Source organism: Balaenoptera musculus, chromosome 7, assembly GCF_009873245.2.
Source record: "Balaenoptera musculus isolate JJ_BM4_2016_0621 chromosome 7, mBalMus1.pri.v3, whole genome shotgun sequence".
In the NCBI taxonomy this organism is placed as follows: Eukaryota; Metazoa; Chordata; class Mammalia; order Artiodactyla; family Balaenopteridae; genus Balaenoptera; species Balaenoptera musculus.
In genome coordinates, this window is record NC_045791.1 from 5,393,365 (window position 1) to 5,537,543 (window position 144,179).

General features: G+C 38.9%; 1 protein-coding gene across 2 annotated transcripts; it reads right to left on the reverse strand.

Moving 5' to 3' along the window:
* Positions 1–6,821: 6,821 nt before the first annotated feature.
* Positions 6,822–114,131, reverse strand: UGGT1 (UDP-glucose glycoprotein glucosyltransferase 1). Of its 2 annotated transcripts, XM_036857085.1 has the most exons (41): positions 113,914–114,131; positions 108,794–108,929; positions 103,680–103,762; positions 101,402–101,532; positions 97,135–97,247; positions 95,283–95,457; positions 93,289–93,385; positions 92,300–92,378; positions 90,103–90,203; positions 89,298–89,397; positions 88,126–88,186; positions 84,588–84,679; positions 83,107–83,257; positions 80,993–81,112; positions 79,601–79,686; positions 76,029–76,164; positions 73,923–74,054; positions 61,621–61,785; positions 50,519–50,639; positions 47,088–47,186; positions 46,138–46,161; positions 45,534–45,628; positions 43,407–43,613; positions 42,424–42,555; positions 41,506–41,636; positions 38,610–38,705; positions 34,454–34,556; positions 33,316–33,395; positions 31,740–31,929; positions 27,607–27,765; positions 26,655–26,740; positions 24,824–24,908; positions 23,598–23,686; positions 22,982–23,086; positions 21,648–21,732; positions 20,440–20,622; positions 18,878–19,038; positions 17,711–17,825; positions 13,494–13,610; positions 12,879–13,047; positions 6,822–11,121 (listed from the first exon to the last, which is right to left on the reverse strand). In XM_036857085.1, the coding sequence occupies exons 1-41, from the start codon at positions 113,969–113,971 to the stop codon at positions 11,096–11,098; spliced, it is 4,674 nt and encodes a 1,557-aa protein (XP_036712980.1). In that variant the 5' UTR covers positions 113,972–114,131; the 3' UTR covers positions 6,822–11,095. The 2 variants fall into 2 exon arrangements, with proteins under 2 accessions (XP_036712980.1, XP_036712981.1); XM_036857086.1 differs by lacking the exon at positions 46,138–46,161.
* Between the last annotated feature and the right edge of the window lie 30,048 nt (positions 114,132–144,179).

Consider the following 144,179-nt stretch of genomic DNA (forward strand, 5'->3'; position numbering starts at 1 on the left):
TAACTTTGGGTTTTGTTTGTTCTTCTTTCTCTAGTTTCTTTAGGTGTAAGGTTAGATTGTTTACTTGAGATTTTTCTTGTTTCTTTAGGTAGGCTTGTATAGCTATAAACTTCCCTCTTAGAACCGCTTTTGCTGCCTCCCATAGGTTTTGGGTCGTCGTGTTTTCAGTGTCATCTGTCTCTAGGTATTTTTTTATTTCCTCTTTGATTTCTTCAGTGATCTCTTGGTTATTTAGTAACGTATTGTTTAGCCTCCATGTGTTTGTCCTTTTTACGTTTTTTTCCCTGTAATTCACTTCTAATCTCATAGCGTTGTGGTCAGAAAAGATGCTTGATAGGATTTCAATTTTCTTAAATTTACTGAGGCTTGATTTGTGACCCAAGATGTGATCTATCCTGGAGAATGTTCCGTGCGCACTTGAGAAGAACGTGTAATCTGCTGTTTTTGGATGGAATGTCCTATATATATCAATTAAATCTATCTGGTCTATTGTGTCATTTAAAGCTTCTGTTTCCTTATTTATTTTCATTTTGGATGATCTGTCCATTGGTGTAAGTGAGGTGTTAAAGTCCCCCACTATGATTGTGTTACTGTCGATTTCCTCTTTTATAGCTGTTAGCAGTTGCCTTATGTATTGAGGTGCTCCTATGTTGGGTGCATATATATTTATAATTGTTATATCTTCTTCTTGGATCGATCCCTGGATCATTATGTAGTGTCCTTCCTTGTCTCTTGTAACATTCTTTATTTTAAAGTCTATTTTATCTGATATGAGTATAGCTGCTCCAGCTTTCTTTTGATTTCCATTTGCATGGAATGTCTTTTTCCATCCCCTCACTTTCAGTCTGTATGTGTCCCTAGGTCTAAAGTGGGTCTCTTGTAGACAGCATATATATGGGTCTTGTTTTTGTATCCATTCAGCCAGTCTATGTCTTTTGGTTGGGGCATTTAATCCATTCACGTTTAAGGTAATTATCGATATGTATGTTCCTATGACCATTTTCTTAATTGTTTTGGGTTTGTTTTTGTAGGTCCTTTTCTTCTCTTGTGTTTCCCACTTAGAGAAGTTCCTTTAGCATTTGTTGTAGAGCTGGTTTGGTGGTGCTGAATTCTCTTAGCTTTTGCTTGTCTGTAAAGCTTTTGATTTCTCCATCAAATCTAAATGAGATCCTTGCCGGGTAGAGTAATCTTGGTTGTAGGTTCTTCCCTTTCATCACTTTAAGTATATCATGCCACTCCCTTCTGGCTTGCAGAGTTTCTGCTGAGAAATCAGCTGTTAACCTTATGGGAGTTCCCTTGTATGTTATTTGTCGTTTTTCCCTTGCTGCTTTCAATAATTTTTCTTTGTCTTTAATTTTTGCCACTTTGATTACTATGTGTCTCGGCGTGTTTCTCCTTGGGTTTATTCTGTATGGGACTCTCTGCGCTTCCTGGACTTGGGTGGCTATTTCCTTTCCCATGTTAGGGAAGTTTTCGACTATAATCTCTTCAAATATTTTCTCTGGTCCTTTCTCTCTCTCTTCTCCTTCTGGGACCCCTATAATGTGAATGTTGTTGCGTTTAATGTTGTCCCAGAGGTCTCTTAGGCTGTCTTCATTTCTTTTCATTCTTTTTTCTTTAGTCTGTTCCGCAGCAGTGAATTCCACCATTCTGTCTTCCAGGTCACTTACCCGTTCTTCTGCCTCAGTTATTCTGCTATTGATTCCTTCTAGTGTAGTTTTCATTTCAGTTATTGTATTGGTCATCTCTGTTTGTTTGTTCTTTAATTCTTCTAGGTCTTTGTTAATCGTTTCTTGCATCTTCTCAATCTTTGCCTCCATTCTTATTCCGAGGTCCTGGATCATCTTCACTATCATTATTCTGAATTCTTTTTCTGGAAGGTTGCCTATCTCCACTTCATTTAGTTGTTTTTCTGGGGTTTTTTCTTGTTCCTTCATCTGGTACATAGCCCTCTGCCTTTTCATCTTCTCTATCTTTCTGTAACTGTGGTTTTTGGTCCATAGGCTGCAGGATTATAGTTTTTCTTGCTTCTGTTGTCTGCCCTCTGGTGGTTGAGGCTATCTAAGAGGCTTGATGGGAGGCTCTGGTGGTGGGTAGAGCTGACTGTTGCTGTGGCGGTCAGAGCTCAGTAAAACCTTAATCCACTTGACTGTTGATGGGTGGGGCTGGGTTCCCTCCCTGTTGCTGTGGCGGTCAGAGCTCAGTAAAACCTTAATCCACTTGACTGTTGATGGGTGGGGCTGGGTTCCCTCCCTGTTGGTTGTTTTGCCTGAGGCAACCCAACACTGGAGCCTACCCGTGCTCTTTGGTGGGGTTAATGGCAGACTCTGGGAGGGTTCACGCCAAGGAGAACTTCCCAGAACCTCTGCTGCCAGTGTCCTTATCCCCACGGTGAAACAGAGCCACCACTCGCCTCTGCAGGAGACCCCCCAACACCAGCAGGTAGGTCTGGTTCAGTCTCCTGTGGGGTCACTGCTCCTTCCCCTGGGTCCCGATGCACACATTACTTTGTGTGTGCCCTCCAAGAGTGGGGTCTCTGTTTCCCCCAGTCCTGTCAAAGTCCTGCAATCAATTCCCACTAGGCTTCAAAGTCTGATTCTCTAGGAATTCCTCCTCCCGTTGCCGGACCCCCAGGTTGGGAAGCCTGACGTGGGGCTCAGAACCTTCACTCCAGTGGGTGGACTTCTGTGGTATAAGTGTTCGCCAGTCTGTGAGTCACCCACCCAGCAGTTATGGGATTTGATTTTACTCTGATTGCGCCCCTCCTACCGTCTCACTGTGGCTTCTCCTCTGTCTTTGGACGTGGGGTATCCTCCTTGGTGAAGTCCAGGGTCTTCCTGTCAATGATTGTCCAGCAGCCAGTTGTGATTCTGGTGCTCTCGCAAGAGGGAGTGAGAGCACGTCCTTCTACTCCGCCATCTTGGTTAATCTTACCATTTTTTTTTATAGTACAGGTCTACAAGCAATGTATTCTCTCGACATTCAGTTATCCTGAAATAATTTTATTTCATTTTCACTTTTGAAAAATATTTCCCCCACATAATGTTAAGACAGATTTTCTTTCAGCACTTTAAAAATGTTATTCCACTGTCATGTTCTTTTTTCCTGATAAAAAGTCAGCTATCATTTTTTTTTTTAATAAATTTATTTATTTTTGGCTGTGTTGGGTCTTCATTGCTGCGCACAGGCTTTCTCTAGTTGTGGCGCGTGGGGGCTACTCTTTGTTGTGGTGCACGGGCTTCTCATTGCGGTGGCTCCTCTTGTTGCGGAGCACGGGCTCTAGGTGTGTGGGCTTCAGTAGTTGTGGCACGTGGACTCAGTAGTTGTGGCTTGCGGGCTCTAGAGCGCAGGCTCAGTAGTTGTGGCGCACAGACTTAGTTGCTCTGTGGCACATGGGATCTTCCCAGACCAGGGCTCGAACCTGTGTCCCCTGCATTGGCAGGCGGATTCTTAACCACTGTGCCACCAGGGAAGTCCTCAGCTATCACTCTTATTGTTATTTCTGTGTATGGTATGTCTTTCTTGTTTTCCTGACTACTTTTTAAAGATTATCTTGGGTTTTCAGCATTTGACTATGACGTGCCTCAGTGTGACCTTTGTATGTATCCTGCGTGTGTGTGTGTGTGTGTGTGTGTGTGCGTGTGCATGTGCGTGCGCTGGTTTGGGGGGGGTGGGGCGTAACACACGGTGTGGCTGGACAAAGATCAAGAGAAAAGCTAGAAGAGTTTTACGGTTTTGTTATATCACAGTTCACACCATGCAGGACCACTTGGGGGAAGCACTAGGGTTGGTCACTAGGAAGAAGGCAAGGCAGGAACTGTGGGCAAGAGCTTTAATTGTGGTTTCCCCAGGAATGAATGGGTGAGGCAGGGTAAGACTGGCTAATTTGAATATTTCAATAAGCTCTGGAGCATAGGAGCTGCATGTCTTATATCTGGCCTTGGGTGACTAGGGTGGGTATATAGTGGCCCAGAGTTGAAGAATCCAATAAGTGAAGTGGTTGAGGGTGTGGACTAGACTGGCTGTTCAAGAGAACTGACTGGCCTTTAGCCAGGGCCAAAACTGGGTCAAGAGAGCATTTTTAAGAAACTTATTTCTGGAGTCACTAAGGCTCTTGGATCCATGAGTTGATATTTTTAATCACACCTTGACTTGGCCAATATTTCTCCAAACATATTTGTTAAACTGCTTGATACTGCCTCACAGGTTATTACATATATTCATTTATTATTTTTCTCAATCGTTTTCCCCTCTTTGCTCTTCAATTTGGATAATTTCCATTAATCTGTCTTCAAGTTCTCTGATCCTTTTTTTTCTGCAGTGTTTAATCTTAAGCCTACCCATGAAATTGGTTTTTAAAAATTTCATCTCTCTCCTAAAATTCCCCACATCTTCATCCTTTATATAGATCCATTCCTATTGTTTCTTTAACATATTTATAATTACTTCATTTTTTAATAAATTTTATTTATTTATTTATTGGCTGCAGTTGGGTCTTCGTTGATGTGCGCAGGCTTTCTCCAGTTGCAGCGAGCAGGGGCTACTCTTCATTGCGGCACGTGGGCTGCTCACTGCGGTGGCTTCTCTTGTTGCGGAGCGCAGGCTCTAGGTGCGCAGGCTTCAGTGGTTGTGGCTCGCGGGCTCTAGAGCGCAGGCTCAGTAGTTCTGGCGCACGGGCTTAGTTGCTCCACGGCATGTGGGATCTTCCTGGACCAGGCATTGAACCCATGTCCCCTGCATTAGCAGGGGGGTTCTTAACCACTGCACCACCAGGGAAGTCCCTATAATTATTTTAAAATTCTTTTTTTTTTTATGAACATTCTGTCTTGTTTTTTTGTTTGTTTTAATTTTTTTATTTACTTATTTATTTATTTTTGGCTGTGTTGGGTCTTCATTTCTGTGCGAGGGCTTTCTCCAGTTGCGGCGAGTGGGGGCCACTCTTCATCGTGGTGCGCGGACCTCTCACTATCGCGGCCTCTCTTGTTGCGGAGCACAGGCTCCAGACGCGCAGCCTCAGTAGTTGTGGCTCACGGGCCCAGTTGCTCCGTGGCATGTGGGATCTTCCCAGACCAGGGCTCGAACCCGTGTCCCCTGCATTGGCAGGCAGATTCTCAACCACTGCGCCACCAGGGAAGCCCTATTTTAAAATTCTTATTCAATAATTTCAACATCTTGGTTGCCTGCAGATCTCGATTTTTTTCCCCTTGTTTATGCGTCCTGTATTCCTGTTTCTTACGTCTGATTTGTGATTGTATACTGCACATTCTGAGTGATATATTGTAGAGACTCTGGATTCATTAAGTTTCCCATGAAAACTGTTGAGTTTTAGTAGGGAGTTAAGTTACTATTGGATCACCTTGATGCTTCGAAGGCTTGACTTTACACTTTATTAGAGTGGTTCTATTTTAGTTTTGCCCTTAGTCCTAGGGCCTAGACCCAAGTTCAGCAGAAAGCCCCAAATATTTACTGAGCCTCTCCAACTTGGTGGGACATAAATGCCAAACTTTTCCTCCCCAGCACCAGACATCTGCTGACATCTCTGCTGAGCTTTTCCGGCCTTCCAGCTGTTGCTTTGTTTGGCCCTCTTGGAATCCTGCTTTGTTCAAGCATAATTTAGGAGTCAGCCAAGGATTTGAGGGGAGTATTATGCAAGGCAAATTCAAAGCTCTGTGGCTTCCTCCTTTCTGGGATTTTTCCGCCTTCAAGTTCTAGCTGCTTGGGCAGCCTCTGAACTCTGACTTGGCTCCTCAGCCCTGTAAAACAGCCACTTTTTGTTTTATTCCCTGTGGGCCACATGAGGAATAGTCGCTTAAATGTGGATCTTATCCAGTGTGTTTCTCTTCTTTCAGTGGTTGAGTCCCCTCCAGTTTTTGCCTGTCTCTTGTCACTTTCCAGTGCATTTCAACAGCGTATATAGTTACTGACTGGTCTGATACAATGCTCTTGCCACTGATGGAAGCCAGACTCTAATCCAGCTTTTTACCTCTATCTGGTTGATGGTAATACAAGTGTTTACTTTGAAAATCTATCAAGGTGTATGTTTGTGTACTTGTACCTTCAAGTGCTATACATCAATAGTAATTTTTTTACACGAAAAAAGTGATTTCATGTGGGCACCCAGTTTAAAACCCCTCAGGGGCTTTCTGGTGGCTCTGGATCAACTCAGATCCCCACTCCAGCACCTCGCTCCTGGCCATGACTCCAGCCCCAGAGGTTCACTTGCAGCTCCTTAAATGAGATACACCAGCTCTCCATCCTCCCTGTATCCCCACCTCCCTCATTCTACATAGATAATGCCTACTGATTCCCCAAACTTCAGTTTAAGCATCCTCTCCTTGTAGAAGCTTTTCCTGACCACCAAATCCCTCCTTCCCTCCTCCACCGTAGGTGCCCTCTGTCATGTTCTCACAGCCACAAGGTCCCTCTGCCCAACCTCCACCTCTGCAAGCGCTCCCACTACACCAGCTTGCGGTGTCCAGTGAGCACCTGAATGGCGGGAACCATATCTTCAACCTCAAATCCAGCCCCAGCGTAGGAGCTCAGAGAATTTACAAAATGAACGAAGTCCATGTCATCCTCCCTGTTACGGTTAGTGCTTCTGGGGCAGTTCCCCGAAGTTGGGGACCAGAAGAGGCCTGGGTGCTCCCCTGAGAATCTAGAGAATTGGCTGCGCCTGGACCTAGCTCCTCACCAGACAAGCCGTTCAGGTAAAGCTCTTCCTCCTGTCCAGGCCTGCTGCTTCTGCCAGATGGAGGGGTGGAACTTCGAGCTCTAACCATTTATCTTTCCTAAGCATAAAAGCTGAATGACGGACCAGATGGTTTTAAAGAAGAGAAGGAAAAGTTTATTGTGTTGAGCAGACCTTATTTTCATTACAGTACCAGGAAATTCATTCTCAATCCATTTCAGGCGCAGAGGGCTTTGTAGACATTTAGTGCCCCGGTGCTTGTTCCCGAGCAAGGGGCAGCACCTGGACCTATGTTGCATTTAATGGAACAGGATTACAGTAAAATAGAAGAGTTACAAAGGTGGTTTTTTTGTTTTTTTTTTAAGTACACAGTTTCTTTAAAAATTCTAATATTTTTCTTTGTTTTTCCATGTTTACCTTATTATTAGCAAAAACAACTGGTTGGAAACCACCGTACTTGATAATCTTTTCTCAAATTGCTGACCTTAGGTTAATGTATTTTGCTATTTTTATTCTGAAGAGGAATTATGTCCATTTCTCTGGAAATCTAAAAGATGACACGTAAGGCAATGCATACATTACAGGTGGGGTGAAGGCCTTGGCTCAAACCCTAACTTGTGTCTGTCCTACTTCAATCTGCCACATTTGGCCTCTGTGTTGCTAGGTAACTGGAAAGGACTCAGGAGACGGCCTCACTTTCGGACTGCTTCTGGGGAGCACGCAGCTGCCTGAAGCTGATTTCGTGGTTTGTTTTTATAAGCTGTCAGCACTCAGTGACACCCTGAGAGGGGAGATCCTCTACTCAGTGCCCTGACTCACCGCCACCCAGAAGCGTCATTTCTGTATTAGACTGAGAGATCAAAGACCAAATAATGAAAGAGAAATTGGTATCCTCCAGATACTCTGAAGTACCAACAAAGACCTGAGTTAATGACGTCGAATTTGTGGAATTCAGTCAGGTTATTACCAAAGTCCTGATAAAGATCCTTCCTCACTCTAGCAAGACTGGGAAAATAGGAATTTAAATTAAAAAAAGGTTATCCCACCAGACTAGACACAAAACAGCGATATTCAAGTTGGTTAACCCTAATCATCCCACAAAAGTGTCCCCATAAAATCAAATGCTTAAAAAATTATTAAAATTACACAATGGAATATATTTAAATAACTTTGCACACAACACACCCTCCATTCGTTGTTACCAAGAGAAAGCTTCACCAAAACATTTCCATTTCCATGATATTTGATACCACAGCACTAACATTTTACTCAGAAAAATGTACGAGATGTCCTCTTGAAACTCTTGAGTTGAATTATTTCTTTTAATCATCCATGGCAATTTCAGGAAAAAAACAAAACAAAACTGCTTTCAAGTAGCCAGATTTACTCCCAAGGGGGGTGTCGGGGAGGAGGAATCATCTTACACTCATTGCTGTGAGGGCGGGTTCTGACCCGTTCCAAGTTACGAAGTCAGTAAAGTGGAATTCCCAGCCGAAGGAAACTGGGATTTTCATTTCCCTTCCGGTCTCTTCTGGAAACCGCACTGCTGTCCCTGGCCGTCAGCCCTTCATTCAGTAACCCTGCAACCAGACAGACGTTGTTCGTTCCATCAGACCTTTCACAAGGCTCATGCTATGAGGGCATGAGGACAGCAGAGTCGATTAAGCTCCTTTCTTGGAAACTACTACCTGATTTTTATGAAACCTTTGCTCCCCCCACCCCCGAGCTGAGCTCACACAGTACGTGGGCCTACCACATGCGCGTGCGCTTGGCAGGCAGGCAAACAGCTCTACGTTTCAATTTGCAGTGCCATTTTGACAGGTTCAGCACTCTCTCAGGCGTGTGGAAAACTGCCACACCAGCGCTCTCAGCGTGGCAAGTATTCAGGACGCTTTTAAACGAAACACAGGCATGTCCCCGCAGCTCCGAGAGCAGGCCGCGTGCACCCGTTCTGACCGCCATCAAATACCACTGTTCGCAGGACATAAAAACCCACACTGTTGTGTGTCGTTCTGATGTGTCACGTCACTCTGGCACTGATTCAGAAAGAAAAAGTTTCCACTATGGCATGAAGAAGGGGGAAAAAATCCATTACGTATGAAAAGATGGTTGAAAACAACATGCTTTGAGTAGTTTCCAGAAGCTTGCACTTCTCGGTGAAATCAGTTCATGTTTCTTGTGAAAAATCTCTCCTATCTTTCCAGTCACAATTTGCTTTCATACGGTAGAGAGAACAGGCAAAGCTGACCAAGACCGAATTTTAGTGGCGGTATCATTTCCCAGGGCACTAGAGGTTCATTTCGGAAGTTGCTCATGCCACGCGAACCAAGATATTCCTGGCACGAGGAGGAGGCCCTAGGCCGTTTCAGAAGCAAGCGGGGTTTCGCATGTTTAGATTCAACTGTTAATAAGACTTAAATTTAGGGTGCTGACAAATAAGGGGCAACGAGGACACACACACACTACACAGAGCACAGATTTCACCTTCCTCACGTACGATACGCCTAAGAACCCAGGCAGAACGACGTGGAGGGGTGGTCTGTTCCGTGTCCCAAGGGAACCAGCGTCTAGAAAGCACATCCCAGTGACTTTTGTTATTTCCCGCTCAACCTCCCAGAAAATGAAGTGGGAAAACGCACAACTGCGCCCGTGGCTGTAGACAGAAGTGGCGGCGGCGGCGGCAGCCTCTCTGAAGGCTTAATTAACCCTCAGAGGGACCTGAGTGAATGTTCTCCACTCTCACTGATTCTACCCCTTCAGCTGCTCTGACCAGGCAAGGAGCAGCGTGGGGGAACTCATGCTACAGCCTCTGTCAACAGCAACACCTCTGAGGGACCTTTTCAGTCTTGGATCGATTGATCTAAAAATCTTTCGGGCTCCCTCCTCCCCAGTTTTTTAATGGACCTACAAAAGCACGCTCAAAAGCTCCCTCGGACTAAGAGACTCCTGAGCTAACTCTGGCGTGTGAATATGGAAAAAATTAATTCCTCGATATTTGTCCTAAGACTTTGGAAGGGGGCACGGTCCACGGAGTGCTCTGCTGCCGTGCCCCGCAGCCTGGGCAGCCGGGGGGCAGGACCTGCAGCCTTACAGCCACGCGGGCCGACAGCACCCACAAGACTCCTCGCGGGCGCCTCCCGGCTCTGCCCACCCAGCAGGAAAGGCTGCCGCGGAAGGGCCCTTCTGGGCTGCTGGAGTGAAGACACGAAAAGCCATGACCAAAGGGCCAAACCTGCTTCAAGATGCAACTCTGTGGAGTCAGAACGGGGGGGAACACTGGCAATTTCTGCAAGTCAAAGGCAGCCCACCACACTAAACTAAAAGGAATACAGAACAGTGTACAGAAAAAAGTGAATTACACAATCAGAATCTCTCCCGATCTCAGATCTGGGAGTCTTCCGTAGAGAAAAGTCAAAGCCAACTTCCCCTAGGTCTGAGAGATGAAAATCCTGCGGAGAAGAAGAGGGTGAGTGACGCGGTGACCTTCCTGAAGGAGCCCTGAGCCCTTCAGGATGGATCACTAGAGGGGCTTACTATGGCTGTATCCAGTAAGGAAATAACAGACTTCTTTTTAAAGAAAGTGGGAAGAGAAAAGCAAAGACTTTCACAAATTAAAAAACTGCTTACAAAACAATTACTTAAAAAGTTCACTGGGGCTGGGTGGAGAATAAGGATAACGTCTTCATTTCAAATTAGTCACGATGGTACCGACGGTTTATAAAAGAGAACGGCCGATTTCCGGTCCTCCTCGCCCTCACCCCAGCATTCCAGAGCCTCCGACTCCTGACGTTTTCCCTACCCTCAGCCCAACCCACCCCCATCCTAACCCCCAATGAATCTGCCCCGAGCCGAGCCTGAAGACACATGATTGTTGGTTGGGTTTCAATTTGACAGTGAACCTGATGCTGGGGAAGGGCACAGGGGAACGCTGGCGCCAACCCCGAGGTGCGCAGACCTGGGGCAAAGCTCCTGATGGCCGATGTGGGCGGCACCTGCCCTGCGGCCCAGGCTGCAGACGGAGCTCCGCTGCCCGTAGGCTGAGGTAAGGAAGGACACGGTGGCTCTGGCCGGCGGCTTCCCGAGACGCTGTGGCATGTGTGGGCTCCCGGGTGTGAGCACCACAGGGCTCGCTTTCTTCCAGTCGCCTCTGCATCTTCCCTTCTGGTTAGAAGCCTGTTCTTTATAGCGTCCCCCAAAGATCAGCCCCTTGTCTTCCTCTGAGGTATGAATCCAGTGGAGCCTTGACTCCAGAGATCCAGAGCCGCCAGCGTGCAGGAGTCAGAATGAACGGTGCGGCACACCTGCCCGGCCGGTTCATCAGCAGTTGTATAGACAGATTGGAAAAAACTAGCATTTAATATAAAAAGTGTTCTTCAAATGGTGTAATTCCCTATCCTCCTCTGGAGATCATAATTCTTCATGTTTCTGAGGTCCTACGGAAAAGGAGAACAATTGAAAAGAAAAGGAATTATTGTCAAGTTATAAAAGTACAGACTAGGGACTTCTCTGGCGGTCCAGTGGTGAAGAATCCGCCTTCCAACGCAGGGGACACGGGTTCGCTCCCTGGTCGGGGAGCTAAGATCCCACACGCCACGGGGCAACTAAGCCTGCGTGCCTGAGCCTGCGTGCCGCTAACTACAGAGCCCATGAGCCCTGGAGCCTACGCGTCACAACTAAGAGCCCACACGCTGAAATGAAAGATCCCGAGTGTTGCAACGAAGGACCCAACACAGCCAAAAAAAAAAAAGTACAGACTAGGCATTTTCTGGTACGAAACCTATTATTTGTGTCCCTACCTCCACTGTATCTCTCTTTTTAAATATTTAGGAGCTTTGGTTTAGTGTGTTTGTGTTATATTTTGAAAGCAAAGACAAAGTAAAAAAGACATTTTAATTTTTAAGGACATGGAAACTAGCTGCATACCCCTAACTCCATCTAAATATTGTTTTCACAAGTACAATATTTACTTCTAGTAACAATGCACATATTTTTAGTCAAGATTCTTCTTTTTTCACTTAATAACATGTAAACATTTTCCTACGTAGCAGTGTAGCTCATTTACTATTATCTATTTTGGGGTGTTTAAAACTGTTTTTTAAAGCCTTTGGTTTACAAGTAATAATAAAATAAATTTCTCCATGTATATAACTTTTTTCTTGTATTGAATTATTTCTTTCAAGGTAAATTCTCGAGAGAGAAATTACTGAGGATGTAAACATTTTAATGGCTCCTGACGACCGACTGACTGCCGTTTAACAAGGAGTGTTCTAGTGCACAAAGCTTCAGCAAGGCCCACCCAGAACAGTTTAATCACCATCTCCCCCAACAAATGGCATTATCAATAGGTATGTTTTTTTCTATGCAGTATGTATTAATGATAGATTCCTTTAATTTGATTACTGTTTCCTCAAATTCATTTATATTTGTGTTTTCCTCTTATTTAAACAGTATGTCTACATTCTTTGCCCATTTATCTATGAAAATCCTTGAGGTTTTACTCATGAACCTAATTATTTTTATGGTGAATATCCAACCTTTTAGCTGTGATTTTAATATCATGCCATAGTCTTCAGAATCACTCAAGATCCATGTTCTATAGTTGCTTTTTGAGAATTCGTTTTGAGCTGAATAAATTAAAATCCAGAGCCCAGCTTATTAATGGGTTTACACAAGGTCACTTTTGTATTCTAATGATTATTTTAGATTGGCTACCATTCAAGATGTACATATAGTAGGGAAAACATTATATGAAGATTTAGTCCTTAGAATACTTTTTTTCAAATCAATATGTTCTCTGTCTTGATCCTAAATGTGTTCATTCACTAGTGCCTGGACAGATTTAATTAAAAACCAAGGAATCTGACAAGAGATCCCCCAAATAATGGCAGGTTTGGCTGATGTATCACAAAACTCATGAACCTAAATAACAATAATCACAAAGAAAGCAGTCTTTCTTCAAAAAAAGAAAGAAAGAGAAAGAAAGAAGAAAAAAAGGGCAGCAACTGCATTAATAAATACTGTTTAGAACCCAACTGAATGAGGAAAGTGAACAATATACACTAGCAGGTGTCAGGATGGAAGGATTAAATAACTCTTCCTTCTAGTCCTTTTACTCATTATTCTGCTTTTGCAACAAACAGAATGAGACAGGCCGAGAAGGACTTGCCTGAAGCCACGAGCCTGTGCGTACCTTGTTGGCCCAGCTCCTGTGCCGGTGCGCCTCTGTGAAGCGCCCCCGCTTCCTTCTCCTCCTGGAAGCGCGTCTGTAGCTGTTTGATCTCCTGGTCATAGTCCTGCCACTCTGGGACGATTCGGACAGCGGCCTCCAGCTTGGGCTCTTTGGTCATTGGATTATTACACTGTGAAAACCAAAATAACATACTTCAACTGAGCTGAAGGAAGGGTATGTTACAGAGAATTCTGAGGTGTTTCTGTTCTTGGGTTACAAGTCCTTACTGGACGAAAAGAACAACACTGAGGAAGCAGACGGTATCAGCAGAAGCAGTGGGGTGGTGAGTGGGCTGTGCAAAGCTTCTGCAAAGAAGGGGTGGGGCGCTCCTGGAAGGCAGGAGAAGAAACGCTGGAAACGTTACAAGGCACAGAGTGATCTGGAAGACCAGCGGTAACTTCACCGATTCTAAGTAGTGAAAACAACCCCGTCACACACTGGAGGATTTGGCTTCCTGCTGAGGTTGCTGTAAGCAGTTCTGCAGTCCCTGAACTGCACAGTTAAAGAGAAAGACTACATTATCTAGTCATCCATCAGACTGGACGAAGAAGCAGGAAAGAGCCACCGACAACTTACCAGATCGATTGTTTTCGCCCTTTTCTTAGAGGCATCGTCACACCACGTTTCACACCAAAGCCATTCTTGAGGGAGTGATTTAATTGGCACCTGGTGGATCATGTTATTGGGCAAATCCTGTTCGGAAGAGAAGATAAAACACAACAATCTAAAGTTCTAGGGGAATAAACAACAAGGTCCTACTGTAGAGCAGAGGGAACTATATTCCATATCCTGTGATAAACCATAATGGAAAAGAATATGAAAAAGAAAAAATATACATATGTATAACTGAATCACTTTGCTGTACAGCAGAAATTAACACAACATTGTAAATCAACTATACTTCAATAAAATATAAAACAAAATGTTTAGAAATAAAGTCCTAGGGGAAATTTAAATAAATGGCACAGCAAATTAGCTGGTCATTACATATCACATGTCAATCACAAATTTTTAAAACAGAAAGGGTCCGTACCAAAAACCTCAGAGAAACTAAAATATTTATTTACGGTGTTTTTAAAAACCACGAAGTTCAGAGGATCCATAAAACATCTACCCATAATAAGCATCTGAAAAACTTTAGCTTAAAACTCACAAATAGCCTGCACCTAGATTCCCTGCATGCAGGCAATTCTAAGAAAAACAGTACCGCCTTCTAAAAGCCAGTTAAGCATCGAGTGTGGCTCTTGTACTTCAAGGTTTTGCTTAAAGGAAGCTCTGAATCCACCTTGTCTACTGAGGCTTGATCCCAAGTAGATGAAGCCCACGTGCTTTCTAGCCAGCTGTACTCTATGCTTTGAAGCTTTTCTCTCAGGAAAACTTGTGCGTTTGACACAATAAAACGTTCCATTGTCCAAAGACACAAACAACCAATACGATCCAATAATTTCACTTCTGGGTATATACACAAAAGAACTGAAAGCAGAGACTCAAACGGATACTTGTACACCGATGTTCATAGAGGCATTATTCACAAGTCAAAAGATGGAAATAAGCCAAATGTCCATCAACAGATGAATATCCAAACAAAATGTATATACATACAATGAAATATTACTTGATCTTAACAGGAAGAAAACTTAGATACATGCTACAGCATGGATGAATCTTGAAAACATTATGCTAAGTGAAATAAAACAAACACAAAAGGAAAAATATTGTATGATTCCAAAAATACCTGGAATAAGCAAATGCATACTGACAGAAAATAGAATAGAGGTTACCAGGGGCTGGGGGCAGGAGAAAAGGGGAGTTAAGTGTTTAATGGGTACAGAGTTTCTGTTTGGGACGATGAAACAGTTCTGGAGATGGACAGCTGCACACTGTGAATGTACTTAATGCCACTGAACATTTAAAAATAGTTAAAATGGTAAATTTTATGTATATTTTACCACAGTAAAAAATAATCAAGGTAAAATACAGGTACTTTCGGACAACAAAAACTGAATTTGTTACTAGTGAACACTAAGTAAAGGACCTTCTTCAGGCCGAAGGAAAACAATCCAATATGGAAGCCCAGAAATGCAGGGAAGAATGCAGAGTAACCAAAAGGGTAACTATGTGAGTTAGTTCAAATTTAAATAGATACTGACTATATTAAACAAGAAGAATAACTTCTTCTGGGGTTTAAAATATAGACAGATCTAAAATACATGGCAACAAGATATTTAGGTTGAGATAAGGATAAATGGAGTAATGAGTTCTAAGACACTGATACTCAACATGTAGTCTGTGGACTGGCAGCACAGAGTTTGCTAGGAATGCAGATTCTAAGGCCCAACCATATACCTACGGAATCAGCCTGTGGGGGATGGGGCCCAGGGATTAAGGTTTTAATAAGTTCTTCAGGTGATTTTTTTATATATGCTAAAATTTGAGAAGAACTGTTCTGATGTTTTTGCACTGTCTGGTAGATGAGTAAAATACACTAATTAACATTAGCCTTTGCAAAGTCAGAAATGCATACTGTAATCTTTAGGCTAATCATTAAAAAATTATTTTATATGTATAGTTTAATAGAAAGAAAGTGGAATTATGAAAAAATCCTCAATCAATCTGAAAGAAACTGACTAAGGAGAAAAAAGAAATACAGGACATATGGAATAAGCAGGAGGACTATGGAGAAGCCAAACTTGCTGGTGATTACATTAACTATAAATGGACTAATGTTCAAATTAAATGACTGTCACAACCACGTGAAAAAACAAACTGATATAAGCTATTTATAAGAAACAGAACTAAAACATAAGGATAAAGAATGATTGAGAACAGAAGGATAAAAAAATATACCATGTAACACTAACTAAAAGGAAAACCAGCGTAGCTGCACTAATACTAGATGACGCACACTTTAAGCCCCTGCCCAAAAAGCATTCATAGAGATAATAAAAGGTTAATTTGTCAGACATATATATGACTTCTAAGTTTTTAGGTACTGAATGATACAGTCTCTAAGCACATCAAGCAAAATTTGACAAAACCAAAGACAAAGAAAGATTTCACAACATGGAAAGAGATTTTAGCACAATTCTCTCAGTAACTAATAGAAAAACAGACAGACAAAACACACATAACAACATATCACTAAACCTCACCTAATGGACATACATAGAAAAACATTACACCTAACATCTGCAGAATATAAAACCAGTTGAAATGTTTACCAAAACTAATCATACCTGGGTCAGCTCAACAAGCAAAGCTCAACAAACTTCAAATGGCTGAGATCATACACAATACTTTCTCAGACTAGAGCAACTGGGCTAGAACAAAAAAAAACCCTGGAAAATCTCCATGTATATAGTGAAAGAAACAGGAGGGGAATTAAAATATCTATTAATGAAGGCAGTAATGGAGGAACTGAGAAACACAAAAGACATATAGAAAACAAGTAGGAAATTGGCAGATGTAAATCCTACCACACTAATAATTACATTAAATGTAAAGGGATTAAACTCTCTAACTGAAAGCCACATGGGCTGCCAGCTCACATCTATCAATTTAACAGATTAACAATAAGTATTACTCAAAATTACAAAGAGCGTCAGGAATTCTTACACTGCTGATGGGAGTATAAATCAGAACTACTTTGGGAAACTGTTTGGAATTATCTAGTAAAGATAAAGATGGACCAATCTGATGACCCAGCAATTCAACTTGTAGTTGCACGCACAATTGAAATACGTATACATGTGCATCAACCAACACATGTGCATAAACGATGATCACAGCAGCATTATCTGTAGAAGACAAAAATGGAAAACAACCCAAATGTACAATAAACAAAACATACTACCACTTCACACAACAACACAGATGAATCTCACTAACATAACATTAAGCAGAAGAAGTTAGGCTCAAAAGAGTACATCGTGTATAATCCCACTGAGACAGGCAGAAAAAAACAGGTAAAACTATAGTGTTTAAGGATACATGTGTAAGTAGTAATTCAATACAGAAAAGCAATGGAGTGATTACCACAAAAGTCAGGATGCTGGATACTTCTGTTAAGAGGGTGGCTTCTGGGATGCTAGTAATGTTGTATTTCTAAAACTGGGTGGTAGTACATGGGCATGTGCTTTGTGGTAATTCCTTGGTGCATATGAATATGTATATATTTATAAATTTTTGTTTTGTACACTCACTTTTCTTTATGGGTGCTATATATCACAAATGCTTAAAAATGTTTAAGGCAGACTTAAGCAAAACAAAATATGTGAAACTATGTATCTAAAACACAAACTATAATCTCACCTCTAAAAAATGTTTAGCATTAATAAACAGTGACTCATCTAAACTTCTTAAAAAACACCATGGTTTCTGATATGGGAAAAAACGGGAAATTATGATACTATATTCTATGCTGTGAATCCTGAGCTAGTTAGTTCCTAAAGAAGAGAAATACACTGACCCTAGTAGGCAGAGAAACAAATTTATCAGATTAGCCGGGTACAAAATGAAAAGATAGGGTAATGGTTCTGAGTGGCAGTGTCCTCCTTCTATCTTCCTCCCCAAACCAACCTCAGGCCCATGACATTTTTCACCACTATGTCCTCTCTTGAGGACAGATAAAAATGTTACACACACACACACACACACACACAAATTCCTTTCCATGAAGACACAAAACATTGTCCCAACAGAGGAGAAAACTGAGAAGCAAATACTACTTCACTTTCCGACACAACATTGTATACCCATCACTGAACCGGTTAACCAAAAAAATGGCCACTTACTTGATCAAGATTTGAAAGGCTGTTAGGATCCTGGCTCAGACCTTGGTACTGTCCCCTGAGTCTGTCACCAGCAGCTATTTTCCTAAACTTCTTCAGATCCACGACATACAATGCACTGGACAGAGAAAATCCATTTGTTATAACCATGGATTATGGCAGGAAAAGTAACTGCACTGATTAATGGAACAGATCACTAGGCAAACATTCTGGCTTCTCTTTGAAAAGGTAAGCTGAGGTCTACAGTGGAGCTCAGAGTCAGTCTGTGCTACTTCAAAGATGGCTAAGGAAGTTATTACAAAACCCATATTCTGGTACCACAAGCTCACTTTGTCACTGTTCTTTAAGTAATTGCCTTCCAAAGGAAATCATCTCTGACAAAAGATTCCTAGCAAATGTCAGCAGGTTTGGTAATAAAGACTGATAACCATTAGCCAAAGATATCCTGATGATGTCTTAAATGTTAGAGGAAAAAAAAAACCAACCAAGTGTTACAGTTCTTTTGGACCAAGAACATAAAGTACAATACTGAAATCACCACACCCCAACATTTTTCTCTACACATGCTGCTTCCTACATATCCCTCTACTCTCCAAATCACACTCTGCCCAGAGAAGATAATGTAGAAAAGCAACAAATGCCCAACAGATACGTTCACTGCTTAACCTAGGAGTTCTAGGAATTTATCCTACAGATACACTTGAAATATACACAATTACATATTTAATTATTCACTACAACATTGTATGTCATAGGAAGACCATAAATAATATATATACTGGAATAATATGTTGATGTAAAAAGGAAAAAGGTCTCTCTCCACATGTGGACATAAAGTCTACTAGAGACATCAAGTAAAAAAAAGCAAGGCACAAAACTATAAATAGGATAGTATATATTTTGTGTAAAAAAGAAGTCACAGTTGTTTACCTAAGAATTAAGAAAGTCTGGAAGGACACACAGTAAATTAATAGAGGATTTTATCTGTTGTGGGAGTGGGAACTGGGAAGAAGAGAGACAGAACGGGGGAAGATTTCTTTTCACTGTGTATTGTCTATAATTTTTATTTTTGAAACACATTAATGTATTACCTATTCACAACTTTAAATATACAAAATTAATTTTAAAGACAATCAAACAACAGCATTAGAGGTACTCCTTTTTCAGTACCTGATGTGATACTTTCGCCCAGATAAGTGACTGGCCCAGTACCCTGACTTCCAGAACCTGTAGCCGTCCATTTCCCTGCGGCTATCACAGAAAGGAGTATAGCCGTAAGGAGCACCGTCCAAATTGAAGTCTCTTAACTCTTTCAAGTCTGTCCGTACAATCTGAAGAAGAGAGGATCACAGTCATTTGTTCAACAACCATGCAGACAGCAGGTTCCTGAAAATACGGAGGGGAGCTCAGGGGTCAGCGGCACAGGCAGGAGACCCCGCTCGAGCCTCGCTTCCTCCACTGATTAGGCTGACTGCCCTCACTAGCATGGTAAGACGCTTAGCCTAGTGCTTGGCACAGAGTATTCTAAGCATTCAAAAAAAAAAAAAAAAAGCAGAAATAAAACAAATGAATAATTGATACATTGCACAGCCTCTCTGTGACTCAGTTTCATCTAAAATGGAGATCTCACAGGGTTGCTGGGAGGATTACACAAACTAACGGGGAATGATGGGGAATGACGCCTGGCACACAGTAAGTGCTCAGCAAGGATTAAGTGTGATTATATTAGAACTAGGAAAGCGTGCTTCAGGTCGAGCCAGTTGTGATATAAGTGAGCCAGAGGGGGCAGAATTCCCAAGAGTTGGACAAAGCTTTGTCCAAGTGACTTGCCCACATTACATCACTTCCATTCAGATGAGGAACTCAGGTTTCAGCCAGCTCAGGATAAGGAGAAAGGCTGTAGGGTAGAAGTATATTTACACTTTTTGAGTTTGTATGCTCTAAAATTTCTAAAATTAGAAATTTTAGGGGCTTCCCTGGTGGTGCAGTGGTTGAGAATCTGCCTGCCAATGCAGGGGACACGGGTTCGAACCCTGGTCTGGGAAGATCCCACATGCTGCGGAGCAACTGGGCCCGTGAGCCACAATTACTGAGCCTGCGCGTCTGGAGCCTGTGCCCCGCAACAAGAGAGGCCGCGATAGTGAGAGGCCCGCGCACCGCGATGAAGAGTGGCCCCCGCTTGCCACAACTGGAGAAAGCCCTTGCACAGAAACGAAGACCCAACACAGCCATAAATAAATTTAAAAAAAAAAAAATTGTAATTTTCTAAAATTGTGTTCCTTTTAATTAAGTCAAATCTTGACAGCAGGATGACCTCCTGAAGAGTTCCACGTTCTCAAGGCCACCTACTTGCACTTCCTCTCTCTTACCCCTGTCAGTAACTTCTAGCTTTGGGGCAAATAACTGGCGATGATGGCAAGCACTGTGTTAAACTGATGAATTTTCCAACTGTCAGTTTGTATGTTAAATGAACTAAATTTAAGATACAAAACTGCATACACAATGCAATCACAACTATGTAAAAGAGGCAACAGGAAAAAAGATGAAAAGGAGATATGTCAAATGCAAATTCTAAAAGTGATCACATCTGGGTGATACATTTCCATATACTCTAAATAATGTAAACTAAGCATGTATTTTTCCATAATTGGAAAGATAAAATCATTTAAAAAAGGAAAGGAAGCCCAATGCCTTTCATACAAACTGCTGAAGCCCAGTCTTCTAGAGCTTACCTGATCGGCATCCACAAACAGGAACTTGTCAACAACCAGCGGGAAGAGCACATCCAGGAAGAGGATCTTGTAACCCCAGATGATACGCTGTTTCTCAGTCTGCTGATGAAGCCACCGGGGCCATTTGTACTGAACAAGCTCATACTGAAAACTGTACTTGTTTGCCATATAAGGTATAAACTCCTATTATTAGACACAGGGAACAACAATCATTTACTTTGATTAAGAAAAACAAGTCAGTCAACCATCCACGATTATGGCACAAGTACAACACATTTACCATATCAGTGGTCTAACGAGGAAATGTGACCCTGACTCACTCGTGACTACATAAAACAATACATATAAACTTTTGTCAAATCCCCATTTTTTTATGGCTTCTCATCACCACGTGAGATGACAGAAATCTTTAAGTGAAGGCTTTTAGATAATTAATTTATGTGTGTGTGTGTGTGTGTGTGTGTATTTAAGGGAAATGGACTTTATCTGTCGAAACTTGATTTCAGTAAAACATTTTTTTGAGCTTGATTTTAAGCCTCTCTCACCACTAGGTCTAGCCCGGGGAATGACACAGCAAACCCAAGTACTCTGAACAAGGTTGCTGCCATTAAGTCTTTCAGATTCTACATGTAAGTACTTTCAGGGGACCAGAAGTGAATCACTTCTCTCGGAGAGATATTACTGAGTACATTAAAAGCTGCTTGAAGAAGAACAACAACAACAACAAAGATGCAAATAAATCAATTTAGATGACAAATACTAACTGATATAAAGCGGAAAACTTTCCAAGCGTGTTTTTGTTTTGCACAGATGATCCTTTACTTCCACAGATCACTGGGTAGTTGTTCATGACAGAACTAACCATCCTTCTCACTGGAAACCTGCACTGTGCTTTCTAATTAAACAAGGACATGCACACTCAGAGGAGGAATGTTACTCCATCAAAACAAAAGATACAGACTCTCCTCCTATGTTATCCAAGCTTCAAACAAGTCACAATTTTGTGTTCAGTTTTATAACAACTACTCCCCCCAAACAGACCAGTCTGGAAGAATAATCAACATAGAATTATGCGGGTGGATTAGGGTAACCAAATACAAGGAAAAATTTTAAATTATACAGATAATGTAGAAGTAGCAAAAAGTATATTACACTGTACATATCTCCTTAATAAGAATATTTTCCTTTTCAAAGCCTGAGGAACAAACCTTAAACGTGGGGGACAAATAATTCTTCAAGAACCAGAATTTCACAGGAGTCTTGGTATTCTTCAGTACTGATAGCATCATTATGCTGTCAAACAAAAGCAAATAATAATAATTGTCCAAATCTTTTCAATCTCAACAAAACCAAGGAGAGTCCATCAAGAGACCACTCAGTGTTCTTTGTGGCAGAGCTAACCGATGGGTCAATTAGGCAAAGAGAGACCCTGAGTAGGGGACAATGGAAAACTGCCCTTATTCATTTTTACAGCGTTATCACTGGATGGGAAAGAAGGACTACTTATTACCTATAGTAATATACCGAACTGATAAAGGCACATGTTTTAATTACGTTACAGCTTTAAATAAACTGCTTCATGAACTGACACGTTAGTTAGGGTACAAATGAATCCTGGAGGCTGTGCTTAGCTGACAACATCACCCTAAAAAGAAGCTGGAAAAGCCCGGCAGCTCTGTGTCAGGGCACTGCCCCCCACGGCCTGGACAGGGCCTGCCAGGGAGGAGAGCAGGGCGAGGTAAGGGGACAGCAAGTGGTTACAGCTTCAGGATTCCCTACTTTGGAAACAAACAAAAGCAAATTTTGAGTCAAGGAATTTAATTAAATTCAGTTGTTATTGACATCTGACATTACTATTCTAGGTCAGATATTATTTCTTGGGACTATGAGGGCTAAACATGAGTAAAATGACATCTTGATTAGTTGCTATACTAGATTTGTAGTGGAAAATTACAAGGAAAAAGAACCTTGGCATTAGGAAGTTACTCTCAGGCAAAGGCCTTCCCGACCACTGACAACAGGCGCCCTGAGGGCCGTCCCCCTGGCGACCGCTGTGTCAACCAGCCCAAGCCTGTGCCTCTCCTCTGCTCTGGCTCTGTGACCTCAGGCGAATCCTTCCACCCTCTGAATCTCAGACTGTCTACAGAACGGAATTAAGATCCCTCCTGGCTCTAACATCCTATGAATCTTCAGAAGGCAGGTCCATGGCCCTATTCCACCTCTATTCTCTATGTTAACCTCCTAATTTCTGGTTTAAGCGATGCTTGGTGGACAGTTAAACACCATTCTTTATGATGTGTGCACAGTGATACTGAAGTATGTTTACAGCCTTGTAATAGGTACACAGATGCATTTAGCTCCCCTTCATGAGTCTGGCTGGATCAAAACAAATACAATTAAATGTGGTAATCCAGTCACAATCCTTAGAGTGTGTCAAATACACAGAAGTATAACAGGCAGAATCCCATGAAACACGTACTCCCTAAATAAGAATCCTGTAACAAATTCATGCATATATTCTGAAATAACCAACATGACTAACCGAAGAAATCTTTCATAGAGATGACCAGATGCGACAGAGAAAATATTAATTATGTCATCTTTCTCCTGTTTCACTTCCTCAGTCTTCTGTCCTCCTGTAAAGCCCCTATAACAAGAAAGGTAAAAACAAGAACACTTGAAACGCTGGTGCAGACACACTGCCCTTTAAGGGGAGAGGGAAGGAGACGCTGCTTCCCATCCCTGTTCCCTCCCGAGAGCGCAAGGCCGGCAAAAGCAGCTGCCCAAGGAGAGGGAGGCTGCCCACAGGGCCTCGTGTAGCTTCAGGAGAAGACTGGACGCAGGCTAGGCCACCCAGTGCAAGACATGCAATGGGAGGTCAACTGCGCAATTACCACTCAGCTCTCCGAACAGCAGGCAAAATCCAACAGCAGTCAAGAACCAGGGCACAGAAGTCACCCCACCATGAGGGGACGCTGACCTCTTTCAGTTAATCAGTGGGAAACACTCATCTACTCTAAGCACAAGTGCAAGATTTGGTTGCACAGAGCAGAATCTGAAAAGCCCAAACAGGATTATTATACTCAAAAGAAGGGAGGGATGGTGCTTATATATCAGTTTTTCCGTAAAAACATTACTTCTTTATGATGCCAGTTTACCATTTGAAGGAGTCCCAAAATCCAGATTCATTCTCATTAGTTCCGTCGCTCAGCAAGTCTTCATTCACCATGTCTGCCTTCTTCTGAACCTGCAATCAGTCACACGTGATGGATCTGATTCCCCCTACTGGGTCTAATAGGCATTAGACAGATCTTCACCAGACGCATACTGTGAATACTGTCAACACCAGGGAGGGAATGATCCTGCCAGCAGGTACAATCCGCCCCGAGTCCAGACGTAGTCAACAAACTGCGCTCATCATATCACATTAAAATCTTAAGTGAGGAGATAGCAACCGCTTTTAATTAGACAATAACTGTTTTCGGTTTGAAAAACGGGCAGAGAACCTTATGGTCTGAGTAAAATCAGAAGCACAATTCAGCAAGCTAACCGCTAGTTCTAGGGAAAGAGGGCAGCACACACGAGCTCTAACTGTCAGGAAGAGTCATCTCATGTGACAGCCTTGCATCAGGGCTGACTAATACAAACAGGGGTCGAATCTTCTCGACAGCACAGGGATCATTTTTCTGCTCAACCGTGTGTCATCTGCTTTCGATTTTACTGTGTATAATGATTATTTATCCCATAATACCTTTTACTTGAATTTAAGGCACTAGGAACTTCAAAATTCTGAGAACAGAAAGCAGAAGTGAAAATAAATTAAATAAGGCTACCATTTATTATTGGTGTTGAAATTCTCATTGGCATTCTTTCCAATCTTCTGAGAATAAAATCATGAATAACAATGTGAACTGTGGCTGTAAAAGCAAAGCAGTATCTATGAAAACATCTTACGTAAAACGAGACTTGTACTGCTCACTGAGATAACCCAAAAGGGGCAATCTCTCAGGTGAAGAAAGCCACAAACTCATATTTACAGAAGACATTTTGCATTTCAAGCGCGTTCCTATAAACGCTACAGTAGAATTCCAAAGGTGAATTAAAGTCTTGGGCTGGTTTCTTTTTCCTTCAGCTTTACTGAGAGGTAATTAACAAATAACACTTGTAAATGTAAGGTATACAACGCGATGACGTGGTATGGGTATATATTGTGAAAGGATCAGCACAATAACGGCACTATTTCTGGAGTTAACACATTCCATCACCTCACATGGTTTGGGACTGGTTTCAAGATACATATTTTTACATAATAGCTACGAAATACCAAGTTACTGCTGCTTTTACCAACTTTAATAGAGTGGCTGCCTTAATATTCCAAACTCACCTTCACTTTAATAATTTTGCTCTTGAAGTTGTTGAGGACAACGACCACTTCATCAGCATCAGGTGGAGAGTCTGTACCGTCGTGACTTAGAAAAGAAAGGAAGAGAGGAAGACAGGTATCACAGATCACAGGTCTCAACATGCAGTAAGTGGTCTGATATCAACCCCCCATATTTGTCCATCATCTTTATCATAAAGGAGATTTTTCTGAACAAATTATCTTCTCACAATCCGCAGGAAACCCCTTCAAGCTACGCAGAAGCACTTGTCAAAATCTCTATCCGTACACGTTGAGTATGCCAATCGGTCACAGCCCGAACTTCCTTCCTGAGTCCCTCTTGCAACGACCTTCCACAGAGTGAGAGGCTCCCAGTGCTGGCAAGCACACGATGAGCACGGAACCACTGTCTGTGTTCACAAGGTCTGAGCCAAGCACGGCGCCCTTCGATAAAGGAGCACCTGACGGCCTGGGCCCCTGCACCGTCACCGGAGACGCATCGCTACTGCTCTGTAGTGGGCAAGTCGCAAGACATGGCTCTACTTCAGAGTTTTGTAAACGCTTCTGCTCTGTCCTTCCTGGGGGCACACAGCCAAGCCTAGGCCCTGCACTCAATCTGGCGCCCCTCCTCTGGAGGAAGAACTCTAACGAGCTCTGTCTGCAAGCAGACAGGGCAGAGGAGGAAAAACTGAAAATAGTACTTCCCTACTAATCAACTGTAATGCCTAAAATTACCAGTCACCAAATTTTAAGGTGATAACTACAGAAAGCCACGACAGAACATGAATTCACTGGATTCACTGTCATCCAGCAGAGAGCAAAGTTCTCGGGCAAAGGCGAGCTCCTGACAGGGAGCATGAAACATTCCAGAGCCTGGGACGCACAGGAGGAAGAGAGCCCGCAACCGTGAGGTGCTGGCCACCGTAGGAGGACTGGCCAGGAAAAGGGCACACGGCAGGGACGGAGTTCAGAAAGACAACACATAAGCTTTTGGGGAAAACATTAACAGACGAAAACCCTACTATGTACAATGAAAATTTTACCATAATACAAAAATCTTCTACTTTCTTGGTAAGAAATATGCAGAAATCCACATAGCTCTCATGTGGGTCAGAAAAGACTATGAAGCTACAATGAAGACATAACAGGATGATGTTTTCAAATAAACTCTCATGGAAATCATTCCCGAAATGAACTGGCATGAAGTCTTCTCACATAGCTTAAGGCTAATTTAAACTGTGTTAAGCAGAATTTAGATCACACCTTTTTAAAAGGCAGTACAATTTTTTTAAACTAACAGTCACTTGTAGCAAACCTTAAAGCAAAAAGCAGGCTACCGCCGATGCTCTGGGAGTACTTCTGCAGCACCTCAGGCCTGGAAAGACAAGTGCTCGCACCAAGGTTCCATGGCCAAAGCTCACATGTCTTGTCAATCTGCAGCTCACTCAGGGTAGAGAAATATACTATCCAGGGTTGAAAAGTCTGACTGTTCTTCATTTCTTTTCTCCTTTCTTGAAATGACTCACTTTCTCATCTGCCTATGGTTTTCATCACAGTGACAGAATGATTTGATCCTGGGATACTGTTAGCACGAAAGAATGACCAAAGAGTCAAACTTGACTATATATACTGTTAGTATTTACACTGCTTGTTATCCAATTATACCCTGACAAGTCTCCCACATTTAATTTCCTAGAAAAGCACCGTTTCATCACACATACAATTGCAAATTAAATTCTTATTGCCTGGGTAATTGCCAGTGTAGTATTCAATTCAAGCTGATTCTCATTGCAGAATGTTCTAAAAAAAATGTACCTGCATCACTTAATCCTACCTGTAGATTCTATAAATGTCTTCAGAACGTCCCTTCCTTAGTCTGAGAATCCAAGCTCCTGGGTTGGCTTTTAACTGAAAATAGCCCTAGGACAAGAAGACAAATTTTAGTGCTCTTAAAAACATCAAAATGCTGTTTCTGAGGGACAGTTATTTCTTTTTCTGAAATATCAGTCACCTTTATTTTAAATAAGATGGTTAACAAACGAATGCAACTCTTAAAATCTACATATTAGAAACACTAGCAAAATACTGGCCCGTCAAGCAAAGAAGCCTGCCCTTTAGCTGTACTTCAGTGAAGAAGCAATGCATGATGTGTGAATAAGCTTCAAATCCCAAAAAGAAAAAGAGAAAGAAGGGAAAAACGCTGTCGGCTCACAAGCAATACTTTTTCAGGAGCCAATCTGGTTAGAGTAGAATATTCTAGCATGTTTTCTTTTAAGTTGTCATGTAATTCCAATCTACAAGTTTAACTAAACTGCTGATTTTTTTTTTAAATAAATTTATTTATTTATTTATTTTTGGCTGCGTTGGGTCTTTGTTGCTGCACACAGGCTTTCTCTAGTTGCGGTGAGTGGGGGCTACTCTTCGTTGCGGTGTGCAGGCTTCTCATTGTGGTGGCTTCTCTTGTTGCGGAGCACAGGCCTAGGTGTGTGGGCTTCAGTAGTTGTAGCACGCGGGCTCAGTAGTTGTGGCTCGCGGGCTTAGTTGCTCCGCGGCATGTGGGATCTTCCCGGACCAGGGCTCGAACCCGCGTCCCCTGCATTAGCAGGCAGGTTCTAAACCACTGTGCCACCAGGGAAGCCCTAAACTGCTGATTTTTATATTGACCAAATTCAGTCCATCCTGAATTTTAATCTCCCTCATGTTCAGAATGCTAATTGCTCTATCATAAATTGCAGTGCCCAAATTAACATGACTGAGTATCACCACCGGATGTACTGATTGTTTACCAGATTAGCCATAACAATAGTGTCCACGATGACTGGCTTGGCTGAAGTTCCTAAGGTAAACTGCAGTCCCCGTGGGGGCTGGCCAGTGGTGACGTCATAGCAGTGACCTTCCAGTAACAGGTACTCCAGCTCATACTCAGCAGCCACTATGCTGTCCACCTGCAATATCAAAATTAAATCACTTGAAGACCACTCAGCAATAAAAAGAAACAAACTACTGATACATGCAACAACATGGATGAATCTGAAATGCATTATGCAAAGTGAATGAAACCAGACATAAAGGGCAACATACCGTATGATCACATTTATAAAAAATTCAATAAGAGGCAAAACTATAGGGATAAAAAGCAGATCAGCTGTTGCCTGGGGCCAGGGGGAGGAGGAGGGGTTACCTGCAAAGGGGCATGAGAGAACCTTTTGGAGTGATGGACATGCTCTGTATCTTGATTGTGCTGGTAGTTAACAAGAGTACACAACTTTAGAAACTACGGTGGGGTGGAAGGAGAGTCAGGAAAAAGGACACAGAAAAAAACAATAAGGAGATTATTCCTAAAGTACAGAGAGGATAAGATGCTCATCTACAAGAGTAGTACTGGGAAAAAAGCATGTAAGATGAAACTGCCAAATGAGTGAACAGATCTAAAAGCAAATAATGGAGAAGACAGATAAAACAATCCTACAAGGATTAGCTCATACGAGAAAAGAGAGAAACATCAGAGAGCAATGCAAATTCATCTTGGCCTTTGGAACGTAGCTGAAAATATTGCTATTCTAAATGCAAGTGTCCAAGATGAATTTAATGGCTCCATAATGGCATAAAACCATTCATGTTCTGCACCAACTGCCTAAATTATTGCTAATTTCTTGCAGAAAATAGGATACAACTACAAAGTCTTAGGGCAGCTTGGCTTTAGCTAATTAAAGAGTTTCTATCCCAGGCTAGTTCAGGCTTGGTTTTATAACCCTACCTAATCCTAACAGTGAACTACTTGGAGCTTAACATGTTATTGCAATACTAAGTTCCAAAAGTATAATAATAAGAGCTAAGAGGGAAACCTCCACATGCTCACAAGTCTCAGGCTCTGTATTTTCAGTGGAATGCAGAGAAACTGGAGGAAGCCTAAGAAAGAGGAGTAAAAACTCTGGGAGATACGGAAGAAACCTACTTTGCTTTTGTTTTTTTGTTTTGGGTTTTTAACAAATATTTATTATTTATTTGGCTGCACCTAGTCTTAGTTGCAGCATGCAAGATCTTCGTTGCAGCGTGCGGTAACTTCAGTTGCAGCAGGCGGGATCTTTTTTTTTTTAGTTGCGGCATGCAGGATCTAGTTCCCTGACCAAGGATCAAACCGAGGCCCCCTGCATTGGGAGCACGGAGTCTTAACCACTGGACCACCAGGGAAGGCCCTGCAAGAAACCTGCTTTGCATTTGATCTATACTTCTGTGCACTGTTCTTTAGTGCTTTGTGTGGTCTCTTCAACAAGAGTTGGTTCCTCAAGGGTTCCCTATTTGTTAAAAATATGGTGTGTACGTATGTACACATACACACACACGTGCGTGCACACTCTCTTTCTCTCTCTCTCCCTGCCACCAACTTAGTACCTAAGGGTTTCTACTTAAAGAAACTAGAGTTATTCAATCTCATGATAAGAGGGCTGCTAATTACTTTGGTAACTATCTTCAAGTTTCCAGTCTCCCAATTCCCAAGAAGACAGAACCAGAAAACAGGCTTCAATTGTAATAAGAGATATTTAAGGCAGACACAGAGACAAATGTTTTTAAAAAGGAAGAAGGCTCTGAGGCACCATAAGCTCCCTGGAAGTAAAGACCATGTCTTTTAATTCCTTTGTTAATACACTCTGAGCTAGGTGTAGAGTGAGGGCTGGGAAGAGACATCAGTGAAATGAAATTGCACTATCTTTGAAAATGGATTAGGGGAAAAGGACCACTTACCTTAGAGACTTCAAATACAGTTATATGGAAATAAATGAAACAGAGAACAGAAAAACAATAAAGAAAAACCAATGAAACCAAAGGCTGGTTCTTCGCAAATATCAACAAATGGAGACAAACTTTTAGCTAGACTGACCAGGAAAAAAAAGAGAGAAGAACCAACTTACTGAAATCAGCAAGGATAAAGGAAACATCACTATTCAATAAAAAAGACTATAAGAAAATGCTATGAATAACTATATGCCAACAAATTAGATAACCTAGATAGAATGGATAAATTCCTAAGAGACGCAAACTTTGAAAACTGACTCAAGACAAAATAGAAAATCTAAACAGACCTACAACAAGAGATTGAATCAGTAATTTAAAAATTTTCCAATCAGGCAAGAAAAGTATATAAAAGGCATCCAGATTGTAAAGAAAAAGTAAAACTCTATTTGCAGATGACACGATCTTATACAGGCTTGTACACTAAGAACTACAAAATACTGTTCAAAGAAATTAAAGACCTATATAAATGGAAAGACATCCCATTTTCATGGTTCAGAACACTTAATATTGTTAAGATGGCAATCTCTCCAAATTCATCTAGGGATTTAATGCAATCCCTATTGAAATCCCAGCAGCCTCTTCTGCAGATATTAACAAGCCGATTCCAAAATGCAAAGAACCCAGAATAGCCAAAACTGTATTGAAAAAGAAGAACACAACTGGAAAACTCACACTTCCTAATTTCAAAACTTACTACAAAGCTACAGTAAATAAGACAGTATGGTACTGGCCTAAGGACAGACACAGAGACCAATGGAATAGAATTCAGAGCCCAGAATTAAACCTTCACATTTAGGGTTAACTGATTTCTGAAAAAGATGTAAAGACCATTCAACGGGGGAAAGAATAGGTTTCTAAAACAAATGGTGCTGGGGCAACTGGATATACACATGCAAAGAATAAAGCTGGAACTCTGCCTCACACCATATACAAAGACTAACTCAAAATGAATCTAAGAAGTAAAATGTAGGAGTTTTAAACTGTGAAAGACCTAGAAGAAAACACCGGAGTAAATCCTTGTGACCTAGGATTAAGCAACAGTTTCTTAGCTATAACTCCAAAAGCACAAGCAACAAAAAATAGGTAAATTAGACTTCATGAAGATTAGAAACTTTTGTGCTTCAAAGGACGCCATCAAAAAAGTGAAAAGACAACCTGTAAAATGGGAGAAGATATTTGTAAAGCATGTATCTGACAAGAGACTTGCATCCAGAATATATAAAGAACTCTTACAATTCAACAATTAAAAGACAAGCCAATTTTTAAAAACAGGCAAAGGATCTGAATAGACATTTCTCCAAAGAAGATACACAAATGGCCAATAAACACATAAAAAAATGTTCAACATCATTTGTCATTAGGACAGGAATGAAAAATGATGCAGTCACTTTGGAAAACAGCTTGATAATCCCTCAAAAAGTTAAACATAAAATTACCATATGATCCAGCAATCCCACTCCTAAGTATATACCCAAGAGAAATAAAAGCGTATCTACAAAAACTTGTACACATATGCTCATAACAGCATTATTCATACTAGTAAAAAAGTAGAAACAACCCAAATGTTTATCAGTGAAATATAAATAAATAAATAATAAATAAAATGTGTGTATCCATACAATGGAGTACTATCTGGCAATAAAAAGGAGTGAAGTACTAATACATGCCAAAACATGAATGAACCTTGAAAATAATTTACGTGAAAGAAGCCAGTCACAAAATATATGACTCTATTTAGGTAAATGTAATAGAACAGGCAAATCCATAGAGAAAGAAAGTAGATTAGTGGTTGCCAGGGGCAAGGGGAATGGGGAGTGGTTACTTATGGGTATGGAGTTTTTTTTAGGGGTGATGAAAATATTCTAAAATTAGACAGTGGTGATGGATGCACAACTCTGTAAATATACTATAACTACTGAACTGTACACTTTAAAAGGGTGAATTTTATGGTATGCGAATTAGATCTACTAGGCTGTTATTTGTAAAAATACAATTATACCTGAACACTACTGTCTCAGAAGCCCACCTAGACTGTGGTCCAGTCTGTTCAGTCAGAGACTACCACCACTACATCTTCAACAGGCTGTGCATGTGGTTAGACACTGGGAAGCAAAGATATTCTTACCTCTTCTAAGTAAATGTTATCAAGGTCATACGGTGTTCTGACAGACTCTACCATCCAACTCTCAGGTGTGTTCAAGTTCAGAGTGAACAGAGGAGACTGTGGCATATCCAAAAATTTTGCTATTGGACCCTTAGCAAAGCTATTGTCTGAAGTAAAAGAAATCTCTGCTTCCAAGACATAACGGTAAAAGCTGAAATGGAAAAGAAAGATGTGAATTTTCTTTCAATGCAACCACAGTCCTTGAGCTTATACGCATCCACACAGGTAAACAACTGGCTTAAGACAAACTGGATTTGGAAGGGCTTCCTTCCAGACTGAGAAAAGTGTTTCCAAAACTACCTCTTGACCTAACTGTACATCCTGTGGTTCTTGCAGACGGGAGAGGAGAGCAGGGGAGGTGGGGCTGGGAGGGGAGGTCCTTCCTTCCTGCCCTGTTGGGGGGTGGGGGGATGGGGCAGCCGCTGCTGGAGTCACAAGCATGTCCTGAGCACTTGCCTCCCCTGAGCACTTGCCTCCCCTTGGTGAAAGAAACCCACTTTCCGCTCTCTCAAAAACAAAGTCCTAAGTGGTGGCTGAGTTCTCGGGCGCGCCCTGAAAACACTGTATGCAATCATTTAAACATTGCTCCTATCCGAGGATAATGGTGAAAGCTGGAACCCTTCCATCACTTTCAAACACAGCTTCAATTCACTCAGAATCTGACCTATAGAAGCCAGCGCATTCGCAAGGTGGCAATTTACCACAGTCCCCAGATGTGCTACACTATTACTACTGACTGCTTTCCAGGTGACCTGTTTCACAAATGACCATTCCAAAGCTCAGAGAGTATGCAGATAAGCCTGCCTTCCTTTCAAGATACATGCAAATGAGCCACATACATTCCAACTTAGAAATGACTGCTCTTCTAAGAAGAAGAAGTATAGACAAGTGTCTTTCTACACCACAGCACATTTTAACGTAAATTTAATAGCTACATTGATTCAAATGTTTTTAGAGAATTATGTAATTCTGACCAAAACAAAAAAAAAGGAAAGAAAACAAACCACAGGTGCAAGTGGCCTGGGTTAATTCCATTTTTTTTTTTTTTTTAATTTATTTTTGTCTGCATCAGGTCTTCGTTGCTGTGCGCCGGCTTTCTCTAGTTGCGGCGAGCAGGGGCTGCTCTTCCTTGCGGTGCTCAGGCTTCTCATTGCAGTGGCTTCTCTTGTTGCGGAGCACGGACTCTAGGCACGCGGGCTCAGTAGTTGTGGCTCACGGGCTTAGCTGCTCCGCGGCATGTGGGATATTCCCGGACCAGGGCTCGAACCTGTGACCCCTGCGTTGGCAGGCAGATTCTTAACCACTGCGCCACCAGGGAAGTCCCTAATTCCACCTTTAAATGCTCCCACGCTCACACTAAGTTCTTAGAACTTCTGATTAGTTCTTAGAAATTTAGGAAAACTGAACTTCAAAATAAGTGATTTTTTTCAAACATGAGGTCCATATATAAACCCATTTGATCCTTGACATTCAATTTCAGCTTTCAGATTGAGTGTAAATTTTTCCAGTGGTTGATTTCTTAACCAGTTTGTTTTACCTTTTTAAAGGCATGTCGGAAAGTTTAGATTGGCAGTTCATAAATACTCTTAGATTCATGTTGATCAGCTGAGTTAAAACCTAAAAGAGCAAACCAGATGACAAAACATAAAAATTTTCCCTACAAAGTGATATTTGAGATACAATATCTACATTGTCTCTTCAGAAATGTATCGACACTAAGTTAGGAGAGAGAACATTTCTTAATATCTGAAGCAAAAATACAAAGATAATAAATGTTATAAAGTCTGCACTGGATAAATCCCTAGAAATCACAGCTCTAGTGCACAATCTAAATCACACATACATATCACGTGGACAAAAACATGGGAAATAGGTCATTGCAAATAACTGCTCCCCACATATGTGGGGAAGCAAGACAGGCAATGGATATAGCTGTCTACACAAGGAAGAGTTTAAAGGTTCATCAGTGCAGCTTACAGACTATCATAGGAAAAAACACATACAAGTACCCACAAAAAAGGTTAACTGATTATACTTCAATAAAACTTAAAAAAAAAAAAAAAACACAACTCAAAAAAAAAATTGAGGCAACTATATTTTTGGCAGAGTTCTTTTAAATTTTTTTAAATTGCAATATCTTATATCTAAAAGACATTCTGCAGGGAATTCCCTGGTGGTCCAGTGGTTAGGACTTGGTGCTTTCATTGCCGAGGGCCCGGGTGCAATCCCTGGTCAGGGAACTAAGATCCCACAAGCTGTGCGACGCAGCCCAAAAAAAAAAGGCACATTACAAAAAACAATGCTAGTTATAAGAAAGGAAAATGATAAAGCAGAATGCTTTTACCTTTTTTACTCTTCGCCAAAATAAAGTATGGCAAAAATAAATTTAATTCAAAGACATTTTGCTCTGAATAAAGATAATTTTTTTTCTTAATTACATGAAGTAATCAACCAAACTTGTGCCTACTTTCAGAGGTTATTAAGTTGTTTTCAGAGCCATTACTAATCTTTATGAAAACATCTGCTCTGCCCAAGATGCCCTATAGCACTTTCCAATGCCCTTTAAAGATAACTAAGGGAAAACAATGCTCGCAGAGAATCTCAGGGTATGGGACCACTTCCGGCAAATACGATGTGACACAGATGACGGAAACTGCCTCTGCAGTTGTCCCTACCAAAAGCAACGGGGCAAGTCTCTGCGCTTCTCTGGTGACAGGGTCAACGATGGCCACGACATCAAAGTACGTCTCCCCTTCCTTTGGCCTCAGTTTAATTGCACTACAGAGATCAAAAAGATAAAACATTAATCTGGAGGCAAACAGGAAACAGTTGATTTCTTTGGGGGGGGATGGAGTGGGGAGACGACACATCCAACACAACCAATCAGCCCTCTTAACATTTCAAAAAAACTTTAGATCTAAAACAACAAGGTTACATGGTGGTCAACTATGTGATTACCTCTACCACAAAGTTTAAAAACCCTCTAAAAGCTTCTGATGTTTGTTTTTGACAGTTACATTATGCCAATTTTTATTTCTTGGCAAGAAGGTTATGAGGAGAGAAGAAATTGACTTTTTTAAATAGTAAAAGGAACATAAGAATATTACAAAAACTTGCAAAAGAGTGAAAAAGGAAATAAATAATCATAAAATCTCACCATCCCAACTCAACCACTTTGTGGCATATTTCTACATAGTCTTCCTTAAATGCCTATGTAAAGATGAGATGCACCTACAGGATATCAGCAATTTTATAATGATTTCATTCCTTCCCCCAAAAGTTTCTTATAAAGATTTTTCCATGTTGTTACACATCAATATCCTGAATAAGAAATAATCTTCGATTTACCAAGTGAACCTGCTGTCGTTTACTCAAGCTATTCCTTATTGCTGGACATTTACTTACTTACTTACTTATTTATTTTTAACATCTTTATTGGAGTATAATTGCTTTACAATGGTGTGTTAGTTTCTGCTGTATAACAAAGTGAATCAGTTATACATATACATATGTTCCCATATCTCCTCCCTCTTGCATCTCCCTCCCTCCCACCCTCCCCATCCCACCCCTCTAGGTGGTCACAAAGCACCGAGCTGATCTCCCTGTGCTATGCGGCTGCTTCCCGCTAGCTATCTATTTTACATTTGGTAGTGTATATATGTCCATATTGCTGGACATTTAGATGCCTTTCAACCTGTAAAGAACTTCTCACATCCAGTTTTTTTCACACTTGGAAATTTCTTGAGAATTAACATAGTCCTAGACATGGGATTACTGAGTCATAATGACACAAATATTTTTGTGGCTAATATGTCTCGTCAACCACATTTCCTGAAGAACTAAACAATTTTACAAGGCCAAGAAATGAACTTCACTACATCTTGTCAGCATTAAGTTATACAATTTTTTTGTCTGTTCTTAGTTAAGTGAAAAAGGACAACTCCTAGGATTTCTGGGGAGAACACGCATTTCCCCACATGTAATTTCTAGTTACATGGCCTCCTTCTAAAGCCACTTTGACTTAGGTGGCTTAAGAGAAGCAGGAGCCTCTGATACATTTTAAAAAGGAATAAACTTGAAAGGATTTAAAAATACATCCAATTTTCCCCAAACATTAATTGCTTAATCAATGCTTATCTTTGTAACACTATTTTAATGTGGTTTTGAAATTAATCACCACTTTTATGCAAAAACATTTACCCAGTGGGATGAAAACAAAAGTTCAAAACAGAACATAATAACTAATAAAACTGGGTGAACACAGTTTAAATGGGAATGAAGGTTATTTCAAATCTTAACTGTTTTGGAAATAACCATCAGAATAGCTTTGTGACTGTACTGCAACACATGCTTTCAATTTGATATTAATAATTCCAGCTACCAATAATTATTCCAATACATTTTTTTTACTCTAATACAGCTGTTCTCAAAGTATGGCTCCAGACTGGCAGCATGAGCTTTACCCAGGAATCTGTAAAAAAACAAATTGTCAGGCCCCAACCCAGACTTACTGAACCAGCAACTCTGGGGGTAGGTCCAGCAATCTGCATCTCAACAAACTCTCTAAGTAAAAGCCAAAGTGTAAGAGCCACTGCCGTCAGATAACCTGGACCTCTGTGGTACTCTAGAATCTAGAAGGAAGAGTGCATTAGAGAATAGCATTATACAAACTCTCCCAAAGGAAACGAGAAGAGGGGTCCCAAACAGTCCTCTAGAGCACAGAGTGTGGGTCAGGTCCCTAAGCCTGGCTGGTTTGGGGTAGAGCTCTGTACGGCATACCCATGTCCTGAGCCAGTGCTCTAGGTGACCCACAACAGACATCCTCAGAAACTGACCCTGTAAGGTCTTTTAACCACCCCCGCATCTCTGCAGCAAAAAAGAGGGCAAGACAAACACCAAGAAAAGAGGAATATTGGCGTGGAAATGGAGAACAATATAAACTGACAACACGATGCTTAAATACACTTGCTGTATTCATCAGAGAAAAGACCAGAATAAGGCTGAAAGTGACAGACACAGAAAGAAGCAACATTAGGGGAATCACCCACATTTTTGAGAGGTGAGTAGAGCAAACGTCAAGGGACCCAGCGCTTCGCCAATCTTAAGGTACGCAGGAGTCACCTGGGGGATCCTGTTACGACAAAGATTCTGATTCGGGAGGTCTGGGCGGCGGCCAGAGACTCTGCCTTTCCAACAAGCTCACAGACAGTGCCCTGTTCCATGGACCACACTTTCAGGGAAAGGGTATACATAACCAGTAATTCAGACTTCTTGTTTCTTGCGTAAATAAGAAACTTCTGACTTAAGTATAACAAACACTCATTTAACTAACACGACCCCAATAAAAATAACTTCTCTAATTGAAATTTGTATCATAATAGAATTTGTAATTAGGACATTTTAATTATATATGACTCATGGAGAAAACAATGTGCTGAACAGGGAAGAGGTCTTGCTCAGGTCTTGGCTATGATAGGCAAACAAGACGGCAGGTCAATTAGGAATGCTTCCTGTGGTAGTACCCAGACCATGTCACTTCCTGAAACCATACAGAGTAAAGAGAGGATGGTGCTAGGGGGCAAAATCCAACCAGGGTGATTATTAGCAAGGAGCCACAGCCAGTGAGAAAGGAGAGGATCTCCATTCTAGCCTGGAATCATCAGTTCAAATTTTATCCCCCGAGGACTGGCTGTGAGAAAGCACAGGTCAATTAAACCAAAGTCCAGTTTACCCCGGACTAATTAAATCAGAACCATAGAGGAGCAGGATGCAGGCTTCTGCGTCTGAAGCCTCCCGGGCGCCCCTAAGGTGCAGTCAGGGTGTACACCTTCCCGGGTACATCGACTGTAGACGTCCTTCCTCAAGACAAGTTAACCTTGAATCTAATCACGAGCGAGCAACCCAGGCTGGGGGACACTCCACAAGACAACCGGCCTGGACTCTTAAAAACGTCAGTGTCATAAAAGACCAAAAAAACCCCCAAAACAAAAGAAACACCCCAAAACTGTTCTAGCTTAGAAGAGACTAGAGACACAACAACCGACTGCAATGTGTGATCTGGACCAAACAAGCAAACAGCTGTAAAAAGTCATTACTGGGCATCGGAGAAATTTGAAAACGGACCAGTATTACATAATATTACTTTATCAAGGTTAGACTGCTGAGGTATGCTTAACAGTACTATGGAGATACTCCCAGTACTCAGGAGATATATGCCGAAGAATTTAGGCATGATATATAATGATGTCTGCAACGTACTTTCAAATGGTTCCCCAAAACTGTGAGTGCATGTATGTCTGTATGCAAGCATATACTATACACACACACAGGTAACTGTGTCACAATGTCTACAACTGGTGAAGCCAGATTAAAGATATTTGGGTATTCACTATAATAGACTTTCAGCTATTTTCTAGGTTTGAAACTTTCCAAAATAAAAAACTGGAAAACAAAAGACAAGGACTTCCTTATAATGCTATACTTATTTTTGTTCTACTGAAAACAAGACACTTTTCAATAAAAGATGAGACAAGTGCTCTAACGACCTGTTTATTCTTTAATATCAGAAAATGACAACTGATCGGTTTCATTAAATGCTTTCTGTTTTCTTAAAGGGTATATTCAGAACTATTTCAGATTTATTTAGAAATAAATGTCAACTTCTATGCAACTGAAATCTGTTACATGAGTTTTATATACGAATATGAATATATATAAAAACCACATGCCAAATTTTCCATTCCTGTAAGAGCTTATATACACACTTTATATGGAAAAATAAAGGAGCTGAGGTAAAGGTAAATATGCACAAATTCAACATTGATTCTATACCTGTGCCTGTCTTCGAAAAACTGGTACTCGATTCTTGCATCTCCTTTTGGTTGAGCTGACAGGAGAGCATCCACCTTCATTACCAAGTCACTCGCCCTGAAAGACGTGGTTGGTGAAAATTTAGCATCTCTTTTACTGAAGGTTTTCCAATTGTTGCTGAACATAATATAATCAACCTAAGTACTGAATGCCAACAAGCTGGTCTAAAGAAAATATAAACTTTGTATCAACTGGCATGAGAAAAAAGTACAGATTTTGTCACTGGTAAATTTTATAGCCCTGGGGTAGGTGCTGATGTTTCCATATGTGAAATGGAGATAATGCCTACTTTGCATGGCTCTTGTAAATACTGCACTGGTGAAACAGAGAAAATAAAGCACTCAGCTCAGGGCCTGGCCCATAACTCTCCCTCACCCTCTTCTAAATAACTTTATTACTTTTTATGATCATTAGAGTAATAATTTACCAAAAAAACATTCAGGAAAAAAATATAAGGAGAAAATGGAGATACACACAATAATAGCAAATTCAAGAAATAAGTATTGATAACATTTTAGTTCATCATTCTTCCATATTTTAAAATATATATATCTACACACACAAAAGTGGTACTATATTATTTGGTAACCTGATTTTTCATTTAATAATATATCATAAACATTTTGTTGGATAATAAGTATACGGGTACATCAATATTTTCAATGACTGCATAATATTATATTTATGGATACATCATAATCTATTTCACTATTACAATCAACATCACGGTAAACAACTTAGAAAAGCATTTCCGCTTTCCCGGCCCCTCCTAACTTAATTTCTAACCAAGGAAGATCTTGAACTAAATCATGAGACTGAAAAAATGCTCTAATCTGTTGAATTGAGGACTAAATTCTAAGAATGCTGAAATATATTTGAATATATTCGTGAATATATTTGAACTGGAATCAAGCCTATGTATAGGCTTGACGTATCTCTCATCGAACCAAACAACTGTATCAAATTACATCTTTTGGTACGTCTCAGTACTAACTCTGAATACATATGAAACAGGCCATTTGCTTCCTGTGAGGTGTCAACACTGCCACAGAATACGTCAAGGGATACTTGGTTCTGCGGACTGGGACGAGCACCATGGTCACAGAGCCCGCAGGTCAGCGTCGGACGGCTGAGCACGGCCTCCCGGCTGCAGGCCTGGGTCACGCTTTCACGCGTGGCTGGCACGCACGACCAAGGTGGAGCGGCCCTGGCACTAACGAAAACCCGAGGCAAGCAAGGTCACTCTGGGAACCCGAACAGTTTTAGCATCAATCTTCCGGCAGCCCCATGACTACCTTATTTCCCTAAACTCAACCAGGACAGACCCAGAGCCATCTCTGGTTGGTAAAAGGCAAGTCTTCTGTGCATAGTCTGGCAACTATATCGTCCACAAGGACTCCCAGGGGCCCCCCAAAGCCTCCACAGAGACAGGGAGTGGTCCAAGGGACACCACGCCAAACCTATGCCTATGACACAGTGGCTTCAAATCAGGGGGTACCTCCCGGCCTGCATCAGGGAAGTGTTTCCTAGGCTAAAACAGGGGCATCACTCAACAACCAATGAGGTGGAAGGAAACCTCTTTATCTGTAGCCCCAGTTTGGGTGAGATGAAAAAAGATTCCTTTCCGTATCACACAAAACTTGGCAAAGAGACTACTTTCGCAGCTATCAAAGTCAACACTTCACTAAGACATGCATCTTGAACTCTGCAGCATCATGATGTATGAAATAGATGAAGAAATAAAACAGAAGAACTTTAAAATTCTATATCCTCAAACGATGCATCAAAGAACACTATCAAGAGAGTGAAAAGTCAACCCATGGAGTGGGAAAAAATACCTGCATATCATACAGCTATAAGGATTGATATCCAGAATATAAATGAACTCCTACAACTCAACAACAAAATAAATAATTAAAAATGAGCAACAGACTTGGATAATGTTTTCCCACAGATATCCAAATGGTCAATAAGCACACAAAAAGATGCTCAACATCACTAATCATCAGGGAAGTACAAATCAAACCACAAGGAGATACCACTTCACACCCATTGGAATGGGTATTATCAAGAGAACAGAAAATAGTAAGTGTTGGTGAGGATGTGGAGAAATTAGAACCCTTATGCATGACTGATGGGAAAGTAAAATGGTACAGCCTCTGTGGAAAAAGGTATAATGTTTCCTCAAAAACTAAACATAACCATACATCCTCCAGCTACACATTCATTTGATATTTAATGCAGAAACCATGTGAATATGACTATGAGCTTCGGTTACACAGCAGGTACACAGACCAGTCAAATATTTATTTTTTCCCATTGAGAAATAACTCATTAAAATATAAAAGCTAATAACACTGAAAGAATTAAAATAACAATAAAGAACCAACAATAACCAACTCATCATCACTTTTGGAATATGCAAGAAAAAAAACTCATTATTCCATACTAGCAAATAAAGAAAAAGAAACATTTAACTTGTCTTTTTTTTTCCTGAACAAAATAAAACTGAAAGGTAATTAAAGAGATAATGAGGGAAAGTATTTCTTTACATAAGTATTCCAAGGAAATAAATAAAATCACCTCTCTACTTCTGCATATCTTTGAAATTTTCCACAATCAAAAGTTAAAAAAAAAAAGAATCAAAATGGAGAGAACTAACCCAGTTCTTTAAACAGCTGGCTACAAAATAAATTAACTCGTTTCAACAGAAGTATAAATAAACACTGGAATTGAAGAACATTATTATATTTTAAAGCTGGAGATAAAACATCTTGGAATAGGTAGCATCAGGAAAGTCCAATTAATATAGCCCCTGTGACATGAACTGATTCATTTCTTCTATGGCAAAACTTACACATCTTCTTCTACCCGAAGCTGTTGAATATGAGATTTGATTTTCTGTCCTGAAGTTTTTAAGATGATATTTTCTAGGAGGTGGAAATCATCTTGATTAAAGAGTTCACTGTCCTCCAGTGGCCCAATGATCTGTGAAGAAGAGCAGGGTGGTCAGTGCTGGAATCAGCGGGCTGCAGAGAAGTCCTTGGTTGTCCTCAGGCTACCTTACAAACCAAATCACTTTACAGACCCGAAACACTTTTACATCTAAGTCAAATCAATGAAAAAAGTGAAAATAAAACCCATATCAACTCATACGGTTATTCACTTATCAATTCCTCAACTACACAGAGTATATGTAGACTTGAATACTTTTTTTACAGTAAGCAAACTCAGAAATAAAATAGCAGTATCATTTTCATTAATTCTCACTGAATAGAAATAAGAAAGCCAAAATAGAAATGCAGTGGTAGATATCAGAGATTTCACCCTAAGGGCTAAGAGTTTAAAGTTTGGTATGTCCGCCATAGTCTCATTTCCGTGGCTGCAGATATTTATGAAATAGTCTAAGCATAAACCAATTAAGTTCATATAGACTGCACAAACCATAAACATGATCCCCACACGGGACGAATACTTTACGAATCACAGGTCTTATGGATTTGGGTTCTGAGAACCACCACACTCTCACCGCCTTACACAATGGCAGGACAAAATTAAACAGGAGGAAGGTTTCACACAAGGACGTTTCTGTCAAAATGAGCAAACTTCCTTTAAAACAAGGGAGCAGAAATGATCATCAGCGCTGCACAAGCCCTAATCACCTTGGGAAAAAGTGGCTCTGCTTGAAGAGCTTACTAGCTTCAGAGGAGAATGCGGCCAAGACTGTTCACTGATCTAATTTGAAGTCAACCTTGTCTCAGGACAAAGCTCTCACCCTTCCATTGCTGATCACTGCCCTCTGTCCCTTCTTCAGCTTCAGAACATCCCTGCAGTACATGGCATGAGACAAAATGAAATCCATTTTGGAAGACTCAAAGACCTCTTTAAAAAGACTGAAATCCATGCCCTAGGAAAGTAATTGTTATTAAGGAAAAGTAATTGTTATTAAGAAAACCATAAAAATGAATAATCATACGAATAAATCATAAAATGCTCTTTTAGTGGAACGTAGTGACTAATTTTAGTAATTAACACTACGATGTCTCTGTTCCCCACTCTCCCTCCCATTTTTTCCCAACCTCCCACTTATCAAGTAATGCTTATTTCCTTTTCCTGTTCCTTTATGTAATCGTTCAATTGGCAAACTATAATTCATGATACCTTTATTCTGCATTTTAAAATCTTGCTAATTTCAAGCAAGAGTCTTTTTTTTAACTGAAATATCAAGTACATTCATCATTTTATAAGAAATCTTAAAACTACAAAACAGTCAAAAGTATGTAACATAAATTAATAAAATGGGCTTATATTGGAAACACATCAAGAACACATAAGCCTCTAACTCATTAAGTAGCTTAAATCTCTATAAACAAATATTTTTCTTTGTTCTACAAACAAATCAAATATTATCTGTCTTTTAAAAACTTACAAAACCAATGGCTTTGTGCTTAATACATATATAAGCTTATATCATGCACATCTTGAAGCCTAGCAAGTTTAAAAGTAATAAAGGGAATATGGCAGAATTGTTATTTCTTGGTAAGACCAAGAATTTAAAAAAATTTTTTTTAATTTAAAAAATTAAAAAAAATTTTTTTTTGGAAAAAAAAAATGCTACCTATTCCAATTAAAAAAAAAAAAATCATCTGAGCTACAATCGCAAATCCTGATCATCAACAGGAACAGGACACATCAGCGCATGGGAATGAACTTCTGAAATAACAATACAAGGCAGCCTCATGCCACACACAGACTTACCCCAACGGAGAACTCCCCAATGTCAGCTCCTGCAGCCAGGGCCTCTGCAGTCTCCTCCTTGGCCATTTTTGTAATGAAGTTCTTAGCAGAGTTGGAGGTCTGTGTTTGGAGAGCTGCCCAGATTGCTCTGGAGACCTGAGTTTTCTCATAGCTTATATCTTCACTAGGATTATTGATCATGCTTACTCTAACATTGTTACTGGATTTCTATTTACAAAAAGGGAAATAAGAGTTATACGGTAGATGTCTTGAATTTAAAAAGCAGCATTAACATCAGTCATACCCCATAAGTAGCAAATAACACTTAAGTCTTTGGTAGTTCTCCTCTGCATACAGAGTAAAATTAAAGTGCTATAATCAGGCATTCAAACCCCTACATGAATTGGCCCCCAGCCTACCTTTCCAACTTCATTTCTTACCATCCCTGTAAATGCAGCATACATTACAGACCGTCAGAGTCCTGTATTTCCCCAACACATTTTGCGTTCTTCTAATGCATGTTATGCCTCACATTGGTATGTGAACCCCAGCTACACCCATCTTCATTTCCTTAAGTCCCAACCCTCTTGAAGGGCTCTGCTCAGACCCTTCATTCACATGACCTTTCCAGATTTCTAGTAAAAATTAATCTCTCCTTGGGTCAAAAGTCAAGAATCCATGTGGGAGAAGATATCTGGGGCCCACAAAACCAAAAAGGCCATAAGCAACAGAAATTCATATTCATGTGTATCTAAAAACATGTACAAGAGTATTCACTGCAGCATTCTTCTAGCCCCAATCTAGAAACAACCCAATTGTCCATCAAACAGACTAAACAAACAAAACTCTGTGGTACAGCCATATGATACAATACTGCACAATGAAAAAGAACTAACTACCACTACCTGTAATATCAGGGGTAAATCTCCAAAATGTTGAGTAAAGAAACCAAACACAAACAAATACGTATTATAAGAGTCCACTTAACTAAAGTAAAAAGCAGGCAAACCTCGGATGTGAGAAGAGGGACAGGGGAGGGCTAGTGATGTGGCCACAGGCAGGGGCGTGCTTTCAGGACTTCAGTAATTCTGTTACTGTACCTGTGTGGTGGTCATATGGGTGTGTTCACTCTGTGACACTACATCCTATTGATTTGTGCATGTCTTTTGAACCTATATTTTACTTCAATTACTCCCTCCCTGTTCTCCCACTTTTCACCACTTGAGCATTTGTCAATTTGAGTTAGAGTGCGTTATACGTACATCGTCCTTCACCTGGACTACTCCTGACACAACTGACCGCACCATCTAGTCTGTTCCCTTAGACAATAAAGGCACTCAGTGAAGCTGAAATCACCTGGATATTTCAGTAAGCCTCCTTGGGACGCAGAGTGGCAAGGGGACACAGGAGGGGTGTGAAACTTGGATGAAGATCCAATCTGAAACCGCTCAGGAAAAGGAAATGTAACATCTCTCTCTCTGACAATGACAATCTCTAGAAGGGTTGATTATTTTTCAGCCGTTCACCACTGCCCATTCACTCCATTTCTATGGTTTATATGCTGCACAGCTTTCAGACCACCCGTATGTGCATCCCTCTGCATGCCTACACCTACTTCTATTATACATGTGCTAATGTGCCTCCGTGGTATTTCTCCCATATCTGGACCTCTCTCAATATAAGGACCCTGTCTCTCCCATACAATATACAACACAAACTTTGCAGCATCTCTGCAGCAAGAACGTGAATGGTCATACAATAAAAACTTGTCTATGATGACGATCTTATTATTTTTTCCTCTAAAAGAATCTATTCCTGGGACTTCCCTGGCGGTCCAGTGGTTAGCACTCTGTGCTGCCACTGCAGGGAGCCCGGGTTCGATCCCTGGTCAGGGAACTAAGATCCTGCAAGCTGCACGGCACAGCCAAAAAAAAAAAAAAAATCTATTCCCTTACATAAAGCCAGAATATTGCAGTCTTCTCTGTTTTCTCACTAGCTGCCAGACCTCTGAAAAAACAATGCTTCTTTCCCTCAAGCACCAAAAAAGCAGGATCCAGCCTCCCCACCAGAACATTATCAGCACACATATGCCCATGAAGATAACTGCAGCCTCAAACAAAGATACAGAATGAAGTCGTAGATACTTGCCTGATGTTTAATAGCATCATACAATAATTGCCTTCCAGGAGGGCTATCAAAATCCCCAACAATCCAAAAAGTTACTGGCCTAATAAAAGAATCATCTATAGAAAAACAAAAACAACATATTGAGTGGGAGGGGAAAAAGCACATCCTATGTTTCAATATTGCTATTAAGCCAAGTAATTTCTGAAAACCATGCAAAAAATAAGAAAATGACAAGCTTAATAAAGATACAAAGCAAAAGTATTGAAACTTTGGTACTAGAATGAAAGCAGGGTAACCTTCCACGTGGCTTAATTAAAAACTAAGAACATGCAGTTATTAATTCTATTTTGATTTGGGTATCTGTTAGCATGTAAAATGAAAAAGAGTCTTTGAACGTGTGGATAACATATTATAGTCTTTAATCATATTCATTTATTAACTTTCTGAAATATAATCCTTGGCAAACATTTACACACAGAATTTATCTGCATTGATAAATTATCTGTTACCCACAGGTTACAGAGACATCCCAATAAAGTGTCAATAAATTCTGAATTACAGTGGTGCCTGAAACCACATAAGATAGTTAACAAAAGGAATAGAACATTCTGAAATTTAAAGTTACCATAGATTTCCTTGGAGGACATTCCTGGACAAAAGTAAAGGAAAAAGAGTAGAAGAAAAGAAAATGTCATTTCTCTAATTAATGCCAACTGTAAGAGTCAAATTTTAAATAATGCCCAACATCACCTATGCTTCTTTTTGCTCCTTAGTCCCACTAGGGTTACAGCACTGTTCCAGGACCCCTCAGAACCAACTTCTTTGAAGAAACAAATGGAGCAATTGCCTGTACTTAACATATATCTGGGAAACCAGAAATTCTCTCTGGGAGAAGACCACAGTGGATAAAAATAGCTGCCTTAGGGACTTCCCTGGCGGTCCAGTGGTTAAGACTCCATGCTCCCAATGCAGGGGACACGGGTTTGATCCCTGGTCAGGGAACTAAGATCCCACATGCCACATGGGGCAGCCAAAAAAAAAAAAAAGCTGCCTTGCATGACAGTCAGTGCCCTGAAAGGGTAATAAGTGTGACCAGAGGGGAAAAGCACCCGTCTGCCATTAAGAGGATATCATTTTACACAATTTTAATCTGAATAAATAACTGCATCAAAATCAGTTTAAAAACGTGCACAAGGATTTCTTGTACCAAGAAATTTGATCTTACAAATCCTAAAAACATTTAACCCAATACTGTCATTGAAGAGACAAGTCAAACCAATTTTCAATCCATTAACCCATTTTTACATCATAATTTTTCCTATTTTGAACCATGAAAAAATTTTTCCTTTTACCTTTAATGTCTAATATAAAATTTATAAAGACAACATCTGAATTTTCAAATATATATAAAAAATTAAATTTTAAACAGATATTTTCTAGGCTCAAGTAATTATACAAAATAATAAAAGAAATTATGGAATCTCTTTCCCAACAGACACTAAAAATTAAGGTTTTTGTAAATACTAAAAAAAAGGAAAAACAAGTTGAATCCAAGGTAAGCCTAAAATGTATTACCTTTCTTGGTCAGATAATTCATACTATTGGCTATAGCGGCAGTCCTGCCTTGGGAATCCAAGACGGTAAATCTAGCATAATCATCCACAAAAAAGTTATCTGAAAGAAAAATTAGATTTATAATTAGTATGCCTAAATTCAATTTAATGTAAATATTCAATTGATAATCTCATTTGACCATAATATACATTTTAATAAAATGCATGAGCGAAATACATTGTTTCACGTTTATTGAACAAGTTCACAACATGACCCACCCCATTAATCACATTTTAAGACACAAATAGAAAATGTACACATCTCACACATAACTCTCAGATATGTGTTTGTCAGTTTGATGGTTTAAATTTATTCTATTCCCACTCTTTTCACTTTATACCTACAGGATGATCTTTTAAAGAGACCCCCTTAACTTCATCTCTCCTTTCCATAGTCCATCCCCATGGTAAACTCTTCCCTATCCTATTTGGGGGTAAGAGGGGATGAATGGGAGAGAAAATATTTTAAAAAAACTCTTGTTTTAGTTATTTCACATCTATCAAAGTAACATTTTTAACCTTAACAGAAACAAAAGGTCATTTTCAGATATGTATCTTTTCCGATTAGTGCCTATGGGCAATGCTCTTATTAATCATTTCCCCCTCAGATAACTCTTGATAAAATTCCAGTTTCATCAAGTCATTCCCTTGCTCTCAATACTTTGTAATTTCTTCCTACCTACAAACTGGTCCCCAGCCTGGTATCATAAACCCCTTCTCCATCTCCGGCAATCTTCCCAGGCCTTTGCATTATTTACTCCCCAATACAAATGCCCCGTTTCTTGCAATGTCCTCCAAGCACATCTTGCTTGCCCACCCTCCCATGTATTTGTCTGTCCACCCACTCACCCATCTATCCTTTCATTCAACAAAGCACACCAAGGGCCTACTATCTGTTCAGTCAATAGTCTAGGCAAAGGTAAGCAATGGTAAGTAAGACAGACACCGCCCATGACTTCGTGTAGCAGAGGGGAGGAAGCACCATAGCCTTAAAACCGAGTTGCCAGACAGCAAAGGCCAAGAGCAGCGTCGATGATGGAGCTATGACAACTGGGTTAGGAGGATACCAGCTGCTCTTTCACTGGGGGCTCCAAAATGCTCACCAAGCAAACTGCATCCTTGCCACTGCGGACTAGCATCGCTTCACAGCTGAGGGCTGTAACGCTCAGTGGAGAAAGATACCCCCAAACACAACTATTTTCATGGTCCTTATTCATGGGTACTCCAAAGATAACTCTTTGTAATTTAATTTAAAATGATGGAAACAACAAAAACTCAGGACAAAATTCATAATACTGCTTGCCTTGCTCTACTAATACTTTTGGTAAAAAGCACTTTCTTACTACTTTCTTTTTCAAATATAAGCATACATGTGCATTTTTCCTCTGCCTATATTTAAACATTTCCTTCTGCCTGAAAGGAAAGGAATTTAGTTTCAAGTAGAATAGGGGTAGTTGCAATAAAGTAACAACCATAAACAGACCTATACATTCACTGTATTCAACTACAACAACAAATACACTTGGTTTTGACTTCACCATTACACATATCCTTTCTTCCCCAGTGAGATTTCCTGAGCAAGTGGTGACTCTACTGTATTTCCAGCAGTTTGTTAAAGTGGCCTTAAGAGTCTCCAGGGAAAGCAAAAGGAACAAATTATACCTGGGCTTAACCTCTTAAAAAAGGTATTCTTGTGGAAACAACCTAAATACTCATCAACTGAGGAACAGATAAGCAAAGTGTGGCCTATCTACACTATGGAATATGAATCAGTCATAAAAAGGAATGAAGTCCTCCAGAACTGTCAGACAATGAAGTTATACTTATGTTTGTGATTTATGATATTTATTACCTGAAAAAAAAAAAAAAGGAATGAAGTTCTGAGACAGGCTACGACATGGATGAACCTTAAAAACTTTATGCTAAGTGAAAGAAGCCAGTCACAAAAAACTTCCAATTACATGAAATATCCAGAACAGAAAAATCCATAGAAACAGAAACTTAATTAGTGGCTGCTGAAGGACAGGAGAAGGGGGAAATGGAGAGTAACTACATCATTTCTTTTGGGGGGGGTGATAATGTTCTAATGTCAGTGTGATGCTCACCCAACTCTGCGAGCATACTAAAAACTGTGCACTTTACAACTGTGCACTTTGAAAGGTTGAGTTTTATGGCAGGTACACCAGGGGTCGCCAATCCCCGGGCCATGGGCCAGTACCGGTCTGTGGCCTGTTAGGAACCGGGCCGCACAACAGGAGGTGAGCAGCAGGTGAGCGAGTGAAGCTTCATCTGTATTTACAGCCGCTCCCCATCGCTCACATTACCGCCTGAACTCCACCTCCTGTCAGATCAGCGGTGGCATTAGATTCTCATGGGAGCACAAACCCTACTGTGAACTGCGCATGCGAGGGATCTAGGTAGCGCACTCCTTATGAGAATCTAATGCCTGATGATCTGAGGTGGAGCTGAGGCAGTGATGCTAGCGCTGGGGAGCGGCTGCAAATGCAGATCATCATTAGCAGAGAGGTTTGACTGCACAGAGACCATCATAAATCAGTTGCTTGCAGACTCATATCAAAACCCTGTCAGTGCGTGGCAAGTGACAATTAAGCTGCATCTGGTGGCAGGCTTTATAGTGGCAAGTGAGTTGATGTACTTCAACTGTACAGCTGCATCTGGTGGCAGGCTTTAAGTCAGAATCCGACACTTATTTTAGTCCACGCGTAGCCCAACCCACACCTGAGCCCCAAGCTCAGGGCTCCCACTGATTCTGCATTATGGTGAGTTGTATAATTATTTCATTATATATTACAATGTAATAATAATAGAAATAAAGTGCATAATAAGTGTAATGCACCTGAATCATCCCGAAACCACTCCCCCTCCCCAAACCCAGTCCATGGAAAAATTGTCTTCCACGAAACTGGTCCCTGGTACCAAAAAGGTTGAGGACCGCTGATGTACACTATTTCTCAATGAAGCTTTATTTGTTAAAAAGGCATTCTTAAGTTCTCAGAGTAGAGCTACCTGAGATATTTGTCGACAATATCACTGACTGACTGCATAATGAGGAAGAAGATAGCTGCTTAAGAGCTTTAGGACTGTAAGAAAGTCAACAATCTAGGTCCACTCTTACCATCTAATGCCTATGTTTAGTTGGCATTTAAAAGGCACTGAATATCTTTCAAAGTTTACAAAGATTTATCCAGGAAGAATTTCTCTCCTTTTGGAGGAAACTTGTGAATTTAGAAGCTCATATAATGAACTCAAGGTGAACGAAACTGTGTCACAATCTTGGGTTATCAGAAATTCTGAACATTACAATCCAATAAATGCAAAGATTCTGAAAGACAAATTAAAAAGGCCCAAAATTGTTCCCGAAATACTCCGTACTGGTTGCTGTTAAATCCAGGTATTCTCGTTCAGCTGTCAAAATCCTAGAGTTGATTCGTGGAACAACATTTGGCTGATTCATGATATATTCTACCACATCTTGATCATGGGACAGTTCACCCTAGAGGAAAAAAAAAAAAGAAAACAGGGTGTGGGTGAGATGCACATTAAACAAATATGATCAATAATAATTTATTAGGACCTAAAAAATCATTAACTTTATAGTATCTTCTTATGTACTGGTAACAGCTAAAAATAAAAGTTACCACGTTATAGGTTCCTGTCATTGCCAAGCAAGGCACTTTATGTACAGTATCTCTAATCTGTTCAACAATGTGAGGAAGATGTGGTATAGAAAGGTTAAATAACTTACTCAAAGTCACAGAGCTAATGAGAAGTGAATATGAAACGCAAACCCATGTTTATTTGATCTCACCACAGAAACAAGCAAGCTCTAGAGACTAGTTGAAGAGTTAATACAAGCAAAAATCCATCCTGAGATCTACTCACAGTTAGCTTCTCTCTAAAGAAGAAAGCCAAATTACTTCTCTCAGGCAGTTAATATACATTGTAAAAAAAAAAAAAAAAAAAAAAAAAAAATCACCCCTTTTTCAATCTCAGGCATCCAAGTAATCCTACATTTCCAGAGTCACAATTACACTGGGGGAGAAGAAATCATTAATTAAAGAATTAATTAAAGAATCATTAATTCTTCCCTTTATACTTCTCATATTATAGAAATACTTGTACTGCATGAGGGTGATCTAATGTAAATGGCTGTGGAAACTTGCAAGTTTTTCACACTTAATATATTTCATACAAAACCATATTTCAACATAATTTTCAGGGGGAATAGATGTGAATCAAATACACACAATCAAGTCTTAAAAATTCCACTCAGGCATCTTCTGTGGCTACTTATCTCAAGAGCAATAACTCACAAATTCTCAAACTATAAGCCAATAATGAGCATATACACCAACCACATAATTCAAAAGACTTACAAAGGTAATCGATGACTTGCTATAGATGTAAGCTCATGTATAAAACTTTGGTCTCTATCATAAACCTGAACTGATTCCAATAAAAAGCCTAACTCAAGGAGGCAATCTGGCAAATCTATCAAAATTTTACATGTACATACCTTTTAATGCAGCTCACCTACACACACATACACACGCACACACAGTGGTTGTTTGCAGAAAGAAAAGATGAATGGCAGGGGAAGAGGAATGAATAAGTGACAGTTTCTCTTCATTTATACCTCTATACACATTTTGAATCTCACACTATCTGCATATCATATGCTTTTATATATAGTGAATTTAGTGCAAAATTTAAAATGTACATTATTACCCTTTGACACAATTCCAATAATTGGTATTTCTCAAAAAATTATAAAGTACAAAGATATACATATTAGAAGATTCACTGAGCATTATTTATAAAAGTGTACATCTACAAGCAACGTCCAACATTAAGGGATAAAATAAATGATTGTTCATTCTTAAAAAGGAATAGCAGCAATCTAAAAGTTTTAAGACAGAGTTGTTATGTTCAGAAATGCAGTGCTAAGATATATTCAATTAAAAAAGTAAGCTAAAAAGCTGAAAAATGCACATATACATATATATAAATCAATATACATAGAGACACACAGAAATATTTCTCTAGGGATGAGGGTAAGAACTTTCATTTTTACGTTATACAATTTAGTATTTCCCAAATTTAGTATTTTCTAAATATGTGTGGAAGCACATATAACTTTTGTCATAATATTTAAATTCTTATCTAGCCAAACCCATTCATTTCATGTTTCATTCCTGGAGCTCCATGAAGAACAAATTCCTTAACAAAACTACTGGGATCTATTCTTATTCATGAGGAGACATGCAACCAAATTTGTCCAACATTTTTTTGTGTGTGTATAAATGCCTTAACAGTCAGCACAAGAAATAGCTTCTTTCAAAAATACTGCTTGTTTTTTTTTTTAAACAAATGATGCTAGGAAAATTGGACATCCACATGCAAAAGAATAAAGTGAGCCCATTACCTCACAGCACACACAAAAACTAACTCAAAATATATCAAAGACATCAACATAAGAGCTAAAGTATGAAACTTTTAGAAGTAAACATTAGGGAAAATCTTCATGACACTGAATTTGACTATGATTTTTCTGATATGACACCAAAATCACAGGCAACAAAAAGAAAAAAGAGGTAAATAGGACTTCATCAAAAACTAATTTTAATACTTTAATATTCATATTTAAAATATTATGACAAAAGTTATTTGTGCTTCTACACATATTTAGAAAATACTAAACTTTGGATATTAAATTGTATAAAGTAAAAATGAAAGTTCTTCCCCTCATTCCAATCTCTAGAGGAATATTTCTGTGGTCTCCATGTATATTGATTTTATTTTTTTTTAACTTTTTGGCCATGCCACGCAGCATGTGGGATCTTAGTTCCCCGACCAAGGATTGAACCCACGCCCCCTGCAGTGGAAGCTCAGAGTCTTATCCACTGGACCGCCAGGGAAGTCCCATATTGATTTATACATAGGTATATGTGCATTTTTCACCCTATGTTTCTAACTGAATATACCTTAGCTCTGCATTTCTGAACATAATAACTCTATCTCAATACTTTGAGAATGCTGCATAATATTCCTTTTTACAAATGAACAGTAACATTTATTTCATCCTCTAATGTTGGACGTTACTTGTAGAAACTTTCGTGAATCAAAGGACACCATCAAGAAAGTGAAAAGAGAACTGACAGAATGGAAGAAAATATTTGCAAATCATATGTCTGATAAGGGATAAATATCCAAAATATATAAAGAACTCCTACACTTCAACATCAATTAACAAAAACCCATTTTGAAAATGGGCAAAGGACCCGAGCAGACATTTCTCCAAAGAAGATATACAAATGGCTAATAAGCACCTGAAAAGATGTTCGTTCAGTCTCATTAGTCCTTAGGGAATTGCAAATCAAAACCATAATGGGATACCACTTCACACCAACCAGAATGGCTATAATCAAAATGACAGAAACTAAGAGGTGGTGGCAAGGATGGGCTATGGAAAACACTTTGGTGGTTCCTCAAAATGTTAAACACAGACTTACTGTATGATCCAACAATTCCACTTCTACGTATATATCAAAAAGAATTGAAAGCAAGGACTTGAGCAGATAATTGTACACCAATGTTCACAGCAGCATTATTCACAATAGCCAAAAGGGGGAAACAACCCAAATGTCCATCAACATTTGAATGAATAAACCAAATGTGGTATATACATCATTTAATCTTAACAGGAAGGAAATTCTGATACATGCTGCAACATGAACCTTAAAATAAGCAAAACACAAAAGTGACAAACACTGTATGACGCCACTTACATGAAATACCTGGAATAGGCAAACGCATAGACACAGAAAGTAGAATAGTGGAATCGCAGTAGGAAAAGTTACCTTTATGACATTTTAACTTGCCCTATCACTATCTACTTGTCCCCAGCTATGCAGGAGCCTTGAAAACCAACAGCCCTGCAATAAAGGTGAAAACCAGCAGACTAGGAAAGTCCCCAGGCATTCTCTTTTATTGAGCGGAATCAGTGCCAAGTGCCTTTTTCCTGGAGGTGTTTGTCAAAAACAATCAGGAGTAACTGTTTAATGTCTCAGTTGTTTGGTGACAGCAGTTGGGTTAACATAAAGCTGGCCAAAAAGAGCAGAAGAAAAAGCTAGGGAATGAGATGTCTATGAGGGATTTTGAAAAGTTCTCATATTCCTTGGAATCTAAAAGGCCACGTGCATGGTGGCCAGGGGTGTGTACACGCCCAGGAAAAATCTTTGAAGGCCCTAAACTCTTGGCTCTAACTAACCTTGACACTCGAGCAAGCAAGAACTGAAGAGGCTAAGGCAGAGTTGTACACTGCCTGGCTGAGCGCCGAAGGCATACTCCAGCATGTACACAGACACACTTGGGAAAAACTGGGACACTTTCTTGGATTCATGCATTTAAGAAAATCTCTGTTTATTCATTAGTCGACCAATAAGCTAACAAACAGAGACTTAAGAGGCTACATGCGATAAAGAACACAGACTTTAAAGAATCAATACAGTAAACTCACTAAACAAACAACAGCTGCAACAACAAACCTTGGTAGGGCAAAGACCCTGATTTATGAAGGTGTCACATTACATTAATTAAAACGTCCAGTTATCAACAAATTTTAAAGACATGCAAAGAAACAAAAGTGTGACCCATAATCAGGAAAAGCAGCAGTTAGTACATACTGTTCCCGAGACAGTCCAAGCATTAGACTTAATACACAAAGTTTTAAAATCAGCTATTTAAATATATTCAAAGAACTAAAGGAAATTCTATCTAGCAAACTAAAGGTAAGTTTGAGACTCGTGTCTCACCAAATAGACAATATCAATAAAAAGAAAAATTATGGAAAAGAACCAAATAGAAAAACTGGAGTTAAAAAATATAATAACTGAAATGAAATATTCACTAGAAGAACTCAGCAGAATATTTCAGCTGACAGTAAAAAGAATCAGTGAACTTTAAGATACACCAACTAAGATTATCCAGTGTAAGGAACAGAAAAAAAGAAACCTGTGGGACAGTAAACAGTATCAATGTATGTATACATCAAGAAGGAAGAGAGGGAAAGAAAGTACAGTGTGTAATAAAGAATTTGGCTAGCTCCCTGGTTCCTGGAAGGTAACCTCTTAATCCTGAAATTTCCTGAATGATAGGAGTGGTGTCTTTGTTATTTATGCAGGGCCCTTCAGACCACACCTGATAGTTTATACTAAAGAGGTGATTCGTGGTGGTGGGCCCTCAGGTAGTTTATGCTAACAAGATGACTCAGAATGCAGGCTGCCTAGGCCAGAAAGACAAATCATGTGTTCAGAGGATTGGTGTTTTGAGCAGCATGACCTGCAGAAACAGGAGGGGGGCTAGAGACTGAGTTTAGTCACATGGCCAACGATTCAATCAACAGTGGCTATGCAGGGACTTCCCTGGTGGCTCAGTGGTTAAGAATCCACCTGCCAATGCAGGGGACACGGGTTCGATCCCTGGTCCGGGAAGATCCCACATGCCGCAGAGCAACTAAGCCCGTGCACCACAACTACTGAGCCTGCGCTCTAGAGACCGTGAGTCACAACTACTGAGCTCGTGTGCCACAACTATTAAAGCCCACTTGCCTAGAGCCTGTGTTCCACAACAAGAGAAGCCACTGAAATGAGAAGACCGTGCACCACGACAAAGAGTAGCCCCCACTTGCCACAACTAGAGAAAGCCTGCGCGCAGCAACAAAGACCCAACACAGCCAAGAAAAAAAAAAAAAAGAATCCACCTGCCAATGCAGGGGACATGGGTTTGAGCCCTGGACCGGGAAGATCCCAAGTGCCGTGGAGCAACTAAGCCCGTGGGCCACAACTACTGAGCCTGCGCTCTAGAGCCCACGAGCCACAACTACTGAGCCCACATGCTGCAACTACTGAAGCCTGTGCACCTAGAGCCCATGCTCCACAACGAGAGAAGCCACCGGAATGAGAAGCCTGCACATCACAACAAAGAGTAGCCCCTGCTCGCTGCAACTAGAGAAAGCCCGTGCACAGCAACGAAGACCCAACGCAGCCAAAAAAAATTTTTTTAATTATATGTATATATATATATATATATATATATATATATATATATATATATATATATAGTGGCTATGCAATGAAGCCCCAATAAAAACTCTGGACACCAAAACTTGGCTGAACTTCCCTGGTTGGCAACATGCCACATGTTATCACACATCAGTGAGCTGGGAGGATAATACATCCTGACTTCATGGGGAAAAGACACAGCATTTTTACATCTGGAACCTTCCCAAGCTTTGCTGTGTGCACCCTACTCTTTGGCTGGTTCTGATACATATTCTATTACTATAACGATGCTAATTGTAAAGATAGCACTGTCCTGAGTTCTGCAAGCCATTCTAGCAAATTATCAAAACTGAGGGAACGCCAGCATTTGTAGCCAGTTGATCGTAAGTAACAGTGGCCTGAGGATCTCTGAACTTGGGGCTGGTGTCTAAAGTGGAGACAATCTTGTGGAGAACTATGTCCTTAATCTGTCAGGACTATGGCCTAACTCTGAGTAGTGTGGTATCAGAAGTCATTACAGGCCAAAACACTGTTAGAAGAAATACAGGGTAAAAAGTTCCCAGATGTGATGGAAAATGGTAATTTACATATCTAAGAAATGTAATGAGGGTATATCCATATAATGTATGCTTTTCAGTCTCAGCACTATTGACATTTTGGACTAGATAACTCTTTGGAAAGGGAGGTGCTGTCCTGCTTCTTTGGAAGGGGGAGGGGCTGACCTGAGCATTTAAGAGGTTTAGCAGCATCCCTGATTCCTGCTCACTAGATGCCAGTAGCACCCCTCCCTTCCCCCAGTTATGACAACCAAAAATGTCTCCGGACGTTGACAAATGTGCCGCCAAGTGGGGTAAAATTGTTCCTTCTTACCGAGACCCACTTATGTGATGGAATACTACACAGCTGTCCTCAAAAACTGAGAATACGCTATGCACTGAATTAGAAAGACTCATAACATGCATTTTGTTAAGTGAAAAAAACCAAGGTGTAGAATAGTTACGTAATTTGCTACCACTTTTGAATAAAGGTTGGGAAGGAGTAAATATTCATTGCTAGCATACAGATACAAAAATGCTTTGGAAGAACTCAGAGGAAACTTAAAACAGCAATTACCTATTATTGGAAGGTGGGTAGATGAATGGCTATATACAGAGGGAGATTTTTTAATTTTATTTTTTATGATGATTTAATAATCATGGGAATTTTTAAATACTTAAATACATTGATCAAAACTGACAAATCATTTGAGTCTTTCCATTAGCTCTGTCTTAATAATCGTCACTTACAAGGGTGCCAGACCTTGATTTCCCTCTCAAGCTACTGAGAATCCTCAAGTGTACTGAGATTTTCTTTGCCTATACATTGGTTTGGGCCCCTGAAACATCTGTACAGTGAGTCATATTTTGATGTCTTGAAAAGTGGAACACTAAGGGAGTGGAAATACTGTAGTTTGGTGTAAAAAACAAATGAGCAAGAAAGAAATGTAAAGTACTATAAGAAAAACTCAAGAGTTCCACACCTAGACATGTCCTTGTCATCTGAAAGATGACAGTATTTTCTATACAGAAAATGTTAAAGAATCCACAAAAAAAATCTTAGAGCTAATAAACAATGTCAACATGGTTACAGCATATAAGATCAATATATAAAAATCCATTGCATTTCTATTCACTATCAATGAACTATCCAAAAATTAAATTAAGGAAACAACTACATTTACAACAGCATCAAAAAGAGTAAAATATAAAATACTAAGGAATAAATTTAACAAAAGAAGTGTAAGACTTCTTCACTGAAAACGATAAAACATCATTAAAAGAAAGTAACAAGACCTAAATAAATGGGAAAACATCCTGTGTTCATGGGTTAGAAGACTCAATATTATTAAGATGTCAATAGTCCCCAAATTGATCAACAGATTCAACACAATTCCTATCAAAATCCCAATGGCCCCTTTTTTGCAGAAACTGACAAGCTGATCTTAAGATTCTTATGGAACTGAAAGGGACACAGAAGAGCCAAACCTTTTTTTTTTTTTTTTTAAAGGAACACCAACAGTCCAACCCAAACTTTCATTTAGATAAAAATCATTTCTCCATTGCATTAAGGGCATAGTCAGGCTAAAGAATAGCCTTGTTTTCATTAGTAGCCATGTCACACTACACAGCCACGGTAATATTTATGGTGAGCTTGACATTTTCTCTCAGTATCCTAGCTAAGTCCTTTATACTTTTGTAACTAAAGAGCCCAGACTGGGACTTTTTCTAAAAACGTTAGAAGTCTGCTCCAAAGGAGAAATGATGTCTCCACCTCCACAAACTAAAAATTGTCAACACACTGCAAATATTAACATTGCAGTTACAAACGTCCACGAGGAAGGGAGCGTCCCCAGCCATCACCTTATTACCACATGTATGAGTGTGTACGTACACGCTTGTGTGCACATGCGTGCGTTTTGTGTACGCATTAAAGACTGGTAACATGTACAGAATCACAAATGGTGGCTAAATCTAAGAGACTGTGGGCTATGTTAATTTTCTTTTATTTGCTTTTTTGGGTTTCTTTTTGCTTGGATTTTACGATTCGTCTGAAAGTGGAACAAGCACAAAGCACACATGCAAAGCTGAGCTTTAGGAGCTTTTTGTTGGTTTTAAGCCCCTAATATTTTATTTTCCTTTTCCTTGATCTTTCTCCTAAAAAACAAAGCCCCACATGTCTGATTAATTGAGGTTTCAGTTAATCAAATTTCACTAGGGATTTTACAAATTCTATAGACAACTGTCTGTAAGCTGAGCTGATGCAAAATGGCAGATGGGGCTGTCTGACCACAGAGAAGAGTCTGGTGAAAAGAGGAGACTAAAAAGCAGAGGTATTCATTTAAATCAATGGGATTTGGAATCAGAAGAGCTCCTTTCTAAAAACATTCATTTTAGCAAAGAGTAAGTTGAAATTTGTGAAGTTTATTTAAAACTACACAATGAGTTTTGAAACCACAAGGGCACGTAATTATCTTGTCTGTAGCTAACTCTTTGAACTCAAATCTGACTTTTTAAAAATATTCATTTTAATCTTCAAACTTTAAATCAACTGTTTTTCTCTGTGCTTGAGCAGTTTCCCATCTGTGAGGTGGTAAACAGGCTAGTGCTTTTTTAAAAACTTTTTTATTTCATATTAGCAATACATATTCATTGATGAAAATATAATACAGAAGAGCCCAAAGAAAAACAATCATCCATAATCTCGCCATGCTGTTCATGAAAAAGCTTCTCATTTGAGGTATTTATTTCCAGCCTAACACACACACAGACATACACATATACACATACAGACATACTTACATATGAACACACCTACCCAGCCACACTCACATATACACAGTAACAGGATCAGTCTGGCCACACTACTTTATAATCCACTTGCCAGAACTTGGCAACATGTTATAAACATATCTTTAGATAGTCTTAGTTAACATCTTTTTAATGGCTACATTGTGCTCCATCATATTGTTGGATATTTAAATTATTTCTAATTCTTTGCTATCATAATGACTGCTTCACTGTACATTTATATATTTCATATTCATATATGTTTGTGTATTTAATATTCACAGAAGAGCCAAACATTCTTAAAAAAGAAAAGCTCAAAGTTGGAAAACTCACACTTGATTATGACAATAATCAAGACTGTGAGGTCCTTACACAGAAAAAGATATATAGGTTAATGGAAAACAAGAGACAGTCCAAAAATAAACCTATACATTAGTGGGCAATTTATTTTTGACAACGGTACCATGACAATTTAATGGGGAAAGACTACTCTTTTCAATAAATGGTGCTGGGGCAACTGAATATTCAAAAAGATACCCAAGTTGCATGTCTCAAATTGAATAGGGAAAAAGAGTTGGAATCCTACCTCACTCCATATACAAAAATTAACTGAAGATGGATCAAAGAACTAAATGTTAAGAGAAAAATACTCAGAAGAAAACACAGAAATCTTCATGACCTAGGATTAAGTAAGAGTTTCTTACATATGATACAAATAATACAAGTAAGGACAACAAAAAAAAGTAAACTGAACTTAATCAAAATTTAAAACATTTGTGCTTTAAAAGACACTACCAAGAAAGTAAAAAGACAAACCAGAAAATGAGAGAAAATATTTGAAAATCATAAATAATATGGAATTCATGTCCAGAACATACAAAGAACTCTTGTAACAGTAATAAAACAAATAACCCAATTAAACACAGGCAAATAATCTGAATAGACACTTCTCCAAAGAGAAATAAATGGTCAATAAGCATAGGAAACAATGCTCAACATCATTCATGGTTGAGTAATGCAAATCAAAACCACAATGAGATACCACTTCACACCCACTAGGCTATAATCGAAGAGACAGACAATACCAAGAATTGGCTAGAATTTATAGAAAATGGAACCTGCATACATTGCTGAGAGGAATGTATAAGGGTGCAGGTGCTTTGGAAAACAGTCTGGCAGTTCTGTTAAAAATGGAATTACTATTAAAAATAGAATAACTACATGAGCAGGCAATTCCACTCCTAGGTGTATACCCAAGACAACTGAGAACGTATGTCTATATTAAAACTTTTACATGATTGCTTATAGCAGCAACATTATTCATAGTAGCCAAAAAAGTGGCAATAACCTAAATATGAATGGATAAACAAACTGGTATATCCATTGGAGGAACTATTATTTGGCCATAAAAAGGAATGAAGTACTGACACATGCTCCAACAAGGGTAAACCTTGAAAACATTATGCTAAGTTAAAGAAATCAGTCACAAAAGACCATATATTATATGAATCCCTTTATATAAAATGTCCCAAACAGGCAAATCCATAGAGACTGAAAACAGATTCATGGGTGCCAGGGGGTAGGGTAGGGGAAAATGGGGAGTGATTGCTGCTGGGTGTCAGGTTTATTTTAGGGGTGAGGATAATGCTCTGAAATTAGACAGTGGTGATAGTTGCATAATTCTGTGTAAACACTAAAACCCACTGCAGAGTCCACCTTAAAAGGCTGAGTTTTACGGCATGTAAGTTATATCTCAACAATAACTATATATATATAAAATATTTGAATTTTTCTGAGTCAAAATTCCTTACAGGTAGAACAAATGTCTCTTAGAATGGCTAAATTCTTAAGAATTTTTAAAATAAAATTTAATCTTGAAGCCAATAAAATTAGTTATTTCAAAAACAACGTACAGAAAGTCTCAGGGATATTTTCACTACAGCAGAACCTGCTGGGAGTCTGCAAGTCAATTATGAGTGGTGTATAGAAAACAGTGATACTTAAAGAATTTTATTGCCTACTACAGAGACTACAAAAATGTAAGCAAACCATTCTCTTTCAAAATCGGCCTTGAAACAGTACTTACCAAGTACACTGCTCTTTGAAAGAAGGTTGTAGTCTCCAGGATTTTGTGCACTGTGATGGTTTCCAGCTCATCAGGGCCTAGCTGCTCCTTTTCAAAGGGCATTCCATTGAGCAGGACAACAGGCAGTGGACCAACCCCAGTCTGCTCATAGTAGCCTCTTGCTTCCTGAAACACATGGGACCACAAACAGCATATTTTTGTCCTTCCTGAGACAAACGCAACAAAGCATATTTTTCACACATACATGTTCTAAAAAGAAAAAAAAAACAACAGAAATACGGAAACCAAGAAATAACTAAAGAAAAATTCTTTTAAAAATATATAAAGAACTAACACAACATTGTAAGTCAACTACACTCCAGAACATCATAGTTAATATCCTACTAGGTAAATCTGAGTTTAAATTACTGAGTTTTAATAAAACCACAAAACCTTATAAATCAGGAAGTGGTTGAAGATGGGGATGAGGGTAATTTTAAGCAGCCCAGGCTACCAGACCTGAATTACATATACTACAGCCCAAACTATACAACAGACTTTTCTGCAATGATGGAGATATTCTATCTTCACTGTCCAATGCAGTAACCACTAACCACATGTAGCTATTGAGCACATGAAATTAATTAATTTCCATTTTAAAAGCTCATGTGGCCAGAGGCTACCATAATGGGCAGCACAACTATAGACTGTCATAAATTATTAGTGCTCCTGGGCAGATAACTTGAGATGAAATATTTACACCCAATTCTAAATTTAAAAGGGTCCATATCACTAAACAAGAAGTTACACCTACAGAAAACAAAACAAGGTTGGTGGGAAAACAGTGCTCAAAAATTGCTCTATAATGTACTAAGCTCAATCTTTTGCCTTCTCCAGGACAAAAGAGGTTCCTTGGCAGGGAAGTACCAGGCGAACATATATATCTGAGACTTTTCCAACAATCGACATAGGTACATTCCCCCAGGTATCAACCACAGACCCAAGACTAAGATTTTAGAGTAAAAACTCTATTACTACCCAAGATATAAAAAAAGGTCTTTAAAGCATTCTTGTTAAACATCTTGTAACTGCTATCTTCTGAAAATAGCAGAATTTTAAAATATATAACCTTTTTAGATAGCACAAATAGAAAAGTACCTCAATTCGGTAACTAATACCAGTCATCAGCTTAGTTTCAGATCTAGCCACAGTGATGACTGATAGTACAGACTTATCTGATGGACTAACATGGCACAATGAGAAAGGCCTTCCAGGTTGATTTCTGCCATCTCTGTATATCATGGTTAAAACTTTTAAAATGTACACTCCCAAAACTGTTACATTAATTCTGTTCTTTGACATCTCACCTATCTCAAAGAAGTTCATAAAAACTCAATTTTAATATACTTTGAGCTTTGAAAATCAATACCCCAGGAAAACAAAACAAAATCCACATTATAACTCTCAGTGACAATAAGAAGTAAGTAACATTGGTTTTCTCTGAATGTGGCAACTGAGTAAAAGGCAAGAGTGGGAGGGAGATGTTTTGACTATAAACTTCCCATTTTTGCAACTTGCAAATAGATTATCAGACTAAAAATTAACAGAATACAGGCCAATTATCAGAGTCACACTTAAAAATTACATGTGAGAATTTCTACCAACTGATCACTAAAAATGTTAATTACACATAATTTTGAAACACTGACTACAAAGTCACGAATGAGCCATTCATAAATGATAACTGAGATTAATAAAGACTCAGAGTTAATATGCCAAATGTAAAATGTTTGCACTAATAAGTTAGAAGTTTTCTTACTTTGGCTTTGAAACATATGAATATGCACCTATCAGACTATATTCTCTTCAGTTCAAAAGATCTACTTTAATTGTACTACGTAGTTTTAGAAATGATTACTTCTTTCAAATACCAGGCATGGAAGATAACACAGCTTCAGATTTATACAAAAGGTACAGATATTCCTAAGTGTAATAACATTTGCTAACCGCACTCATTCCTCCTTTAAAAAAAAAAAATGCACTCGGGCTTCCCTGGTGGCGCAGTGGATAAGAATCTGCCTGGCAATGCAGGGGACACGGGTTCGATCCCTGGTCCAGGAAGATCCCACACGTCACGGAGCAACTAAGCCCGTGCGCCACAACTACTGAGCCTGCACTCTAGAACCCGCGAGCCACAACTACTGAGCCCATGTGCCACAACTACTGAAGCCCGTATTCCTAGAGCCCATGCTCCACAACAAGAGAAGCCACCGCAATGAGAAGCCCGCGCACCGCAACGAAGAGTAGCCCCCGCTCACTGCAACTAGAGAAAGCCTGTGCGCAGCAATGAAGACCCAACGCAGCCAAAAATAAAATTAAAAAAAAAAAATGCAGTCATTCCTCCTTTTCAAAAAAATCTATTTTTCTTGAGCTTTTTCATATGAGGGGTACAGCTCCTGCAACTTAAAAAATCTTATTGATCATTAGATTCTTAGGACCTCTGGGAATCTCACAACATCCTTCTCTTGGGAGTATATGCCTACTTAAATAGCTAGGTAATTACGATCTCTTTATATGGGAAGGGCCTCTAACCAGTAGAGATGAGGAAAATGGTCAAATCTGGGAAACTCCTGAGGAGCTAGGTCTGTGATACTCCCACTTGATTCTTCAGCAAAATCAAGATTTCAATGCATTAAAAGACAACGTGTAAAAATACCCTTTTCCCCGATTTGTCCACTACAGTCAATGTTTTTCAAGCAAATCCTTTTGATATAGCAATCATCCACAATAAAAAAGGCAACATGTACTTTTTCTTCAATAGGATGATAGAAAACCAGAGTTAAACATTTTCCAAAAGTGAAATATAAGAAAATTCCATTAATTTTCTCAAATATTCCCGAAGTGGCCCTTCTTTCCTTTTATTTCACCTTTTCTTTTTCTACAGAGTACTACTCAGGTTGTTTGTGAAAATGTGAAAAATCACTAGGTGCCCATATCAATAGTATTTTATTTAAAAAAAAAAAAAAAAAGGTAAGTGACTGAACAGAAGGTTGCAATACAATAATGGAAACATGTTCCGTCTAAACTGAGTAGCTCTCATGACCAGCTTCAACCCAAACCTTAAACCAAGGAGATTTAACACTGAGGCAGGAGTGATGTCAGTATCATGGCTGAATAAGACTTCCCTCATTAGTGTCTCCTCCACAGAAAAACAACAGTTTGGCATCTATCCACAGACAAAAGGGTCTTTGTGGGAGCTTTGGAATCCAGCACCATATGCCAAGAGGCCGGGAGAAGTGTTGCCCACCCGTGCAGCAGGTAATATGCAGAGGGACTTTGACCCTGGCTGTGGGCTCCGCCTTGACGCATGAGCTGGCTCCAGGGAACTCCTGGGAAAAACTATCTTAATCAATCACCCACAGACAAGACAGCCTCTGTGGAAGTCCAGGTTTCCAGCAAGAAGTTCCAGGACACCACTGGAGCAAAAAAATATGAATTTGGACACACTGGAGAGGGTAACAGCAACAGTCTGACTTTATTCACATCACCCCTCTCCCAAGGCAGTACAGCTTAGGGCCACAAGAGATCTTCTGAGCCTATGATTTCTCCCACAAGGGACATAAGAGCAAGGGTTGAGCACTCAACTTCCCCAGCTGTGTGGGATGCTGCCAAAGAGGCTCAATTCTCTCCCGTCCATCCAGAAGACTGAGTTGTGAGTGGCATCACCACGTGGGAAGAGGCTGGGAGGGCAGCAGACAGTGCGCTCATAGGGCATTTAAGGAAGGCAGATCCTACTTACTGCATCAACAAGCCCACCTATACACCCAGGACACCTCATCCACAGATGCCCCCAGATGGCTCATGGGCACCCCACAGTGCTCTGCACACACCTTACCCCCACATACCCACACCCTGTGGCTGGCTCCCAGTGCACAGTCCTGACAAGGGCAGCAAGAGTGAGCTTTGCCAGATGGATAGTGAGGACGTACAGAAAGCCAGTCCACATCAGTGGGCCAGAAAGAGACAAAAAACTTGAGCTTTAGTGCCACTTTGGGGAAAACAAAAAGGAGGTGGCCTGTCAGCACCCAGCCTGGGGGCAAATGTAGAATCAAGAGGAGTTACACAAGCTGCGGAATTCTGCACAAGAGGGAACAACAGCATGGAGCAGGTGCACCCACAGACATCCGGAGAAAGCCTCAAAATTCCTAGCAAGGCTCAAATGGAAGGTATTTCTCTCCCAAAGCAGAGTAGAGACTGGTAGAAGTGACTGCTACTTAAAATTGCAAGGAACATGAAAAATCAAGAGAGCATAACATCACCTAACGATTGCAATAATCTTCCAGTAACCAATCCCGAAGACATGGAGATCTGCAATTTACCCAATGAAGAATTCAAAATAGCTGTTTTTGGGAGACTCAATGAGCTACAAGAAGACACAGAAGGACAATTCAACAAAATCAAGAAAACAATACACAAACAAAATCAGAATTTTAACAAAGAGAGAGAGCATAACATAAAAAAGAACCAAACAGAAATTCTGGAGCTGAAGAATATAATGAATGAAATTTTAAAAATGATATAGCATTAACATCAGAGTGAAATCAAGCAAAAGAAAAAATCTACAAGTTAGAAGACAGGAGCTTTGCAATTATCAGTCAGAGGACAACAATAACAACAGCAACCGAAGAATTAAAGAAATGGTATATGGATAATTTTCAAATTACTGGAGTTCCAGAGAAGATGAGATAGAGAAGGGGGCAGAAAGCTTATTTAAAGAAATAATGGATAAGAACTTCCCAAATCTGGAGAGAGATTTGGATATCCAAGTTCCTGAAGATCATAGTTCACCAAAGAAAATAAATTTAAAGAGAACCTCTCCAAGACACATTATAATAAAACTATCAAAAGTCAAAACTAGACACTCTTAAGAGCAGCAAGAGAAGAAGCTTGTAACTTACCAGGGAAGGCTAACAATGGACATCTCAGTAAAAAAGTTGTAGGCAAGGAGTGAGTGGGATGATATATTCAAACTGCTAAAAGAAAAAACCGCCAACCAAGAATACTCTACCTGGCAAAGCTATCATCTAGAAATGGAGGAGAAATAAAGACATTCCCAGACAAACAAAAGCTAAGAGAGTTCATCATCACCAAACCTGCCTTACAAGAAATGCTGAAAGGAGTCCTTCAAGCTGAAATGAACGGACGTTAATTAGTAACATGAAAACGTATGAAAACATACAACACACTAGTAAAGGTAAGTATATAGTCAAATTCAGAATACCCTAACACTGTAATATGATGGTGTATTAACCACTTAACTCTATAAAGGTTAAAAGACAAGAGTATTCAGATGAAGCAAGAGAGGGCCCCCAACCATGAATTTTGAAGCAGTGCCCTCCATGCTCAAAGGGAATGTGGGATGGATGACAATTGCCTGAACTGCCCTCTAATGATGATGCTGTTCATGCAGAAAACTCCATCTTGCTGTTTTTCAATATAAAGAATATGCTGATGAGAAGCAAAAAAAGAAAGACGAGAGTACTAAAAGTAACTATAGATATAATAATTTGTTATTGAATACACAATATAAAGAGTTAAACTGTGCTGTCCAAAACAAAAAAGGGGAGGGAATAAAAGGGTAGTTTTTATATTTGATCAAAGTTAAGTCATCAACATAAAAGAGATTGTCTTATCTATAAAATATTTTATGTAAGACTCATAGTAACCACAAACAAAAATCTACAGTAGATTCACAAAAGATAAAGAGAAAGGAACCAAAGCATACCATTATGGAAAATCATCAGTTCATAAAGGGAGGCAGCAAGAGAGGAAAAAAGGAACAAGGGAAATATAAATCAGCCTCAAATAACTAATAAAATGGCACTACTATGTCCCTTACCTATCAATAACTACTCTAAATGTTCCTGCATTAAATTCCCCAATCAAAAGGCATAGAATGGCTGGATGGATTAAAAAGTAAGACCCAACTATATGAGTCTACAGTTCCTTGCAGCTTTAATGACACAAACAGACTCAAAGTGAAGGGATAGAAAAAGATCCACTTACGTAAGTGGAAACCAGAAGAGAGCAGGGGTAGCTGTATTTCTATCAGACAAAACAGAGTTTAAGCCAAAAACTATAACAAGAGATAAAAAGGTCATTATAAAATGATAATGAGGTCAATTCATTGAGAAGATTTAACAATTCTAAATATATATGCACCCAACATCAGAACACCTAAATATATGAAACGAATACTAACAGATCTCAAGGGAGAAAAAGACAACTATACAATGTTAATAGAGGAATTAAAGATATGGAAGCAGAAGACCGTAATTCAAAAAGAGACATGTACCACAATGTTCACTGCAACACTATTTACAATAGCCAGGACATGGAAGCAACCTAAGTGTCCATCAACAGATGAATGGATAAAGAAGATGTGGCACATATATACAATGGAATATCAGTCAGTCATAAAAAGAAATGAAATTGAGTTATCTGTAGTGAGGTGGATGGACCTAGAGTCTGTCATACAGAGTGAAGTAAGTCAGAAAGTGAAAAACAAATACCGTATGCTAACACATATATATGGAATCTAAAAAAAAAAAATGGTTCTGATGAACCTAGGGGCAGGACAGGAATAAAGACACAGAGGTAGAGAATGGACCTGAGGACATGGGGAGGGGGAAGGGTAAGCTGGGACGAAGTGAAAGAGTAGCACTACATATATACACTACCAAATGTAAAATAGATAGCTAGTGGGAAGCAGCTGCATAGCACAGGGAGATCAGCTCAGTGCTTTGTGACCACTTAGAGGGGTGGGATAGGAAGGGTGGGAGGGAGGCGCAAGAGGGAGGGGATATGGGGATAAATGTATACTTATAGCTGATTCACTTTGTTATACGGCAAAAACTAACACAACACTGCAAAACAATTATACTCCAATAAAGATGTTAAAAAAAATAAAATAAAAACAAAGATATGGAAGCAACCTAAATGTCCATCAAGAGATGAATGGATAAAGAAGATGTAGTTTACATACACAATGGACTCCTACTCAGCCATAAAAAAAATGAAATTTTGCCATTTGCAACAACATGGATAGACTTGGAGGGCATTATGCCAAGTGAAATAAGTCAGACAGAGAAAGACAAATCCTGTATGATCTCACTTACATGTGGAATCTATAAAATACAGCAAACTAGTGAATATAACAACAACAACAAAAAACAGACTCACAGATATAGAGAACAAATAAGTGGTTACCAGTGGGGAGAGTGAAGGGGGGAGGGACAAGATGCAGATAGAGGATTAAGATGTATGTTATGGGGACTTCCCTGGTAGCACAGTGGTTAAGAATCCACCTGCCAATGCAGGGGACACGGGTTCAAGCCCTGGTCGAGGAGGATCCCACATGCCACGGAGCAACTAAGCCCGTGTGCCACAACAACTGAGACTGCGCTCTAGAGCCTGCGAGCCACAACTACTGAGCCTGTGTGCCACAACTACTGAAGCCCGCGCGCCTAGAGCCTTTGCTCTGCAACAAGAGATGCCACCGCAATGAGAAGCCTGCACACCGCGAAGAAGAGTAGCCCCTGCTCACCGCAACTAGAGAAAGCCCATGGGCAGCAACAAAGACCCAACGCAGCCAAAAATAAATAAATAAATGAATTTATTTTTTAAAAAACTGTAAATAAATTTTTTTAAAAAGATGTATATTATATATACATAATACATATCTTCCAGGATAACCTAGAAGAAATGGATAAATTCCTAGAAACATAAAACCTACCAAGACTGAATCATGAAGAAATAGAAAATCTGGACAGACCAATAATAAGTAAGGAGTCTGAATCAGTAATGAATATCCTCCCAACAAAGAAAAGCCTAGGACCACATGGTTTCCTTAGTGAGTGCTACAAAACATTTAAAGAGGAATTAAAACCAGTCCTTCTCAAACTCTTCCAAAAAACTGAAGCAAACAGAACATATTTTATGTGGCCAGAGTTACCCTAATAACAAAACCAAACAAAGACAACAGACAAAAAAGAAAATTACAGGCCAATATCTCTGATGAACACAGATGCAAAAATCCCCAACAAAATATTAGCAAACTGAATTCAACAATACATCAAAAGGATCATACACAGTGGCACAGTGGTTAAGAATCCGCCTGCTGGGACTTCCCTGGCAGTCCAGTGGTTAAGACTTTGCCTACCAATACAGGGGGTGTGGGTTTGATCCCTGGTCAGGGAGCTAAGATCCCACATGCCTCACAGCCAAAAAACCAAAACAGAAGCAATATTGTAACAAATTCAATAAAGACTTTAAAAATGGTCCACATCAAAAAAAAAAAAAAAAAAGAAAGAAAGAATCCACCTGCCATTGCAGGGGACACGAGTTGGAGCCCCGGTCCGGGAAGATCCCACATGCTGTGGAGCAACTAAGCCTGTGCACCACAACTATTGAGCCTGCGCTCTAGAGCCCATGAACTACAACTACTGAGCCTGCATGCCACAACTACTGAAGCCTGCGCACCTGGAGCCCATGCTCCACAAAAAGAGAAGCCCATGCACCGCAATGAAGAGTAGCCCCTGCTCACCACAGCTAGAGAAAGCCCGCACACAGCAACGACGACCCAAGGCAGCCAAAAATAAATAAATAAAATTTTTTTAAAAAGATGATCTTCAAAAAAAAAAAAAAAAAAGAAGGACCATACACCATAATCAAGTGAAACATATTCTAGATATTCTAGGGATGAAAGGATGATTCAACATCCCCACATCAATCAACGTGATACGCCACATTAACAAAATGAATGATAAAAACCACATGATCATCTCAATAGATGCAGAAAAACCATTTGAGAAGATTCAACACCCATTTATGATATAAACTCTCAGTGAAGTGGGTATAGAAGGGACATACCTCAATGTAATAAAGGCCACATACAACAAATCCACAGCTAACATCATACTCAATGGTGAAAAACTGAAAGCTATCACTCTAAGATCAGGAACAAGACAAGGATGCCCACTCTCACCACTCATTTTCAACCCAGTATTTAAAGTCCTAGCCAGAGCAATGAGGTAAGCAAAAGAAATAAAACACACCCAAATGGAAAGAAGAAGTAAAACTGTTACTGTTTGCAGATGACATGATTTTATGTGCAGAAAACCCTAAAGACTCCACCAAAAAATTACTGGAAGTAATAAACAAATACAATAAAGTTGCAAGATATAAAATCAATACACAAAAATCTGTTGCATTTCTATACGCTAGGCAGAAAGAGAAATTAAGAAAACAATCCCATTTATAATCACAGTAAATTTAACCAGGGAGGTGAAAGACGTACCCTGAAACCTGTAAGACTGTTGAAAGAAACCAAAGAAGACACAAATAAATGGAAAGATATTTCATGCTCATGGACTGGAAAATTTAACATTGTTAAAATGTCCATATTAAGGGACTTCCCTGGCAGTCCAGTGGTTAGCACTCTGCACTTTCACTGCTGTGGGCCCTGGTTCAATCACTGGTTGGGGAACAAAGATCCTGCAAGCCATGCCTCACGGCCAAGAAAAAAATAAATAAAGCCAATTAAACACACACACACACACACACACACACACACACACACACACACACACACAACAACAACAACAACAAAAGGGATTTCCCTGGCGGTCCAGTGGCTAAGACTCCACACTCCCACTGCAAGGGGTGCGGATTCAATCCCTGGTCAGGGATGCCACATCCTGCATGGTGCAGCCAAAAATAAATAAATAAAATGTCCATATTACCTAAGACAATTTACATTACAGATTCAATGTAATCCCTATCAAAATACCAAGGACATTTTTCACAGAAGTAGAACAAAAATTCTGAAATTTATACAGAAACAGAAAAGACCCTGAATAACCAAAACAATCCTGAGAAAAAGAACAAAGCTGGAGGTACCACATTTCCTGACTTCAAACTATATTACAAAGCCATACTAATCCAAACAGCATGGTATTGGCAGGAAAACAGATACACAGATCAATGAAACAGAATGAGAGCCTAGAAATAAAACCAAACATATATGGACAATTTATGACAAAGGAGCAAAGAACATACAATGGAGAAATGATATCTCTTCAATAAATGGCGTTGAGAAAACCGGACAGCCACATGCAAAAAAAAAAAAAAAAAAAAAATGAAACTAGACCACTACCTCACACCATACACAAAAATTAACTCAAAATGAATTTAAAAACTTTAATGTAAGACCTGAAACCGTAAAAGTCCAAGGAAAAAAAAGGCAGTATCCTCTCTGACATCCATCTTAGCAATATCTTTTTAGATATGTCTCCTCAGGCAAGGAAAACAAAAGCATAAATAAACAGATGTAATTATATCAAATGAAAAAAGCTTCTGCACAGCAAAGAAAACCATCAATAAAATGAAAAGACAACCTACCCAATGAGAGAATATATTTGCAAATAATATACCCAATAAGAGGTTAATATGTAAAATATATAAAGATCTCATACAGCTCAAGAACAACAACAACAAAAACAACCTGATTAAAAAATGGGCAGAGGACCTGAATAGACATTTTTCCAAAGAAGACATACAGACGGCCAACAGGCACATGAAAGGTGTTCAACATCACTACTCATCTTGGAAATGCAAATCAAAACCACATGAGATATCACCTCACACTTGCCAAAATGACTATTATCAAAAACACAGACAAAGCAAATGTTGGTAAGTATGTGGAGAAAAGAGAATCCTCTTGCACTGTTGGAATGTAAATTGGTACAGCCACTATGGAAAACAGTATGGAGATTCCTCAAAAAAATTAAGAATAGAATATGATCCAGTAATTCCACTTCTGGTTATTTATCCAAAGAAAGTGAAAACACTAATCCAAAAAATTATATGCACTCTTATGTTCATCATGGCATTGTTTACAATAGCCAAGATACAGAAACAACCCAAGTGTCCATCAACAGGTGAATGGATAAAGAAGACATGAGATATACATACACACACACAAACACACATACACACAATAGAACACTTCTCAGTCATAAAAAGAAGATGAAATCTTGCCATCTGTGACAACATGGATGGACCTTGAGGGTATTAGGCTAGTGAAATAAGTCAGACAGAGAAGGACAAATACCATAGGATTTCACTTACACGTGGAATATAAAAAACTAATAAACAAACAAAACAAAATAACTGAACAAACCAAACCAAACAAAAACAAACATGTAACAAAGTAGTGGATACTGGGGGTGGGGAAATGAGTAAACGGGATCAACTGTACAGTGATGAATGGAAACTAAATTTTTGGTGGTAGGCAAGCTGTAGGGGATACAGAAGTAGAAATATAATGTTGTACACATGAAACTTACATAATGTTACAAATCAATGTTACCATAATAAAATTATATTAAGTTAAAATAAGTGGAAGGAAGGAAGGAAACGAAAACAAACTGAATGACTAGAAAAACAAAACAGTGAAAGGCTAAAAAACAACTGGTGTTGAATTGGGTGTGGGTAAGACTTCAGAGGGAGATTATAAAATCTAGGATTCTGTACTCAGATAAAAGAGAAAGTATAAACAATGCATTATCAGTATGGTTTCTAATGAAATGATGGCTCAGATCTCAAACAGATGAACCAAAGGCCTTGTCCTTCATTCAAAAACATGAAAAAAAGCTGGTAAATAAATATACTTTTTTATTGTTTTAAATTGTTTCAGAAATGTATTTTGATTCCTTGCCTTAACATTTGTTTTCAATAAACTGACCACCTTGTTCCTGCTTACAATAAAGGTCCTTCACTATATTTAATGTCTCACTATTATCTTTAAATAAAGATTTTAAAATATTTCCCTATATCCTTATTATGAGACTTTGCCATTCTGTTTATTACATTTCCTATTGCATTTCCATCTTTAGCCTAAACAATTAAATACGTGACACACATTAGGCACACACATCATACCTGACAAGCATACATCATATACTTCCAACAGATTTTATCCAGAACATATATCACTCAAGTACTACCAATGCATTATAAAGTGAAATTATTTTTCAATTGAATAGTTAATAGGCCAGCTAAGAATCAACGATATCTTCACAGAATTGAAATATAAATTATATTTGCAGAGACAGAAAAGTGACCAAGTTTCTAAATTTTTAAATGCTAAGTACCTAAATATTTCACCATCACCACCTTTATTAACAGTAACCCCCAATAATAAGGAGAGATAAGGAAAGTATAGTGGTGCAGTCAAATGAGAAGTGCCAGAGAATGTTTACCTTCCGATTCTGATCGTAAGCAGAGTCAATCCCCAAAATGCTATTCACTTCCACATATGGATATTTCTTCTCCAGGACACTGACCACATGTTCAACTTTAACTTTTTCTCCAGTCCTTACTTTGTTATATATCTGAAGAAAGAAAAACCAGGTAACCAACTACACTTTCACATGTAAATTTCGGAGTATTTATTACAAAAGATTTCAGAATGTAGAGGAAAATGAAAACAATAGCTAATTCTCTTAAAAAGAGCAAATGGGCCATATTAGCAATTCTCCCTTTTCCACATACTTCCTTATGCCTTCTTAGGTTAGAAACTACATATTCTTAAAATGACTCAATCAGTTCATATTCACATTAAGTCCCAAACGCAAAAATGTGTTAATTTTTTAAAAATCCGAATACTTATAAGTAATCCTTGAAATAAGAACTCACATCCATGAAGTTTAAGGAGAAAAAAAAGTTTCAAACTACGTATGGCATAATCCTTGTTTTTAAAAGGCAGACGTAAGACAACAACAAAACTGTGTCTGTACACGTACAGTTAAGCATCTGGAAGGTTGCAAGCTTTTAACAGTGGCTGCCTGGAAGGAGCAGGATTAAGGAGGGCAGAGACAGATTTTTTAATCAACACACTTTAATATTATTTTTTAAAAGTTTTAATAATGAACATAATTTCTTTTTACTTTTGCAACTAAAAATAAAGAAAAAGAAATGAAAACTCTTTATCCTTTCCTTCATCGACACAGCTGTGAGGGGAAAGAACTTTAAAAAGCAGACTTAAGAACGCTTACTATCTTCAGCAGCGTCACTGGAACGTACTTCACCCCGCAGAGGCTGCTGCTAGCTCAGGTCCTGCCACCACCTCTCACAGAGCCCACAGCGACAGCTCACCGACTGGCACCCCTGCCGCTTTCTCTGCCCTTCACCACATCCACCTCCATACACGCATCACGATGAGGTTCTAACTGGAGTTTACCTCTGTGCTCTGGACACCTATTACCCAGCCTAATGGCCTCAATGAGCACTGAGGTTCCCCTCTCCACTCTACTCTCACAATATTCTGCTCAAGTCACACTAACAACTTGGAGTCACTACCTCTGATTTGCAGCCACTGTTCAACTGACTCCTGTTCTCCCTCCTACGCTCAGCTGGGACGGCTTCCTGCTCCACAGAAATGCCCGTGGCCAGCCCTAGCGGAGTGAGGTCCTACTGCTGCTGTAGCCAGCGGTGCTTCCCGCACTGTACCAAATCACCTGTGTGGAGGCGTCCCCCACTAGACTGTAATGTGTTTGAGGACGGGGGAAAATCTTACACTTCTTTGTATCCCTAGCAGCTGGTACGGGCCTGGCAAAGGGTGCATCTTTAATACAAGCTGGCCAAATAAATAAATGACATTTCAATTAATAAAAAATGCCCCTGACTGAATCTCTAAACAGTAAACATAACAAACATAATAAACAGCAGGCTGAAATCATGTTTATGGGTAAAATAAAAGTCGTGAAAATAACTGCTTTAAAGATAAGTTTTTCAATAATTAACACTAATCTGTAAGCAAAATAACTATTACTGGTAAACTTTTTATACTCAAAAATAGAAAAAAGAAAACAGAAAACAAGGAGAGTTCTCTGTTTGAACCTGAGCAAGTATCTTAAAATATACATATATAAATCAGGGTATTTCACAGTTTCCAGTTAAAATGGAGAAAACAGATAATAAGAATTTTATGACTTGAATATTAAACTGATTCCTAACGAAAATATCATGATGGTCTTAAAAGAGAAGAAAGCAAAGTTTTTTTTAAACAAGTAGAGAACATCACATTTACCAAAAGGCATTAATCAGTGATTTCAAATTGCCAAAAGGCAGAAAACTAAGATACATTAATGTATTAGTATCTAAGGAATCTTAGCTGAAATCACAACAATCAATTATTAACATTAGTGTATCAATAAAGGCAACTCCGGAAATACAAAATGCATAAAGTTTGTGTGACTAATTTACCTTTTTCTCTTTCCAGAAATATAGAATCTCCTTACCACATACTGTTTCTTAGAGTAAGTTAGATTTTTAAAAATTATTTGCCATTTTGAACAAAAACATACGTGTGTCAGAGTCTGGAAGGCATGATAATCATCCACTTCTTGGGCAACATAATTATACGCTCTCAGAATAGCCACTCCAGCGTCCTGCATCCCATCAACATCTTCAGAGTCATCAACCACAAAGATTAAACCAAGTCTGGGGGAGAAAGGGAAGGGCAGAAAGAAGAAAAAGAAACATCTCGAAGAGTGCAACCAGTTACAAAAGGAAAGGCATCGTCTCTTGAAACACACAGTTCACACCATACTCTAACATGGTTGGCAAAGGCACTCATCACTTGCAGAATAAAAAAGCAGGTTCCCAAAGGTGGCTTAGACTTTTTAACTATTAAAGCAAGCTGTTTCAATATCATGAAATGAGGCCATTACTGACGTTTAAGGCATTGCCATAGTTTTAGATGGAGATTTTGTTCTGTTTTTAAATAAAAATTAGGGGAAGTGAAAATTCTCAGAATGTGAAAACATATAGAAGGGGGCGGGTGGATTTTGAGATTTCATACCAGCAATATGGGCATCGTAGGTAAATGGAAAGCATAAAAATATTTACTACTGTCCTTAGGCAAAAAGCTACACCCAAAGTTAAAGTTTATTACATTTTAAAACTTAAAGGAATAAACCACAAAGAGCTACCATTACACATCTACAGACTGGCCAAAAAAACTTGCACTGGCCATTATACAGGCCACTAGCCTCCATCTTAGAGCAAAAGCAATGAAAAAAAGGACAGTCTTTAACTCAAATGGATCACAGACATAAACGTAAAACACAAAGTTGTAAAATTCCTAGAAAAAAACACAGGATAAAATTAGGTGATCCTGGGTTTGGCAACAACTTCTTAGATCTAACACCAAAAGCATAACCCACAACAAAAAGAGCTGATAAGCTGGACTTCATTTAAATTAAGAACTTCTGTTCTGCAAAAGAAACTGTTAAGAGAAGGAAGACAAGCCAAGATGAGCAGAAAATCTGTGCAAAACACATACCTGATAAAGGACTGATATGCAAAATATGCTAAGAACTCTTAAAACTAACAATCAAAAAAAAAAAATCCAGTTAAAAATGGGCAAAAGATCTAAACAGGCACCTCACCGAACAAGGCATACAGCTGGCAAATAAGCACGTTAAAAGATGCTCAAAATCATATGTCATTAGGAAATTTCAAATTAAAACCATAATGAGATACCGCCATACATCTATGAGAATGGCTAAAATCCAAAGTACTGACAACACCAAACTCTGGAGAGGATGGGGAGCCATAGGCACCCTCATTCATTGCTGGTGAGAATGTACAACAGTACAACCACTTGGAACACAGTGTGGCAGTTTCTCAAAAAACTAAACACACTTTTACCATAAGATAAAGTAATCACACTTAGCAGTATTTACTCAAATGTGCTGAAAACTTATATCCATACAAAAACCTGCATACAAATGTTTGTAGCAGCTTTACTCATAACTGCCCTAATCTGGAAGCAACCAAGATGTTGTTAACAGGTGAATGAATTAAAAAAACTATAGGACATCCATATAATGGAATATTATTCAGTGATAAAAAGAAATGAGGTATTAAGCCACAAAAAGACATGGACAAAGCTTAAAAGCATACTGTACTGCTAAGTGAAAGAAGCCAATCTGAAAATGTTACATACATCATGATTCTGGAAAAGACAAAACCATGGAGACAGTAACAAGATCAGTAGTTGCCAGGAGCTAGGAGAGAGGGAGGTAGGGAGGGAGGGACAAACAGGTGGAGCACAGGGCATTTTTAGGGCAGTGAAACTAAGCTATATGATACTATAATGGTGGAAACATGTCATTATACGTTTGTCAAAATCCACAAAATGTACAGCACAAACAATGAACCCTAACGTAAACTATGGACTTTAGTTAATAATAATGTAGCAATACCAGTTAATTAATCAACATTGCTCTAAAAAAATACAAAGTCTACTAATTTTTTTTAAAAAGTACAGCCTAAAAATATATGATAAACATGTATCAAACATCACGCTCTCAGGAGGTATGTGTAGAATTTGTGCATGCGTGGATGAGGTAGTTGAGAGGGCTTGCTTTCATATTAAAAATTGTCTTTGTCTTTTTAAAACCCCTCTCATGACAGAAATCAAATGAGTAAGTGCCAGGCAGAAACGACCTAAATATTATTCTTATGAAAATAAAAATAAGGTCTAGAACCTAATTATCTCCTCACAAAGTACTTCCCTTTCCCAAGTATTCAATTTTTGAAAAGGGCAACAGAGCTGTTCTGTTAGCTAAGTCCCCAAATCCAGACTTCTGTTTCTCCCAGGACCAGTCCCTCACCAAGTACCAGCAGGGAGGCTCTCAGATTTGTCCCCTCCTCTCCTCGGTCCCTGCCAACAACTCCGTGTACCACTGCAACTCACACAAAGGAAAACAACCGCTGGTCTGCCTTGGTCTGCCTTGGTCTTTCCACCCACTGTTCACGATGTGCCTGTGAGTTAAGTGCCTTCCTCTCACCTACCTTTGCAATCTGAGGAGCCCATGCCCTCTTCCTGTCCCTCAATGCGATTCAGTAGATCTTTAACTAATGCCCACTGTGTACCATGAGCCAACTTCTTCTGTGTTCTTCTATTCCCGTTTCATCAAGACAGAGCTCTGACCGTAATCCTCCACCTAACCATGCGGTATTCATGTTTACATTAAAAATTTCATTCAACTCAAAATCTCTGCTTTTCCATCAATGAAAACTCGCCATTTTCTTCAAAGTCTACCTTAAATCCAACTTTGCCATGAAACCTTTGTCCTTCCCAAATATCTGTCTATAATCTTTTTTTTCCCTGAAATTCTAAAGCACTTAGAACTAGTAAGGACATAACCTAGCACTTGATTGAATATCTTACTGAAAGTAGGCACAGTATTTTTTCCAAGAGGGTAGAAATGTGGCTTATGTTCCACTCAGCATTTAGCTCAGCGCTGAGTATGGAACACACAAGACCATTTGTTAGCTAAAGAGCTCTTTTCTTCTTTATTTTCATGTTTTCTAAGAATTCAAATTTTATCAACATGTAAAATTACCACATACTATTCAGAATGTGGGAAAATCTTAATCCTTATATATAAAACCTTCAAACATTGTTCTGAAAAGGTACAGTGGAAACCCCAGCCATTTAAGTACCCCGTTGGCAGATTTGGTAACACAAGTGAAATAAATGTGTCTGTTTGCATCTATAAAAAGCTGTGTATACATTTAGTCCTTGACAGTCTGACAAAAGTTCTTGGCAAAGCTCCTTATCTCTGCTGAAGGTAGGCTTTGTGATGTGAACACTTACTTAGGAAAATTCCCTAAGCAAGCTGAGATCACATGCTATTTTTACACAGGCTATTTATTAATAACTCAATGACGGTAAGATTCTATTCATTGAGAATCAAATTCTCTCCCCCAAAAGATACCGGCTTCATACTGAGCAAAAGATAAAACTGCCCTTAACGATCCCCATGATTAATTATCCTACAATTCAGTAACACCAGACTTGTTAAGAATGACAAACAAAACCTCAGCTAAATGAGATATACCATCATATCGATAACGGTGTTACCTTAGTGGTATATGATTACTGAGGAACATCTCAGCTGTGTTAACCAACTCTGCAGTGCTCTCATGAGCAGGGTCAACTATGAAAACCTGTAGGGGAAGGGAAAGGAAAACATGAAACGACCTTTATTCAAATGTCACTGGGCCAATAAAAATGTGCTTTGTGACCACCTAGAGGGGTGGGATATGGAGGGTGGGAGGGAGGGAGATGCAAGAGGGAAGAGATATGGGAACATATGTATATGTATAACTGATTCACTTTGTTATAAAGCAGAAACTAACACACCATTGTAAAGCAATTATACTCCAATAAAGATGTTAAAAAAAATTTTTAAATGCCTTAGTCTTTACACTTGAAGGCCACCTTTTTCCAGCTACTTTTGAACCACATAAAAAAGGAGTTATACAAAGAGCAGTTACCCTCCCTCTGTCTTCAAAGAATGTGGTACTGAAAGGCTAAGTGATTTTCTCATGATCTTACGCTAACAACATGGGAATTGTATCCAGATGGCTAATACATATTCTTCACTACACCCAACAAAACCCAAATTTTATTAACTCTCCCACCTTAGAAAATGGAGATTAGCTTCCTGTGTATTCATTTCGAAGGATCTCTGAATTAAGAATTCATTTAGAACCCAATTTTTAGACCACAACTGTAGCTATTATGTATTAAGTTTTCATGATGTACTTTAAAAAATAATAATTATCCCATTTAATCTCATTTAATCAAATAAAGTTCTCATTTAATAAAGTTAAATAAATTATCTCATATGGTAAGAGTAAAAGAGATTGAAATTTTGACTGGGAAGGAAAAAAGTGGTTTCAAGAGTGAGGAAAGTATAGAGGATCGTTTCCCTTGAAAGTTCTGAGGAAGCCAACCTTGGCCATAACCTGTCCCGTCTCTTTAGGAACTACATGAGGTAAAAGAAAGACATGAGAGGGGAAAAGAGCGTCAGCTAAAAACCCTCTTCCTCTATCTCTCTAAAGCAGTGGAATAAGGATTAAAAAGCAGGAGCTGACGAAGACTTACTTAAGGGAATAAACTGAACTATTAAATTTTAGGGATTAAGATATTCAAGAAAAACGGTAATAATACATTCATCTTCTGAGTAAAAAAAGAACTATCTTAAAACTCAACACAGTCTAAACCGTGAGGTTAAGGATGAGGAGCATTTCCTCATACGCTGACATTTCACAGCCCTACAAACAATCAGTACACTTCCCAACCCTTTCAGTTTGAATATGGAGCTAGAAAAAGAGCGTATCTAGTGGTGGTGGTGGGGAGAAGCAGCTAGTAAAGGAGAGAAGTGAACATTCTAGATATGACAGAAAGGAGGGGAGAAGGCAAGGGAGAAATAGAGATCACAGCCCAGCAATAAGGAGTTTTACTTACCATGTTGTGCAAGTTTTTCCTGATCTGTCGGATAACACCAGGAAAAGTGGGGCGAAGCAACTCCTGTAGACTAGAAGGCCATGAATTATATCTGCTATCAACCTCCAGGTTGTTGATCCACTACAAATAAAAACCACAACATTGTGCATACACTTTAGTCACCGCTAGTGAAATTTGCAGAAATAACAATAAGACTTTAAATTATTTCAAGAAGAATCACATGGGAAAGACCATTTTTGAAAATATAAAGATCAAGTAGAAAAACGAGTGACTAAAACACAAGCCACAGAATAGGAGAAGGTATTTGCAACCTACGAAATCAATAAAGGACTAGTGTCAAGAATATCTATACAAATCTAATATATCAATTTAAAAAAGGCAAGCAACATATGAGAAATGGAAATGAGTCAAGAATATAAATAAGAAATTTACAGAGGAAATTTAAATGGGCAATTAACACAAGGAAAAATGTACACCTTCACTAGTAATCCAAGAAATATAAACTAAAAGCACAATGAAATTTCACACTAACTAAACTGCAAAAAAAAAATTTTAAGTTTGTCAATATCCATGAATAGGCAAAAATATAGAACAATGGGAATTCTCACCCAATTCTGGTGTCTGGAACAGTCACTTTAGAGAAGATGACCTAATAAAGTTGAAGCCTTTATTACTACCCTACCACTAAGTACTACAGCTCTAGGTGTCTACCCCAAATATATTCTCACATGTATGCACGAAGAGAGAGGTACAAAAAGAGCCGTAACAGTACTGCTTATAACAGCAAAAGATTAGAAACAACTAAATATCCATAAAAAAGGAACGGATAAATAGTATATAATATTTGTACAAAAAGAGCAGGGTGGGAAAGTATGTGTATATTACCTTGCTCATGTAAATAGAGTATTTCTGGAAGGATATACAACGAATTGACAATGCTTGTTGCTTCCAGCGAGAAAAACTGGACAGCTGGGTGAAGAGTTTTTTCACTACACACTCTTTTGTATGTCTTAAATTCTAAACTGTGAATTTATAAAAGATATTTTTAAAAATAAGTAAAATATAAAACATGATGTGATAAACTAGATCTATATGTATCAACCTACATAAGCCTTGAAAAAATTATTAATAAAAAAAATTGATGAAGGATACTGATATGGCATTTTTCAAAATTTTAAAACATAAAATAGGGAAGAAAATGATCAAGTAAGGGACAGGAGGGATACACGCCCACTTCAGAAGAGGAATTACCTGCAGGGAGGAGAGGCGTGGAACTGGGAAGAGATATAAAGAGGGCTTTGACTGAAACATTTTTTTCTTCCAAGAAAACATGAAATGATTAAATGTTAGCATTTATTAAGTATGGTGATGGGTCCTATGATTGCTAATTATGTTAGTCTCCTTACTCTTCATAATGAAAAAATTTTTAACAGAAAAAAAATGACATAACAGTATTCATCAAAATAACAGTTACACCACCAAGTGAGAAGTCAAGTAGTGAACATCTACATTCTATATTATTCCCCTTTCCAAAAAATTTCCCTAAAATCGGTGCAGGACAGACACCAAGAAAAGGGGACTGGAGAGCTGAGGGTGCCAGGCACGTCTCCATCACCGACCTCACTTTCTCCACAACTGCCCGAGACAGCTCTGCTCCCCCTAGTCTCTTCACAGACGAGGAGACAAAGGCCCAGCGACATCACAGAGCGATATTAATCTACATAAATCCTTCAATATAAAATATCAAAGTCCTGTTAAAGGAGGTTGGTAGCTACAAACTGATATTTTTAAACAAAATCACACAAGACTTGTGTGCAACTGAGAATATACAAACTAAACACTTTCCCAAGAGATGCTCAGCCGAATTCCTAAAGAGATACAAAAGTGGAAAAATCACGGTCTTAACCACAGCAAACCTAATAGCTCAACTTTCTGGAGCATTTAAGAGCCTACTTTATTATATACACATAGCCCCATATAAGCAGTTGTTGTAAATCTTTGATGCCGACAAAAGAGATAATAGGAATAACTTACCTCTGCTAAAAGACAAATGCGAAAACCGTAATAAAATACTTGGCCAGGCCACTCCCTGGACACGCTCACGGAATACCTACCGAAATAGCAGGGCTTCTGATGTCTACGGCATAGTCGGCCTCAGAGGGCTGGGTGTTCAGTTTCAAAACATTATGCAGAGAAAGGCCTTCTATTCCCAATCTATGCAGACCCTCCATCACCCGAGCTTCATTCCTCAATATATCAAACAGACTGAAAAAAACCAAATAGGTATTTAGGAGAAAGGGCTTTAAAAAAAAAATTCTCACCATGAGAAAAATATATCAGTTCAAACTCAATGCCCTATCAAACGAGTTGAGAAATCAAAAGAGGGAGCTCTTCCCTTGCTTCCTTTTGTCCAAATATGCAGAACCAAGTAGAGAGGAGTTGCTTCTTGGCTGATGTTTATTTATACTTATCAACATATACACTGTGTATAGAAATTATCTCTAAGTATAAACACACAATTTGAGGATGAAATAATCCTAAATGTGGATTTTACATTGCATGTTTTTAAAAACACTAAAGTAATCTCCCTGTGATATTTCTTACAACTGCACATGAATCTAAAATTATCTGAAAATAGTTTATTAAAAAAACACCAAAAAATATACTAAATAATATATATTTAATATATGTTTCAATATCAGCATCAATTCCCACAGGTACACACACATATGATCACAGAAAACGGTCTGGAGGAATTCACACCCAACTTAAGAGGTTTTCTGGGTAAGGAAGAAGAAATAAGAAGACTCTGCATTATTTAAAACTGTTTACAATAAGCAAGTACACAGTTTGCAATACTCTGGAAAATTAAAGAGATTTTTTTTAATAAAAAATAAAAGGGCAATCTTTTAATGTGTCCTTTACTAATTTTTTACTAGATCTGAAAGCAGTATATGGACATAAAAGCTCAATTAACATAATGTGAAAAGTATCTTACTGTGGAAACTGCTTCTTTTAAAGCATTAACCAACCACAGCTTTTGTTTTCACTATTATGAAGCCACAGTATCAACTGTGTCAATTTTAATATCAAAGATAAAATCAGAATTCTACCTGACTGTCTTCTGCACCCAACCCCTCCAAAGTTCATAAGGAAAATTTAAGAGCAATTTAGTCCTAAACCACATTTTAACAAAACAAAAAGGTATCAAATAATATATGTAAGACAGATCACCTTCTGAGACACCAGAGGCCGCATTTTGCATAAACCTACTTCATACTGTTCTCAGAAACAAAAGAACCTGCTCTCTTCTGTTTCTATGGTTAACAGGAAAACTAAGGCTCTAAAAAGGGCACCCTCAAAAGACACCTGGGCCTTAAATGTCCAAGGCATCAGATGTACATTATGATAAAAAATGGCCAAGTATCATCCTGCCCATCCCAGCCAGAGCATGGGCCTACCTAAATGCACGCACTGGGCCTGATAAGTCATCAGGCTTTGCAACCTGTCACATCAAGGAGGAACAACAGTCTGGACATATCATAAGGAGCCACACATTAGAAAAACTTTTCAGGGTGAAAAATATTATCCATACCTGAATATATCCTGCGTCTCTAAATCAATATGAAGTCCATTGATGAACAGTGCTGAATCTCCAGGCTGTAATCCTAAAGTTCCCTTGAAATACTGAAATATTAAAAACTTATTAAGGAGCAGGAAGAGAATATCTAACAAAAATTTCCAAGTTTCTGGTTTTATTATATGTACAAATGTTGACAATGATTAATACAACTGTTTCCTACAATACTGGGGATAGGGAGGGTGTTAAATAAGCCAAGCACAGAGAGTTACTTTTCGGCTGCCCTTCCCTGTCTGTGATGCCAGCCAAGGTTGTGCTAGCAGTCACTGACAGCTGGGCCTTCTGGATGAAGTCCAGGGATCCGATCTAAAAGGGTTTCAGGGCTTCCCTGGTGGTGCAGTGGTTGAGAGTCTGCCTGCCAATGCGGGGGACACGGGTTCGAGCCCTGGTCTGGGAGGATCCCACATGCCGCGGAGCAACTGGGCCCATGAGCCACAACTACTGAGCCTGCGCATCTGGAGCCTGTGCTCCGCAACAAGAGAGGCCGCGACAGTGAGAGGCCCGCACACCGCGATGAAGAGTGGCCCCCGCTCGCCGCAACTAGAGAAAGCCCTCACACAGAAACGAAGACCCAACACAGCCAAAAATAATAAATTTTTTAAAATAAATAAATAAAAAATAAAAGGGTTTCAAAACCCCACACCTCCCTTAAGTTTTCAAACTAAGGCACGCCAAGAAACTTTGAGTTGCTGAGCTAAGGACAGCACCTACATACACCCGAGCTCTCCAAGACCACCTCCACGGGGCCCTCCAGCTGCTGCTCTCTGACGCAGTGGAACACACTGCAGCCCCTTCAGCCCTCAGACCCGCTTGATCCACTGGACTTTGATGCCATATCATACACAGCTTCTGTTGGCTTATACCCTTTCCAATCAATTCCTCTTTCTCTCCAAGGAAACTGGAAGGGTTGATCATATATTCAACACCACACAGCAGAGAAGGGAAGACACGTATCAGATACTAGGGACAGAACATGGATCCCTTAGCTCTCCCAGGGCTGGGGGAGAGGGGCAGGGATCGCTGAGCTCCCTTCACTCCCCCTCACTCAGTGGACAGAGAGAAATGAACTCTAAGATCTAGGACTGCATGGGAAAAACACAAAACAATGCAGAAGCCACGGCTTTTGCGTCTCTGCCCTGCCAGGATAAAATGGCAAGGAAGTTAAGGGGATAATAGAAATTTGCATCAATGAGAATCAGAATTTCTTACAAGGGAAAGAAAAACTCCACGTCCACTCATTCCCAGGCTGCGAATACAGCACCCTGTGACTGTGGGAAAGACTGACTGGGAACTACGTGAAAGGAAACACAACAGAGGATGGGGATCCCATTCTGAAAACAGGGGACTGCACGGAAGTTACCAAATGCTCTGCCCTACTGGGCTTCTACAACTCTGGCAGCCAGACCTCACGCTCCCGGCAGAAGATCGGAAGATCCTTTTCGGGAGACTAAACAGCTCAAGAGGAAAGGTTTAAAGATTCTGTCACTGGAGTTCCCTGGGAAACAGCCATACCACCACAGCCTACAGTCACAAAGACGCATCCTTCGGGCTTTCAATCAGTTTTTTATTGCCTCACTCTCTAATATGAGCAGTTAGCGAGAGATCACCAGACATCTAAGGAAAGCCTCTAACATTAAACACAAGAGATCAAGACAAAAAGAAAGGCAACTTAAGAGGGAACAGACTATGCAGAGAAAAGAAAACACAGACATGAACCATCGATATCTTCAGAAGGATAAGACAACACCATAACAAGGAAGAATTCAAGAATAACCCTTGTGGGGCTTCCCTGGTGGCGCAGTGGTTGAGAATCTGCCTGCTAATGCAGGGGACACGGGTTCGTGCCCTGGTCTGGGAAGATCCCACATGCCGCGGAGCAACTAGGCCCGTGAGCCACAATTACTGAGCCTGCGCGTCTGGAGCCTGTGCTCCGCAACAAGAGAGGCCGCGATAGTGAGAGGCCCGCGCACCGCGATGAAGAGTGGCCCCCGCTTGCCACAACTAGAGAGAAAGCCCTCGCACAGAAACGAAGACCCAACACAGCCAAAAATAAGTAAATAAAAAAAAATAAATTAAAAAAAAAAAAAAAAAAGAATAACCCTTGTAAATTAAAAATTTGACAACTAAAGAAAGAAATCTCAACAAGTGGTCTGAAAATCCTTCCCAGAAAGTTTAAAAATAAAAGACAAAAGAACTGGAAAACAGGAAATAAAGGATTTTTAATCAGGCCAAACTAGTCAAGGAGATATAACATCTTAAGAATAAATAGGAATTCTAGGAAAACAGAAAAGACAAACCAAAATGAAGAAATGCAAAGAAATATGTCCAGAAAATTTCCCAATACTAAAGGAAAGGATTTTCCAGATTTAAAGGGCCCACCAACCACCCAAGAGTACAAAGACTTTTTAAAAAGGCATTATCACCATGGAATTTCAGATTACTAGGGTCAAGGAAAAGACCCAACATGATTCCAGAAAGAAAAACCAGATCTCATACAAAGGCTTCAGACTTCTCAAAAGCCATAATGGAAACCAAAATTCCAAGGAGCAATGACTTCAAACTTCTAAATGACTTCCAACCTAGAATTCTATACCCAGCCAAGCTATCAATAAAAACAGAAATGGAAGGGACTTCCCCGGCAGTCCAGTGGTTAAGACTCCACGTTTCCATTGCAGGGGGCGTGGGTTCGATCCCCAGTTGGGGAATTAAGATCCTTCTTGCCACTCAGCGCAGCCAAAAACAAACAAACAAACAAAAAAACAAAATGGAAAACTGACTTCTCAGAGTCTGAAATTTCCCTCACATGCAACCTTTCTCATGAAGAATGATTTGCTGCACCAAAATAAAGGAGTAAACCAAAAACAAAGAAGACATGGAATCCAAGAAATAGGAGATCCTAAAAAAGAGGTTAAAGGAAGGTCCCAGGACAACTGGTACGTACTAGACATAAAGAACAACCAGTCCATAGTGAAGCAGATCAAAAATTGATAAAACCATGACAAAAACACAGGGATGGTAGAGAGATGGGGAAAGTGCCAATATGGAGTACTGGTAGACAGTGGGAGAAGTGGGGAGAGCAGTGAAAGAAAGTCAGACCTCATCCTTGTAACAGAAGGCCAATACATAAGATTGGAAACTGAGAAAGTACCAATTTAAGCTTGCTGGAATCTGGAGATAAATATCCAAAGAATCAACTAGGAGTTGAAAGCAGATGCTTCTGGGAAGGGGGACACACAGGGAGTGAGACATGTTGGTGGGGGTGCTTTTTTCTAAAGAAACAGGTAGCACCATTTGATGCTTTGAATTATATATTCATATTCAACTTTGATTAACTACGGAAAGTATAAAAAAGATTACAGAAATGAATCAAAATACCATCGTCTTTAATAAAAGAAGAGTAAAACTATTAAATGTCACTGATTTAACTCACATTTCCACATCTTTAAAGATACAATACAAAACAGAAAAGCCACTATTTTCCATTGGTTAATACCTTCTGATTCTCTTCCACTTCGGTTCTAAGTTCTGAACTCACGGCTGTTTTTGTTATTGCTCTAAGGAAATAAAAACATTATCAGTGCTTGGTTTAGTATTTGATATAAAAGACTTCAATTTCCCTATATGAAACAACACATTGCTCCATAAATTACAAAAAACTAAATGGAAAAAACCTTAAACCTTTACAATTGATAAATATATTCCTCCTCTCAGATGTGTGTGTTTGTTCATTACCACAAGATATAAAACCAAGGAAAAGTAACAGTAATAGTTGCACTTTAATGCGAGTGCAGTTATTTCCAAGATCTTAGTTAAATATATGTAACTCTATTCCTGTATATGATCTCTACAGCTCACAGGCTAAGGATAATGTTCAATAAGTTAAGGCAGCAGACTGTTCAAGCTATTTAAGCACATGTATATCTTCAATAGCATGCTTGACTAAATGATAATGTACTATATGATTCTTAAGTCCTGTCTAAGAAGTATTTTCCCAAGACTAATAAAATAAACAAATTCATTTACAAAACATCTCATATCAGAAGTCAAAACACCTCATTCAGTGACTCAAGAAGAGGACTGACAATTATTTAAGTTTCTGAAAATGTGGCTTTTAAAACAGGTTTGCCTTGTATTTATGAGATGTGGAGGACCATTATACAATTGAAAGCAATAGCAGAAAAGCTGCATTCAAAATCTTAATCTGTCACTATGAACAAGTCAGCCTCTATGATTCATTTCCTTCATCAAGAATGAGTAAGATGATATATAAGAAACTCTTCAGGAAGAAAAACACCAGAGTCCATGCCAGACCCTAAGTTAGTTACATCTGCATACATTAAATTTTGTTAACTCATCTAATCCTGAAAGGTAGGTGTTGTTATTTCTGTTTTACTGCTGAGGAACGTGATTATTTACAAAGTTCACACAACTAGCAAGAGGCAGTGCCAGGAACACAACCTAGACTGCTCTCTTCAACCACACAACACAGGGGCTTGTCGCCTTCTCGGGAAGACAGGCCATTAGTAGTACAGTGCTGGTAGTAAGAGAACTTTAATTTCCTAAGCATTTTCATATTTTAATGGCTTCATTTTATGCATAAACATGAAGATAATTAGGCATATGTTAAAAAGAAGAATGTCTCAAAGCCTTATTACTCTACGTTACCTGGCTTTGGTAGGAAAATTTTGACTAAGATCCTTCATAATCACCAGAGCTAACTCAATAGGAGCAGCCAAGATTCGGGCAGCAGTCTGAAAACTTAGATCTGCAACAACATCAAATGGAAGTTAAAGTGTATTCATCTATAGCAATGAGAAAGAAATAGGAAAAAAGCACATTGATTTCCCACTATTTTCTTGGTAATTAAGAATGCCCTAGAATGACATTTCAAAGCATGCCCATGGTTGAATTGAAGGTTTTACTCACTTCATAGGCCCCTAGAGTGTTTACTGTAGCCGTTCCTTGATCTGCCTGCATAAACACTAAGGCATATACCAACACATTTAGCACAGGATTAATCCACCCCAAATTCTTTTCCTTCTTCTGGATTTACAACATTAACACAAAGTACAGCAAAAGACTTTAGTAAATTATGCTGGGAAAGAAAACCTTGATATATATAGTTCTTTGGACCAGAAAAGCACACGTATATCCTGCCATACTGACATGACTTTAACATCCAACTGTGTAATAAATGTATACATATAGAAACACAAAGATTAAGACAAACTTGTTTCTAGTATTACAAGCTTATGCACCTGGTCACACAAAGAAAGATCTGGTAGTCATCTATAAATATATATTACTCTGCAGAGTGTTATTTGTCTACAAAGGACTTTCTTCCTTTCCTTTCTAATAAATCAGGATTAATCACATGATCCTTAAAATCTGTGAATAAATACAATTAAATTCAAATTCTGTTTTTTTAAATACCATAAAATTTAGAATGATTCCTCTACGTTTTTATTACCTTGCAATTGCCAAACTTTTAAAGGTGCCATTTCATTGGTGCTCTCAACGAGATGCTTTCTGAGTTCTTTCAACTGTCCCTTCAGGTCAGGGTGCAGGTCTCTGAAGGAAACATAAAATCAATCCTTTTCAGGTGTTCTTTCTTTCCCAAAGCACATTTAGAAGTTGACCCCAAATTTATCTTCACAGCTCTCCCCACTTAGTAATAGGAAAATTCTTACAATATAGGAAAAATATTAAATTTTTCTTAAAAAACAAGTTAATATAGAAAAGTATGAGTTAATTTAAAAACCACAAAATTTACAGATTAAAAAATGAATCACTACACCAGCGACTCTCTAAGTTGGGGGAGGGAGAGGAGTGGGACTGAGAGTAGGGAACAGAGGGGACCTCAACTCTATCTGCTGTGTTTTACTCACCTTGGTTCTTTCTTTCTTCAAGTAAAAGAAGGTGTTATGTTGCAGGAAAAAAAACCTCGATAAACAATTCTTTGGTACAGAAAAGCAAGTACGATAGAAACAGTCAATTCTGGGTGGTGAGTACAGGGGTATGTTATATTATTCTCCATCCTTTCCTGAATCTTTTTAATTTCTCAAAATAAAATAGGAAATACCCTGCTTCCAATCCCAAAATGAGTTTCTTTCAGCTACATGCTCGTAAGTCCTTTAGTCACATGAATATAATTCAAGCTAACCAAGACTATTGCGTTTTGTTTAGTTTTATCTTGAAATACAGTGCCTTCTATTTAAAGTTAGTAAAACAGAAGTTTTCAGAGGCAGAGATAGATCATTTAGATCAGAAAGACAGATGGAACAGAGTAATTCTGTTTTTAACACTAAAAACTCAAAATTTCTTAAATGCAACCTGCTGAAAGTAAAATATTTACTCAGATCCTTCACCATCCCATCAGCCCATTCCAGTTACTTTACTTTTCTTCATGATAAAAATACCTTAAAATGGGTCACTTACTTTAGATAGCTAAATAACTATTCTGAATGTCCAAAAAGGAAATTGTCTTCAATATTCTACATACTACCTTTGTGCTATAAACACATGAAATCATAATGCTATCCAAAAAACAAACATATAAAACATGAATATGAAAAGGGATTCTGGAAACCTGGATGCAGTAAAAATGGAACCTGACTGCATATTAATAAGGCCATCACTGATGTTCAACACAAAGAAATGTGCATTTGCACAGGATGAACTCAACATATGCACAGTCACTCAACATCAACAAAGTCATCTCTACTAAACTGTTAGTCTAGCTGTCACTTCACTGGGTCAAATGTTAAAGCTAAAATATATGAAACTGCACCTACACATACTATTTCTATTGAAAAAAAAAAAAAAAAAGCACACCATAGATGTCCTAATTAAGATTTCCAGATAAAGCAGAATTCAGGGCTCTGAACAATGATCAAATCATATCAGAAATAACTGCAACATTTAAAATAACAGCTAAGAACATTTTTCAGCTATAAAATTCTACTATGCTTTCATAAAATAGTTATGGAATTTTCTTCAAAAAGCCACTTCCTATCCTCTTTCATATAAAGTAAATTGTAATAAAATGTATTTCAACTGAACATATATAAAATCTACCACACCTCCTACTACAACTCTTTTGCAATTTTTCAAACTATGTTTAGCATAAGTAAATAGCTATAAATACAACATTGTAAATCAACTATAATTCAATAAAATAAAATTTTTTAAAAAAGAGATAAGAAACAAACAAGCAAAAAAAATAATAATAATAGCTATGACCTCTCTAACGTAAAATACATTTGATTTTCCTCAGGAAAAGATTGCATAAAACAATTAGATTTCTCCTATTATGTGAATCAAAAAAATGGCATGTAACTTTATGCTATCAACTGCAAGGTCCAGAAAAGGAAATCAATTTAAGCCATAAGCAGGCAGCCATAGTATCATGTAAGAATAATGTGCTTCAGAATTACCAGAAATCATAAACTGTACTACAAACTAACTGGTCATCTCCTCGTATCAGATTACATACATAAAGTATTGTTGGGAGATCTGTAACTCATCTCCCCATATCAGATTACATACATAAAGTATTGTTGGGAGGTCTGTAACTCAGGCAGTAAAGAGAAAGATGATGCTTACAATATGAGGAAGCCTGGAGGTTTGAAGAGAATAAGACCCCTTTCCCAAAAGAATACACATACCTTAATCTTCCAAAGAGAAATCCTTGAACTTCATCAATAGGATCATTTTCACCAATCACTGTGGTGTTAACTTCAGTTCCTACAAAAGCACAGCAAATAACATGTCTAATCACTCAGATTAGAAATAAAAATATTAACTTCATAAAATCTGAAAAAAATTTGAAACACCTGAAACTATAATAGCATTTAAACTGTTGAATACCTCAACTAACAGAGTGGTTAACAAACAAACAGAATAAATGTGTTTTTGACATATCCTGTGTTCCTGGATAAAGAAAGAATGTTTTTCCTTAAACTTTGGAAATATTTACATGTTAACTATTTCAAAATTAATACCTTTAAAATTATGAATAACGGATTTTTCAATATCAAAATTCTGAGGAATTTGCAACTAGGCAACTTAATCCTAAATATAATTACCGAGGACAGGATGATGAAGTACTAGGCTATCTTCCATGCGCCAAAACCAATCATTTTTACTTTTACAACAAGCTCAAAAGACATAAAAAGAGTACGCATAAAACTTGTGGAAATAATGAATTCAAAACCCTAGAATATTACAACAGGAAGTATCCACAGTAAAGTGCAGAAAATAATATAAAAACATGAAACTGTTTGTTAATTATACGATGGCTTAAGATTTCACATTGGGTCACAAATTAATTACTATTTGTGAACTACCTATCATCAATAACAATAGCTACCACTTACTGAACTCTTTTGTGAAAAAAACTTTGTTAAATTCTTTACCTATACATCTTATTTTCTCCTCAAAAATACTTTAAGAGGCATATATCATTATCTGAACTCTACAGAGGAAAAAATTAGGACCTAAAGAATTTGTTACCCAACTTAGACATAACAGAACCAAGATTCAAACATAGGTTCATAATACTCCTAAATCTATTCTTTTTCATTAAAGAAACAAATTCCCCTTTAACTCATATTTAAAGAAAACGAAACACATTGGTCTTAATTTACAAATTCACCTTTCACCTGAGTATCATCCTTGGCCTTGTACTCAGTGCTCTTAATGGCCAACTCCACGCCATAGCCAGAGAGGTAAACAGGCTCCTTCCTGGGATTCTGCAAGCAGAGCAAGCATTCCACCATCACCTCTCAGCTCTCCACGCACTCCCACCTAGCTCTTTATGCATCACAGCATACAGAGCCCGACCGTGTTAATGTCACACAGCCATCACCTAGGATTACACACTCAAAACATGCTTGAACTTCCATGGGAATCCTTAGATTGTGGATCCTGCCACAAGTGTGAGAACGGGAATTCCAAGGTAGAAACAAAACCAGATGAAGGGGGCTTCCCTGGTGGCACGGTGGTTAAGAATCCGCCTGCCAATGTAGGGGACACGGGTTCGATCCCTGGTCCGGGAAGATCCCACACGCCGCAGAGCAGCTAAGCCCGTGCACCACAACTACTGAGCCTGCGCTCTAGAGCCTGCAAGCCACAACTACTGAAGCCTGCGTGCCCTAGAGCCGGCGCTCCGCAACAAGACAAGCCATCACAATGAGAAGTCCACTAACCACAACAAAGAGTAGCCCCAACTCGTCACAACTAGAGAAAGCCCGCGTGCAGCAACAAAGACCCAAGGCAGCCAAAAGTAAATTAAAAAAAAAAAAAAAAACAGATGAAGGGATAGTGGAAAGGGCAAAGGTCACCAAACCATGTGAAGAAATGGAGAAAACAAAAAAGCAGTTCCAGAACCTACACAGCGTTGAAAACTGGTGAGGTTTCAAACCTAGAAGTGCTTTGTTGAGACCGTGTGTGTAAATGTGTGTGTGTGTGTGTGTGTGTACATTTTTTTACTGACTTTAAATGTCTTCAGGCAGGGTTTGGGCTGACCTAATGTCACAGGCTTACCATCATCCTGAATGAGGATGGCCCTTTAAATATCAGCAATAGGGACTTCCCTGGTGGTCCAGTGGTTAAGAATCCACCTTCCAATGCAGGGGACGCAGGTTTGATCCGTGGTCAGGCAACTAAGATCCCACATGCCACGGGGCAACTAAGCCAGCGCACTCTAGAGTCCATACGCCACAACTAGAGAGAAGCCCACATGCCCCAACGAAGAGCCCGCGTGCTGCAACAAAAGATCCTGCGTGCCGCAACTAAGACCTGACACAGCCAAATAAATAAATAAATATTTTAAAAAAAACAAATAACCAGCAACAGAGCAAGGCGGCTCTGGGGGGGGGGGGGGTCCAAAACTGGATATTGATAAATCTGTTTCTGCTCACATAAATTTTCATTTAAAATTTTTATTTTACTTTCCCATGGACTTAACATCCGATATTTACTGAGCTTAATACAACACAGAAACTTTAAAGGCCAACGATCTTTACATATAAATATTTTAAATGCTAAATGCCACACAAGGTTTCGAAAGCTTAATTTTAAATCAATTCTGCCTGATTTTACCTCTTTAGAAATCCTCCTTTTTCTATCAAATAAAAAGATGCCAGAAAGGGGAAAAAAAAAGGGTTTGGAAAGGAAGTGAATTCAAGAATCAGTTCCATAGTATGATGACCATATTAAATCTGGACCAAATTAAATATAATTTACATGGTTCGTTTTGAAATAGAATGTAGGGAATTCCCTGGCGGTCCAGTAGTTAGGACTCTGCGCTTTCACTGCCCAGGGCCCCGGGTTCAATCCCTGGTCGGGGAACTAGGATCCCAGGAGCCGCATGGCATAGCCAAAAAAAAAAAAAAAAAAAAAAAAAAATCAAAACTGAAATAGAATGTCAATTTTATACAGCCATTTTTTAGGCATATTGTTTTACATTTCTTCAGAAAGGCAAGCAAAGTACCTCCTATGTGCAAATAACAGATTTGATGAAAGTACTACACTTCCCAAAAAAGTAGTTCAAATCATTTTATAAAGGGGGAAATTATTAGCTTAAGTGCTAAGGTTGTGGTGGGCAAACTAATATTTAAAACAGTTATAAAATAAGTCAATACTTACAGATATATAATGTCTGAATACGTAATTGATTTTGCCTGCATTGCTTTTTGATACAAGTTGTCGGTGAAACTTATAAAACTCCTCAGAGCCAATCTCAGAGTAGAAAATAACCACAGAGCTTTCAGGATGAGATGAGGGATATCTGTGATCTCCTTTGAACAATAAAGGTTTTGGTCTGAAAATAAATATTAAAAGCTTAAAATTGTTAACTTAAAAAAGCTTTTAAACATTAAAAACAATAGAAAATGAAGCTACAGCAATGATAATTGAAGCAAACATTATAAGCATCTTAATATAAAGAGTATCACAATCTTAAATAGTTTTCAGTTAGTAAGAATACTGAAAACAAATAAAACAGGTATGAGTCTTATTTGTTCATAATTAAAATTAATGAATGTACATTATATAAATACTAACCTTAAAATGTAGACTTTGACTAATAATTGTTACCAATTTCTAGAGCATGGGGTAAAAAACCAGAAAAAGGATACACATCCAGCCTTCATAGTACTAAAACTTTAGTAAATTATTCTACCATATAAATAGAATGTAATTACCTTTTAATCTGAAAACCTAAGTGCAAATAATGCAAAAAAGCAGAGGATAAATTTAAGCATATAACTTCCCAATTACAGCATCTCCCTCCTCTATCATTTTTACTATTATGATCATCCTACTACTGCATCTAAAATTTAGGTTTTCCTCATAAATTTTAAAACTCCCCCCTCAAGAAAACTTCTCTAAGAATGACATCAAGATATTAACAGATCTTAATGCACAGACTTCATGACCTACCAATCCTTCTTAAGGAGGTGCACCTACACGTACTAAGTGGAAAATGCCCCTTACAAAAATAAACCTACCTACCTGTATAAATTTATAACCACAGAAAAAAGTATAAAAGGATATATGCCAATCCATTAAAAATAGTTACCACCTCTCAGAAGAGGAGATATTATCATTCTTTTCTTTATAAAGGTCTGCATTATTGTAACAAATTAAAGAAAGAATTTTTCAAGTCAGTCAATTCTGTTTTCCCCAAGGGAACAGCACTTTACCATGCAGCCAATTTTGAATGCCCACACGTCACCCCGAGAGAGCTGAATGCTCACTGAGTTTCTGGGTATCACCCTGAGGAAAAAGCACTCATACCATTTGGTGGGCAGAGGACAGGTGCTGAGCAGATCATCTCACTACAGAGGAATTTCCCCACCTAAAACAGCCCCTGGCACTTCTGGTAGAGCAGGGCAATATCACAGAGAGAGAGAACTGTTATACAATTTATAACAGCATTAGAGGACGTACAGAGGGGTTACTGCCCTAGGCAGACAGCAAGAGGTACCTATTGTTATTTGGCCACCACAGGAAACCTACCTTTAAGCAAAAAAGTCAGCCCACTGGTTACCAATTTAATATTCAAATTAAGCTTGCAATTATCTTAAATAGTCTCCTTTGTCTGAAACGAATACTCTCCTGAGAGATCACTATCATTAATATCATTACTCCAGGCACTGGCTTTAATACACAGAATATTCTTTACTAAGCTAATGACAAAGCCTACGTAATCTCTCTGATACAGTCATTACTAAGTAACAATAATAGTAAGTACTCTTATTATCTCTATTTCGAAACAAGATGACGAAAGAAAGGTTATGCAATTTGCCTAAATTCACAAAACTATTTTAAGTGATGGAGCTGGGATTTAAATCTAGTTGGTCTGGTTCCAGAATTCACATTCTAAACCACTATACCTACGGACTAAAAAATCCATAAGAAAAATCAGACGGTGGACTTGATATAGAAGAAAGCACAACGAATGCATGACATTTAAATAAAGAAACACACAATCTACCTTTCAGAAGCTGTTAGTAGAAGAGTCTCAAGGGTATCAAAATCACAAGTCCTCTTTCCATGCACTGAAAAAAATGAATTACATCCTTCTGGTGGAGGTTCATCAGCTGCTATCTGTCATTTAAGACACAAGACATTTTTTAAAATAATTTCTAACCAAAAACAAGATGAAAACATGAATATTCTAAATAGGTAATAAAATGATAATAAAACAACATCAGGGGCTTCCCTGGTGGCGCAGTGGTTGAGAATCTGCCCACCAATGCAGGGGACACGGATTCGAGCCCTGGTCTGGGAAGATCCCACATGCCGCAGAGCAACTGGGGCCGTGAGCCACAACTACTGAGCCTGCGCGTCTGGAGCCTGTGCTCCGCAACAAGAGAGGCCACGATAGTGAGAGGCCCGTGCACCGCAATGAAGAGTGGTCCCCGCTCGCCGCAACTAGAGAAAGCCCTCACACAGAAACGAAGACCCAACACAGCTAAAAATAATAAATAAATAAATAAATAAATTTATTAAAAAAAAACAAAACAAAGCAAAACAAAACAACATCAGTAAAAGCAAAAAATTAACATCTACCGAACACCCATTATGTGACAGAAAGAGCTTTATGTTTCACTACTTTCTTTGTATTATTTCATCTAGTTCCTCCCAATATCTTTCCATGAGGTAGGTGTTATTATTATCCCCAAAATAGAACTTTAAAATTCTATCTCAGAAGATATCAAAAGATATCCAGGGGGGGACTTCCCTGGTGGCACAGTGGTTAAGAATCCGCCTGCCAATGCAGGGGACACGGGTTCGAGCCCTGGCCCGGGAAGATCCCACATGCCGCGGAGCAACTAAGCCCGTACGCCACAACTACTGAGCCCATGCACCTAAATCCCGTGCTCCACAACAAGACAAGCCACCGCAATGAGAAGCCCGCGCACCGCAACGAAGGGTAGCCCCCGCTCGCTGCAACTAGAGAAAAGCCTGCGCACACGCAGCAACGAAGACCCAATGCAGCCAAAAATAAATGATTAATTTTTTTAAAAATGTTAAAAAAAAAAAAAAAAGATATCCAGGGAACACAGTATGTACCTTGTAGAAAACTAAGCTTACAAATGTCAATTGTAAGTGTCAAAGTATAACAATGCAGTCCTAATTAAGTATAATACGCAGATTAATGTGAAGCCCCTCCTGAAACAGGAAGAATGACACTGAAACTACAAAACCAACGGGGCCTAAAAAAAGAGTAAGATGGAAAGGTAAAATTATCCAAGGAGCATGCTAAGATATTTAAAGGAAAGGCTGAATGAGACGTGGGGTATGTTTAGAGTGCAATGCACTAACGCTCAGGCACAATGCCATAAGTTCACCTGCAACTTAAATGAGAAGCACACTGAGAAGCATGAGTGTATAGAGACAGGGAAAGGAAAGGACATAATGACAAGGTCTGGGTATGCACTGATGTCATTTATGTAATATATTCCTACTGAATGACCTTTTCTACTCCTGGAATACAAATAATTCAGAAAAGGTGAGGAGAAATGGAAAGCTTGCTATGAAAAATTAATATTAAAACTTTCCATTACATTTTTCTTCTTTTTTGTAAATTATTACAAAATTTACAAACTTGTGTTTGTAAGAAGAAAGAATAGTACAGTAAACCCCTATGTACCCATGACCCAGCTTCAGTAATTATCAATTCATGGCCAATCTCATTTCTTCCACCTTCCTACCACACTCCATTGGATCATTCTGACACAAGCTCCAAACAGCATTTCATTTATAATGTTTCACTATGTCTCAATAAAACACAGAGGGTTTTTTTTTTTTTCCTGGCCGGCCGCACGGCTTGCAGGATCTCAGTTCCCCGACCAGGGTTTGAATCCAGGCCACGGCAGTGAAAGCCCAGAATCCTAACCACTAGGCCACCTGGGAACTCCCAAAACACAGAGATTTTTTTAAAAAACATACTACCATTATCACACTTTTAAAAAAAGTAAAACAATTCTGTATTGATGGCCACCGGCAGCATAGTTTTTCAATCTTCCCAAGTGCTCCCATAAAAACAAAGCAAAAATGAAAACAAAAACCAGTGGACCACATTTATGACAAAACTAGGTGGAAGGAAATCCCCATGATACAAAACACAAAAATGACCTGCGGTTATCAGAGGCCATGGAAGCAGAGGGAAACTACAGAGATTCTGATGATCCTGAAAACAAGAAAACCCCAAAACAGCCAAAAGGTTTTCACTGGAAAGTATGGTGGGCCAACGGGTTTTGTTTCACCTAGTACAGGTAAGCACAAGGCAGTCTGACCACTGTGAACTCATAACTCACAGGCTAGGACTCCCTTCTAGGAATGGGCTCCACCCTAAGGAGAAACTGTTGAGGGCAGAATAAAACTCAAGTAGGACAGAGATAAAAGCCAATAAAAGAAAAAGTCCAAATAAAAGTGCAAGAGGGGAACAGAGTCAGGAAATTTCAAAAAGCAAGCTACCTTTCTTTTAAAGCCACCCTATTTTAACATAACATAAAATCAACAGAATAGGGAGCCATGCCGACCTCCAAAAGTTAAGGAAAACTAATTTCACATCAAATTGAGCAGAAGAAGTCTGTGTCAAATCCCATACAAAGCTATTGCAAGAAAAGGGGAGAGGGGAAGAACAGAGTAACACCCTTATTCTTATAGACGAGTGCTGTACAAGAGAAATTTCTGTAATGATAGCAGTCTACTGGGAATTCCCTGGTGGTCCAGTGGTTAGGACTCAGCACTTTCACTGCCAGGGCCCTGGGTTCAATCCCTGGTCAGGGAACTAAGATCCAGCAAGGCCCTTGCTGGGGCCAAAGAAAAAAAAAAATGTATAGGGCAAACAGTGTAAGTTATTCAACAGAAAAGAAAGGGATAGAGGGAGAACCTATAAATCAAGAGACCACCCACCCCCCCAAAAAATTAATAAATTTTTTAAAACTGGGCAAGACTAAACTCTATTGTTTGGAGATGAACTCTTGGGCAATGAAATGGTTTTTTTTTAAAAACAAAACAGCAAATGATTCCAACAGAAGAAAGTGATTCCTTTTGAAGAGCAAAAGTCAGCTGTGATGGCGACACAGCATGAAGGGCTTCCATGGTGCCTGGCTAAACTCAACTTCCTGACCAGGGTGAAAATTAACAAGAGTGTTCACTTCGTAATAATTCTTTATACTATATATTTCTTGTGAGTCATTTTCTATGCTGGTTTTATTTCAGAATAAGAAAAAAGGTTTTAAAATTAACATTTCTTTTATACCAAACATACAATCAGCATACACACCTTTGATTCTCTTGCTCTCTATTTTTTTACGAGTTTGTTCAACTCAAAATCCAACAAGGGGCTTCCCTGGTGGCGCAGTAGTTAAGAATCCGCCTGCCAATGCAGGGGACACGGGTTCGAGCCCTGGTCCAGGAGGATCCCACATGCCGCGGAGCAACTGGGTCCATGAGCCACAACTACTGCGCCTGTGCTCTAGAGTCATCGAACCGCAACTGCTGAGCCCGAGTGCCACAGCTGCTGAGGCCCACGCACCTAGAGCCCGTGCTCTGCAACAAGAGAGGCCACCCAATGAGAGGCCCACACAGCACAACGAAGAGTAGCCCCTGCTCACCACAACTGGGAAAGAGCCCGTGCGCAGCAACAAAGACCCAACACAGCCAAAAATAAAAATAAATAAATAAATTTTTTTACAAATCCAACAAGACCCACACGTTGCATTAAGTTGACACCTTTTTAAAGTCTCTCTTGAAGCTCCTCCTTCCCTCTTTTCTTTTCCTTTAAACTTATTTGTTGACAAAATCATATCATTTTACTACAAAGCTTTCCTCATTCTAGCTTTTCCTGACTGTATTCCTGTGATATTGTTTCACATTTCCTATCTGCTATATTTCCCGTGAACTGCTTTTAGATCTACAGGCTATGATCACACTCAGAGTTAACTGGTTTAGCAAAAACTATATCGCCTCTCTCTTCAGCTGTGTTGTATAAATAAAGTCTAGTAGTTTTTTGTGTAGATATTTTATTTTTCCTTAAATGAAAATAAGTGCAAATTATATTTTTTATAATATGTTATTTGAAGATTTAACATCATCAATTTTGATTATTTATAAACAAATTGTAAATCCTAGACAATTTCAGGTAGAAAAGGTATAGTTCTGTAACACAATGACAGGACAACTGCAATACAGCCGATCAAGATATGCAACCACTAAAAAATACTGTCACGTGTAAGTACTGAACTCACCTGCTGGAAGGCTTGAATTGTTGCTGAGTAGGAGTGAAGAGACAGACAAAATTTCAACAGATTCTGCTGTAGTGGTGACAGAAACTGAAATGCAACTTCCAATATTGCATGATAATAGGAATAATCAGTACCTGTCAGGAAGAACATTAACCAAAATAATTCTATATGACTAGAGGTATCCAAATAAGATAGTTCATAAAGTATAAAGCTATGTGTTACAAAAGCATATTGATTGCAAAATGTTACCACTATACTGTCCTGAACTGCTGTCAAATGCTTAGAATTCCTTGGAGTACACCATGCAATTGGACTTTTCTTCCCTTTGTTCAGACTATTCCCTCTCCCTGGACTGCAATTCTCCCACTTACCTGGATGACTAACTCCTACTTTCTTCCTCAGGAAGAATTCAGCTGTGAGAGCACCTATTCCAGGGAGGCACCGCCTATCCCTACCCCCTGCCTCACTGGACCAAGTTCATCTCTTCTTTGCTCCCATAATATTTCTTCACTTACCTCTTTCACTTAGCACATCATTTAGTCATTTACCTATTTACTAACTGCCCCTCCCAAAGAGCCTTTGGGCCCCCAAAGCCCAAAACTATGACTTGTCTTTGTATCCACAGTGTCTGCATATGTTATCTATTCAAATAACCCAGCAAGATGGAGCAGTGTGGTGAGGAAGTACAAGGTATGAAAGGATATAATGAAACTGCAGTTTGGGGAGAAGCATTAAAACAACTGGAACAAATTATCTGAGGGGAAAAAAAACGCACGTACCAGTATGAAAAAATCCCCAGGATATATTAAACGAAAAGCACAAGGTACAAAACAATGTATACAGTACGCAATTTTTTCTTACTCTTAGAAAGAATAAGAAATAGGAATACATACTTATGTATTTATTGTAAAAAAGAAAAAAAACACTGAAGGCTAAACAAATTAATTTAAATGGTTATAAAAAGCCAAGAGAAACAGGAGGGACAAGATTTTTCTGTGTATAGCCTTTTGTATAGCTTTGACTTTTAAACCACTATTAACTATCCCAAAAAGAAATTTAAGAAAAATATTTAACATTTAAAAAAGCAAAATGTAAAAGGTCTATATGGCATTAGCACCTTCTAAGTAGAAAAAGAGATCAGAAAGAAATATCTTAAAATGTTGCCACAATGTTAATGGTGACTGTCTCTGGGTGGTGGGACTAGGAGTAGTATTTCAAATAAAATGTTTAACGTAGTTTTATGATCACTTCCAAGAATTCACACTCCTCTAATTTTAACCAGGAACACATTAGCATTTATACTGAAGAAATTTCATTTTAAATGTCAGAATTCAAAATTCATTACAAAACTCACTTCGATAAATTTGTTTTATGAAATCATAAACTAAAATGATTTTTTTTGATAACTCAAACAGTTCTAGCTGACTCTAAATTATGTAACTAAAGCTTACAAATTATGTAACTAAAGCTTACAAATTATGTAACTAAAGCTTGTTCAAAACTTTTATGCACTTAAATCACCAAAAAAGATTCAGACTTGACCTTTTAAATATGTATTAATTTTTAAATATCATGAAGTTAAAAATCCATTAGTCAAATATTCACAGCAGTCACATAATTCTTACACATTTTCTCTTCAACAAGGACTTATTATGCCTGTCAATGTAATACTCCAGGTTTTAACTACTCACGTATCAGCATCTTTGACTATTAATGTTCATACTCTATATAGCTTATATTGAATTGGAAAATGTTTGTGAAAGCTCATCAAAAACTGTAAACAAGTGATACAGTTTACCTTGTCATTAATTTGACACCTTGACACTCCAGTTGTGTGTGGCTGGCATGCATAATGGAAAACATTCTGGATGGCACTAACTTAATGATAACAAACTTAACAGATAATAGATCAGTTGTATAATTAGTTCATAACAAAAGAAAGTGAATCAAATCTGATGGTTATTAAGTAAATGCTAAATGATTTTAAATGAATTTGACTTCCACAAAATATTCATGTAGCACTTTCCATAAAAGAACACGAACAAAAACAAGGGGAGAAACAAAAAAAAAAATCAAAGGTAGCTCTTATCACCAAAGTTACAAATTTTTTCAAAAATAATTACTAGTTTGTGTTGACTCTGCTGGCTACCATCACAACACTAGTCATTAAAGATAAAAATGTTTTCCATTAACTGCCATGCCACACAGGCTCTGAAAGAGATCAATTTTTCTAATATATTCCCAGACACCGAAGTCAAAGAAGCATTTGCTTCAATTTTACCGTGATGATCTGATGATCCAATATTTTGACTGGCTTCTACAAAATTCCAAAATTTCTCTTGACTGTCTTCTGCTAAAAACTCACTGAGAGAAAAGGGGGAAATATCAGAAATAAAACAACTTAATAAAATCTTCTAATATAAGCTCTATTACTAAGGGGAGTAAAAATCGATTTTTAAATTACCAAATGTCCAAAGCTTGGCTTTTATTTGATAATATATATTATACACGAACATGTATAACATATATTTTCTAATGATAAGCAAGTCTTACTAGCTTATTAGCTATTAATAATTAGCTTAGTAGTTTATTCACTGAATAGTTTAATAGGTATCCCTAAAGAAACCTAGAATAATAGAAACGTTGTAACAACAGGGAAGTCCCAATATAAAGAAAGGTTATGAAATCTCATTTGTGAAAATGCTGTCAGTAGTAGAAGCAGAATTAGGAATTGATAATTCTAGTACTAGTTCTGCTCACTCATTTTCTGAAATATCTTGCAAAGAACAAAAAAATATGTTTTTGCCTAAGTTTCTCCCGAGGAAAACATGAACCCTAGAAAAATTTCTAGGAGACTAAAGGCAGCATGTCGTAATCTTTTTACATCCACAAATCCAAATTTTCAAAATCACCAAATATTAGTTTAAAGTTAGCACTGATTTAATAAAATCAGGTCTTAGAACTTAATGCCATCTTAATTTTTTCCCTGACTTTACACTACTGTACTGACCTAAAATAAAATGGCTATTCTACATTTCCCTGCATTCAAGAGCCTAAAATCCCTTAAAAGAAAATGCATGTACTAATTGAATGATTCATGTAAATCGGTAATCTTCTCCTCCAAGGCATACCAATGTAGTGGTGGTCTTTCCCTGTCTGAAAGCAAACTACAGATCTGGATCTCAGCTTACCTAGCCAAAGGAAGACTTTCCCATTACTTGTCAACACTGGGCTGTACAACTCTCACTCTACTCCACAGCTAGACACAGAAATATGGCAAAATAAGAAACATTTCCTGGTAATGCACAGCTTCTCTAAAAATAGGTTTCTGAAAATATCCATTATCATAATGTATTAAATTATTTAGTGTCTCCTTGAGTGTGGCATTTTCTAGGCTTTCGAGTAACTGACATAGACATCATACCAACCTTATAATAGCTTATAGTCTAAGAAAACAGGTACTAAAACAGATTGATTATGATATGCAAGTAAATGCTTTGTATTCTTTGTAAGAATACAAAATGAATCTTAGCTTAGATTCCTACAGAGGCCATATGCACATAAATATATACTTTTCATATAATTACAGGAAAACTTCTTAAACATACATTCTTTTTCACTCCACTGCATAAATAAGTCTTACAACGTCTAAGTGTTAAACAGCCTTAAGAAAATTAATTACCAGATCCACTGAAGTAATCCATGGAAGACAGGAACAATACAAGATATTATTAAAAGGAATGCTGCCATTTGTTTATAGTATGCTTAAGTTTGCTTGCTTTTTGTTTTAAATTGTTTTTTAGCTTCTGATACCTGAGTAAAATATCGATAAAACTTCCACTGAGTAAAATATTGATAGTTTTACAGATGACATGATACGATGTCTGGGATTTGCTTTAAAATATTTTCGCGGGAGAAGGTAGGAGGGTGGTGGTGGTGACGGTTATTGGACTTGAGTTGACAATCACTAAAACTGGGTGACAGGTAGAGGGAGAGCACATTATATATACCATTCTCTCCACTTATAAACTTATTAACTTTCTTAAGGGCACAGAGTTAGTAAATGAAAAGTCTGGAATTTACATTCCAATCTCAATCACTCAAATCCATCATGCTGCATTCTCAGGCCATTATAATATCTCAATAAATGATTGTATAAGCACTCAATAAATGATTGCTTCAACTTCAATAGTAGAACTTTATTTACACAATATTTCTGTTAGTAACTATAGCTGCTCAAAACATACTCAGAGCTCTACTTCAATTAAATATATATCACTTCATGGACAACCAGAAAGCTACAAACCCTTCATTAGCATCAGGTCCAACCTAAAAATACACACAGGGGACTTCCCTGGTGGCGCAGTGGTTAAGAATCCGCCTGTCGATGCAGGGGACACGGGTTCGATCCCTAGTCCGGGAAGATCCCACATGCCGCGGAGCAACTAAGCCCATGTGCCACAACTACTGAGCCTGCGCTCTAGAGCCCACAAGCCACAACTACTGAGCCCGCAAGCCACAACCACTGAAGCCCGTGCACCTAGAGCCCGTCTCCGCAACGAGAGAAGCCACTGCAATGAGGAGCCCACGCGGCACAACTAGAGAAAGGCTGCACACAGCAACAAAGACCCAACGCAGCCAAAAGTCAAATAAATAAAATAAATAAATTTATTAAAAATTTTAAAAATAAAAATACACACAAGAATAGTTTTAGTTCCTAAGGGCCAGAAGCAAGGAAGACAAAATGTCTGTATTAGCTACATGCCTCGATGTGTGGAAAAAGATTCTGTCCCTTCACCCTCCCCCCAATGGACAGTGCTGTGACCCACCATCAATGTCTGCCACGGGCCCAGGAGGGAAGGATAGCGGCCTCAGCTAGCTCTGGAGGTGAATATAGAGTAGTTTCAAAAAAGCACAGCAGTGTTTTTGAGTTGCCTACACGTCCCATTTCCTTGGCAAACTGTTTGCAAATAGCCACAGAAGAGAAGTAAAAATAATGAACCAAAATGGCAAATGGCCAGGATATCATGAAAAGGGGCTATGTTTGTTATGGGTAAGTTGCAGTGAAGGAAACAGTTTACAATACTCACTTCACAGAGATCAAAGAAACTGAAAAAAAATTGATCAACTAAGGCTGACAATTTTAGCATACTTTCTCAAAAGTCTGTAAGTATATGCCATAAGACTCTTCTAAGACAATATACAAACACCAAGAAATTTGTTAGTGTAAGTGAGAGTAATGGGATGTAATCCAGTGAAGAGTGTTAAGCAGAATATCGTAAAACATGTTACGGTTAGTTGCACAAAATTATTTAGAAAGTGATAGTAAATCTCAATGACTTAGATTGACACCAGATAAATCATCCAAAATAAGATTAGCAGAAAGAAAGAAAAAATGTTCAGCTACAAGAGTCCTGGCTCAGGCGGTCCAGGACCTCACACGACCTTCAGACACTTCACTGTTACCACCACCAAGATCTAATGAAGCGCGGCCATTTGGGGGGCTCGACCTATTTATCAAATTAGTTATTGTGACATCACTATGAAATACATGCAGTGGAGTTTGGGGGTTTCTGGGGGTGAGACGGGGTTGTTGGAGTTTTGCGGGGGGAGGGGGTTTGCCATTTTATTGCGGAGGAAAGGGAGGCACAGAGAAGTGATGGGAGAAAGTCTGTTCAGCAGAAAGTCGGGGAGGCTCCTCAGCCAGTCAGACCGGCTCCCACACGTCCCACGTTCCCACTGGCCTCTCCTCAATACTGCACCAAACGAGGCTTTGCCTTAGAAGGCACAACTATCCGTACACACTGTCAACACAACAGACTCTCCATTCACGTCTTCCCAGGGATCAAGGGGAAGATGTCAGCAGATACAATTAGACCACAAAGTTAACTGATGTAACACAACAGTTCAAATTTCCAGCTCTATCAAATTCTGAAATTTACCCAATGCTTACGGTTCACCTACCTAAATGTATGCTTTAGAAAGATTCTCTACAGGTCCTAGCTATATGTTATTTGAGATACAATAAAAATAAGTTTCCCTCTATAAACAAAAAACCAACTAAAAGAGAGGTATCTGGTTACATTTATATTACAAACACTAACTAAAATGTACACGGGTTATAATCTCCCAAGAAATCATTGACTATATTGCATTTTATCAATTTTAAGACACTGTCAATTCTTTTTTCCAAGTTTGGGAGATCTTTTTTTTTTTGGCCGCGCCACGTGGCATGCGGGATCTTAGTTCCCTGACCAGGGATCAAACCAGCACCCCCTGCATCGAAGGCACAGAGTCTTAACCACTGGATTGCCAGGAAAGTCCCTGGGAGATCTTCTTCATTGAGAAACTGAGATGTATGTTTTCTTTTTTTCCTAAAAACCTATGTGTGGTTTCTACGATCCGTCTACTAACTCCTTCTTAGGGTTCATTTGAGCTGTTGTCAAGTTTCCTTCAACTTTGATTTTCTTCTGTACTCCCCAGACCAGGGAATCTCTTCTAGTTTGAGAGATAACAGTGGGAAGCTTGATGTGATTTACTGCATATTTGCTATGCTCTAAATCCCTTCAAGGCCTAGGCCTTTGAAACTCATTTTCTGCACCAAGACCCTAGGAACAAAGCGGGACAGAAATGGCTATGCAGGGGATCAGGCAGACAGGCACGAATCATCTTCTAGAGTTTCCTGTAGCCCCAGATGGTACAGTCCCAGCAGAGGAGCACTAAGGTAGAGATGGGGTAGGAGACTGGGGTCCAGTATGCTCCAGGAATAGCAGGATGAAATGCTGCCCAAAGACACTGTCAATTTTAAGACATACCATTGTTTTATGAAACACTGAGTGAAAGATGCCACCAATTTTAAGATAACATCTTGATTTGATTAAATGCATCCTGATTTTGGAGATGCTACAATCGGATAAAATGTGGCCACTTTCCCAGCTTCCCCCTGCACTCTCTTATTTTGGGATCTCCTTCCAAGTTCTTGGGAGGGGCATGTCCTCTTCTCCCACCTTGCCAAGCTCTCTTCTCTTCCTTTTATTAAACACCTCTTAACACCTTCTTCAAATAAATAGAAAATTTCTTTTAAGTACAACTCTCTCTTCCCTTATTACCACATTTACACTTTTCCTGGAAGATAACATAATAATTTAACCAATTCAATATATTTGTCTAAAGAAATCCCTAAAGATCTCTATCATCAATTCAGTCCTAGCCTGCTGACAGATGGTCTGTGTTCTAACAGCCTGTGAGCAGCACACAAGCACAGTGCACACTGAAAGAAGCTCTTACTAAATGCACGTGATGAGAATCTCACTCCCTAAAAAGCTCCTGCATATTCACTAGCAGAGCCTACATTTTCACTCAAACATGTGAAAGAAAAAAGAAATGTCCTCTTACCTGGTCTCTAACAACAACGGAGTGGAAAACCACTTTGCTGTAAGAGAGGTTGTAATGGCTTTTGAGTCTGCCTTTACCGAGGAAAACAGCCATAGTCCCGTGAGTGCAGTCAGAAGGCCCATTTTACGGCAAAGCCCTAAAAAGGGGAAAAAAAAAAGTTTCGCTGCAAGGCAATGTTTAAACCGGAATCTTAATAATTAGAGATACAAAGTAACATGACTATCACAGACATAAAAATGCTTCCAAAATGTAACAGCACCTACTATCTAGATAGTTCAGCAGATGTTTGCTGATGACTGACACACAACTAAAGGTGTGTCGTTCATTACACTCTCTCCTACAAAGGCTGCACTTCATCTCCTGGGTGCCTATACCACACAGAGATATAAAAGTCAGCTGGTGGCCCAGCAGGTTGCACACAATCATACTTTATGAAGCAGGAGAGTAAATAAAGCTGAGACAGATGAAAACACAAATGAAAGGTGTTACAGGTTGAACTGTATTCCCCCAAAAAGATAGAGTGAAGTCCTACCCCACCCCAGTACCTCAGAATGTGAACTTGCTTGGAAATACAGTCTTTACAGAGGTAATCATGTTAAAATGAGGTCACCAGGGTAGGCCCTGGTCCAATGACTGGTGTTATTAAAAGAAAGGGGCGGGGCGGAGGGGGGGGAATGTGGGCAGAGAGACAGGCATGCAGAGGGAAGACTACATGAAGAGACACAGGGAGAATGCCTGGTAAAGACGGGGGCAGACATTGGAATTATACTGCAAGCCACGAACACCTAGGGCTACCAGAAGCTGGAAGAGGCAAAGAAAGATCCTCCTCTACAGATTTCAGAAGGAACATGGTCCTGTGACACCTTAATTCAGCACTTCTAGCCTCCAAAAATTTGTGAGACAATAAACTGCTGTTCTAAGCCACCCAGTTTGTGGTAGTTTGTTATGGCAGCCTTAGGAAGCTAATAGGGTGGGTCTCGAATGTAAAATCAAATATAGGTTCTGGAATGAGGAAATGTAAGAACTCAACAGATCCCCATCTATAAAATCAGAAAGTTGGGGTCACTAGTGAATCAGCAGGGCCACAGAATGCAGGCCTCCTACACTCCCAGCGGCAGCCTCACCAAGCATGCCGAGATCCTTGGCGTCCACATCATTTCAGAAAAGGTCTCCGGCTGCAGACGTCTTTGATCTGTTTTTTCATCCCTGGAAGTCTGCCTAACAGAACCCTAATCAGACTTCCACTGTGATATAAATAGTCAGCATCCAAGTTCCCCCCATTTGAATGGGAACACTAAACCAAACTGGTGCTTCTGAATGTTAAGGTCTGGTAAAGCTCACCCCAATTCCTCGCCGCCAGTTATAATATACACTGCTGGGGGAGACGGCCCATATACCGGAGCAACCAGTCAGTATCTTCCTTTTACAAAAAGCCTTATCATTTGTGCCAACATCCTGCTTCGTATGACACACAATACCTCTAAAGAACAATGGTCCGCAGCGAAATGAATTCTACGAAATAGAAAAGTTGCTTTTAAAAGAGTCTGAAGTTCAGGCACTGCCAGCTTCTTTGGAAACAAAAAAAAATTAATATGAACATCCCACTTATAAATAAACACTAAAAAAAATCAACATCGATAAAGACTAGGACTAACCAAACTAGACCTCTGACAATGAAACCTGCTGGCCGTGATTCCTGGCTTGGGGGCGGGGGGCGGGGGGTGGGAGAGGAGAGGTCGGAGACGATGCAGGCCCCTCCCGGAATGTAGCAAAAGTTACTGACATTTCCCGCAGAGCAGCAAGCGAGGACCCAAACTTTTACATACAATTTCAGCCCACTCAACTCCCTCCGACACTCTCCCCGGAGGCCCACGGACGGTGGCCTCGGAAACCTGCCCCTCATGACAGAACAAACATGGGTTAGCAAGAAGAAAAAGCCTTTAGAGTCAGGCACCTGTGATCAATTCCTGAGTTTGCTACTTACTAGCAGTTTCACCCCAGGCATCTTACCTGATAACTCGCTCGCCCTTAGTCTCCCACTCTCTAAAACAGGAATAACAGTATCTGCCACAACATGCGCCACGAGGCGAACTGAGAAGGCAACATGAAAGTCACTTTGTAAAGTGTCAAGTACTACACCAGAACTAACTGCTCTAGTTAAAATATGTAAGGAAGAGAAACTAGAAACTGTCTTCTAAATTATAGAATAATAACTCATCGTTATTACAAGACCTCAAAAATATGCCTTGGAAATATATCCTCTGTGGCTAGGAAAAAAAAAATCAAAAAAATCCTCCCCCAAAGTCACGAAGTTTCTAAAGCGGAGACAGCGCATATGAACTATGTTCAAGCAGTATTAATGCTACAGCTATGTTCACCATTCTTCCTGAAGGGACCTAGACGTGTCATCCCGCAACAGTGGTGATTCCAGGTGAGAAATTAGATGCCGCGGCACAGTACTCCCAGGCCGAGGGCATGCACAGAGTGGGGAGGGGACACGGAGGGACAGAAGGCCCCAGGAAACACCCGCATTTACAGAGCAATTACTCCGGGCGAATCGCTCTGGACAGCGCCACTGCCAAGCGCTCTGCAAACGCGTTGCCCAGCCCTTCCACGCAAGGCCCCAGGAGACTGCAGTTCCCGAGCGGGGCAGCCTCGCCCACTTTGCCCACCAGAGCCAACAGCACAGGGCCTGGCCAACAGCAGGCAGTCCATAAATACGCTGCATAACGCGTGAAACACTATCATCCCTACTTGAAAAATAAGAAAATGAAGCTCAGAGAGGCTAAGTAACTTGCCCGACTAATAAATAGCAATGTTTGGAACCCACATCTGCCTGTTTTCAAAAGTTCCACAATACCATGCTCTCTGCCCCGGTCCTCTGGCTTTAAGAGGGGGTAAGAATCCACACTATGTAGACCCAGACTGAGCAAAGGACTTTATTACAAAACCCAAGGCAAGTCCAGGGATTTTCTAGGGGGGCAGAGTCCTCGGGACCCAGGTGGCTGAGAGAGGCAGAGCTTCAACTTGAAACCAAGGGTGTGAGCCTGAAGTTGGGAGCAAACCAAACCAAGCAACCAGCCTGAACAGATCCATAACTTGGGCTGGCTCTGGGGACTGAATGTGAGCTCCTCGAGCGCAGGGAGTTTTGTCGGTCACAGTCACATGCCTAGCATAATGCCTGGAACACAGGAGGCACTCAAAACAAAATAAACACAGACTTTGTTCACTAAGGGATGAATGAAAGCCACTGGAAGGAAGGGATGTGACACCAAGAGCAAAGGCGCTACAAAAAGCCTAAGACTTAAGAAGGGTGAAAATGAAAACTCTACGTACCATGACTCACCCAGAGATCCCCCTGCCCTCTTTAAAGAGACACAGAGTTTCTGGGGCACAGTACAGCATCAGTAGAGATGGGAAAGAGAGGAAAGCTACACATTAAAGAAGAGCTTTCCCACCCCCAGACCCCACATCCTTGACACCACAGGTAACACCAGAGGAAAAGGTTGTCCAGAGAAGTAGAAATAAGAACATCACTGAGTGGCCTTTTGTTTGAGGATGGCTTCATTCTACGAGATCCCTTATCACTCTGACCCTCTGACCTTAAAAGCAACCCTTACAAGCTGTGAAATAACAGCTGTCAGAATCTGCAGCGTGGCACTGCATGATTACAGGCATCACGTTTCCAGCATGATGGATAAATTAAAAACAGTCTTTAATAGGTTCTACGCCCAAAAGATTCATCTGTAAGATCTAGTGTGTGGCCCGGTTTCTTTAGTTTAAAGACACTATCTCTTGCTCAGTTATCAAAAATATTTATCAAAATTATATTATGGCAAATGTTTTTCACTTTTGGAAAACAGAAGAGGCATAAAATTATAAATCATCATCAACTTTTTCTTTTTCCATTTTTAAACTGAAGAAAATAGCTAACAAACTCAAGAAAAACCTTGCAGGGTGCAAGTTAATAAGTAGCCATCTGAGTTTCAACATATATGATAACAGCGAGGAAAAATATCAGGAAGTACCCTTCTTGGAAATAAATTTACTTCTGAAAAAATTAAACTTAATATACACTTATACCTATTAGCAAAACCCATTTGCTGTGAACCACACACATCCAATTTCGGATTAAAAGTAGATACTATACATCTAATATGAAAATGATCGCAAGTAACTGGACAAAAAGTCTAATAGGATTTTCTCCATAGTTCAATTTATTCACCTCAAGTTAAATATGCACTGTGAAGATGCCCTACTACTGTACAAAGCAACGTTTATTTCCTTCAATAAAAATGAGTTTCAGCTAAGTTTAACAAAAGCAAGTCAAATGGAAAGGCTACAATCAACCCAAATGTTGTGTTGTTGTCATGTAGCTATTTAAAATGTCTTCAAACATCACACAGTAAAGTTGGCTGGCCAAGTACACGATGAATGAATGTTTCCAATATAGTGTAACACAGTAAGGCATAAGACCCCAGGACTTTGAATGAACAAAATATGCTAGTTCTCAAATCGGGCAAGAAATGCAAAACGACCTAGAGATTCTGGCCAAGGAACACGAAGAGCTCACACCCATAACTTATTGGCGATGTACGCAGATGTTTCTCTTCTGGCAGGTCCCACACTAAAAGTGAAACCAGATCATCCAATTTTCAGCCACCAGATCCTCGTATTAAATGAAAACGGAACCAATATTCATCACCCGAATTCATTTTAGGGAAAAGAGAAATTTACAAAACGATCCATTCGTTCTCCAACCGGAGTCCTGCAAACTGCTGGTTCTAAGCCTACTTGGGGTCAGGCTTGGTCGAAATTCACGTTAGGGCACTTCCCCCACCTCCGTCTGCACTTGGGCACACGGGTCCCCAAGCTCTTCAATGAAGGCTCAAAACGGCTAAACAGAGCCCGCGACCACCCTCGCAGAGACGGTATATGCGCCCAGAGGACACCGAGGGACAACTCGGGGGACTCGCAAAGAAGGGGAGGGCTGGGATACAGGAGGGGAAACTGAGTCAGGGAAGAAACGGAAGCTCAAGGTGACCGGGACATAAGGTGGCCTCGCTCCCCAGACCCTCTCTCCGCCCGCGAGAACTCCCCACGCTCCCCCCAAGGGGTACCTGTCACCGGCCACGCAGCGGCAGCACACGCGCCGCCCGCAGCCCCTTTCCAGTCCATGCCGGGGTCGCGCTTCGTCCGCGACGGCACCTGCGACAACGCCGGGGCGGGGCGGGGCAGCGGCGGGGCGGCAGCAGCTGCGCCAGTGAGCGGCCGACACGCGCCTTTCCCGCGGCTCCGCTCGCAAGCCGGCCTCGCAAAGATACAGCCCAGCCGCCGATCGCCCTTTACTTCCGCTTCCTACTGGCTAGAGACGGAGGACTTCCGGCTACCGAGTCGCGGCCGGAGCCGCCCAGAGCGCCTCTCGGCCGCCATCTTACATCCGATGAGGCCCCGCCTCTCGCCTTGCTCTGTGCAGTTCAGTGTGATTAGGCAGGCGTCGGTCTTCGAGGTCGTGGGGGCACGTATAGGGGGACAGCTGAGACCCAGAAGCTTTAGCACAGGTGAAGCTGGGTTGGGGTTTCATACTTTTTTCTGTTTGGGGGAGCTTCAGAGTCTACTTCCTTAAACCCTTCTATTAAAAGCACTGTTGCACAGTATAGGACAAAATGACTCACTGTTTCTGAGCACGTTAGACTTCCATCTTAAACCGTAAGTTTTGATAGCTTCCGTTCCAGGTGATAGGGACAGAGTAAAGGGACAAAGTAGGTGATTAAATAGTTAATCCCACTAGGGGATTGTAAGTAGAAAAAAGTATGGGAAACCCCTGTAAGTTAGTGATCCCTCAAGAAAGCAGGTTTACTTAACCACAAAACCAAGCAGGCTTGCTTAGCAACAAAACCATGCAATAGAAGCACAAGACATGCCCCAAAACAAGAGAACAATGGTGGCATGAGACCCACATCCTGCCCAGTGAGCTCAGTAAGTTACTGACCCCTAGAACACATAAAAAACAATAATTTATGGAAAGGTAACATTTCACAATGAAAGATGCTCATTGTTCAGAGACCTGAAATAATTTTTCGATAGTGCCATGATAGTCCTAGCTTGACCATGTAGGGACAAGAAAACTCCCCTGCCCAACCTGGAGGAGGAGCTGATGATGGAAGCATGATGTCTACTCAAGAATGAGGAGGAAAGTGGTCTTTTCCCCCTCCCCACTTTTCCTTTGATTATAAAACTGTAGCCCACTAAGTTCTCAGGGAGCGACACCCTCTCGCCCGCGGGCTTGTAAGCCTCACAAACGTCGTATTCTAATAAATCACTTCTTATTCTAATAAATCACTTCTTATTCTAATAAATCACTTTGCCTCTCGCTGAATTCTTTCTGCATTGAGACGTAAAGGACCGGAACTCTTCGGAGCCCCCCCCCCAAAATGCCACCTAGCAGTTTCACAGGGAGCAGGGGAAAGGAAAGTTTTTTTTATTTTTATGAGATGATTTTGCTTATTTTATATGGGCAGTGGAAACTTAATCTGCAAAGGTTACTTTGTCCTTTAAATTATTTTTTTTGCAAATATAAATTACTATCTAAAATTATTTTAGGGCTTCCCTGGTGGCGCAGTGGTTGAGAATCTGCCTGCCAATGCAGGGGACACGGGTTCGGGCCCTGGTCTGGGAAGATCCCACATGCCGCGGAGCGACTGGGCCCGTGAGCCACAACTACTGAGCCTGCGCGTCTGGAGCCTGTGCTCCGCAACGGGAGAGGCCGCAATAGTGAGAGGCCCGTGCACCGCGATGAAGAGTGGCCCCCACTTGCCACAACTGGAGAAAGCCCTCGCACAGAAACGAAGACCCAACACAGCCAAAAATAAAATTAATTAATAAAAAAAAAAATCCACATAAAATTATTTTAGAATATGTGACACTGGACAGATCATTTTAGCCACCCGGAAATGAATACGTCTTTGGAGGGTATGTTTTTAACTCATAAAGTGAACTAAAAACCAAAAATACATTAAAAAGTACATAGAAAGTGTAAAATTTTAACTGACTTGATTATATGACACAAACAGTCCTTCGCTTGAGAATGGCAGAACAAGACTAAAAATACTTGCCTTAATCTGGTAACTGTATGTCTCTACTGTGCTTAAGAACTTCTGTAGCTGATTACTGGGCTTTCTGTTCCTTGCTGGACTAAAAGGAGTTCAAATAATTTTAAGGAATGGAAATGACTGTTTTAAAATTTATTTCTTAAGGGAGATTTTGTGTTAGTAGATTTCCATTGTGTGTTTTGTATCCCTTTTAAAATCACTTCAGGTGATGCTTCCATAAAAAAGGAATTGTTGTTTAATTCACCGAATTACAGAGTTAGTTTTTCACTCTCTGTTTTAACTTGGTCTTCTACTACTGATGCATGAATAGCACCAACATTTGCTTAGTTATAGCATACAATCAAGTGATAGTGCAGAACTTCTAAGAAAGTTGGGTTTCTCTTTTTCTAAAATTTTCTCAGAAAATTCAGTGCTATTTTATTTGACTAAATGCAGATTTTTTTATTGTTTTAACTTTTTATTTTGAAATAATTACAGAATCCCAGGAAGTTGCAAAGATAGTACAGTGAGGTCCCATGTACCTGGTTCTCCCAATGGTTACATCTCAAATAAGTATAGTACAGTCTCAAAACCAGAAAATTGACATTGGTACAATGTGTTTGTATAGTTTTGTCATTGTATCACTTGCGTAGATTTGTGTAACCACCACCAAAATCAAGAACTATTCCAGCACCACAAATATTTCCAGTGGGTTAGGGGGAAGGAAGGACAAGTAGGTGGAGCACAGAGGATTTTTAGGGCTGTGAAACTATTCTTTATGATATTCTAGGAATGGATACATGTAGTTACACCCTTGTCAAACCCACAGAATGTACACCAGGAACCCTAATGTAAACTATGGACTTTGAGTGGTAAGGATGTGCCAATGTAGGTTCATCAACTGTAGCAAATGTATCACTGTGGATGTTAATAGCAGAAGCGGCTGGGCATGTGTGGCGTTGGGGGTATCTGAGAACTCTCTGCACTTTCTGCTCATTTTGCTATGGCTCTAAAACTGCTCCAAAGTCCAAAATATGAAGTCTTTTTAAAAGTGAAAATCATAAATGTTAAAGATGGAAGGAATATAAGAAATAACCTAATCCTCTATTCTCGTTGAAAAAAATGAGTAAAAGTAAGACTCAAACTTTTAAAAATAATTGATAGACTTTATATTTTTAGTAGTTTTATATATTTTTTTTAATTTTATAGGAGTATAGTTGATTTAGAATGTTATGTTAGTTTCAGGTGTACAACACAGTGATTCAGTTATACATATACATATATTCATTCCTTTTTAGATTCTTTTCTCATATAGGTTATCACAGAATATTGAGTAGAGTTCCCTGTGTTATACAGTAGGTCCCTGTTGGTTATCTATCTTATATATAGTAGTGGGTGTATGTTCATCCCAAGCTCCTTTAGTACAGTTTTAATGTTACAGAATAATTGAGCAGATAGTACATACAGTTCCATATATCCATCCCACCCCAACACCTAACACCCAATACCAGTTTCCCCTAATATTAACATCTTGCACTAGTGTGGTACATTAGAGTTACGTATATATAATGGAATATTTGGAATAATTTTCAAACGGAATAATTTCCAAGCCACATATCTGACAAAGGAATTGAATCTAAAATACATAAAGGACTCTCAAAACTCAATATTGTGGAAATAATACTGATATATTATTATTAACTAAGGTCTATAGTTTACATCACAGTTCACTCTTAGCATTGTACAGTTTTATGGGTTTTTCACAAATGCATACATAATTATCATTACAGCTTCATGCAGAATAGTTTCACCCCTCTAATAATCCCCTGGGCTTCACCTATTCACCTCTGCCCCGAAATCCTGGCAACCACTGATCTTATCACCATCTGCTATAGACTGAATGTTTGTGTCATGTCCCTAAATTCATATGTTGAATCCTTCAATGTGATAATATTTGGAGGTGGAGCCTTTGGAAGGTGCTAGATCATGAGGGTGGAGCCCTTATGAATGGGGTTAGCGCCCTTATAGAAAAGACCCCAGAGAGCTCCCTTGCCTTTCTCCCATCTGAGGACACAAAGAGAAGTTCTTGCCTGTGGTCCACTTTGTCCATTAAAGTCTTTAGCATATTACACAAAGTTACTTTAAAATTCTAGTCTGATGTTTCCAAAATCTCAGCCATATTTGAGTCTGATCTGGTGCTTTATCTCTCCAGATTATATTTTTTCTTGAATTTCAGGATGGCTGTAATTTTTGCTTGAAACCCAGACATGATGTACTGGGTAAAAGGAACTGAGGTAAATAGACCATAGTATGAAGTTTTATGTGTTTTTGGCTAGGAGTTAGGCTGTGTTTACTGTTTGCTGTAGCTGTATATGTCAGAGACCTAAATTTCTTCCACTGTCCTTGTTTTTGTCTCCTCTTTTGTATTTGGGTTTCCCTAGAAGCTGCTTCTTAAATAGAGTCTTGACATTGTAGTTCTTTCAGCTGTAATCCACCTTATTATACAGGAGCCCTGTTGATATGGTGGTGAGGTTGATGAGAGGGAAAGTTCTACAACCCTATGATTAGCTCTCAGCTTTTAGGAGGCCTGTGCCCCTGGGCTGTGACCTTCATAAGTGCTTTTCCCATTTGTATGAGATAGGGTAGCCAGAGGGGGCTGGAGTTGGGTAATTTCTTCCCCTCCAAGTCAGAAAAAGCTATGGTAATGGCTTTATCCTTGCTGGGTAGGATGTTTTTCTGGAGAATTCTCTGGGCTTGTTTCAAAATGATTACTTTTCCCCTCCCCCTGGCTGAGCATGAAGGGATTTTTCTAGGGTACCCACTGTGAGAACCTGGTAAGTCTCCTGAGGCAAATCCCACAAAAGTGTGGGAGCCCTCTCACCTTACTCTGGGTCCTCAGGGATATTTAACTCTCAAATTAGTCTAGACTCAGCCTCTAAAAATTCACCCAAATTGCCTGTTCAGTGTTCCTACCAGTTACTAGTTGCAGCCACTCCTACTGCAGGTAACCTGCTCTGTATTCTCTGTGTTTGTCCATCTCTCCAGTTTTGGGGGTGGCAGTTTGTCCTCTGACTTAATTCTCTCTTGATTTTCAGCTCATTCAGTTTTTTCTTGTTGTGAGGACAGGAAAGATGACTCCCAGACACTACTCGTAGAGCAGAAACCGGAAGTCCCAGACAGACCACTTGGCAAGGAGTTGGTGACAGAACCCAGGTCTCTAGATCAGTGCTATCTGATAGAAATAAAATGTGAACCACATATGTGGTTTAAAATTTTCTAGTAACCACATTAAAAAAGTACAAAGACACAGGGAACTATATTCAACATCCTGTGCTAAAGCGTAATGGAAAAGAATATAATAAAGAATATATATATGTATAATGAGTCACTTCACTGTACAGCAGAAATTAAACACAACATTGTAAATCAACTATACTTACATTTAAAAAACGTAAAAAGTACAAAGAAATAGGTGAGATTAATCTTAATAACATATTTTATTTAACCCAATATATCTACTACATTGTCATTTAAATGTGTAGTTATATTAAGAGTTATTAAGATATTTTACTATTTTTTGTACTGTGTTTGAAATCTAGCATGCATTTTGCATTTACAGCATATCTCAATTCAGTCGTCTTTTTAAATATTTATTTATTTATTTGGCTGTGCCGGGTCTTAGTTGCGGCACACGGGATCTGTTCCCTGAACACACAGGCACACCGCCCTGCTTTTCCCCCCTGCCTGGATTGCCTTCTTCCCCTTTCTCCACAAGGTTTGCTTATACCCTTCACTTAGGTCACTGTCAACATCACCTCTTCAGAGGGACTTTCCTGACTACCCCACCTAAAATCCATCCCCCAAACTGTTACCCTCTCTCTCCTTCACCTACTTTATTTTTTCCATTCTGTATTTGTTTATAGTCTGCTATCCCCTGTTAGATGTCACCCCGTGAGGAAAGGGACATTACTTAGTTCCGTGCTATGTCCTCAGCCCCAGGGGAGTGCTCATGCAACATCCAATGATGAGTTCCAGCCACACCACCCCCCTCTGTCCGTGAGGACATACTCAACGGAGGAGATGTTCTGCCCTTGCTATTATTCTCACCCAGTCAGCTTGTGGGCAAAGGACCTGCCTTGAGATCAGCGAGTCCCCTGGAGCTGCTTAAGAGACATAGCATAGAATCCTCCAGGTTTTAAGCTCTGTTTGTCATTCAGAAAACTAAACCGTACTGTTGGCTCCGTGTACTTTTTCTCTTAACAGGGGGTTCAGGGGACCCAATGGGAGAGTTATGTCCTGCAGGGGTGCTGGCCCTACAGTCAGACCCGCACCACCTGACCCTGTAAGCCAACCAGATAAATTATCATTTAAATGTGTAGTTATTTTTTAAGTTATTTAGATATTTTTCTATTTTCTGTACTAAGTGTTTGAAATCTAGTATGCATTTTGCATTTACAGAGTTACCTTACTAGAGTGCCCAATGAAGAAAAGAAATTGCCTGGCAAAACAAATTGCCCAAAAGTAAGTTAATAAACATAGTAAAAACAGGATATCTAAAAATAGCCATGAGTTAACTGTAAATGCCTACCTATAAGTATTTTACACTGTTTTATCTTTGATTACATTTACGTGTCTTTCTTCTAATTGTATTATTCTGTCAAATCAATTCTTATTTTACATCTCCTGTCTCCTTATTCTCTCCTCTTTATTAACTGGCCCCATAATGGCTCCACTAATTTATAAAAAGGAACTGAAGCTCCGTGGGGACTTTTCAGTTGTTCATTTTATCACTTCAGAGAACTTGCTGGGCAGTGTCTGGTTCTGTATCACTGGTCCCCGCTCTGCTTTATGATAGACCTCTGTTGGCCCTTGTGTCTCCCCCTTTCCTAAGCTCTGGTTCTTTGTGTGAATGTGCATGTCCATTTATATAATGTTCCCATGCTCCTGCAGTGAAGTGCCTATTTATTGTAAGGAAGTCTAGTCTGCATTTGTCCTCGGAACTCTTAGCACTTACTGTCTCTACCACTTATTTAGCTACTTCTAAACAGTGCTACATAGCCCCTCAATCATACTAAATTGTTGGAGGAGCATGTAAGATTGGTTAAAAAAGAGGAAGGAATTAAACTTTGAACTGCCAAAGGGAAAGGGAGGGGGAAAAAGAATATGCTCAGAGAAAGAGAGGGGAACAACACTCAGAAAGAATCTTATGGCCAGAAACCAGGTTCTAAGACCTGTGGTTGCCAAGGGGGTGAGGGAGGGGTGGAAGGGTGAATTGGGAATTTGGAATTAGCAGATGCAAGCTATTATATATAAAATAGATAAACAACAATGTCCTACTGTATAGCACAGGGAACTATATTCAATATCCTGTGATAAACCATAATGGAAAAGAATATGAATAAGAATGTATGTATATATATATATATATATATATATATGTATGTATGTATAACTGAATCACTTTGCTGTGCAGTAGAAATTAACACAACATTGTAAATCAACTATACTTCAAAAAAATAAATTTAAAGAAAAACAGGTTCTAAAGGGAGACATAGGTGGGAAACACAAGTTATATAAATGAGAGACAGCTTTTATAAGGTTGGCATGGCAATGGGGGCTATGTAGAACCTTCAAAGCAAATCTTCAGAAAACTGAATTCACTGTTAAGGGGGTTCTACATACATCTTTGGATAAACTTGAATGTAGCATATGAAACTTGCTTGGAACTGTAGGAATCTGAGATCAACAAAGAAATTGGTTGCGGAAAGCAAATTTGATTTAATGTTTGTTTTCTACATAGAAAAGGAGCACAAGACAACAGATGCTTATAGTGGCACACTGCAGAGTTGAAAAGGTGGTCAGGTTAGAAGGCCATCACTGCAGGAGGCCATCCCAAAGGAAGATTGTCCAGCCATGAGAAACAGAGGCTACTCCAGAGGGGAAGATGATCCCATCAGGGAGGTCTGGGGGATGAGGAATCACTGAGGTCAGGATAATGGCTCCCTGAGATTTTGGGGGGTCAGATTCCCTCCAGTTCCTAAAATTTGGGGGAGGTGAGAGATGACTGCTGGCAAATAAGCTGTCTCAGCAAAGTGAGTTCCCTTAGAATATCCATATACCTTCCAGCAAATAGGATGATCTGATTTCCTAGAAAATCTCACTCACCCACCCCAAAGTGCATTTCCAATGTCAGGTGTACTGTGTATTTTGTCTTGGGCAAGAGAGTAGCAACAGAGACACCTAGGATCATCCAGTTTGTGTGGCGTGGCCCCCAGTGACTCACGCCTTTCTATTACAGTGTGATTTTGCCACTCTTTCCATCAGGAAGTGGAATCTATCTCCTTACCCCTCAAATCTGGGCAGGCATCATGACTTGCTTTGACCAAGAGAATGCTGTAGATGTGTGTCTTTCTGGAACTTCCAAGCCAAAACCCTAAGGAGCCTGGCAGTTTCTGCCTTTATACTCCCCAACCTCCATGTAGAGAAGCCCAAGGTACCCTGCTGGAGAAAGAGGCATTTTTTTTAAGGGCAAGTTGTTATGCATTTACCACCATTAGAAGGAAAGGAAACTTTCACTGCACATACTTTTGTAGCCTTTGAATTGTAAAATATGTGAATATTACCTGTCTAAATAAAGTAAATGAACTTATTTTCAAAACATATTTCAAACATGCAGCCAAATAAAATAGAGGGAAAGGGGAAGAGGCAGAAAGAATACACAGATGGAGGTTCCAAGGGAAAGATCGGGCAACACCTAAAACCTCTCCCCACCTGTGGACAGGAGCGCTGGCTTGACTGGTTTGCGAGTCAGTGATGTGTGAGCAATGAGTTTCACGTGTTCCACAAGTTATACTTTCTCCCCTAAACAAGAAGCCCTAATTCCACAGACCAACTAGCCATGGACCCCTTAGGCCTTAGAAGCCTGACCTTTAGGCTACTCATGGCCCGGGGATGGGCCGGCTGTACCATTTCTCAGGCTTCTCTACATGGAGGTTAGCTAATGTATTACAATGAGTGTATAATGAGGCTCAAGTTCTACTGGAAGTCGAATCTTCTGCCATCTTGGACCTAGTTGGTTCTAACCATTTTTTGTCGTATCCTCAATGGCTGGGTCATTCTTTTACAGGTTGTGCCCTGCCCTCTTCCTTCCTATCTCAGTTGAATGCTACCCAAACTGAGGAGACACTACTGATTCCCTGGGAGACTGCCTGCCCTTGGTCCATCTTGGCCAAACCACCTCTTTCATGTGCACACATGTACAAGAGTTAGACTCAGAGGTCATCACTTGATGTTTTATCAGATGGCAACTGGAGACATAATTCCCAACTCTCACCCCCTAAAACTTTCTCGTTTGGAATGGAGGGGTGGTTTCCAAGTCTTGATTTTCTCTAAGCACTTCTATACCCCAGGATTCTTTGTTTAATAAGGTGTTCACATCATAATAATTTCTTACTGTTCTTTTAATGTACATTCTGTTTAATATGGGTTCATCCTCTCATTCCTGGGTTGCTTTCAATTATATTCTTAAAGAAACTTGAATAATCACCTCTTGGTGACTATAATTTAGATATTTATTCTGCTAAAATAAAGTAAAATATACCGTTTTTAGGCTATTTTTTTAAGATTGCTTCAGGAGGTTGTGGGGAGGTTTGAAGATGGCCTCCAAAGATTCTTGCCTCTTAGTATTCACACCCTTGCATGGTCCTGCGATATTGTAATTTATGAGAAATATATAGGGACTTCCCTGGTGGCCCAATGGGTAAGACTCCATGCTACCAATGCAGGGGGCCTGGGTTCAATCCCTGGTCAGGGAACTAGATCCCACATGCATGCTGCAACTAAGAACTGGTGCAGCCTAAATAAATAAATAAATATTTTTTAAAAAAAGAAATATATGTATTTGGTCATTCAGATGACCAAAATATATCTCTCATGTATATTTGGTCATCATCTACAGTTCCTGGCTCACAGCTCCAAAATGCTTCGAATTTCCTGAGTGATGAGAGCTTAAAGATGTCTCCTGGGTTATATTAGTGAGATGACTTTTGAAAAGCACCTAAAGGTGAGGGCTAGTTGCCAGAACCAACCGTATGATTAGAAGGTTGGAACTTTCAGTTCCCCCACACACACCTCCGAGGAGGTGAGAGAGGCTGGAGATTGAATCAATTGCCACTGGATAATGATTTAATCAATTATGCCTATATAATGAAGCCTACAAAAAACCCAAAAGGGAGGGGTTTGGAGCACTTCCATGTTGGTGAATACATGGAGATTTGGGGGAAATGGCGCTCTCTGAGAGGGCATGGAAGCTCCGTGTCCCTTCCCATGCACCTTGCCCTATGCATCTCTTCCATCTGGCACTTCATGAGTTATATCCTTTTATAATAAAAAGGTAATCTAGTAAATAAAATGTTTCTCTGAGTTCTATGAGCTGTTCTAGCAAATTAATCGAACCTAAATAGGAGGTCAGGGGAACTTTTGATTTATAGCCAATAGTCTTGCAACTGGCATCTGAAGTCCAGGGAAGGGGTTATGGGAACCTCCAATCTGTAGCCCACCTGTCAGTACCACTGGTAACAACCTGGTTGCGTGATTAGTGTTTGAAGAGGAGGTGGGGAGTCAGTCTTGTAGGACTGAACCCTTAACCTGTGGGATCTGACACTATCTCCATGTAGAATTGACTTGAATTGTAGGACACCCAGCTACTATCCAAGAATTGCTTGCTGTTGTGTAGCAAATGAATCCCCATCACGAACTGGAATTGGGATCTGGACAGTTTTAGGTCCCCTCCCACAGTGAACATGGATGACCTAGGTAACCAACAGATTATTGTGGAAATTATGGAGTACGTCTTTTGAGATTAAGTCATAAAAGACATTGGTACTTCCCTCTTGCTCTCTCTTGCATCACTCACTCTGGAATAAGCCAACTGCCGTGTTGATGTTGAGACTCAAGCAGCCCCACGGAGAGGTCTACGTGAGCAGGAGATGAGCCCCCAGCTAACTGCTGGCATCAACTTTGTGGCCGTGTATGTGAGTTGTCTTGGAGTTGGATGTTCCCACTGTCCAATGGCTGCAATCTCTGCCCATATCTTAATTGCACCTAGTGAAAGACACCAAGGCAGAACCACTCAGTTAAGCCAATCGCTGGCCCCAACTCACAGGAACTATGTGAGATAATGGTTCTTGTTTTTTAATGCCACAATGTTTTGGTATAATTTGTTACATATCTCAAAGCCACAAAGCAGTGTGGCTCTGTGCCAGTGCACACAGAACGGCCTGGGGCACATCAGCCCAGGCAGAACTGAAGTTGGATGGGCAAGGGGTACCCATGCTGGAGTACAGGCAGCAGCTGTAAATTGTATCCTCATTACTCTGACCAGATATAGAGTTTTGCTAAGGAGTAGTCCATGCTTGTTTCATGCAGTTTCTGAGGAATCCCTGCTCCATGTGGTATCCTGAGGCATGTAGCTCAATGAAACTTGAAAAGAAACTCTGTATTCACTGGGAATCATTTTTTCCTCAATATTGTGTCTTTGTAAACAGTCTTGTAGGAAAAAAAAAGTCCAACACCCCAGATTGTTTGAACTTGAGATGAGGTTTATCCATAGCAGCTGCATGTTAATGATAAATCTAGAACAGTGTTTAGACTGCAACAAACAGTAACATATTTCATATTGTGACATAATGCTCATAAACATGTCTATAAAACTGAAAAATATTTCATGAGACAATACTTTATACATTTGATCATGTAAAAACATTACAAAGTTGATATCGAATATTATTCTATTCATATGTATATATAATGCAGGAAAAAATAAACAATACAAAAACAAAAAAATTGGAAGGACTTTGTTCAATGCCTGTCCTTGAGTGTATTTCAACCTAGAACACTCAAGGACAAAGCTATTATGCACATATCTGGTTGAGACTTATGTGAACGTTCATAATAAAAACTCAGTGGTAAGTCTCATACTTGCTAACTATAGATAAAATTCTCCTACATTTCACAGATGTGAATTATGTTATGTTAAAATTAAATGCTACATAATACAAAAGAAAACAATCAAACTAAAAAAGAAAAAAACAAAAACAAAAAAGAAAGGAAAGAAGAAATACAAAATCAACTGTAAAACATGATTTAAAATGACAGTGAAAGGACTTCCCTGGTGGTGCAGTGGTTAAGAATCTGCTTGCCAGCGCAGGGGACATGGGTTCAATCCCTGGTCTGGGAAGATCCCACATGCCTTGGAACAACTAAGCCCATGAGCCACAACTACTGAGCCTGTGTCCTGCAACTACGGAAGCCTGTGTGCCTAGAGCCCCTGTTCCACAACAAGAGAAGCCACCACAATGAGAAGCTGGTGCACCACAATAAAGAGTAGGCCCCGCTCACAGCAACTAGAGAAAGCCCATGTGCAGCAACGAAGAACCAATGCAGCCAAAAAAATAAATAAATAAATTTATTTTTAAAAATGGCAATGAATACATATCTATCAATAATTACCTTAAATGTCAATAGACTAAATGCTCTGATCAAGAGAAATAGAGTGGCAAACTGGATAATAAAAGAGCCTACAATATGCTGCTGACAAGAGACCCACTTCAGGGCAAAGGACACACATATATTGAAAGTGAGGGAATGGAAAAAGATATTTTGTGCAAGCAGAAGTAACAAGAAAGCAGGGTGGTAATACTCACATCAGACAAAAGAGACTTTAAAACAAAGGCCATAAAGAAAGATAAAGAAGGACACTATATAATGATAAAAGGATCAATACAAGAAGTGGATACTACACTCATTAAAATATATGCACCCAATATAGGAACACCTTAATACATAAAACAAATACTAAGAGATATAAAGGGAGAAATTGATGGGAGTACAATAATAGTAGGAGACTGTAGCACCCTACTGACATCAATAGACAGATCTTCCAGATAGAAATTCAATAAAGCAAGAGAGATCCTAGATGACACAATAGAAGAGTTAGACGTCATTGATAATTTCAGGACATTACATCCAAAAAAAAAAAAAACACAAGAAACAGAATACACATTCTTTTCAAGTACTCATGGAACACTCTCTAGGATAGACCACACTCTAGGACAAAAGAGAAGCCTCAACAAATTTAAGAGGATAGAAATTATTTCAAGTATCTCTTCTGACCACAACAGCATGAAACTAGAAATCAGTCACATAAAGAGAAATGAGAAAAAAACGATTACATGGAGATTAAACAACATGCTACTAAAAAACCAATAGATTAACGATTAAATCAAAGAGAATAATTAAAAATACGTTGAGACAAGTGACAATGAAAACATAACCATACAAAATCTATGGGATGCAACAAAAGCAGTCCTTAGAGGGAAGTTCATAGCAATACAGGTCTTCCTCAAAAAAACAAGAAAAATCTCAAACAACCTAACCTACCACTTTAAAAATTAGAGAAAGAAGAACAAACAAAACCTAAAGTCAGCAGAAGGAAGGAAATAATAAATATCAGAGAGGAAATAAGTAAAATAGAGGTAAAAACAATAGAAAAAAATCAATAAAATCAAGAGCTGGCTTTTTGAAACAATAAACAAAGTCAACGGACTTCTGGCCAGGCTCACCAGGAAGAAAAGGGAGAGGACCCAAGTAAACAAAGTAAGATATGATAGAAGAGAGATAACAATGGATACTGCAGAAATGCAAAAATCCATAAGAGAATACTATGAACAATTATATGCCAACAAATTGGACAATCTAAAGGAAACGCACAACTTTCTAGAAACATACAGCCTGCCAAGAAGAAATAGATAAGTCAAGAAAAATAGATAATTTGAACAGACCAATCACTAGAAGTGAAATAGAATCTTTAATTAAAACACAACAGAAAACAAAAAAACTCCCTGCAAACAGAAGTTCAGGACCAGATGGCTTCACTGGGGAATTCTACCAAACATACAAAGAACTTATCCTGACCCTTCTCAAACTCTTCCAAAAGACTGAAGGGAAGAGAACAGTCCTAAAGACATTCTATGGGACTTCCCTGGTGGTCCACTGGTTAAGACTTAGCACTCCCAATGCAGGGGGCCCAGGTTCAATCCCTGGTCAAAGAACTAGATCCTGCATGCTGCAACTGAGAGCCCACATGCCACAACTAAAGGATCCCTCATGCTGCAACTAAGACCTGGTGCAGCCAAATAAATAAATAAATAAATAAATATTTTTTAAAGAATAAATTAATCAAAGACATTCTATGAAGCTACCATCACCCTAATAGCAAAAGCAGACAAAGACACTACCAAAAAAGAAAATTACAGGCTAATATCATTGATGAATACACATGCAAAAATTCTGAAAAAAATATTAGCAAACCAAATCCAACAGCACATAAAAAAGATCATACAGGGAATTTGCTGGTGGTCCAGTGGTTAGGACTCCACACTTTCACTGTGGAGGGCCCAGGTTCAACCCCAGTCAGGGAACTAAGATCCCACAAGCCACATGGCATGGCAAAAAAAAGAAAAAAAAGATCATACACCACGATCAAGTTGTGACCCAGGGTCACAAGGATGGCTTTACAATTAATGTGATATACCACATCAACAAAAGAAAAGACAAAAACCACATGATCACCTCAATAGATGCAGAAAAAACATTGATAAAATTCATTCATGATTAAAAACCCTTTCCAAAATGGGCATAGAGGGAACATGTCTCTATATAATAAAAGCTATTTATGAAAAACCCACAGCCAACATAATACTCAACGATAAAAAGCTGAAAGCCTTCCTGCTAAAATCTGGAAGGATGCCCACCCTCACCACACCTATTCAACATAGTATTGGAAGTCCTAGCCACAGCAATCAGACAAGAAAAAGAAATAAAAAGTATCCAGATTGGAAGGAAAGAGGTAAAATTGTCATTATAGGCAGATGACATGATACTATGTACAGAAATCCCTGAAGACTCCACACAAAAACTACTAGAACTGATAAATGAATTCAGTAAGGTAGCAGAATACAAGGTTAACATACAGAAATCTGTTGCATTCCTTCACACTAGCAAAAAAATATCAGAAAGGGAAAGGGTTTTTTAAAATCCATTATAAAATCACATGCAAAAAATGTACTTAGGAATAAAGCTCACCAAGGAGATGAAAGACTTATATGCTGAGAACTGTAAAACATTGATAAAGGAAATTGAAGATGATTCAAAGCAATGGAAAGGTATCCCATGCTCTTGGATTGGAAGAATTAATATTGTTTAAATGGCCATACTACCCAAAACAATCTACAAATTTAATGTGATCCCTATCAAATTGCCCATGAGATTTTTCACAGAATTAGAACATACAATGCTAAAATTTATATGAAACCATAAACGAGCCAGAAGTGCCAAATCAATCCTGAGGAAAAAAAACAAAGCTGGAGGCATAACCCTCCTAGACTTCATACAATACTACAAAGCTACAGTAATCAAAACAGCATGGTATTGGCACAAAAACAGACATATCAATGGAACAGAATAGAGAGCCCAGAAATAAACGCATATACTTTTGGTCAATTAACCTTCGACAAAGGAGGCAAGAATATACAATGGAGAAAAAGCAGTTTCCTCAGAAAGTGGTGTTGGGAAAGCTGGACATCCACATGTAAATTGATGAAGTTAGAACACACCCCCACACCATATGCAAAAATAAACTCAAAATGGCATAAAGACTTAAATATAAAACATGACACCATAAAAATTCTAGAAGAGAACATAAGCAGAACATTCTCTGACATAAATCATAGCAATGTTTTGTTAGGTTTCCCAAAGCAATAGAAAGAAAAGCAAAAATAAACAAATGGGATGTAATCAAACTTATAAGCTTTTACACAGGAAACCATAAACAAAACAAAAAGACAACCTAAGACTGGGAGGAAATATTTGCAAATGATGTGACAAACAAGGCCTATTTTCCAAATTAAACAAACTACTCATACAATTCAGTAACAAAAAAACAAATGACCCAATCAAAAAATGAGCAGAAGACCTAAATAGGCATTTCTCCAAAGAAGACATACAGACAATAGGCACATGAAAAGATGCTCAACATTGCTAATTATTAGAGAAATGCAAATCAAAACTACAATGATGTATCACCTCAATCCAGTCAGAATGGCCATGATTTAAAAAGTCTACAAATAATAAATGCTGGAGAGAGTGTGGAGAAAAGGGAACCTTCCTACACTGTTGGTGGGAATGTAAATTGGTGCAGCCACTATGGAAAACAGTATGGAGGTTCCTCAAAAAACTAGAAATAGAATTGCCATATGATCCAGCAATCCCACTCTGGGGCATATATCCAGTCAAATATATAATTCAAAAAGATACATGCACCCCTACGTTCATAGCAGCACTATTTACAATAGCCAAGACATGGAAGCAACCTAAATGTCCAGTGACAGATGAATGGATAAAGAAGATGTGGTACATACATATATACAATGGAATATTACTCAAGCCATAAAAAAGAAGGTAATAATGCCATTTGCAGCAACATGGATGGACCTAGATTTTATCATACTAAGTAAAGTAAGTCAGACAGAGAAAGACAAGTATCATATGATATCACTTATATGTGGAATTTAAAAATAGATACAAATGAACTTATTTACAAAACAGAAACAGACTCAGGGATGTAGAAAACAAACATGGTTACCAAAGAGGAAGGAGGGGGAGGGATAAGGAAAGTTTAGGATTAGCAGATACAAACTATTTTATATAAAATAGATAAACAACAAGATCCTACTGTATAGCTCAGGAAACTATATTCAATATCTTGTAATAAACCATAACAGAAAAGAATACGAAATAGAATATATATATGCATTAATATAACTGAATCACTTTGCTGTACACCAGAAACTAACACAACATTGTAAATCAACTATACTTTAATTAAAATAAATAAAATAAAATAACATATCTAAAAATCAGGGGCTTCCCTGGTGGCGTAGTGGTTAAGAATCCGCCTGCCAATGCAGGGGACACGGGTTCGAGCCCTGCTCTGGGAAGATCCCACATGCTGCGGAGCAGCTAAGCCCGTGCACCACGACTTCTGAGCCTGCGTTCTAGAGCCCATGAGCCACAACTACTGAGCCCAGGCACCACAACTACTGAAGCCTGCGTGCTCTAGGGCCCAAGTGCTGCAACTACTGAAGCCCACATACCTTGAGCCCGTGCTCTGCAACAAGAGAAGCCACCACGATAAAAAGCCCACACACTGCAATGAAGAGTAGCCCCTGCTTGCTGCAACTAGAGAAAGCCCACACGCAGCAATGAAGACCCAAAGCAGCCAAAAATAAATTTTTAAAAAGTTTTAATTAAATGCTATAAATCCACCCCCTGCCTCTTGGTAATGGTCAAACTGATAATTTACCAGTGAATCAAATGTCACCTATAAACAAAAGCTTGAGGCACCAATAGTAGCAAATGCACATCCCTTGTACTCACAAACTTGTCAAAACTGGCATTAGCATTTGTCACAATGGGTGCAGTTTTGGAGTAAGAATCTGTGAAATGCAGTGTGACATTTTCTGTTCTTTTTTTTTTTTACTTGTCATAGCCCACAGATTTTTGGGTAGTTGGTCCACAGATTTGAAAACACTGGCTTAGAAGCTTTAACCTTTTAAATACATGCAGTATATGGTTCCCTGCCTGTATTAGTTTTCTATTGCTGCTCTTACAAACTACAACAAAATTAATGGCTTATAACTACACACTTGTATTTTCTTACAGTTCTATAGGTCAGGAATATGACATGGATCTCGCCGGGCTGCATTGCCCTCTGGAGGCTCTAGGGAAGGACCCACTTCCTTGCTCATTCAGGCTCTCACAGAATTCAGTTCCCTGGGGTTGTTTGACTGAGGTCCCCATTTCCTTGCTGGTTGTCATCTGGGGCTACCTTTAGCTCCTAGAGGCCTCCCTCTGGTCCATGCACGTAGCTCCCTGCAGCTCAGAGCCAGTAACAGGACACTGAACACTTCTCTTCTGTCCTGGCATCTCTCCCACTGCAAGTCAGAAAGGTTCTCCGCTTCTAAAGACTCGTGTGATTAGATTGTGCCCACTTAGGTAATCTCCCCATCTCAACCTCCGTATCCTTAGTCACATCAGTGAAGTCGCTTTTGCCATGTCAGGTACCATTTATAGATTCCAGGGATTAGAACATAGAAAACCTTGGGACTCTTATTCTGTCAACCATGCTAACACACATGTGCATGCTTACATACGTACATTTTATTGATAACAAAGCTTAGGATTGTCAAATGAAATTATTTCTTTATCATACTTGAGGATGTTGTAGACGCAGTGTTTTGGGGAGCTTTGTAAGCTTCCATCTGGTGCTTTCTCTGTAGACTTCAAAGTGCCATTTGCTTTTCCAGATGGTGTTTTAACATACATACATAAATCTGGGTACACACAATAGCACACAGGAGTCACGTTTAGGCGTAAACTCAGAAGAATACTAAAGATAAAAAAGAGGCAAATCCCAGCCAGTCTTTACTTGTAATTTGTTAGATGTGAAAAGGAAAACCTGAATTTTTCAGGTTTTCCTGAAAGTATCCTGAATGGGACAGTTGGTTCTTTACCCAGTACCCAAAGAATCTTCCTTTAGGCTGCAAACCATCTTGTGTCAGCTGTGGAGGTACCTACTATATACTTTCTAGTGTCCATGGCTCAAGACTCCAGAATCTTTTGAGATCAAACTAGTCACTGGCCAGTTGTGAGGTAGATTAAGTTTGGCTTTTACATAGTCTCTGGTCTCTGTGACCACCACTGACTTCCAGCAGCCGTACCTCTGGTTCCTATTCCAAAGCCCTTGTGTCACAGAATTCCCCACACATTTCCTTTTTTTTCTTTTTTTCTTTAACATCTTTATTGGAGTATAATGGCTTTACAGTGGTGTGTTAGTCTCTGCTTTATAACAAAGTGAATCAGTTATACATACACATATGTTCCCATATCTCTTCCCTCTTGCATCTCCCTCCCTCACATTCCTTGATGTAAGAGGGATGGTATATCTAGCAAACGTTCTTTCATTCATTCAGTTAATTAATACTCACTCTGTGCCAGAAACAATCCTTGGCCCTCAAGGAGCCCAGGCTATGGGGAGAGAGACAAAGACACAGATGATTATAAAACAGGTGAAAGGCAAAGACAAAGGCTGTTTTAGGCCATGGTCGTGTGCAGAGGAAGGGCACTGAGCCAGCAAAGAGAATCAGGGAAGGCTGCCTGTAAGCTGTTAACAAGTTTGATTACTTCTCTCTTATATGATAATGCTTTTCATTATTAAAAAAAATATATATATATATAAAAAAATAAAAAAAAATAAAAAAAATATAACCCACTGGACAAAGAAAATTTGGGAAACTCACATGTAGAAAAATTAACCTGTACCTCTATCTTCCAAGCATGTCTTCATTTTAAAATTTCCATCTATTTCCTTCTATTATTTTTTCTATTCATAGATTTTCTTTTTTGCTTTGGGAGATTTTATTTTAATATATAAACTTTCACCTGCAAGCAGCATTTTCTAAACCTTGAAAATTTAGGGACATCCCTGGTGGTCCAGTGATTAAGACTCCGCACTTCCACTGCAGGGGACGCGGGTTCGATCCCTGGCTGGGGAACTAAGATCCCGCATGCTGCACAACGCGGCCAAAAAAAAAAAAGAAAGAAAGAAAGAAAATTCAGCTGATCACTATCACATAGATTTGAAAATCCACTTGACATTACTATTTCACACAAATTCCTGGTGTAATTTAATTTTCAAATATTTGGGGATTTTCCACATATTTTTCTGTTATTACTTTGTAATTTAATTCTGTTATGGTCAGAAAACATGCTTTCTATAATTTCAAATTATTGAAATTAATTATAATGTGTTTGACAGATAAGAATATGGTCCATCACAGTGAATGTTCTGTGTGTACTTGAAAAGAATAATTATGCTCATGTTGGATGAAATGCTCTAAAATGTCAATTAAGTCAATTTGGTTGATAGTGTTATTCAAGTCTTCTTTAATCTTACTTATTTTCCTTTCTTTGTTATCCAAAAGGTAACATATTTTAGATATTCTTTTGCACTTCACTTTTTTTAACTTATACCCTGGAAATTATCTACATGTTCATGGAAAACGTCCTCTCAAATTTTTTTCTTTTTATTGTTATAGTTTAAATATGAACAGTTTAATGAACAGTTGTTTGTGTTTTAACAAACACATTCAATTGTGTAATGATGACTACAATCATGATGTACAAAAATTCCATCACCTCCCAAAATTCTCCCATGCCCCTTTGTAATCAAACTTCTCCCACCATCCCAGGCCCTGGTAACTACTTCTCTGTCTCTATCCCTGTAATTTTGCCATTTCCAGAATATCATAGAAATGAAATCAGTGTGTAGCCTTTCGAATCTGGCTTCTTTCACTTAGCATAATCTGTGTAAGATTCATATATGTTGAATGAAACAATAGTTCAGGGACTTCCCTGGTGGTCCAGTGGGTAAGACTCTGCACTCCCAATGCAGGGGGCCCGGGTTCGATCCCTGGTTGGGGAAATAGATCCTGCATGCATGCTGCAACTAAGAAGTCTGCATGTCGCCACTGGAAAAAAAAAAGATCCCACATGCTGCAACTAAGACGTGGCACAGCCTAAATAAATAAATATTTTTTAAAAAAGAAAGAAAGAAAGAAACAGTAGTTCATTCCTTTTTGTTACTGAGTACTATTCCATTGAATGGCTGTACCACAATTTTTTAGCCGTTCACCAGTCTTTGAACATCTGTGTTGCTTGGTAATTATGAATAGAGCTACTATAAGCATTCATATGTGCATTTAATGTGAGCACTCGTTTTCATTTCTTTTGGGTAAAGCAGTAATACTTGCTGGATAATACTGTAAATGTAAAATTAACTCTATAAAAAATGGACAAGCTGTTTTTCAGAGTGACACAAGATTTTAAAAGCATTCACTTTCTATAATTAGGAAGATCCTGAAAGTAAGTACTTCTTTATGTTTGGCACACTCACTTTGCCTCACTTGCCTCACCTAGCCCCAGCCCTGTCTCTAATACATATAGGACTATTCAGGTTACCTGTTTCTTCTTGTGTGAACATTGGTAACTTGTGTCTTTCGAAGAATTTGTCTATTTCATCTAAGGAATTAGGAAACTTTTTCTATAAGTGACCAGATAGTAAGTATTCATAGGCTTTGTAGGTCTCATATATTCTTCGTCACATCTTTTCTCCTCCTTCTCCTCCTCCTCCTTTTTTTTTTTGCAAGCTTTTAAAAGTATAAAAATCATTCTAGGCTCATGGGCTCATTTGACCCAAGAACCATAATCTGCTCCTGTCCTAAGTTATCAAATTTAGGGGCATAAAATTCATAATATCCTTGCTTCTCCTTTTTTTTTTTTTTTTTTTTTGTCATGCCACATGGCTTGTGGGATCTTAATTCTCGAACCAGGGATTGAACCTGGGCCATGGCAGTGAAAACACCAAGTCGTAACCACTGGACCACCAGGGAACTCCCCGTTTGTTTCTCCTTTTAATAACTGTAGAATCTGTAAGTATATTTCCTTTCTTATTTCTGGTATTGGTAATTTGTGTAGTCTTTTTCTTAATCAGTCTAATTAGAGATTTATTTATTTTAATTGCTCTTTTCAAAGAACCAGTGTTGCTTTCTTTGGCTTTTTTTCATTTATTTTCTCTTTTCACTTTCAATGAAATTTGCTCTTTATTTCCTTCTTTCTGCATGATTTGGGTTTAATTTCCTTCTCTTTTTCTAGTTTCTTAAGGAGAAAACCTAGATCATTGATGTGACATTTTCTTCTTAATGCTGTAAATTTCCCTCTAACTACTTAGCTGTACTCCACAAATTTTTATTTTGTATTTTTATTTTCATTAGATTCCAAATGTTTTCTAAATTCCCTGCTTCCTCTTTGACTCATGGGTTATTTATAAATGTGTTGTTTAATTCCTAAAATTTTAGGGATTTTTCAAAACTCTTTCTGTTTCTCTCTAATTGTGGTTTGCAAACATGATTTATATAATTTCAATTATTTCAGATTTGTTAAATTTTGCATTATGGTGCAGAATTTGATCTAGTGTGGTGAATGTTTGATGTGCAATTGAAAAGAATGTGTGTTCTGCTCTTGTTGGATGGAGTATTCTATACATGTCAATTAACTCAGTTTGGTTTGTGGTGTCATTCAAGTCTTCTATAGTCTTACTGATTTTCTGTCTACTTTTTCTAGCAATGACTGAAACAGAAGTGTTGAAGTTTCCAATTATAACTGTGTTTTTGTCTATTCCCTGTTTTTAGTTATTTCACTGTTTAATACATGTCTTTTTTTTAACATCTTTATTGGAGTATTAATACATGTCTTTTAAAGCCCTATATAGCAATATATATTTACCATTGTTATGTCTTCTTGGTGAATTGACCACTTTATCATAATGGAATGGCTCTATCTTTGTTAATATTCTTTGCCCTGGAGTATATTTTTTGACTGTAATATGCCCAATACAGCTGGGTATTTTGTTAGTTTTTAATATTTGCACTTATATCTTTTACTTTTAACCTACCTACTTTGCCTTTATCTTTAAAGTGGGTTTCCCTCTTTAAAGTGGCCAAAAAATAAGTCTTAAGAAATTTAAGAAGATTGAAATAATATCAACCATCTTTTCTAACCACAGTGGTATAAAACTAGAAAAAAATTACAAGAAGAAAAATGGAAATTCATAAATATGTGGAGACTAAGCAACATGCTACTGAGCAACCAATAAGTCAAAGAAGAAACCAAAACATAAATTTTTTTTAAATATTGCAACAAATAAAAATGAAAATACAACATACCAAAACTTATAGGATGCAGCAAAAGCCCTTCTAAGAGGAAGGTTCATAGCAATAAATGCCTACATTAAGAAACAAGAAAGATCTCAAATAAGCAACCTAACTTTATACCTCAAAGAACTAGAAGAAAAGAACAAGCAAAGCACAAAGCTAGTTGAAGGAAGGAAATAACAAAGATCAGGGTGGAAATAAATATGATTGACACTAAAAAGACAATAGAAAAGATCAATGAAACCAAGAGCTGGTTTCTTAAAAATATAAGCAAAATAGACAAAACTTTAGTTAGACTCACCAAGAAAAAAAGGAGAGGACTGAAATAAATAAAATTAGAAATAAAAGAGGGAAATTCCCTGGTGGTCCAGTGGTTAGGACTTGGCGCTTTCACTGCTGGGGTCCTGGGTTCGATCCCTGGTTGGGGAACTAATATCCTGCAAGCTGGGGGGAAAAAAAAACACTTACAAAGGATCATAAGAAACTGTTATGAACAAATATACATCAACAAACTGGACATCCTAGAAGAAAAGGATAAATTCCTAGAAATATAAAACCTACCAAGAATGAATCATGAAGAAATAGAAAATCTGAACAGACAAATTACTAATAAGAAGATTGAAAGAGTAATCATACCTCGAATAAACAAAAGTCCAGGACCAGATGACTTCATTGGTAAATTCCACCAAACATTTAAAGAAGAGTAAATACCAATCCTTCTACAACTCTTCCAAAAAATAGAAGAGGAAGGAACACTTCCAAATTCATTTTACAAGGCCAGCATTACTCCGATACCAAAAGCAGACAAAAACACAAGAAAAGAAAATTACAGGTCAATATCCCTAGTGAACATAGATGAAAAAAATCCTCAACAAAATATTAGCAAATCGAATTTGACAATACATTAAAAGGATCATACACCACGACCAAATGGGATTTATCCCTTGAATGTAAGGATGGGTCAACATCTGCAAATCAATGTGATACACCACATTAATAAAATGAAGGATAAAAAATATATAATAATCCCAATAAATACAGAAAAAGCATTTGACAAAATTCAACATCCATTTATGATAAAAAAAAATCTCCAGAAAGTGGGCATAGAGGGGAAGTACCTCAACATAATAAAGGCCATATGTGACAAACCCACAGCCTACATCACACTCACAATGAAAATCTGAAAGTTTCTCTTTTCTTCTAAGATCAGGAGAAATGACTACAAGATGAGAATGACTACTCTTGTCACTTTTATTCAAGGTAATATCTGAAGTTGTAGCATAAGCAATTAGGCAAGATAAAGAAATAAACATCATTCAAATCAGAAAGGAAGAAATAAAAAGTATTTACAGATGACATAATATTATATATAGAAAACTGTGAAGACGCCACCAAAAAACTGTTCGAATAAACAAAATCAGTAAAGTTGCAGGGTATGAGATCAATATACAAAAACCAGTTGAATTTCTATACACTAACAATAAACTATTAAAAAGAGAAATTAAGAAAACAATACCCTTTACAATTGCATCAAAAAGAATAAAATAACTAGGAATAAGTTTAGCTAAAGAGGTGAAAGACCTACTCTGAAAACTATACTACATTCGTGAAAGAAATTGAAGAAGACACAAATAAATGGAAAGATATTCTGTGCTCATGGATTAGAATTAATATTGTTAAAACATCCATACTATCCAAAGCAATCTACAGATTCATTTGAATGTCTCAAAATTCCAATGGCATTTTTTACAGAAATAGAACAAGCAATCCTAAAATTTGTATGGAACCACAAAAGACCCCAAATAGCCAAAATGATCTTCAGAAAGGAGTTCAAAGCAGGAGGTATCACACTTCCTGCTTTCAAACTATACCACAAATCTAAAAAAATCAAAACAGTATGGTATTGGCACAAAAACAGACATATAAATCAATGGAACAGGATAGAAAGCCTGGAAATAAACTCACATATTTATGGTCAATTAATCTATGACAAAGGAGGCAAGAATATACAATAGGGAAAAGACAGTCTCTTCAGCAAGTGGCTCTGGGAAAGCTGGACAGCTGCATGTAAAAAAATGAAATTAGAACATTTTCTAACACCATATACAAAAAAAATAAACTCAAAATAGTTTAAAGACCTAAATACAAGACCAAAAGCCATAAAATTCCTGAAAGAAAACATAAGTGTAACACTCTTTGAGATAAACGTAGCAGTATTTTTTTGGCTCTGTCTCCTAAGACAAAGGAAACAAAAGCAAAAATAAATAAATGAGACATAATTAACCTTAAAAGATTTTGCACAGCAAAGGAAACCATGGACAAAACGAACAGACAACCTATCAAATAAGAGAAAATATTTGCAAATGAAATGACTGATATCAGGTTAATATCCAAAATATATAAACAGCGCATACAATTCAATATCAAAGAAACAAACAACCTGGTTAAAAAATGGGCAGAAGACCTGAATAGACATTTTTCCAAAGTAAACATATAGATGGCCAACAAGCACATGAAAAATGTGCTCAACATTGCTAATCATCAGAGAAATGCAAATCAAAACCACAACAAGATATCACCTCACATCTGTCAGAATAACTAACTATCATCAAAAAGACCACAAATAGCAAATGTTGGTGGGGGTGTGGAGAAAAGGGAACCCTTGAATACTGTTGGTGGGAACCTAAATGGGTGCAGCCACACTGTGGAAAACCAGTATGGAGGTTCCTCAAAAAACTAAAAATAGAACTACAGTATGATCCAGCAATTTAACTCCTGGGTATACATCTGAAAAAAACACAAAAACACTAATTTGAAAAGATGCATGCACCCCAATGTTCATGGCAGCATTATTTACAATTGCCAAGATATGGAAGCAACCTAAGTGACTATCAATAGCTGAATGGATGAAGAAGATATGGTGTGTACATACAATGAAACATTAGTCAGCCATAAAAAGAATGAAATTTTGCCATTTGAAACAATGTGGATGGACCTGCAGAGTATTACCCTTACAGAAATAAGTCAGACAGAGAAATACAAATACTGTATGTTATCACTTATATGTGGAATCTAAAAAATAAAACAACCTAATGAATATAACAAAACAGAAACAGACTCACAGATACAGAAAACTAACTAGTGGTTACAAGTACGGAGGGGCAAGATAGGAGTAGGGGATGAAGAGGTACAAATTACTATGTATAAAATAAATAAGCTACAAGGATATAGTGTACAGCACACAAAATATAGTGAATATTTTATAATAACTATAAATGGAGTATAATCTTTAAAAACTGTGAATCATTATGTTGTATACCTGAAATTTACATAATGTTGTAAATCAATTATACCTCAACAAAAAAGCAAAAAGAAAGAAAGAAAGATAGAAAGAAAGATTTCAAAAAAAGGAATCTATGGAATGGGAGAAAATATTTGCAATCCATAAATCTGCTAAGGGGTTAATATCTAAAATATATAAAGAACTCATACAACGTAATAGCAAAAAAACAATCTGATTTACAAAGATGATTTAAAGAAATGGAAAGATTTACCACACTCTTGGATTGGAAGAATTAATATTTGTTAAAATGGCCATGCAGGAGACACAAAAGACCCCGAATAGCCAAAGCAGTCATGAGGGAAAAAACCAGAGCTGGAGGAATCAGAATCCCTGACTTCAGACTATACTACAAAGCTACAGTAATCAAGACAATATGGTACTGGCACAAAAAAATACATAAATCAATGGAACAGGATAGAAAGCCCAGAGATAACTCCACACACCTATGGTCAACTAATCTATGACAAAAGAGGCAAGGATATACAATGGAGAAAACACAGCCTCTTCAATAAGTGGTGCTGGGAAAACTGGACAGCTACATGTAAAAGAATGATATTAGAACACTCCCTAACACCATACACAAAAATAAACTCAAAATGGATTCGAGACCTAAATGTAAGATTGGACACTATAAAACATTTAGAGGAAAACATAGGAAGAAGACTCTTTGACATAAATCACAGCAAGATCTTTTTTGATCCACCTCCTAGAGTAATGGAAATAAAAACAAAAATAAACAAATGGGACCTAATGAAACTTAAAAGCTTTTGTAATGCAAAGGAACCATAAACAAGACAAAAAGACAACCCTCAGAATGGGAGAAAATATTTGCAAATGAATCAATGGACAAAGGATTAATCTACAAAATATATAAACAGCTCATGCAGCTCAATATTAAAAAAACAAACAACCCAATCCAAAAATGGGCAGAAGACCTAAATAGACATTTCTTCAAAGAAGACATACAGATGGCCAAGAAGCACATGAAAACCTGCTCAACATCACTAATTATTAGAGAAATGCAAATCAAAACTACAGTGAGGTATCACCTCACACTAGTTAGAATGGGCATCATCAGAAAATCTACAAACAACAAATGCTGGAGAGGGTGTGGAGAAAAGGAAACCCTCTTGCACTGTTGGTGGGAATGTAAATTGATACAGCCACTATGGAGAACAGTATGGAGGTTCCTTAAAAAACTAAAAATAGAACTACCATATGACCCAGCAATCCCACTACTGGGCATATACCCAGAGAAAACCATAATTCAAAAAGACACATGCACCCCAATGTTCACTGCAGCACTATTTACAATAGCCAGGTCATGGAAGCAACCTAAATGCCCATCAATAGACGAATGGATAAAGAAGACATGGTACATATATACAATGGAATATTACTCAGCCATAAAAAGGAACAAAATTGGGTCATTTGTAGTGATGTGGGTGGATCTAGAAACTGTCATACAGAGTGAAGTAAGTCAGAAAGAGAAAAACAAATATCGTATATTAATGCATATATGTGGAACCTAGAAAAATAGAACAGATGAACCAGTTTGCAGGGCAGAAATAGAGACACAGATGTAGAGAACAAACGTATGGACACCAAGGGGGGAAAGTGACGGGGGTGTGTGTGATGAATTGGGAGATTGGGATTGACATATATACACTAACATGTATTGAATGGATAACCAATAAGAACCTGCTGTATAAAATAATAAATAAAATTAAATTTAAAAAAAATAGCCATACGACCCAAAGAAATCTACAGATTTAATGTGATCCCTATCTAATTACCCATGACATTTTTCACAGAACTAGAACAAATAATGCTAAAATTTATGTGGAACCATAAAAGACCCAGCACTGCCAAAACAATCCTGAGGAAAAAAAACAAAGCTGGAGGCATAACCCTCCCAGACAATACTGCAAAGCTACAGTTAACAAAATAGTGTAGTATTGGCACAAAAACAGACATATGGATCAATGCAGCAGAATAGAGAACCCAGAAATAAACCCACACACCTATGGTCAACTAACTTTTGACAAAGGAGGCAAGAATATACAACGGAGGGGCTTCCCTGGTGGCGCAGTGGTTGAGAATCTGCCTGCCAAAGCAGGGGACACGGGTTCGAGCCCTGGTCTGGGAAGATCCCACATGCCGCGGAGCAACTAGGCCCGTGAGCCACAACTACTGAGCCTGCGCGTCTGGAGCCTGTGCTCCGCAACAAGAGAGGCCGCGATAGTGAGAGGCCCGCGCACCGAGATGAAGAGTGGCCCCCGCTTGCCGCAACTAGAGAAAGCCCTCGCACAGAAACGAAGACCCAACACAGCCAAAAATTAATTAATTAATTAATTAATAGAATGTTTAAAAAAAAATAGAATATACAATGGAGAAAAGACAGTCTCTTCAGCAAGTGGTGCTGAGAAATCTGGACAGCCACATGTAAATCAATGAAGTCAGAACATTCCTCACACCATACACAAAAATAAATTCAAAATGGCATAAAGACTTAAATATAAGACACCATAAAACTCCTAGAAGAGAACATAGGCAAAACATTCTCTGACATAAATCGTGGCAATGTTTTCTTAGGTCAGTCTCCCAAGGCAATAGAAATAAAAGCAAAAATAAACAAATTGGACCTAATCAAAAGTATAAGCTTTTGCACAGCAAAAGAAAGCATTAAAAAAAAAAAAAAAAGGACAACCTACAGAATGGGAGAAGATATTTGCAAGCAATGCAACCAACAAGGCCTTAACTTCCAAAATACACAAACAGTTCATATAATTCAATAACAAAAAAATGAACAACCCAATCAAAACATGGGCAGAAGATCTAAATAGATATTTCTCCAAAGAAGACATACAGATGGCCAATAGGCACATGAAAAGATGCTCATCATCGCTAATTTTTAGAAAAATGCAAATCAAAACTACAGTGAGGTACCACCTCAAGCCGGTCAGAATGGCCATCATTAAAAAATCTACGTACAATAAATTCTGGAGAGGGTGTGGAGAAAAGGGAAACCTCCTACACTGTTGGTGGGAATGTAAATTGGTGCAGCCACTATGGAAAACAGCATGGAGGTTCCTCAAAAAACTAAAAAACAGTGAAATAATGACATTTGCAGCAACGTGGATGGACCTAGAGATTATCATACTAAGTGAAGTAAGTCAGACAGAGAAAGAGAAATATCATATGATATCACTTATATGTGTAATCTAAAATATGATACAAATGAACTTATTTACAAAACAGAAACAGACTCACAGACATAGAAAACAAATATATGCTTACCAAAGGGGAAAGGGTGGAGGAGGGATAAATTAGGAGTTTGGGATTAGCAGATACAAACTATACTATAGATAAAATAGATAAACAACAAGGTCCTACTGTATAGCACAGGGGACTATTCAATATCTTATAATAATCTATAATGGAAAAGAACATGAAAAAGAATACACATATGTGTGTGTATATATATGTATATGAATACATGTGTATATATATGTATATGAATCACTTTGCTGTACACCACAAACTAACACAACATTGTAAATCAACTATACTTCAATTTAAAAAAAAAAAAAACAGGCAGAGGATCTGAATAGACATTTTTCCAAAGATGATATATAGATGGCCAACAGGTACATGAAAACGTGCTCAGTATCACTATCAGGGAAAAGCAAATCAACCCACAATGACATATGACCTCACACCTGTTAGAATGGATATTATGAAAAAGACAGGACATGGTAAAAGATGTAAAAAAATGATGTAGAATAAAGGGAATGGTTGGTGGGAATGTAAATTGGTGCAACTTCTATAGCAGATGATATGGAGATTCCTCAAAAAACTAATAGAACTACCCTATGATCTAGCAATCCACTTCCAGGTATTTATCTGAAGGAAATGAAAACACTAACTCAGGTAGATATCTGCACCCTCATGTTCATTGCAGCATTATTTACAATAGCCAAGACATGGGAACAACCTAAGTGTCCATCAATGGATGAATGGATAAAGAAAATGTGATAGAGATAGAGGTAGAGATATATTTC

What these genes read in the sequence shown, in the direction of transcription:
- UGGT1 (XM_036857085.1), bottom strand. Translation starts at nt 113,971, where the DNA reads ATGGACTGGAAAGGGGCTGCGGGCGGCGCGTGTGCTGCCGCTGCGTGG. An exon ending in TATTCAGACATTATATATCT is followed by an intron (nt 93,386 to 95,282) that starts GTAAGTATTGAC and finishes CTCTGCTTGCAG; the next exon opens with AATCCCAGGAAGGAGCCTGT. An exon ending in ACAGGAGCTGGGCCAACAAG is followed by an intron (nt 11,122 to 12,878) that starts GTACGCACAGGC and finishes CCTTTTCCGTAG; the next exon opens with GACCTCAGAAACATGAAGAA.